At 46.0% G+C, this 144,179-nt stretch overlaps 4 protein-coding genes and 1 long non-coding RNA gene across 5 annotated transcripts; all 5 read left to right on the forward strand.

The window, feature by feature from the left end:
- Positions 1-21,566: 21,566 nt before the first annotated feature.
- On the forward strand, positions 21,567-24,292 carry LOC127311780 (F-box/kelch-repeat protein At3g23880). The gene is made up of 2 exons (XM_051342237.2): positions 21,567-22,899; positions 23,519-24,292. The coding sequence occupies exons 1-2, from the start codon at positions 21,656-21,658 to the stop codon at positions 23,532-23,534; spliced, it is 1,260 nt and encodes a 419-aa protein (XP_051198197.1). The 5' UTR covers positions 21,567-21,655; the 3' UTR covers positions 23,535-24,292.
- Positions 24,293-48,504: 24,212 nt separating this feature from the next.
- Positions 48,505-50,261, forward strand: LOC127311779 (large ribosomal subunit protein eL30). The gene is made up of 4 exons (XM_051342236.1): positions 48,505-48,654; positions 48,762-48,867; positions 49,743-49,844; positions 49,991-50,261. Exons 1-4 carry the CDS (start codon positions 48,634-48,636, stop codon positions 50,104-50,106), a joined length of 345 nt encoding a protein of 114 aa, XP_051198196.1. The 5' UTR covers positions 48,505-48,633; the 3' UTR covers positions 50,107-50,261.
- A 1,090-nt stretch (positions 50,262-51,351) lies between these two features.
- LOC127315038 (uncharacterized) lies at positions 51,352-73,661 on the forward strand. Its single transcript, XM_071824406.1, has 6 exons — positions 51,352-51,471; positions 51,548-51,932; positions 52,094-52,175; positions 73,245-73,437; positions 73,539-73,625; positions 73,657-73,661. The coding sequence occupies exons 2-6, from the start codon at positions 51,808-51,810 to the stop codon at positions 73,659-73,661; spliced, it is 492 nt and encodes a 163-aa protein (XP_071680507.1). The 5' UTR covers positions 51,352-51,471; positions 51,548-51,807.
- Positions 73,662-73,683: 22 nt separating this feature from the next.
- On the forward strand, positions 73,684-74,476 carry LOC127314030 (uncharacterized). The gene is made up of 3 exons (XR_011748984.1): positions 73,684-73,836; positions 73,903-74,031; positions 74,234-74,476. It is a non-coding gene; the product is annotated as an uncharacterized lncRNA (long non-coding RNA).
- Positions 74,477-76,786: 2,310 nt separating this feature from the next.
- LOC127315037 (uncharacterized) lies at positions 76,787-95,969 on the forward strand. The gene is made up of 2 exons (XM_071823758.1): positions 76,787-77,279; positions 95,621-95,969. Exons 1-2 carry the CDS (start codon positions 76,958-76,960, stop codon positions 95,638-95,640), a joined length of 342 nt encoding a protein of 113 aa, XP_071679859.1. The 5' UTR covers positions 76,787-76,957; the 3' UTR covers positions 95,641-95,969.
- The last annotated feature ends 48,210 nt before the right edge of the window (positions 95,970-144,179 follow it).

The raw sequence follows: 144,179 nt of genomic DNA on the forward strand, positions 1-144,179 counted from the left end.
AGAATTTTGCCCAGATTCGTGACAGACAGAAATCTGTTTCTGCGCAGTAATCCAAATCTAGTATCAACCTTTCTATCAAAGACTTTACTTGGCACAACAATGCAATAAAATAAGATAAGGAGAGGTTACTACAGTAGTAACAACTTCCAAGACTCAAATAAAAAATAAAATACTGTAGCAAAATAAACACATGGGTTATCTCCCAAGAAGTTCTTCCTTTATAGCCATTAAGATGGGCTCAGCAGTTTTAATGATGCACTCGCAAGAAATAGTATTTGAAGCAAAAGAGAGCATGAAGAGGCAAATTCAAAACACATTTAAGCCTAACATGCTTCCTATGAAAATGAATCTTGTACACAAATAAATTCAAGAAGAGCAAAGTAACAAGCATAGGAAGATAAAACAAGTGTAGTTTCAAAAATTTCAGCACATAGAGAGGTGTTTTAGTAACATGAAAATTTCTACCACCATATTTTCCTCTCTCATAATAACTTTCAGTAGCATCATGAGCAAACTCAACAATGTAACTATCACATAAAGCATTCTTATCATGAGTCTCATGCATAAAATTATTACTACCCACATAAGCATAATCAATTTTATTAGTTGTAGTGGGAGCAAATTCAACAAAATAGCTATCATTATTATTCTCATCATCAAATATAGGAGGCATATTGTAATCATAATCAAATTTATCCTCCATAACAGGCAGCAACAAAAGACTACTATCATTATAATCATCATAAATAGGAGGCAAAGTATCATCAAAGTAAATTTTCTCCTCAATGCTTGGGGGACTAAAAAGATCATGCTCATCAAAACCAGCTTCCCCAAGCTTAGAATTTTCCATAGCATTAGCAACAATAGTGTTCAAAGTATTCATATTAATAACATTCCCATTAGCATGCATATAAAGTTCCATGGGTTTTTTAATTCTCTCTTCAAACACATCATGTCCTAATTCAAGATAAAGTTCATAAAGATCTCTCATATTTTTGTTGTTTTCCATTATGCCTTACTAGTGTAAACAAGAAACAAAAAGATGCAATTGCAGGATCTAAAGGAAATAGCTTCGAGCACAAACACAATGGCGCCAGAAGAGTACTGTTACCTGGAACCGAAGTATGAGTGCCTTTTACCTTTCCTCCCCGGCAACGGCGCCAGAAAAGTGCTTGATGTCTACGGGAGCTTCTATTCTTGTAGACAGTGTTGGGCCTCCAAGAGCAGAGGTTTGTAGAACAGCAGCAAGTTTCCCTTAAGTGGATCACCCAAGGTTTATCGATCTCAGGGAGGAAGAGGTCAAAGATATCCCTCTCATGCAACCCTGCAACCACAAAGCAAGAAGTCTCTTGTGTCCCCAACGCACCTAATAGGTGCACTAGTTCGGCGAAGAGATAGTGAAATACAGGTGGTATGAATAAGTATGAGCAGTAGTAACGGCACCAGAAAAGTGCTTTGCTGTCCAGGACTGGCGTGTGGTTGATGGTGGTAATATTGCAGGCAGTACAGATGCAGTAGAACAGTAAACAAGCAGCGATAGCAGTATTTAGGAACAAGGCCTAGGGATTATACTTTCACTAGTGGACACTCTCAACATTGATCACATAACAGAATAGATAAATGCTAGACTCTACACTCTCTTGTTGGATGATGAACACCATTGCGTAGGATTACACGAACCCTCAATGCCGGAGTTAACAAGCTCCACGATATCAATGTTCATATTTAAATAACCTTAGAGTGCAAGATAGATCAACATAACCAAATAGATCACATCAATACCATCATAGTAATAGTTAACTTCATAATCCACAAGAGATCACGATCATAAACTACGCCAAGTACTACATGATGCACACACTGCCCACTTTACACCATGCAGGAGGAATAGAATACTTTAATAACATCACTAGAGTAGCACATAGATGAATTGTGATACAAAACTCATATGAATTTCAATCATGTAAGGCAGCTCATGAGATTATTGTATTGAAGTACATAGGAGAGAGATTAACCACATAGCTACCGGTACAGCCCCTTAGCCTCGATGGAGAACTACTCCCTCCTCATGGGAGACAGCAGTGGTGATGAAGATGGCGGTGGTTTCGATGGAGGAGCCTTCCGGGGGCACTTCCCCGTCCCGGCGGCATGCCGGAACAGAGACTCCTGTCCCCCAGATCTTGGCTTCGCGATGGCGGCGGCTCTGGAAGGTTTCTCATACCGTGGCTTTTCCGTCTCGAGGTTTTAGGTCGAGGGGCTTCTTATAGGTGAAAAGGCGGCGTCAGAAGGTCAACGAGGCGACGACACGCTAGGGTGGCGCGACCAGGGCCTGGGCCGCACCGCCCTATCATCTGGTGGGCCTGTGGCCCCCCTCTGGCAGCTCTCGGGTGTTCTGGATGCTTCCGGGGATTCTAAGATGCTGGGCGTTGATTTCGTCCAATTCCGAGAATATTTCCTTACTAGGATTTCTGAAACCAAAAACAGCAGAAAACAGCAACTGGCCCTTCGGCATCTCGTCAATAGGTTAGTTCCGGAAAACGCATAAATATGACATAAAGTATGCATAAAACATGTGGATATCATCAATAATGTGGCATGGAACATAAGAAATTATCGATACGTCGGAGACGTATCAGGCACCACAAAATATTCCAGCGCGTAGTTGACTGTAGAGCAATAATGATGAGAGAAGGACCGGGGTTCCCAGTTATCTACACTAGTGGTAACTCTCCAAATAACATGTGTTGGGTGAACAAATTACAATAGGGCAATTGATAATTGTGAGGGCATGACAATTCATGCCATGATAAGATAAAGTTTATTGTAGTATTTAATTGGGCATTACAACATAATAAGAACGTAATCCAACTGCGTCTATGGCTAATAATGCACCTTCCGGTTATCATCCGAACCCCTTCCAATATTAAGTTGCAACCAACAGATTATCGCATTAAGCAATGTGTGTAAAGTAAACAATAGAATTATCCTTAGACAAAACGTTGTTGTTTTCTTCCTAGCAGCAACAACACATCTACAATCTTAAAAGTTATTGCCACTCTTCCAGATTACTAGAGGCATGAACCCACTATCAAGCATAAATACTTCCTCTTCAAGATACATGCAATTACTTTATCAGGGTAATCACAAGTACCGGAGAGCATGAAAGATCTTAAATAAACAATAGTATGATAATATGATAAACAATCTGATCACAATTTCACAATTTATCGGATCCCAACAAACAAAACAACAATTACATCATATGGATCTCAATCATGTAAGGCGGTTCATGAAATCATTGTATTGAAGTACATGAGAGAGAGAGAGTACCATCTAGCTACAGCCGAGAACCCGTAGTCTAGGGGGGAACTACTCACAAGCCATCATGGAGTCGATGTGGATGCGGTGGAGTCGATGTAGATGGATCTGGGGGTCAATCCCTGTCCCGATAGGGCGCTGGAAGAGGAACTTCCGACCCCCGAAACTTGTCTGGACGATGGCGTCAGCGATGGAACTTTTCGTTGAAGAAGGCTGGATTATTTAGGGTTTTTGGGTTGAAGGAAATTTATAGGCGGAAGGGCGAGGTCGGTGGGCACCAGGAGGCCCTACACCACCCCATTGCGTGGCCAGGGGGCCCGCGCCAAGGACTGGTGTGGCCTCCCTGGTGCCCTCCTCCGTCTCTGCTCTAGACTTTGTCTTCGTGTCGGGAAAAATAGGAGGTTTGGCTTTTGTTTCGTCCAATTCTGAGAATATTTCCTATGCAACTTTTCTGAAATACAAAAACAACAAAAAATCAGGAACTGACACTGTGGCATCTTGTCAATAGATTAGTTTCAGAAAATGCATAAAAGTGCCACGAAGTGTAGACAAAACATATAGAAATTAGTGTAAAACAAGCATGGAGCATTGATACGTCTCCGACGTATCGATAATTTCTTATGTTCCATGCCACATTATTGATGTTATCTACATGTTTTATGCACACTTTATGTCATATTCGTGCATTTTCTGGAACTAACCTATTAACAAGATGCCGAAGTGCCGATTCTTTGTTTCTGCTGTTTTTGGTTTCGAAATCCTAGTAACGAAATATTCTCGGAAGTGGACGAACTCACCGCCCCGGGTCCTAGAGTGCCACGAAGCTTCCCGAAGTCCGAACAGGAGACGAAGAGGGGCCACGAGGGGCCACACCCTAGGGCGGCGCGGCCCCCCTTGGCCGCGCGGCCCTGTGGTGTGGGGCCCTCGTGCCGCCTCCTGACCTGCCCTTCCGCCTACTTAAAGCCTCCGTTGCGAAACCCCCTGTACCGAGAGCCACGATACGGAAAACCTTCCAGAGACGCCGCCGCCGCCGATCCCATCTCGGGGGATCCAGGAGATCGCCTCCGGCACCCTGCCGGAGAGGGGAATCATCTCCCGGAGGACTCTACGCCGCCATGGTCGCCTCCGGAGTGATGTGTGAGTAGTCTACCCCTGGACTATGGGTCCATAGCAGTAGCTAGATAGTTGTCTTCTCCCCATTGTGCTATCATTGTCGGATCTTGTGAGCTGCCTAACATGATCAAGATCATCTATCTTTAATTCTATATGTTGCGTTTGTTGGGATCCGATGAATAGAGAATACTTGTTATGTTGATTATCAAAGTTATGTCTATGTGTTGTTTATGATCTTGCATGCTCTCCGTTACTAGTAGATGCTCTGGCCAAGTAGATGCTTGTAACTCCAAGAGGGAGTATTTATGCTCGATAGTGGGTTCATGCCTCCATTGATATCTGGGACAGTGACAGAAAGTTCTAAGGTTGTGGATGTGCTGTTGCCACTAGGGATAAAACATTAGTGCTATGTTCAAGGATGTAGTTACTGATTACATTACGCGCAATACTTAATGCAATTGTCTGTTGTTAGCAACTTAATACTTTGGAGGGGTTCGGATGATAACCTGAAGGTGGACTTTTTAGGCATAGATGCATCTTTGGATGGCGGTCTATGTACTTTGTCGTAATGCCCAATTAAATCTCACTATACTCATCATAATATGTATGTGCATGGTCATGCCCTCTTTATTTGTCAATTGCCCAACTGTAATTTGTTCACCCAACATGCTGTTTATCTTATGGGAGAGACACCTCTAGTGAACTGTGGACCCCGGTCCAATTCTCTATACTGAAATACAATCTACTGCAATACTTGTTCTACTGTTTTTTGCAAACAATCATCTTCCACACAATACGGTTAATCCTTTGTTACAGCAAGCCGGTGAGATTGACAACCTCACTGTTTCGTTGGGGCAAAGTACTTTGGTTGTGTTGTGCAGGTTCCACGTTGGCGCCGGAATCCCTGGTGTTGCGCCGCACTACATCCCGCCGCCATCAACCTTCAACGTGCTTCTTGGCTCCTCCTGGTTCGATAAACCTTGGTTTCTTTCTGAGGGAAAACTTGCTGCTGTGCACATCATACCTTCCTCTTGGGGTTCCCAACGAACGTGTGAGTTACACGCCATCAAGCTCTTTTTCTGGCGCCGTTGCCGGGGAGATCAAGACACGCTGCAAGGGGAGTCTCCACTTCTCAATCTCTTTACTTTGTTTTTGTCTTGCTTAGTTTTATTTACTACTTTGTTTGCTGCACTAAATCAAAATACAAAAAAATTAGTTGCTAGTTTTACTTTATTTGCTATCTTGTTTGCTATATCAAAAACACAAAAAAATTAGTTACTTGCATTTACTTTATCTAGTTTGCTTTATTTATTGTTGCTAAAATGGCCAACCCTGAAAACACTAAGTTGTGTGACTTCACAACCACAAATAATGATGATTTTTTATGCACACCTATTGCTCCACCTGCTACTACAGCAGAATTCTTTGAAATTAAACCTGCTTTACTGAATCTTGTTATGCGAGAGCAATTTTCTGGTGTTAGTTCTGATGATGCTGCTGCCCATCTTAATAATTTTGTTGAACTATGTGAAATGCAAAAATATAAAGATGTAGATGGTGACATTATAAAATTAAAATTGTTCCCTTTCTCATTAAGAGGAAGAGCTAAAGATTGGTTGCTATCTCTGCCTAAGAATAGTAGTGATTCATGGACTAAATGCAAGGATGCTTTTATTGGTAGATATTATCCCCCTGCTAAAATTATATCTTTGAGGAGTAGCATAATGAATTTTAAACAATTAGATACTGAACATGTTGCTCAAGCTTGGGAAAGAATGAAATCTCTGGTTAAAAATTGCCCAACCCATGGACTGACTACTTGGATGATCATCCAAACCTTCTATGCAGGACTAAACTTTTCTTCGCGGAATTTATTGGATTCAGCTACTGGAGGTACCTTTATGTCCATCACTCTTGGTGAAGCAACAAAGCTTCTTGATAATATGATGATCAACTACTCTGAATGGCACACGAAAAGAGCTCCACAAGGTAAGAAGGTAAATTCTGTCGAAGAAACCTCTTCCTTGAGTGATAAGATTGATGCTATTATGTCTATGCTTGTGAATGATAGGACTAATATTGATCCTAATAATGTTCCGTTAGTGTCATTGGTTGCTCAAAAAGAATATGTTGATGTGAATTTCATTAAAAATAACAATCACAATGATTCTAGGCCATATCCTGCTAATGGTAACTCTTATGGTAGATATGCTTCACCTAATGAAGAAAAGATGCTAGAAATTGAAAGATCCACCAAGAGCTTTATGCAATCACAATATGAGCAAAATAAATTGTTTACTAAAACTATGAATGAGCAATCTACCTTGTTGAAGAATATAGGGAATCAACTTGAAAATCTGAATAGGGAGATCTCGGGGTTGCAAACTAAACTTGCTAATGCTGAAAACCGAATCTCATACATGTCTGCATCACAATCTTCTTTAATTAATAAAATGGCTGCTAAACCTGAGGATTTAGATGACAAAATTACTACTACAGCAAATGCCATCCAAGTTAGAATTAATGAGAATATAAGATTAATGGCTGAACTGCGTGCTAGGTGGGATAGAGAAGAAAATGAAAAACTAGCTAAAGAGAAGAATGTAGCTAAAGTTTGGACTATTACCACCACTAGTAATGCTAATGCTACACATGTTGCTGCACCTCCTACTAATAATAATAAAAGAATTGGTGTTAGCAATGTTTCCACTTCTAATGCAAAGCGCAACTGCTAAAGCTGCTAAAGCTATGAAACTGCACAGTGATAAAAGCTGCTGAAATTTTTTCCAACATTGGGGATGATGATCCCATTGCTTTAGATTATAATGGTTTGAATTTTGATGATTGCCACATCTCTGAAGTTATAAAGTGCTTGCAAAAACTTGCTAAAAGTCCTAATGCTAGTGCTATAAATTTGGCTTTCACACAACATATTACAAATGCTCTCATAAAAGCTAGAGAAGAGAAACTAGAGCGCGAAGCCTCTATTCCTAGAAAGCTAGAGGATGGTTGGGAGCCCATCATTAAAATGAAGGTTAAAGATTTTGATTGTAATGCTTTATGTGATCTTGGTGCAAGTATTTCTGTTATGCCTAAGAAAATTTATAATATGCTTGACTTGCCACCGCTGAAAAATTGTTATTTGGATGTTAATCTTGCTGATCATTCTACAAAGAAACCTTTGGGGAAAGTTGATAATGTTCGCATTACCGTTAACAATAACCTTGTCCCCGTTGATTTTGTTGTCTTGGATATTGAATGCAATGCATCTTGTCCCATTATATTGGGAAGACCTTTTCTTCGAACTGTTGGTGCTATCATTGATATGAAGGAAGGTAATATAAAATATCAATTTCCTCTCAAGAAAGGTATGGAACACTTCCCTAGAAAGAGAATGAAGTTACCTTTTGATTCTCTTATGAGAACAAATTATGATGTTGACACTTCGTCTCTTGATAATACTTGATACACACTTTCTGCGCCTAGCTGAAAGGCGTTAAAGAAAAGCGCTTATGGGAGACAACCCATGGTTTTTACCTACAGTACTTTGTTTTTATTTTGTGTCTTGGAAGTTGTTTACTACTGTAGCAACCTCTCCTTATCTTAGTTTAGTGTTTTATTGTGCCAAGTAAAGTCGTTGATAGAAAAGTTCATACTAGATTTGGATTACTGCGCAGAAACAGATTTCTTTGCTGTCACGAATCTGGGTCTACCTCCCTGTAGGTAGCTCAGAAAATTAAGCCAATTTACGTGCATGATCCTCAGATATGTACGCAACTTTCATTCAATTTGAGCATTTTCATTTTAGCAAGTCTGGTGCCTCGATAAAATTCGTCAATACGAACTGTTCTGTTTTTGACAGATTCTGCCTTTTATTTCGCATTGCCTCTTTTGCTATGTTGGATGAATTTCTTTGATCCATTAATGTCCAGTAGCTTTATGCAATATCCAGAAGTGTTAAAAATGATTGTGTCACCTCTGAACATGTTAATTTTTATTGTCGCTAACCCTTTAATGAGTTGTTCTAAGTTTGGTGTGGAGGAAGTTTTCAAGGATCAAGAGAGGAGTATGATGCAACATGATCAAGGAGAGTGAAAGCTCTAAGCTTGGGGATGCCCCGGTGGTTCACCCCTGCATATATCAAGAAGACTCAAGCGTCTAAGCTTGGGGATGCCCAAGGCATCCCCTTCTTCATCGACAACATTATCAGGTTCCTCCCCTGAAACTATATTTTTATTCCATCACATCTTATGTGCTTTGCTTGGAGCGTCGGTTTGTTTTTGTTTTTGTTTTTTGTTTTGTTTGAATAAAATGGATCCTAGCATTCACTTTATGGGAGAGAGACACGCTCCGCTGTAGCATATGGACAAGTATGTCCTTAGTTTCTACTTATAGTATTCATGGCGAAGTTTCTCCTTCGTTAAATTGTTATATGGTTGGAATTGGAAAATGATACATGTAGTAATTGCTATTAATGTCTTGGGTAATGTGATACTTGGCAATTGTTGTGCTCATGTTTAAGCTCTTGCATCATATGCTTTGCACCCATTAATGAAGAAATACATAGAGCATGCTAAAATTTGGTTTGCATATTTGGTTTCTCTAAGGTCTAGATAATTTCTAGTATTGAGTTTGAACAACAAGGAAGACGGTGTAGAGTCTTATAATGTTTTCAATATGTCTTTTATGTGAGTTTTGCTGCACCGGTTCATCCTTGTGTTTGTTTCAAATAAGCCTTGCTAGCCTAAACCTTGTATCGAGAGGGAATACTTCTCATGCATCCAAATACTTGAGCCAACTACTATGCCATTTGTGTCCACCATACCTACCTACTACATGGTATTTTCCGCCATTCCAAAGTAAATTGCTTGAGTGCTACCTTTAAAATTCCATCATTCACCTTTGCAATATATAGCTCATGGGACAAATAGCTTAAAAACTATTGTGGTATTGAATATGTACTTATGCACTTTATCTCTTATTAAGTTGCTTGTTGTGCGATAACCATGTTCACTGGGGACGCCATCAACTACTCTTTGTTGAATTTCATGTGAGTTGCTATGCATGTTCGTCTTGTCTGCAAAGTAAGAGAGATCTACCACCTTATGGTTAAGCATGCATATTGTTAGAGAAGAACATTGGGCCGCTAACTAAAGCCATGATCCATGGTGGAAGTTTCAGTTTTGGACATATATCCTCAATCTCATATGAGAAAATTATTAATTGTTGTTACATGCTTATGCATAAAAGAGGAGTCCATTATCTGTTGTCTATGTTGTCCCGGTATGGATGTCTAAGTTGAGAATAATCAATAGCGAGAAATCCAATGCGAGCTTTCTCCTTAGACCTTTGTACAGGCGGCATAGAGGTACCCCTTTGTGACACTTGGTTAAAACATGTGCATTGCGATGATCCGGTAGTCCAAGCTAATTAGGACAAGGTGCGAGCACTATTAGTACACTATGCATGAGGCTTGCAACTTGTAAGATATAATTTACATGATACATATGCTGTATTACTACCGTTGACAAAATTGTTTCATGTTTTCAAAATCAAAGCTCTAGCACAAATATAGCAATCGATGCTTTTCCTCTATGGAGGACCATTCTTTTACTTTCAATGTTGAGTCAGTTCACCTATTTCTCTCCACCTCAAGAAGCAAACACTTGTGTGAACTGTGCATTGATTCCTACATATTTGCTTATTGCACTTATTATATTACTCTATGTTGACAATATCCATGAGATATACATGTTATGAGTTGAAAGCAACCGCTGAAACTTAATCTTCCTTTGTGTTGCTTCAATGCTTTTACTATGAATTATTGCTTTATGAGTTAACTCTTATGCAAGACTTATTGATGCTTGTCTTGAAGTGTTATTCATGAAAAGTCTTTGCTTTATGATTCACTTGTTTACTCATGTCATATACATTGTTTTGATCGCTGCATTCACTACATATGCTTTACAAATAGTATGATCAAGGTTATGATGGCATGTCACTCCAGAAATTATCTGTGTTATCGTTTTACCTGCTCGGGACGAGCAGAACTAAGCTTGGGGATGCTGATACGTCTCCGACGTATCGATAATTTCTTATGTTCCATGCCACATTATTGATGTTATCTACATGTTTTATGCACACTTTATGTCATATTCGTGCATTTTCTGGAACTAACCTATTAACAAGATGCCGAAGTGCCGATTTGCCGTTTCTGCTGTTTTGGTTTCAGAAATCCTAGTAACGAAATATTCTCGGAATTGGACGAAATCAACGCCCAGGGTCCTATTTTGCCACGAAGCTTCCAGAAGTCCGAAGAGGAGACGAAGAGGGGCCACGAGGGGGCCACACCCTAGGGCGGCGCGGCCCCCCCTTGGCCGCGCGGCCCTGTGGTGTGGGGCCCTCGTGCCGCCTCCTGACCTGCCCTTCCGCCTACTTAAAGCCTCCGTTGCGAAACCCCCTGTACCGAGAGCCACGATACGGAAAACCTTCCAGAGACGCCGCCGCCGCCGATCCCATCTCGGGGGATCCAGGAGATCGCCTCCGGCACCCTGCCGGAGAGGGGAATCATCTCCCGGAGGACTCTACGCCGCCATGGTCGCCTCCGGAGTGATGTGTGAGTAGTCTACCCCTGGACTATGGGTCCATAGCAGTAGCTAGATGGTTGTCTTCTCCCCATTGTGCTATCATTGTCGGATCTTGTGAGCTGCCTAACATGATCAAGATCATCTATCTGTAATTCTATATGTTGCGTTTGTTGGGATCCGATGAATAGAGAATACTTGTTATGTTGATTATCAAAGTTATGTCTATGTGTTGTTTATGATCTTGCATGATGCTCTGGCCAAGTAGATGCTTGTAACTCCAAGAGGGAGTATTTATGCTCGATAGTGGGTTCATGCCTCCATTGATATCTGGGACAGTGACAGAAAGTTCTAAGGTTGTGGATGTGCTGTTGCCACTAGGGATAAAACATTAGTGCTATGTTCAAGGATGTAGTTACTGATTACATTACGCGCAATACTTAATGCAATTGTCTGTTGTTAGCAACTTAATACTGGAGGGGGTTCGGATAATAATCTGAAGGTGGACTTTTTAGGCATAGATGCATGCTGGATGACGGTCTATGTACTTTGTCGTAATGCCCAATTAAATCTCACTATACTCATCATAATATGTATGTGCATGGTCATGCCCTCTTTATTTGTCAATTGCCCAACTGTAATTTGTTCACCCAACATGCTGTTTATCTTATGGGAGAGACACCTCTAGTGAACTGTGGACCCCGGTCCAATTCTCTATACTGAAATACAATCTACTGCAATACTTGTTCTACTGTTTTCTGCAAACAATCATCTTCCACACAATACGGTTAATCCTTTGTTACAGCAAGCCGGTGAGATTGACAACCTCACTGTTTCGTTGGGGCAAAGTACTTTGGTTGTGTTGTGCAGGTTCCACGTTGGCGCCCGAATCCCTGGTGTTGCGCCGCACTACATCCCGCCGCCATCAACCTTCAACGTGCTTCTTGGCTCCTCCTGGTTCGATAAACCTTGGTTTCTTTCTGAGGGAAAACTTGCTGTTGTGCGCATCATACCTTCCTCTTGGGGTTCCCAACGAACGTGTGAGTTACACGCCATCAAGCATCACAAATTATAGATATGTTTGCAACGTATCAAAGTTCAGAGTCCTATCTTTCAGGATGAAAATCCAAGGTCTGGTCTTAACTGGTTGTGCCTGGTAATGACCTTATTGGAGGCATTGTTTTGAGAGCGGGGACTATCTTCATAGTGAAACCTAAGATCTTTGATCGAGCGATGACGACGTTGGTGCATTGTTCCCTGTTTGGAGGCGTCGCTTTTGGAGAGTCTATATTTCAGGTGTTGTGTTCGTGGTGGATGTATTGTTATTGCTAGACCTGGGATACTGTTGCGGGACTTTTATTTCTTAGTTTTCTTTTCTCTTTTTTAGCTGTGTGCATCCGTACTGCCATTAGAGCATTCTGTTGTTATAGGGTCTGGGTGTAATTGGTATATTTTGATAATATAATATATTCTTTTTATGGAAAAATACCAGGTTCTTGCCGATTCTCTTTTCCAGTCTTTCTCTACTATATATGTTGTTTGCTGTCACATCAGTATCCCGCACTTTTCCTCTTGACTGTTGTATCCTGCACTTTGCATGTTGATTAGTTTTGCCATTTCTTCCTCAAGCACATTATTTGTGTAGTACTGCACTTTGCAAGTAGGTCCGATGATTTTATTTTTCTACAACTAAAGCCTCCTATCAGATGCGTGTCCTCATCTAGCCTCTTGCTTTGCATGTCTCGTCTTCAACGGCGAGCCGGGCCACATCATCTAGCCACTTGCCCCACATGTCCTTATCTAGGCCGGCCGCTTGGCACATGTACTACTGCAAGTGTATGCCGCCGCACGGGATTCTACACGTTTCATCACATGCACACATCCAGTGATCCAGGTAAGGCAATTGCATTAGGTAAGAGCATCTCCCGTCGCGTTCCCCAAAGCAATTTGGGTACGCCGGACCAAAAAATGGTTCCAGTCACGTTCTTCAAAGTCGATTTTTGTCCGGCGCGTCCCAATACGGTGTCCGGCGCTCTGAGGCCGCCCCCGTCCCACAGGGGACGCTCCGGGCACGCCAGACACAACGAAAAGCGACGCGAAGCGACGCGGGCTCCAACATGTCGGCAACGTGTTGAATAAACCATTGATTCGCGCCTTTTTCCTTGTCGCTCCTTCCTTCCCGCGCCTCCCACCCCTCCGCCGCCGCCGGATTTGTCGGCCGTTTGAGCGTCTGATCTCTTCTGAGAGTAGGCGCCGTCGCCGCGGCTGGCGCTACCGCCGGTCGTTCCGCCACCGCTTGGCCATCGCGTCCTAGAACGCGGCGTCAAATCCAGCCCACCTCCGCGCACACAAGGTGCTCGACGACTTGCCAGGTATGCGCGATTGGCCATTGTTCGTTGCGTCGTCTGCCTCGGCGCAATTTTAACTATTGATTTTGCTTTTAGACATGGATAGCGACGATGAGATGGTTGCCCTGCTGCTGGAGGACGAGCAAGCCTTCGACGACGACCTCCGGGAGCATTTGCTGATCATCGCGTCCCTCCAGGGCATGCTTGACGCCGAGGCGGAGAAGAGGAAGAGGCCGCGCCGCGGAGGATCAAGGCCGGGGAAAAGGAAGTCCAAGCCCGGCAAAGGATGGAGGGGCATGCCATGCTGCACAACGACTACTTCGCCGACGATGTAACACATGCCGACAATTTTTGGCGCCGGTACAGGATGAGCAAGGGGCTGTTCATGAATATCCTCCACGGCGTTCGAGAGTTCGACCCCTACTTCAAGCTCAAGCTCGGCGCTGTAGGCATTGTCGGGTTCTCGTCGATTCAGAAGTGCACCGCCGCCATGAGGATTCTTGCATACGGAGCACCTGCCGATACACAGGACGACTACCTTCGCATTAGTGAGTCTACTGCCATTGAGTGCATGTATAAGTTTTGCCGAGCTGTGGTGGGAAAGTTTGGAAAATACTACTTGAGAGGGCCAACTTAGGAAGAGACTGCAAGGATCATGGCATAAAATGCTGCCAGAGGATTTCTTGGAATGCTTGGAAGCATCGATTGCATGCACTGTGCATGGAAGAACTGCCCGTTTGCTTGGCAAGGTATATACAAAGGGTGTCATGGATATTGCAGTGTGGTGCTTGAATCTGTGGCAGATTATGACATGTGGATTTGGCATTCTTTCTTTGGCATGGCGAGATCACACAATGACATCAACGTGTTGCAGCAGTCTCCGGTGTTCAGCAGTCTAGTGGAATGGCATGCTCCACCATGCAACTACGAGATCATTGGCCACGAATATACCAAAGGCTATTATCTAGCCGATGGTATATATCCAAAATGGGCCACTTTTGTCAAAACAATCTCGAATCCATCAGGTCTGAAGAATTTCCACTTTGTTACGCGACAGGAGGCTTGCAGGAAGGATGTCGAGCGGGCATTTGGTGTGCTTCAAGCACAATTTGCCATTGTCCGGTACCCTGCTCCAAGCTGGTCTCACGACCAAATGTGGGAGGTGATGCAGGCTTGTGTGATCATGCACAACATGATCATCGAGGATGACCGCAAGAATCATGCCAGGACACATGTTGGTCCCTATGAGTATGAGGGCCCTCTTGCGGAGGTTGATCACGAGTTGCCTGCAGATTTTGTTGATTTCCTCACCAAGCACGCAGAGATCCGTGACAGCAATGTTCATGAACAACTTCAAGCTGATCTCGTTGAGCATTTATGGAGGATCAAAGGAAATACCGTGGCACCTTGATGTAGCATCTAGCCCTATTTGTTATATTTGTTTACTTGTTTTATTGTTTGTTGTATTTTAATTTGAAAACAATCCTCGCAAACATTTTTATTCATATGCTATATTTGATAAATGGTTCTATGTTAAAAAAGAAGTATTTTTAATGTTTGGGGGCGGCGTTTGAAGGACGCGGCTGGGGAGCGACGTCCCCCAAACACGGCACGAACAAAACACGTCTCCCAAACGCTCAATCTGGCGCGGTTTGGGGGACGCTTCGGTGGACGCGACTGGAGATGCTCTAAGAGATTTAGCAAGTCCAATAATTTTATGGAATGTACGTTGGCAGGAATAATCCCATGAATTTAACCAAATGTCAGCTCCATCAGGACCTCACTGCTTAGCTAATTTTGTTGTTTAACTACGGTGTCATACATATCTTTGACTTATTTTTTTCCCCACTTTTTGCAGGGTTGCATCAATTTTCCTATTATTCAGGAGATCCAGACATGTTAAGCTGTTCATTTCATACTCTCAAAGGTCTCGATTGACTAAAGGGAGCACGGAGCAAGCTACATTTGGTGTCACCAAAATGACACTGATGCAAAAGTGTGCTGCACAGAACCATGCAACAACATAGGGTCTACATACATGTTGAGTAATGATCTCGAATGCCAAGTGCTTTGATCTTCAGACGAAGGGTGAAATAAATCTTCACACCAGGTTTTTTTTTTTTTTGCGAGAATCCACAACAGTTAATCATTACTTTTTTTTAGCATGCTTCCATACATGTCGGGAACAATTTGTTGTCTCTTTGGATTGTCTTCAAGTTGGATAGTTTAATTTGAGGAAGTCATGGCCACCTGATGTATTCCATCCAAATAACATTCCATTTGTTTCAGTTTTTTTTAACTTTTGAGTAACTTACCAATCAATTATATTTTATCATGTTCATCATACGCAAATATTGCAAAATACTTTACGGGCATTCATATTTCGTCACATGATATATATTCCGCTCTACAGATACTAATAAGTTGATTTCTCACATCCCGCCGCAACGCGCGGGGTATCATCTAGTGATATCAAAATGCGAGTGCATAGACTATAAAAAAAATCGTGGATGGACCAATACACCAAGTAAATTAAATAGACACTACCTAAATTAACTTAAAGCAAGTATAATAAGGTCTATTCAGCAAGATATAAATTTAAATATTATATTTGTGTTTAGTTGGATGAGAGAGAAGTTAAGTCGGCTCTTATGCTCTTTGTGAGAGTGAGATCGAAGTGAGCCATGTATTAGTAAGTAGTACATTTTTCTAATATTTCTATACCGGTTTATTAGTGTATTACACATTTTGAGGAAATATTTAACCATTAATTTGGTCAACAAAATATAAGATATACTCCCTCCGTTCTAATTTAGTCTACATTCTAGAAAAAATGAGACAAATTAGTATTGCATTTATTAGTACTACTTAGATGTGTAAACAACCAATACAAACTACACTGAAAATAACAACATCCAATAAAGAGAGGAAAATCACTTCGTTTTCTGTGTTGTTGTTGACTGAAAGCTAGAATGGAGAGTATTTCGAAATAAATTTTGGAACTAGAATGTAGACTATTTTAGAACGGAGGGAGTATGCCCCAAAAAGTTATATCATTGGATTCATATTAACTTTCCAACGGTGTAATTTTTGTGATATATATATCTGATATTTTGTTAACCAAATTAGTTGTTATTTTTTAATCTCAAAATGCATAATACCCAATAAACTGGTATGAAGTTAGTACCTTGATACTGCACATATTAGCTATAAGATTGGCTACAGATGACATGATAATAAATTATAGCTGGTATTAGCTATACTAGTAAACATGCTCTTATTTGTCGAGTATTCAGAACACTTGGCAAAGCTCCATTTGCAATCAGTATACATTTTCAGTATCATTTGCCAATTGTTTTTTTCTATTCAACAAAAATGTATAAGCTGATTTTGGGGCCTAACACTTGGCAAAATGAGCTAGGTAGGACCATGCAGCTGGTGAGGTCACGTGGCCAAGGGTTTTCCAAGTATTGGCACCTGGTAAACTCGACAAAGATCCTTGTTTTTTTACAAAGGTAAAACTTCTGCCTTTGGTTGCTAAGAAGTCGTTCCTCTATGCACTCGAAAAAATCTAAGTCACAAACTTTTTTCATCAAGAAGATTACAACTCTTTATTTTGGAGAACAACAGCTTTAACCAGCATACCGCTGATTTAAGCTAGGCACACACAACAATACACATATTAAAAATTATAATTTAAGCGATATATCTGCATAGGCGATCAAGCAGCAGAGGCACGCCATCGATTGATGCCTTAGGACGATCCCTAGTGGCAAACAAGGTTGGAGACACGAGTTGTGCCGCAGATTTCAAGGATGGCATTGACCTTGTTCGCGACCTCGACGTTGACACCAACATTGAACTGCAAGAAGGTGGTGCATAGGCAATTCACGGTATTGACAACCGGCTTCTCATGGATCCTCCGGCAGCACAGTTCCCTACTGGCCATGCCCATCCTTCCATTGCCGATGTTGAGGCACACTCGAAATTTAGCTATGTCGTTCAACGTGCATTGCCCGCTGCCTCCGGCCGGGGGTGATGCTACCGGTGCAGGGGGCGGTGGTACCGGCGCGGGGGGCGGTGTTGCCGGCGCGGGGGGCGATGTTGCCGGTGCGGGGGGCGGTGGTACCGGCGCGGGGGGCGGTGTTGTCGGCACGGGGCGATCTTTGCCGGCGCGGGGGTGATGCTGCCGGCGCGGGGCGATGCTGGCTGGTGCGGGGCGGTGCTACCGGCGCGGGGGGCGATGCTGCCGGCGCGGGGGGTGATGCTGCCGGCGCGGGGGGCGATGCTGCCGGTGCGGGGGGCGATGCTGCCGGAGGAGATGCTACCGGTGCCGAGGGAGATGCTACCGGATAGGATACTGCCGGTGTCGGTTCTGGTACCGATGCTACCGGTTCCGGTGCCGGTACACATGCTACCGGTGTCGGTGCCACTGCCGGTGGAGGTGACATGCTGTTGTATTGCGCATGCGCGGATGTCGCGGCCAGAAGGATCGTGGTGAAGAGGAAGAGAAGGATTGGGGAGGACGCCATGGCTTTGGTGGTGGAGGCACTTGCTTTGAGATGTGTTGGTGCTGTGAAGGTAGTTTGTGCAAACCGGAACGTATTTATAGGGGCCTAAACGTAGCGTGCGTCGATCGTGTTGCGGATTTCAGAGTGGTGATTACTGCTTGTACGTATAGATTATAGAGTCATGGCTTTATGGATCGCACGTACGAAGTACGTGTAATTAGGTCCGTTTGATGTTAGCTCGTGAAACGTGGATATTTTGAGCAACTTCCAGGTTCTCAATTTTGTTAGTTTGGCAGGTCCATATATACACGGAATTCACGATGCAGGCGGACAGGTCGCCGGCGCGTCGGTCAACGCTAATCAAGTGATTAGCGGCGTCCGCTAGCTGCTACTCCATAGTTGGTGTTTGCGGTAGGAAATAACAATTGCCGACGAACGAGCTGCAAACTAGCTAAAAGAAGGGACATGCTGCAACTGAATAAAGAAATAAACGTGCTGCCGGTTCGTTCAGTAGCTATACAGCCTAATTACTTGCTTTTAGATGAGCATACTAGATTCAGTTGCTAAGCAAAATTGAACACGGCGTACGACCATGGTAATTAGTGCTTGTGTACGTTCCATATATTATAGTCAATGACTTTCATTGATTTTAGCTCATGGAACTTGGACATTTTGATCGAGAATTCCAGGTTTCCTTCAGTTTTGGCAGTTTGGCAGGTCCCGTACTAGAATCTGCCGAATTATGAACGTACGAAGGTACGTAGAGAGAAGGATAGCAGTATTATGGCGTTTTTTTTCGGAAACCCGTTGGGGCGACCAGGCGGGCGATTCTGGCCCATCTTGGCGGCGCCTCACTCCGTCGAGGAAGCTACCGACGAGGAGCCTTCTAGCGGCGAGGAGGACGATGCTGCCATCGAGAAGAGCCACGACGCGGAGGTTAGGTCAGGATGGGAGTACGGAGACACGAGCAGATACGAATTGCTCTCCTTGATGCAGTCACCGCCGGAGGATTCGCCGATAAGAGCATCTCTGGCAGACCCTGCATCCGACTACCATTCGCATAATGTCGTTTTCTAGTTTAAAGGGCAAAATATGGACGGTTTAGACACCGCATCGGATCTCACACCAAAAAAATATATTCGGGCTACCTCGATTCGCCGCTGAAACCACAACTTCTCGAGTTGGAGACTGTGGAGGCTGTGCGAGCGTGATCCCCATCGTTTTCCCCCGTGAGCACGAAGGAAATTTTAGCCGTTCCTCTTTCCACTCCCTCCGCCAACCGACGCCGCCGCAGATCCTAGCTTAAGCAGGCAGCCCCCTCCGATTCCGACAGGCAGGAACACGCGGACCGCCATGCTACGTTCTGCCCGCCGGCGCGCGCGAATCCCCGACCAATCGGCTGGAATCTCCGCCGCCACGCACGCCTCGCTGTCGGCCGGTACGTGTTCTCCTCCCAAGCACCTCGCAGCCGCGGATCCGCCGTCGCTGTTCTCATGATTCGCAATCTCGGCCACAACATGCTCAATTGGTTGATTGTGATATTTTTGCAAAACCCTTTGTTACGGTTTTGCTTGCGGGCCGAAAAACGGCCGCACAGCAGGCGCGCCAAACCCGAAATATGCTGTTGCGCGGGTCGCGTTTGGTGCGTCTGAACTGCGCGGCCTATTTCAGCCTCCAAAACGTGTTTGGGGTGCGGGATACGCATCATGTTGTGTCTTTGTCAACTCTGTTTCTCGCTATGGAGAAACTGCCATATTCTTCATCAGCCAAAGAAGATCCACAACTTCTCTCCTACTCTCGTTCTCGCATTGTACGAGTTTTTTTTTGCGGGTAAAAGAAAATGCATTAATTCGGAAACATTACAGAAAGGTCCCCAACGAAAACAAAAATACAACATAGCCCTTCTGCAAGTTGACCACGCCGTCGGCCCGCCGCTGCTGTCGGTGGCGCGCCGCCGCCGCTGCCTCCCTCATCGCCTTGGATCGGAGGCAGCCCCCAGGCAAGCGGGAAGTCGCCGAGCACCGGCCCCGGAGGACCTACACCGGAGAGCGCCGCCGTGGACGAACCGAAACGCTGCATCTTCTTCACCGGGATCTCGATCTGCTGACTCCGCCGTCTCCCGGAGCCCTCGCATTGTACGAGTTTAATACTACACAAAGAAAGATTGAGATTTTGAACCCATCATTGGTATACATATTGAATATATTTCAGTTTGAGCACTATTTGCTTCATTAAGGGCTGCTTTTGCCATTGAGCTCATGTATATTAACTAGAGGACTTAATAGCATAAAGTTATTATCATATTTATGCTCGAATTCCAAAGAAAAACTAGCACTTAAAGTTTTCGTTAAAAAGAACTACCACTTTAGTGCAAGTTTTTTTCAATGTGCACTAAACTCGATTTAATCAGGGATTGAAACCGATCCTCACTAGACGGGCCAACAGACAGGCTGACGTAAGAACATGTCTGTGCATATTTGCGAAAAACACATCCATATATTGTATTTCATATATTGCGTCCTCTTTCTATTTCTCAATGTAAAAATATTTTTGTATTCATTTCTATTTCCGTGCCGTTGAGCCATCCCCGCGATGTCGCTATCTTGGACCAAATCATGCATGTGCGAGCTTTTGCAGGGTCTGCTTGGCGGCCAGGACTGAGGCCGGCGGCAATGGACCAGAGGCACGGGCGCGAGCTCTACTAGCAACGGTTGACGTTCAGCAGGGGCGGGTGCTGATGTCGTTATGCCCACCGTTGCCATACCTTGTGTGGTTCAACCTGAGGCCCACGAAGCCCAAAAATGGATGGTGATTACCTAAGGTGCCGTAGCCTAGGAACCAGGTGTGTGACACAAGAAGTAGCCCATACAAGGAAACCCTAACATGTACCCAACCCAGAGTCCGGAGACCTAGCCTCCTTTATAAGGACCAGGAGGGATCAGCGGGGAGGAGGATACACAATCTAGAGAGAGAGAGAGAGAGAGCAGCATAGCCATCACCGCGACATTGTAACCCTAATCAGCATCAATCAAGAATTGACAAGCAACACCATAGCCAGATGACGTAACCTATCTTGTGGATAGTGACATAGTCGTGTCGTAAAAGAATGCATGTGTTCGTGTAAAAGCATAACATTGGGCAGTTTCAAAATATATTGCACATCCGAATAAACGCAGATGGCGTTCAACTGAATATCGGTAACCATATTCACACTGAGCGCGAAATCCCATCACCAACTGGAATGCTATGTTAGTTGATGGCTGTTTTGATGATGAAGGAAGGGTAGGTAATGGTATGATTGTAGAAGAATCTACTGGATCAATTATCTTATCTGCACACTGCTATATTTGTCTTTGTATTTTTGTGATTGGAGTTGGTATACTTGTCTTTGTATGCACATTTGGACCATATTCCCAGCGCGTACGTTTCATCTCACTCAGGCCTTGTTTGTTCGGTTTCAGGCAAATGTACCGAGTTTGAGGCATATTGAGGATATTAGATCTCATCTAAATCAAAATCCCCTTCCAAAACACTCCAATTCACTTGGGTTTTTATAATGGAACAAGGCCTCAGCGATATCGGGCTCAACAAGGTCCAGCCAAGCCTAACATACCGATCCAGTCCACGCGGTAGGCCCAGTGGTAACGAGGTAATTTCGTCTGCACGGCCACAGGTATATACTCCCTCTCCCTCGAAACCCTACCGCGCCGCCGCCTACACCCGCCTCCTCCTGCTGCCTCGTTAGTCACCCGCCGGCCGCCGAGGTTGGGCGGCGGACGCGATGGCTTCCACCAAGAAGACACGATACGCCCCGCTCATTGCACAGCTTCCAGACAGGGCAACAACCAGCATGGCCGAAGGCGGCGCCACGGCTCTCTCGTTGCCAGGAGATGTCATCTCCGTCATCCTCTCATGGGTGCCGGTCAAGTCCGTGTGCCGCTTCCGATGCGTGTCCAAGGACTGGCTAGCCCTCGTCTCCGACCCGGCCTTCATCGCCAATCACAAATCCCGTGGCGCACCGGTGCAGCTCCTCGTCGGCAGCTACTGCGAGGTAGATTGCGCCCCCTACCACAGCAGCTTGCAGGTGATGGACATGGATGGCAAACTTCTGTGGACTATCCAAGGCTTTGCCATGATGCCTAATGTCCGCTCGAGTCTCGACAACCTTGTCTGCTTCTCCGGCCCTGATGGTGTCGCCCGCGTGGCCGATGTCACCACCGGTAAGGTCCTCGTCACCTCCCCGTGGATAACGGGCGGGGTCAGCAGCAGCAACGTTCAGCAGCACTGTGCTATTGCTATCAGCCTTGGCCGTTCTGCTGTCTCCAATTCGACAAAGGTGGTCCGCCTCACTGAGTACTCCCAGGACGAACCTCAGCAGACATGCGAGATTCTCACATTGGGAGTAAATGATAGCTTGTGGAGGCAGGCACCATTGCCGCCGTCAGCAGTCAATGTGTTCCCTTATGAAAGCTCCAGCGCCACGGTCAATGGTGTTGTGCACTTCCTCTCTAGCACATATGGGATACAAAAGAAGCCTGCAGACACTGTTCTCTCTTTCGACCTCGAGACCGAGGAGTGGAGGAGCAAGACGATCCAAGGCCCCCTAACTAGAGATACTGAGTTGTGGAGCAAGACAGACCGAGTTCGCTTAACAGGGCTCAGCGACACCTTGTGTATGATTCAGACGGAAGAGTGCCATGCCAACATGTGGCTCCTTGTTGATGCCGACAAAAGCATATGGGTGAAGAAGTATACGCTCCCCATGGTGAAGCCCTTTTATATGATCGAACCTTTGTCAGTAATGCCTGATGGTGTAAAGTTGCTCTTGTACTACAGACCAGCAAACTGGGACGAGTCTGTGTTACGGGTGTACGATCCCTCAGTTGGGATATGCTCGGATGACATAAAGCTGCCCAAACATACCTTCGACAAAGTCAGTATTTGCAACTTGCACTTGGATTACTTTGTGACGCCGGCCAGATCTGATGTTCATTGGACAGTCTTGCTGGGTAAAACAGCACACAGGTATCAGCGTAGGCATGCTCTTCGATTGATCTGATGGAAGCTTTGGTAATGTAGTCATATGTCAGATTCAAAATGGCAGTGCGCAGTTTGTACACACAAATCAATATTATTGTAAGACAAATGTGTTGTTATGCAAGCTTTGGTAATGTACTCACTCATATTGATCTGAAAATTGTATTTATCCGAGTAAGGAATTTAAGTATGCAAAATCTTCAATTCACCCAGAACTATGTCATCATCCATCATATATTATCGTTGTTTACTAGTGGTCAGTGAGTCTACTCAGCAAATAGAGCAATTGCTTTCGGAATTCGGCATTGTTTCTTATATAAACAATATATTTTTAATGCATAACAGCTGGTGCACGCTGTATGGCTTGATTCCTGTGGAATAGGAGATGTTTCCCATTCTCTTGTAGAGGAAATCGGTAGGGCCACAAATGTGTTCAATTAATTAACTAGCGCAATCTTCTGTTTCTGTCGATGTACTCATGTTTAGACAGGAAGACCATTTCTGCAAGCAAACAATACTACATATTATTTTCTTCTCTTCTTTTCAAACGGGGCAGGAGCTCTGGGTAGTAAGCTTTGGAGGATTTTTATGTCTCCCTTTCGTGCAGAGATGTCTCGCCCTAGAAGATGGTGTTGAGTGGAGGCAAGTAGAACCGCCTCCGTCCCTTGTCTCTATCAACCGTTTGTCAATGGTATTGTGCACTTCGCCTCCAGCAACACATATGGGGCTCCCGTGGACCGTGTGCTCTGCTTCAACCTCCACCTACAGAGTGAGGAGTGGATCAAGGCGATCGAAGGCCCGCTAACTCGTAGACGGGGGAAATCCGCATCGGCAAGTTTAAGAATGCCATGTCCATGATTCAAACGGAGGTACGCCGGACCAACCACCTATTCGCCAACATCCTCCTTGGCCGCCGTCGGAGGGGGTGGTTGCTGTGGAGTAACCGCGTCCTACTTGTCTGGCTGCGGATGGGGCTGTTGTTATGGGGACGCAATCATCGGAGGGGGTGGCGAGGCCGAATCCACCGCTGGTGGCAATGGGCAAAGTTGCTGTTCGCGTCCTTCTCCGTCCAACAGGGAAGAGGAGGTTGGAGTTTTGCGAGCGCGGAAGGCATGTGCGTCCCCGGCGAGATTGGTATCTTCTGTATCCCTTTTTCTCCTCTGTCTTGTATGTTCTCTTTGTCTCCAGATTTGTATGCAGAGGTTAGAGAGATTTCTGTTGTTGTTTTAGGAGCCGCATCACATGTAATTCATATTTTTCATTTGTTGGGAGGTGGTGACGCTGGTGATGCCACCGGGTGGCTAGATCTGTGTATTCAGTTGTTTTTTGTTCTGTGGTTTTTGAGGTATATGTGATGATGCAGTGTTTGAGACGAAATCAACATCAGTCGACTCCTTGCCTAGCAGCAGTGTGCATAGAATGGATTGAACTAGCAGCTTGCCTGCTTGTTTCAGCTAGCTAGACATGGCAACGATCGATCCAGCAGCTTGCCGCTTGGCTAGCTAACCAAAACACATGGCACCCTGTATTCTTAATATTAAGCTAATGCCTGCTAGTTGCTTGAGCCTCTCCCTGCAGAACCAAGATAACTCTAAGGGGATACACATGCCCCATATCTCTTTTTTGTTCTGTCCTGGGTTCAGTTTCAGAACACCGGCTCATGTTCAGCTTCAGATAGCAGCATTCAAAGTTCATTTATCACCTTCTGTTGCAATACATGGGTTCTTCCTTGTTTTTCAAAACCACAGAGCCAGCCCACTTGTTAGACCCTGGCGTGTTGTTCTGGGATACCTTGTATTCAGTTGTTTTTTGTTCTGTGGTTTTTGAGGTATATGTGATGATGCAGTGTTTGAGACGAAATCAACATCAGTCGACTCCTTGCCTAGCAGCAGTGTGCATAGAATGGATTGAACTAGCAGCTTGCCTGCTTGTTTCAGCTAGCTAGACATGGCAACGATCGATCCAGCAGCTTGCCGCTTGGCTAGCTAACCAAAACACATGGCACCCTGTATTCTTAATATTAAGCTAATGCCTGCTAGTTGCTTGAGCCTCTCCCTGCAGAACCAAGATAACTCTAAGGGGATACACATGCCCCATATCTCTTTTTTGTTCTGTCCTGGGTTCAGTTTCAGAACACCGGCTCATGTTCAGCTTCAGATAGCAGCATTCAAAGTTCATTTATCACCTTCTGTTGCAATACATGGGTTCTTCCTTGTTTTTCAAAACCACAGAGCCAGCCCACTTGTTAGACCCTGGCGTGTTGTTCTGGGATACCTTGTATTCAGTTGTTTTTTGTTCTGTGGTTTTTGAGGTATATGTGATGATGCAGTGTTTGAGACGAAATCAACATCAGTCGACTCCTTGCCTAGCAGCAGTGTGCATAGAATGGATTGAACTAGCAGCTTGCCTGCTTGTTTCAGCTAGCTAGACATGGCAACGATCGATCCAGCAGCTTGCCGCTTGGCTAGCTAACCAAAACACATGGCACCCTGTATTCTTAATATTAAGCTAATGCCTGCTAGTTGCTTGAGCCTCTCCCTGCAGAACCAAGATAACTCTAAGGGGATACACATGCCCCATATCTCTTTTTGTTCTGTCCTGGGTTCAGTTTCAGAACACCGGCTCATGTTCACCTTCAGATAGCAGCATTCAAAGTTCATTTATCACCTTCTGTTGCAATACATGGGTTCTTCCTTGTTTTTCAAAACCACAGAGCCAGCCCACTTGTTAGACCCTGGCGTGTTGTTCTGGGATACCTAGGATCGATTTTCTGTCGCAGATTTTTTAGTGTGCCCAAGCAGATTTTTTAGTGTGCCCAAAATTGTTGTAGCTTCGGTTGAAGCCAAAGCTAGCAATCAACGAAATCTTGCACTAACTCTAGAGTCTGATCTCAAGAGTTTGGCATATGCTGACAACAGTCTGGAGCTGGCCAACTACCGCCTTGATGCCAAGGTGAAAACCTTGAGGCAGGGAGGCAGTGCTAAAAAAAGGATCTAGTGGCCTGCCTGGCCCTGGTAGCAAAGTAAGGTCGGGAAGCTGAGTCCCTGAGTGGAACGTTGGAAGAGCTCGGTGAGGATGTTTTTTTTTGTACTGAAATGCAGTGCAGCGCTGTTTTTCATTAATTAATAGAGGAGGTTATGTACATGGTAACAACGAAAACTGAAAACAAATCCAACATGTACAATTACAGTTAACAGGTGCCAATCTAGTCTGCTCTCTGGTTGAAACACCACGTCGCTGGTGCCGCGATGCCCTATCGTGGCCCACCTATTTGCTTCTTGAAGGACCAATGTTATTGTGCTAGTCATCGTTCTCGCATGTGCCTGGAAAACGCGGTTGTTCCGTTCTTTCGCAAGTATCCACCAGATCAGATTGGAGAGTGAATTCCAACTTCGTCTTGTGCTCACATTGTGAATCATTATGGTGGTTGTTAGTTGTATGTTTCTGTTTGATTGTGCTTCACTTTTTCTACCTGTTTTCATAAGAGTTTTTTTATAGGTTTGTCTTTATGTTCTCAGATGTTGAATTTGTTTGATGAGGTTTACCACTGATTTTCTTCAGTTATGGAATTTGATATCATTGTTTAGATGGTTGAATGCCGCCACCTTAGTATTTTTTTTATTACTTTTACATTTTGCATTTTGCCGATTGGTGTTTTTATTGTGTCTTTTTTTGTCTTGCTGTAATTACCGATGGGGGGTAATCTATCTTATGGATTTTTTGCTAAGTTTTTAATTCCTCATTCTTATTTGTCAAGTTTCATGTTTTTCATTTCTTTGGTATCTTTGTATGGTGTTTCTCGGTCATTTCATAATGTGATATCTAATAAGTGTCTCAGTTTTCTAAGGTAATAGTGTCTAAATTTTCTAAGGGTGTTTCTTTAGTGTCTTAGTTTCTCTCTCAGTTTCATCTTATTTCTTGAGTTTATTTCTTTCTTCAGTCTTTTAGTCTGTAGTAACTATTTGATCATACTCCAGTCTTAGTCTTTACTAACTATTCAATCATTCTTTAGTCATGTTTCTTCATTCTATTTTTATATTTCTTATGCATTATTATTCTATGTACTTAGTACATATTTGCAATTTATTTTCACGGAAATACTTTTGTACACGCACGCATGGGTGTGGGTGTGTTCTAGTCTTCAAGCTATCTCTTTAGTCTATTTTTTCCATTTCCTTAGCTTCTCAGCTTTGATTTTATCTTTTTTCTCTTGTAGATCTTGATTTTTTTAGTTTTACTTTTGATTAGTTCTCGATCATTTTCTTTCTATCCTTTATTCTTTCAGTCTTAAATTTCTCCTTTCTCAGTGTTATTCTTCTGTCTCTTAGTCTCTCTTTCTTCACCGTTCAGCAACTCATTTTATAAGTGCATTAGAATCCGTTTTTATTATCTCAGTCTGATCATTTTCTCTTTTTTATATTTTGTTTTGCGAGTTCATCTCAGTTTTGTTTCTTTAGTCTTTAGGTTGAGGTTCAGTGTCCCACATTTTCGCATTTCATTTAGCTCAGTCTAGTCTTTGTTCCTTTAGTCACTGGAATCTTAATGCCTCATTTTATTTCTTAAGCATACATTTGTTTCTTAAGTACAACATGAGTTGTTCATTCCCTCAGTTTGTCAGCAGTTTACATTTCCTGAGCTTTTCAACTTCTCAGTCCATCTTATTAGTTCATTTCTTCAATGTTTAAGTGTCTTTTTCCTTCAATCAATAGGAACTCATTGTATGTCTCTTCCGTCGTTCTCAGCTTCTTCTTTCTTTGACTTTCTAAGGAACGAATTAAGAAACTGCATTTTTTGAGTTTCGCGGTCTATATTTTATCGGTTAGTCTTGCGTCCCTCAGTTTGTCGTTCTTCAGTTCCTTTGAAAGCATGACTACTATTTCTTTAGCATCTCCGTATTTATTTCAATGTTTCAGTAAATCCATCAACGTCCAATAAAAAAAATTATTTGTAGTTCACTATTCTGTAGCTAATTAGGTGAGTGGCTTGTGATCAGGCCTAGGTAGCTCATTAGTTAGCTAGGTGAACTATTTGGGCGGCTTATGTTGTCTTATATTTTTTTTATTTACTTAATATCTTAATTCTGTCCTTTGTCATTTGGCTTGAGTTTCATCGTGTTGATTAGATCCATTTTTCAGTTTCCTCAGATGTTGATTGGCTTCAGTTAGGCCCTTGTGTTGATTAGATTTCAGTATAGCCATGCTTTAGCCCCCAAAAATCTGCAAACTTGTAAATCCTGTTTTGTATCTCTTATTTTACAGAGTCTTGGTTATCGTTGTCTGATTAATTTTCCTTTATTTTTGGTGCTTTTTCTCAAAAGAGATCAGTTTGGCAGCTTCAGATTTTTTTAATAAGATAACATCATGTTACTTAGGGGCAAACCTACAACAGCAACAACTTGGTCCGCAACGGATACGTAGGAGCTCTAAAACCCGCAGCCACTACCAAACCTAGTAAGTGTCACTTGATTCAACAATCATCAGCTACTACATGTTCAGTTTTACCTAGAATATGTGTTTCTATGTGTCGGGCTCATCAGGGAACTTACACTATAAGGGCAACAAATTTTGATGAACTTGCTGATTTGTTTCCATTTGTTAAATGCTAGTTAGCCTGGTTTCTTGATTTTCTTTCCTGGGCTTTACTATCTGTCTCAATATAATGGAGTGGGTTTCGCTCTTGTTTTTAATTCAGTAATTGCACCTATTTTTTGTTGATCGCTTGGGAGTAATTTGTATGCGTGGTGTTCACTGGAAGTTTGAAGTACGCATTGCAAAGAAATACACATTGCAGCAATTTGCCCATTAGTATCTTCAGCTCACAAGCTAAAGTGTCATACTGCTAGCAGTCAAAGTTGTAGAGCATTGGGATACTGCTAGCATGTTCACTGATAACATGGTTCTTTCCAGAGCAACGGTGGCCAACAATGTCATTGACGATCCTGGGCACTGAGAAATTGCCTCACTTTTGGCGTTCATATCCAGCAACAGGGTTTTTGATCATCACAACGCTTTCCATGCTGCTAGGCACTTCAATTTTAAAGCAGGCTAATTTAGTAAGCTAGCTCTCAGTCTTCTTAACAGGAATTACACTTTTAGGTGACTTTGTACTTTGTCATATTCTGGCCTGTGTATAGCGAGTGACCCTCTCTCAGATCAGGCGTTAGTGCCGATCAGACTTATATATGTAAAGTGTTGTTGGGATCAATGAATTTCCCAGTAAAAAAAAGTGGGCTGAATCGAGATGGTGAAAGTGCAAAATCTAGATCTCGTGTTTTGTATGTTTGATTACAACACTAGAATGAATTTCACCGTGTGCTTAGTTTGCTTTTGATAGATTTGCAAGTGCACGGTGCCCTTGCTGAACACTTCAGGATCGGAAGACTCAAGCGTAACTTTTAGGTTTTCTGATTTTGTGTGTGTGTGTCGCGAGGTAACATGGTTGGAGAGGGAAAGAGAAAACCAGTTTTTTCCTGACCGGTAGTACCGGTACCAAAAGCGGTAGTACCGCTATTCTTACTAGTACTGGTCATCAGTACCGCTCTGGACTTTGCACGAGGAAAAAGCAAACAGAAGGGGTTACAGTACCTCACCGATACTTCGAGCGGTAGTACCGCTCCTAGCGGTACTTCCGCTCAGGTACCGCTTTGGTACCGCAAACGCAAGGTTACGGAACTTCCGCCCTGGTACCGCTACTGGTACCGGGAGGATGTCTGAAACTTGCAGAGACCCTGCCGGTACCTTAGCGGTACCGGAAGCGGTAGTACCGCTTTCTGTCCACGTGGCAGATCTGTGAGCTGATTTCGAATCCAGAGCGGTACTACCGCTTCCCAAAGCAGTAGTACCGGACATAAGAAAACGGGACATAACGGTTGGATTTGAGGGGGGCTATAAAAGGGGTCCTTCTTCCCCAGCTCGTTTATCTCTTCTCTCTCTCCTCCATTTTTGCTGAGCTCAAAACTTAGAGGATCTCCCTTCCCATCCAATCAAATTTGTCCAAACTTTGAGAAGTGGTGGAGGAGACCCCGATCTATAGTTCTACCAAGAGAGTTTTCACCAATATCATCTAGTCCTTAGTGGATCTTGGAGTTAGGGTTCCTATGGTGGGATCTTGGAGGAAGTACTCCTATGGAGGCTAGCTTGGAGTTGTGCTACCCCATAGGGTGTTGGGAGCCTCCGGTGTTTGTGGAGCTCGCTCCAACCTTGTGAAGGAATCGCCGCCTCGATCGGCTACTTAGTGGAGAAGGGGAAGCTCCTTCGTGGGGCTTTCTCGAGGAACAAGGCGAGGCATGTGTGGCCGTCTAGCCTTCGTGGTTAGCACTGCCTTAACGCAGACGTACTCCCTTTTGTGGGAGAATCTGCGGGAAACAAATCTCGCCTCGTCTCCGCTACCCTGGTTGTTTCGCTCCCTCTCCTTACTATCTTGCTCGGTTCCTTTACTTGTTGCATCGCTAGGATCCTACTAGGAACACCCATATCATCAAGTTGCCACCTTTACTTCCGCATACCGCCTAAAACTGAAAAAGGATTAAAATTTGTGTAGCGACCATTCACCCCCCTCTTGTTCGCTAATGATCCATTCAATTGGTATCAGAGCAAAGTTTTCTTGCTCGGGCTTTACCGCCTTAGAAATGGCTGAACAAGAGGCAGTGGGGAATGGGACCCTTCCCGTTGAGCAATCACCTCCACCATCAAACACCGATAGCACAACGGCTACGTTGGATGACCTCAAGAAATTGGAGTCATCCATCGTAAACCAAATAAAGGCTATGATGATGGAGTTGATTGCTCCAAAAACAACCCCCACCGTAGATCCTAAGACAAGTGTCGAGGTTCCTCCACAAGTCAAACCAGATGAGTCGCCCTGTTGCCCTTAGCGATCAGACAATAGATGAAAAACACACATGTATTATATTACTACTCAGACGTGTGCAGATCCTACAGCAAACAATAAATACTAAGATCAGTTTGTGGTAGTGTGACGTTGATAGCTATTCTTCAGAGGTTGTATTAGCGTGACTCTCGTCGTATCCCTCATCAGCTTCGCAATCTGTTTTGTGGGAGTTTACTATTTTTTTTTGAACAAAGCAGGCCCCGAAGGACCTAGATACTGCTTATATTAATAAAAGGACAATACATTTTGCATACAAACCCAAAGAGAACCAGAAAATACAGCTTGGTCCCTAATTTTTGCAAAGAGGACCCTAATACCCTAGAGGAAAACGCGATCGGGTCCAAGACCTCGCCTGCACGATCATCGCACCGCTGTCGCCGGGGACGACGCCACTTGGGACGAAGATGCTTCCTTGGCCACGCCATGGAACTCGCGAGACAAGAATCACTGCCTCCCATCTGGCTCGCCGGCCGGGAGGAAAGATGGCCGCCCTTCGGCCAGAGTAAACGACGGCGTGGAGGCCGCCAATCAACCATCTCAGTGGGTGGCGTTGCTTCCAGGGAAGACCGTCTGTCAGCCACTGATCTGGGCGGCGTAGCTCCATGACCACCACCTTTGATTAGCTCAAACTCCAATCGCAGTCTCAAAACTCCAGGGACAAGATTCTCCTTGACACATGAAACTCCCAAACCACTGAAGATGAACTCCGCCTGGACTCCTTGCGAATCAATCCAGCGGCGCATAAATCCAACTTCCATTCCACCAAATCGGCAACGGCCGTCGATGACTCCTCCCCAGATCCGTGCACTGATAGCTTTCTTCATATCTCTCCTTCCTCCACCATAAAGATTTAAAGAGAGCAGAGAGAAATCCACAGCTTCCAACAGATCAAGAGAGGAACGAGCTTATTCTTACTGCATCTTTCAGATCCATCACCTTCGCTCATCTTCCACCACGGGAGCAAGCCAAGGATGGAGATCGGAAAGCTTCCTGAGCTGCTCGCAAACTTGAGATCAACGCAACAAAACAAACCTACACTACATATATACACGCACATCCCCCTCCCCCCACTCCGACCAGCAGCACCGACGGAGGAGAGGGGAAAGTAGGGAGGCGAGAACTACGGCATTGGGCCGAACTACCGTGACCAGGAGCAAGAGATGAGAAGAGACGAGAAGGAGAGGAAGTTATGCTTCAGCTTGTGGGAGTTTACTAGACTCCGTGCTTGCACACTATTGCATGCCGACCATCTTTGACTTGTTTGACCACTGTCTGGACACCCCCTGCTGCTAGGTGTTACTTTTCAGAACCTGACGCAACTCAACGCTGCACTATGCTGCAGCCGGTCAGAAGATTTGCAGTGTTGCTTCTAATAAGAGTATGCCTTTGATTCAATCTCTTGCATGCAACACGAATCACTACGCTAGATCTGACGCAGCAAAAGGGGAGGCATTGCCACCAGGTGGCAACACCATATTTTACTATCCAAAATCAGGGGATTGTGGCCAGATCCAATTCTTGTGACCATCAGCGAGAACAAGAACGAATCTTTGCTCCTAAGCATGGGAAACAAAAACCAGGTCCAAAACCGAGGGAATCAATGCCAGCTCGTTATTCGTCTAAGTAAACCGTGCCCCTTCACGTAAGGCTTGACATGAGCCACCTCGGGCTAGGCTCGGTTCGAGCCACTCTTTGGCTCGCACTTCTCCAGCTCAGCTTGGGCTACCGAGTCAGAAAAACAAGCTCGGTCTGGGCTTGCCAGTAACTCGGTGCAACTCGGTTTTGCTTGCGAGCCAAAACAGCATAGCTCAGTGCCATGTAGGTTCGACCGTGTTCGCCGGAAGCAGCGATGACAGCGCGGAGTGGTCTGCGCCACAGAGAAGGGAGGGAGGCGGGAGCGAGGTCTGCTGCGGAGCAGCGAGGGCGTTGCAGGAGGCAGGACACCATAGTGGACACACTTGAGAAGAGTCGGGGAGTGGCGGCATGGATCTGCTAGCTGGTGCGATATGGCGTAGTGACGTGCGGTAGGCGGCGTGCATGAGGCTTGATGCGTGAATGGCGAAATGCCTGGGCGTGGCGGCAGCATTCGTGCACCTGGCGGCGGCGTTCGTGGCCTGTGCGACGCGGGAGAATAACAGGATGTGACGAGCGAGCCCGACCTACCCCCTCGCTTGATGGATTTCTTCAGTGTTCACCCTTCTCAGGTTTGAAAGCAGCCCATTCTCTTCCTTCTCTTAATTCGAAAAAAATTGCGATCTTTAGGGCTAGACTGAGACGAGCCGGCCGAGAAAATCCCGCGGCGGTCTAGAGAAAAGGGCTCGACTCGGTCTACCACTTTTGCGGGCCGAGTTCAAATCGGGCCGAGCCGAGAAAAGCTCTGGCTGAGCCAAAAACTCGGCCCATACGTCCAGCCCTACCCGCGTGGTTGAGCTCTCGGAGAGATAAGGAAGCAATGGCGTCGTTAAATCGGCTCACCGTTGGCCAGTTGATATTTTCATTACTCTTATTCTCCGAGCGCCGGACTAGGTTGAAATCACCCACTATCAAAATAGGAATAGAGCAAGACCCTACCTTCTTGAGGAGCTCATCTAGGAACTCCCCGATTCCTAAAGTGATCCGCCTGTCCATAGACCAGCATGAAACACCATTTGAGGCTGATGTTGTACTGCCAAATCTCAGCACTAATGAAGAAGATACCCTTCCTCCATGACCCCATCTCAAGATAGTCGTCCCTAAAACCCAACAACACCCCCCCCCCTGGACTGGCCTATCGCCGGAACCCAATTCCAGGCGAATTGACCACCACACTCTAGTCCCCTAAGTTTCAGCATCGAGAAATCATATTTGATAGTTTCATGTGACCCAATGATGTCCACCTTTTTTTTCCATAGTCACGGTGTTGAGTCTGACGCCCTCGTCGACAAAAACCCCGAATATTGTAGATTAGACCCTTCATCCTCCACATCCCTTTGTAAATTCACCCCAACATTCCGCATGATGGAGTCCCTTAGCACATTTGCGAGGTAGGTTTGTGCGCACCCGACCCTGCCCCTGCTGGGATACGTCCTGCACACAAACGTCAACCATCTCTTCCTCCCCCGAGGTAGTAGCTGGACCATGCAAGTGGGACCCCCACCTCAGATGTGCATGTGTGTGGGAGTGAGTCAGACGCGTCGGTAATGACCCACAAGTATAGGGGATCGCAACAGTCTTCGAGGGAAGTAAAACCCAATTTATTGATTCGGCACAAGGGGAGACAAAGAATACTTGAAAGCCTTAACAACGGAGTTGTCAATTCAGCTGCACCTGGAAACAGACTTGCTCGCAAGAGTTTATCAGTAGTAACAGTTTATAGTAGTAGCAGTAGTGAAATAACAGCAGCAGAGTAACAGAGACAGTAGTGATTATAGTAAACAGCAGGATTAAAATACTGTAGGCACAGGGATGGATGACGGGCGTTGCATGGATGAGAGAAACTCATGTAACAATCAAAGCAGGGCATTTGCAGATAATAATAAAACGGTGTCCAAGTACAAAGCAATCCATAGGCATGTGTTCCATATATAGTTGTACGTGCTCGCAATGAGAAACTTGCACAACATCTTTTGTCCTACCAGCCGGTGGCAGCCGGGCCTCTAGGGAATCTACTGGAAATTAAGGTACTCCTTTTAATAGAGTACCGGAGCAAAGCATTAACACTCCGTGAACACATGTGATCCTCACATCACCGCCATCCCCTCCGGTTGTCCCGATTTCTGTCACTTCGGGGCCTTTGGTTCCGGACAGCGACATGTGTATACAACTTGCAGGTAAGATCATAAAACAATGCATATCATGATGAAATAATAACATGTTCAGATCTGAGATCATAGCACTCGGGCCCTAGTGACAAGCATTAAGCATAACAAGTTGCAACAATATCATCAAAGTACCAATTACGGGCACTAGGCACTATGCCCTAACAATCTTATGCTATTACATGACCAATCTCATCCAATCCCTACCATCCCCTTCAGCCTACAGCGGAGGAATTACTCACACATAGATGGGGGAAACATTGCTGGTCGATGGAGAGGCGTCGGTGGTGATGATGGCGATGATCTCCTCCAATTCCCCGTCCCGGCGGAGTGCCAGAGCGGAGTTTCTGGTCCCGAGACGGAGTTTCGCGATGTGGCGGCGTTCTGGAGGGTTTCTGGCGACTTCGACTTCTCCCCATGCGTTTTTAGGTCAAAGGCGTTAAGTATTCCAAAGGAGGGCATCGGAGGCCAGCCGAGGGGGCCACACGCTAGGGCCGCACGCCCCCCTCCTAGGCCGCGCCACCCTAGTGTGTGGGGCCCTCAGGCCTCCACCTGGCTCGCCCTTCTGGCTCCGTCAATCTTCTGGAAAAATAAGACCTTTCGCATAAATTCCGAGGATTTTCCTGAAAGTTGGATTTCTGCACAAAAATGAGACACCAGAAAAGTTCTGCTGAAAACAGCGTTAGTCCGTGTTAGTTGTATCCAAAATACACAAATTAGAGGCAAAACTATAGCAAAAGTGTTCGGGAAAGTAGATACGTTTTGGACGTATCAACTCCCCCAAGCTTAGCTTATTGCTTGTCCTCAAGCAATTCAGTTAACAACTGACGCGATAAAAGAACTTTCACGAACACATTTGCTCATATGATGTAAATATTCTCATGATATGGCTAACACTTAGGCAGTTCATAATAAGATACATGCAAATAAGATCATCTAATAGCTATGTCAATCATGGAGAACCACCAACAATTAATAATAAGCATCATGAATCATGTCTACAAGCAGGATTGCAATGTTCATAAAAGGATATGATAAAGTGGTATCTCGCTTGCCCGAATTTGAATAGCAAAACATAAATGCTCAGGCACCTCTGAAGTTCATGGAAAGACTAGAAGTAAAGATTGTCAAAGATAAAAGCATCAAAGTTATACCGCAACGAAATCATATTTTGAGACAAGCATATTATACTAAGAATGACAGTTGTGCTCTCAAGAAAGTGCTCAAAGAAAGGATGGAGACATAACATAAAAGTAAAAGATTGACCCTTCGCAGAGGAAAGCAGGGATTAACATGCGCTAGAGCTTTTCATTTTTAAAACAGGAGTAAAATTATTTTGAGAGGTGTTTGTTGTTGTCAACGAATGGTAATGGTTACACCAACTACCTTATCAACCAGACTTTCAAGAGCGGCTCCCATGAAGGACGTTATTTCTACCAGCAAGGTAGATCACCCCTCTTCTCTTTTGTTTACACACGTATTTTAGTTTTATTATGGGTGACACTCCCCCAACCTTTGCTTACACAAGCCATAACTAACCGAATCCTCGGGTGCCTTCCAATCAATCTCATACCATGGAGGAGTGTCTATTTGCAAAATTAAGTTGCTTACTGATGAATCAGGGCAAAACATGTGAAGAGAATTTGGTTTGATTAATTTGGGGCTGGGAACCCCGTTGCCAGCTCTTATTATGAAAGTCTGTCAAAAGTAAATGACAAGGTTGAAAGATAAACACCACATACTTCCTCATGAGCTATAAAACATTGACACAAATTGAGAAGCATTTTGAAGGTTTTAAAGGTAGCGCATGAGAATTTACTTGGAATGGTTTGAAATACCATGCATAGGTATTTATGGTGGACACTTTGGAATAACTTGGTTTTCAGTGGTTTGGAAGCACGAGCAGCGTTCCCGCTCAGTACAAGTGAAGGCTACCAATAGACTGGGAAACGACAATCAAGAGAGCAGTAACTGTCATAATCATGCTTGCGGCAAAATAAATTAACTGAGGCATAAAAGTGAAACAAGAACTCTGAAGCAAATTAAATCATCGAGGCTTAGTTGACTTTTGTTCAGTCATATGCATGCATGAGCATGTGCCAAGTCGATTCAAATGAATTATTCAGAGGAGGATACCACAATGTCATACCTATTTATGAATAAAACAATGCAAGCAAATATCCATGACATGCTACCCATATTAATAAATTGGTGCTAATCATGAGAGATCATGAACTACTAGACTTTCTTAAATGACATATACCTCACATGAACCAACTAAGCATGCTCACATGGATGAGTATATGTACAAAAATGAAAACAAATAGAGTTCATACCAGCCTCTCACCACAGTCGAATTGTCGTAGATCGTCATTATTGCCTTTCACTTGTGTAGCTTGAATAATATGGAATGAAAACCACGCTCCAGCCACCGAAGACCATTGAACTCATAATGAACTTTACAAAACCAAATAAGAACAGCAAATATTTTTGGTGTTTTCGAATTGGAAACAAGAACAAAAGGAAACAAGCAAACAAAGTAAAATCTTTTTGGATTTTCTTATAGCAAACCAACGATAGCAAATAAAGAAAAATAAAAGCAAGAAACCAAAATAAGCAAATGGTGAAGAGAAACAACAGAAATATTTTTGGTCTTTTTGTGTTTTAGGAAAGAAACAAAGCAAAAAAACAAGAAAATGAAAATTAGAAAAGTCACATAAGCACAAAGCAGCAGGAATTCATCAAACTTGACAGCAGTACAGTAATCGATTTTTAAGAAATTCTTCCGCTGCCCAGCTCGAAAAGTGTTCAACTAATGAAAGTTAGATAACAACCTGGGGAACATGCTCAAAAATTGGCTTCGCAAAATAACGTTCTGGCTGTTTTTGAGAATTTTTATGGTAACAGTCCAGAATCTGTTTTCAATCAGCACTTCCCCAAATATCATCTCCCTCTTATTAGAAAACCACTTAAAGAAGCAAAACAAGTATATACAAGTATCCAGCAACCATAATATGCAAAGAATGAGTGATGCCGGTATACCTCCCCCCAAGCTTAGGCTTTTGGTCTAAGTGGAGATCAACCCAGCGAGGGTCAGGATTCCACGCCGGTGGATCATACATGGCGTAGTCATAATAAGGTCCTGGTTCAGCAGAAAAGGGTGAAGGCTCCACATGCACAAAATGTTGATGCGAAGAACTTGCTGCATCGGATGACGAGTCGAGGTGTTCCTCGGCCTCCTCCGTGCTGCCTCTTGCATGATGGCCATCTCCCTCCAAGTATGCATTCAGTTCACCTTCTGTGACTGACCAATCCTTCCTGGAGTCAAAGTTAAACAGAACAGGTGCAGGCAATCCTACTAGTTTTTCAGTTTTCTTAGTTGTTCTCCAAGTTTTCTTGTAAAATGTTATCTTGTAAGACAGGTTACTCAAATTAGATGAGTCAGAAACAAATTCATGTTTAATCATGGAGACTATGTCAAGTCTCTCTATGGGAAGTTGAATATCAAGATGGTGAGGTTCTACACCATGCATAGCCAACAAACGAGAAGCAATGAGACCTCCACAAATTCCTCCCTTCTCACGGTTAGTAGCAAGTCTATAGGCTATCAAAGCTCCCAAATTATAAGTCCTATCACCTTGTAATGCAGCAGCTAGAAAGGCTAAATCCTGGATAGATAACTTACTTCCATTCTTTCTAGCAAGAACGCACTTGGTGATGAAATAAGCAAAGTAGCGAATAGCTGGGAGTTGAATGCTACTGATTTTACCACCATCCTCTGAGAAGCACCTTCCATGATAAATCATCTTGAAGAGGTTCAAGAGCTCTTGCGGCGATCCCCTTATCTTCTCGCATGATCCCCATTGCGGCACTCTAATTGCTGCATAAAAATCATCGAATGGCAAGTTGATAGTTTTATTATAAATTTTGTACTGAACCATGGGGTTAGATTGCGACCAATTGAACTTAAAATCCTGCACAACAGACATAGTCAATTTTGCATATTGGCCTGGTTCTCCGTCAACAAAATCATCCAACCCTGCACGAGAAATTAGATTCTGAACATCTCCCAAGATTCCCGCGCTTCTCATAAACTCAGTGCATGGGTAGTAAGAGGGGTATACTTCCTCTTCCCGGTGAACTCTCATAACTTGTTGCACTTCCAATTCTTGTTGGTTTAGTTGATGTCTATTCCACTCCATTTTCCGAAATTTTTCAACAAACATTATAAAATTTGATTTGGTGACATATAACTGAGGGAAACTACTATAGGAACTTGCTAGAGTACTAATCATGCATCAAAACTAGTTTCTACCACTTAGAACAATCATGCAAGCTCACTAAACATGTTACCTACAGCAGCAAAATATTCAAGATATACTCAACCAAACAAAATTCTACTTGGATAATCGGAGGAGTCACATACCAAGGAGTAAATGTGCCAAATTTCAGACAGAAATCTGGGCTGAGCAAAGAGATCGAGAAATCTTGAGCTCTTGAGCAGAAACGCGAGTGAGAGGAAACTGGTGCGAGCTTTTTCGGGAGAGAGAAGAGAATGGGAGGAAGAGATGAAATGGTGGGGTAAAGGGGGGGCCACACGCCAGGGTGGCGCGCCCCCCTTGCTGGCCGTGCCAGCCTGTGGGGTGCCACCATGGGGTGCCCCACTGGTCATCCCCAGGTGCTCCCAGGTGCGTCTTCGAAAAATAGGACCAACGGTCTAATTTTTGTGAATTTTTGAAAACTTTGAAAAATGCACATTTCTGGGTATTAATTTTATTATTACTAGGCAGGAAAAGATTTTTGAAATTTCTATACAACTAAGAACTTTGCAAAACAAAAGTGCTACAGCAAGTAGAACAAGTGGAGGAAGAAAGAGATGTTGTTTAACTCCTCTATGCATATAAAATGAATTTGTTAACAAGGTTGATCAAGTCTTGCCACCAAATAAATTTTACATAACATATGAAGAAATAAACCTCAAATCAATCATGTTACCTTGTATTGAATTGATATGGATCCAATCATAAGATTTTGATATCTTTCTTTAGGCTCATATATAGGACAATCAATAGTTCCAACTTTGATAGTTCTCACATTAGAAATGGTATTAACTCCACATACTTTATCAATCCTGTTGGGGAAATAAACGGTATGCTCCTTGTCATCAACATTGAATGTAACTTTTCCTTTATTGCAATCAATAACAGCCCCTGCGGTGTTAAGAAAAGGTCTCCCAAGAATAATAGACATATTATCATCTTCAGGCATTTCCAACACAACAAAATCAGTTAATATCAAACAATTTGTAGTAACTTGAACAGGAACATCCTCACATATACCAACAGGAATAGCAGTAGATTTATCAGCCATTTGCAAAGATATATCAGTAGGTATCAACTTATCTAAGTAAAGTCTCTTGTAAAGAGAAAAAGGCATAACACTAACACCTGCTCCCAAATCACATAGAGCAGTTCTAACATAATTATTCTTAATAGAACAAGGAATGGTCGGTATACCTGGATCGCCCAACTTCTTTGGAACTTTACCATTGAAAGAGTAATTAGCAAGCATAGTGGAAATCTCCTCATTAGGAATTTTTTCTTTTGTTAGTAACAATATCTTTCATATACTTTGAATAAGGAGGCAATTTAATAGCATCAGTCAAAGGGATTTGCAAGAATAAAGGTTTCATCCAATCGCAAAATTTATTATAGTGTTCTTCTTCCTTTGATTTTAATTTCTTAGCAGGAAAAGGCATTTGCTTTTGAACCCACGGTTCCCTTTCATTACCATATTTCTTAGCAATAAAATCTTCTTTAGTATACTTTTTATTTTTAGCATGCTTTTCAGGTTCATCTTCAACCTCTTCTTTATCAGAAGCATCATTCTTATCATTATCTTTATCATGTTCATTACCACTTTCAGTTTCAGCATTAGAAATAGAAATACTATTAGGATCATTAACAGGTTCAGAGGATTCTACAACATTTTTATGTTTCTTTTTCTTTGAAGGTGCACTAATTTCTTTAGTTCGTTGAGAATCTTGTTCAACTCTTTTGGGATGCCCCTCAGGATATAGAGGATCCTGAGTAGAAACACCGCCTCTAGTTGTTACTTCATAAGCATGTTTTTCTTTAGAATTATTTTTCAACAAGTCATTTTGCACTTTAGTGAGTTGATCAATTTGAGTTTGAATCATATGAAAATGTTTAACAATCATCTTAACATCATTGGAGGTTCTCTCCACAATACCATGTAATTCACTAATAGCTTGAGAATTTTCCATTAAATGATTTTCTACTCTCATATTAAAATTTTCTTGCTTAACAATATAATTACCAAACTCATCTAAGCGTTGAGCAGGAGATTTTGAATACGGAATATCTTCCCTAGTAAAGCGTTGAAGGGAGTTTACCTCAATCATGGATGAAGGGGGAATTATCTCGCATAAATCTTCTATGGGAGGTAAGTTTTTCACATCTTCGGATTTAATACCTTTCTCCTTAAGAGACTTCTTGGCTTCCCTCATATCTTCATCATTTAATTTAATTAAACCCCTCTTCTTCAATATTGGTGTCGGGGTTGGTTCAGGTGTAGTCCAATCATCATGATTCCGGCCTATTTTAGCCAATAATTCTTCAGCTTCGTCTAGAGTTCTTTTCCTGAAAACACAACCAGCACAACTATCCAAATATGCCCTACACTCAATGGTTAGTCCACTATAAAATATATCAAGTAGACCATTCTTTTCCAGATCATGTTCAGGTCGAGCTCTGATAAGAGAGCAAAATCTTGCCCAAGCTTCAGGCAATTTCTCTCCATCTTCCTGGTCAAAATTATAAATTCTCTGCAAAGCAATATGTTGAGCACTAGCAGGAAAGTATTTTCGAAAGAAAACATCACGCAAATCAGTTGGACTTTTAATAGAACCAGGAGGCAAATTATTATACCAAGTTTTAGCATCATCCTTTAATGAGAAAGGAAAAATTTTAGCAACAAAATAAGTACGCATCTTGATATCATCAGAAAACAAGCTACTCAGAGTAGACAGCTCAATCATATGTTCTACAACACTTTCTTTTTCAGTACCACAAAAGGGTGTTTTCTCAACAATAGCTATATGAGATAGATCAAGAGAAAAATCATAATCTTTATCCTTAATGTTTATAGGAGATGTGGCAAATTTAGGATCAGGAGATAACTTATATCTAACAGTACGTTGTGCGAGAAACTTTTTAATTTTTCTTGCATCAGTAATGGCATTGCATTTATCAATAAAATCATCATTAAGCTCCACATAATCCTCATCAGTATCATCACTAGAATAATCAACAGACTCAGGTGAACTAACAAGTGTAGCAGCATTTTCATCAGGAGTTTCAGTATTTTCAATTTGTCTAGACCTAGCAATTGTAGCATCTAGAAAATATCCCAATGAACCACTATCATCAAGCACAGCAGAAACATTATCAATATTATAAGAGTTTTCAGATTCAGCAGAAGTACCGGCATGTGCACTTGTGGTGGTGAAACAAGTTGGCTTATCACAGATGGTGAATCAAGAGCAGCAGAGGTACTCAGAGTTGTACCTTTTCTTGTAGTGGATGGTAATATGGCGACTTTAGGATCGCGAGATTTACCCATGATGGAGAATTTGCAGCGAACAATATCAATCCAAGTGAACTTCCAAATAAAGCTATGCTCCCCGGCAACGGCGCCAAAAAATAGTCTTGATGACCCACAAGTATAGGGGATCGCAACAGTCTTCGAGGGAAGTAAAACCCAATTTATTGATTCGACACAAGGGGAGACAAAGAATACTTGAAAGCCTTAACAGCGGAGTTGTCAATTCAGCTGCACCTGGAAACAGACTTGCTCGCAAGAGTTTATCGATAGTAACAGATTATAGCGAGTACGATAGTGAAATAACAAAGAGAGTAACAGAGACAGCAGTAGTGATTATAGTAAACAACATGATTAAAATACTGTAGGCACAGGGATGGATGACGGGCGTTGCATGGATGAGAGAAACTCATGTAACAATCAAAGCAGGGCATTTGCAGATAATAATAAAACGGTGTCCAAGTACAAAGCAATCCATAGGCATGTGTTCCGTATATAGTTGTACGTGCTCGCAATGAGAAACTTGCACAACATCTTTTGTCCTACCAGCCGGTGGCAGCCGGGCCTCTAGGGAATCTACTAGAAATTAAGGTACTACTTTTAATAGAGTACCGGAGCAAAGCATTAACACTCCGTGAACACATGTGATCCTCGCATCACCGCCATCCCCTCCGGTTGTCCCGATTTCTGTCACTTCGGGGCCTTTGGTTTCGGACAGCGACATGTGTATACAACTTGGAGGTAAGATCATAAAACAATGCATATCATGATGAAATAATAACATGTTCAGATCTGAGATCATGGCACTCGGGCCCTAGTGATAAGCATTAAGCATAACAAGTTGCAACAATATCATCAAAGTACCAATTACGAACACTAGGCACTATGCCCTAACAATCTTATGCTATTACATGACCAATCTCATCCAATCCCTACCATCCCCTTCAGCCTACAGCGGGGGAATTACTCACACATGGATGGGGGAAACATTGCTGGTCTATGGAGAGGCGTCGGTGGTGATGATGGCGATGATCTCCTCCAATTCCCCGTCCCGGTGAAGTGCCAGAACGGAGTTTCTGGTCCCGAGACGGAGTTTCGCGATGTGGCGGCGTTCTGGAGGGTTTCTGGCGACTTCGACTTCTCCCCGTGCGTTTTTAGGTCGAAGGCGTTAAGTAGTCCAAAGGAGGGCGTCGGAGGCCGGCCGAGGGGGCCACACGCTAGGGCCGCGCGCCCCCCTCCTGGGCCGCGCCACCCTAGTGTGTGGGGCCCTCGGGCCTCCACCTGGCTCGCCCTTCTGGCTCCGTCATTCTTCTGGAAAAATAAGACCTTTCGCATAAATTCCGAGGATTTTCCTGAAAGTTGGATTTCTGCACAAAAACGAGACACCAGAACAGTTCTGCTGAAAACAGCGTTAGTCCGTGTTAGTTGTATCCAAAATACACAAATTAGAGGCAAAACTATAGCAAAAGTGTTCGGGAAAGTAGATACGTTTTGGACGTATCAGTCGGCATCCCCTACTGGCGCATCGGCTCGGCTCCTCACCGCCGCCACAGCCTCTGCGCCGAGCACTAACCGCCACACCGCCACAGCAATGGCGCCCTAAACCTGCTCCTTGGCCCTGATCATGGACATTGCCTCTTCCTGCGAACCCAGCCGCGGTTTGAAAACAATACAACTATTACTGGCAACTGTTGCAAGGTGAGAATCCGAAAGATCATCAAGGAGTGAGAAGTCATTACCTTGGTTCTTGTTCTTGTCGGAGCATCTCTCGAGGTTCTTCTCATCCCCTCTCCGTTGTGCCCTCTCCATGACGGGCGTCCCTGCTGCAGCCCCCCTATTCCGTGCGCTCTTGCGCGCTGAGGCCGCCGCCCCAATGACCTGCTTCTTCCTGGTGTATGGCTCCGTCTTGGTACGTGGGACTTGAGGGACTGGGAACGCGGACGCGACCTCATGATCCTTGCGCGGCGCGTTCAGCTCCTGCATCTCCTCCAGCGCCCTCTCTCCCGACACCGCCTCCCGCTCGTCCCTCCTCGCCATTTTGGCTGGCGGCTGGCTGTCCGCCACCCATGATGTGAGTGGGTCCCTCATCTACGAGCCTGCGTAAGTAGAGAGTAAGGAGCCCTCCACCATGGGCCCCCCACGCCCCGCGTCACCACCACAAAAATAGATCGATAAATTGTAAGACAGTTCTGCTAATGTGGGTGAAGGGTGGTCTACCGATCTGTAACAGATTGATCTCGTTTCAAGTTGCATGAACGCGCGATTACAGATCTGGAACACAACCATATCGATTGTTGCTTCCCAGCTCCCGATTGGCAAATTCCATCCGGCCGTTCGATCGTTTTTGGCTCACCCGAGCTAGCACGACCCCGTTTCCAACCTCAAATCATCATCATAATGAACATGCGGCCCTAACCCTAGTCCTCATCGACATCCTTTCATGGACGCCGGTCAGGTCCGCGTGCCGTTTCCGATGCATGTCCAAAGAGTGGCTTGCTCTAATCTCCGACCCAGTCTTCATCGCCAAGCACAAGTACCGCGCCGCGCCGGAGCCATGTCTCGTGGCCAGCTTCTATGAGGGACGCACCGATAGTGGCGTGTTGGTGACGGACATGAAGGGCAACGTGGTTAGGGCGATCAGAGGCCTAGATCGCTTTCCTTTGGTTCACTCGAGTCTTGACAACCTCGTCTCCGTCTCCTCCTATGACCTTGCCACCCGCGTGGTCGATGTCGTCACTGGGACGGTGCTCTTGACCATCCCGCAACCGAGCACGCAGCCGTGGCACAGGGCCTTCATCATCGTGCTTGGCCGCGCCGCTGTCTGCCTGTCTCCGGTTGCTGCAAAGTGGTGCGCCTCATCCAACATCCCGTGAGCGAGTACGGCGGTCGACTCAAGCAGACCATGGAGGTTCTCAAGTTGGAAGATGGCGCTGAGTGGAGGCAAGCAGAACCGCCTCCATCCCTTGTCTCGTTCGACCATTTCCGCGATAGCTCTTGGGCCACCGTCAATGGTACTGTGCACTTCGTCTCCGGCAACATGTATGGGGCTCCAGCGAACCGTGTGCTATGCTTCAACCTCGAGAGCGAGGAGTGGACCAAGTCGATCGAAGGCCCGCTAACTGCAGAGCCTGAACTATGGAGGAAGACAGGCAAAATTCGCATCGGCAAGTTCAAGGACGCCTTGTGCGGAAGCAAATTTGGTGCACATGAGCACCAGTGCTCCTAGTTTTTAAAATATTTAAAAATTGTATATCTGCGTTTCAAAAAATCGTCAAATTTATTCCGTGAATACATACATATGTTCTGAATATTCGTGCAAAGTTTTGGTAGAAATTGCATTGTATTTTGAGCTACAGGGAAAAAAAATTTGTGGCTACGTATAGGGCCGGGTAGATATTTGTCAGAAATTTGTCTTTTTTGTATAGCTCAAAATACAACATATTTTTCTCTAAAATTCATACCGTATCTTTGGAATGTTTATATGTATGTGGTTATTTATTATAAATTCATTTGGAATTTAAAAAATATGATTTCTAAAAAACAGAAGCACTGTTGCTCATGTGTCAAAGACACTTTTCGGGCCTTGTGCATGATTCAGCCGGAGGTACGGTGGACCAACCACCCATGTGCCAACATATGGCTCCTGGTTAATCCTGACATCAGCATATAGGTGAAGAGATACGTGATCCCGATGGCCAGCCCCTCTGATGGCATTGATAGGAAAAGCATAGGAATAGGAAAAGTATCTAAAAGGATAGGAAAAGCATAGGAATAGAAAAAGTATAGGATTGGAATGACATGTCTACTTTAAACCTATAGGAAGATGAAGTTTGTTTGATTGTAGCAAAAGAATTTTTCCATGAGGTATGAGCTAATGCTTTTTTCCTATAGGAATTACACTACAAGATTCCTATATGAATTTTTCCTATAGAATATGTTCCTATGAATCAAACAACATGTAAAGGAATTTTTCCCATAGGAACCAAATCCTACACAATTTCTATGCAAATCCTTTGAATCAAAGGAGCCCTGAATCTTTGTGGGTGATGCCCGATGGTGTGAAGTTGCTCTTATGCTACTACTCCATCAAAAGATCGCCTTTAAAGGTGTATGATCCGTGCTCCGGAACATTCACGGATGCCATGAAGATGCCAAAACATGCCTTTGGCAGAATCGGCCTCTGTAACCTCCACTTAGATCGCTTTGTTGCACTTTCAGATCCATCTAATAATGTCAACGTTTAATCTACGTACGATTATGTTGTGTCTTTGTCAACTCTGTTTCTCGCTATGGACAAGCTAGCCATATTCTTCATCAGCCAAAAAAAGATCCGCAACTTCTCTCCTACTCTCGTTCTTGCATTGCACCAGTTTAATTACCATGTCCACTTTGTTTAATCACTATTTTTACTAGACAAAGAAAGGTTGAGGTTTGGGACCGAGCATTGGTATACATATTGAATATATTTCAATTTGAGCACTATTTGCTTGATACCAACTTCACTCAGCAAGCGCTGCTTTGCCATTGATCTCATGTATATTAACTAGAGGAGTTGATAGCATAAAGTTATTATCGTATTTATGCTCGAATTCCAGAAAAACTAGCACTTTACGTTTTCGTTAAAAAAGAACTACCGCTTTAGTGCAATTTTTTTTTAATGTGCACTAAACTCGATTTAATCAGGGATTGAACACCGATTCTCACTAGATGGGCCCACAGACAGGCTGACGTGGCAGAACGTGTCTGTGCATATTTGCGGAAAACACCTCCATATATTGTATCTTCATATATTGTGTCCTCTTTCTATTTCTCCATGTAAAAATATTTTTGTATCCCTTTCTATTTCCATGTCGTTGAGCCATCCCCGCGATGTCGCTATCTTGGACCAAATCATGCCCGTGCGAGCTTGGGCAGGGTCTGCTTGGCGGCCAGAACTGAGGCCGGCGGCAAGAGACCAAGGGCGCGAGCTCTACTTGCAGCGGTCGACCATGAGCAACGCCAGTGCTGATGTTGTTATTCCCACCGTTGCCATACCTTGTGCGGTTCAACCAGAGGCCGACGAAGCCCAAAAATGGATGGTGATTACCTAAGGAGCCGAAGCCCACAAACCGGGTGTGTGACACAAGAAGTAGCGCATACAAGGGAACCCTAACATGTACCCAACCTGGAGTCCTGAGACCTGGCCTTCTTTATAAGGACCAGGAGTGATCGAGGATACACAATCTAGAGAGAGAGAGAGAGCACCATCAGTGCGACATTGTAACCCTAATCATCATGAATCAAGAACTGACGAGCAACACCATAGCCAGATGATGTAACCTATCTTGTGGCAGGTGATATAGTCGTGTCGTAATAGAATGCATGTGTTCCTGTAAAAAAAATAACATTTGGCAGTTTCAAAATATATTGCACATCTAAATAAATGCATATGGAGTTCAACTGAATATAGGTAACCATATTCATACTGAGTGCCAAATCCCATCACCAACTGAAATGCTCGTTAGTTGATGGCTCTTTTGATGATGAAGAAAGGGTAGGTACTAGTATGATTGTAGGAGACTCTACTAGATCAATTATCTTCTCTACAGCTGCCCACTATATTATAATGAGGCCTTGGAAGCAGAAGTAAGTGCGGTGATGGAGGGTTTAGCTCTAGCTCATCAGTGGTCGAAGGAACCAGTCATCATCCAAACTGATTTTAAATCGGTGATATCCGCAGTGCGAGAGGATACATGTAATAGATCGGTGTATGGCCATCTTTTGAGCAAGTAACACGCCTGATTAGTCTCCATGAAGTTAGTTTCGTCAAGTAGATCAGTAGCTGCAATAGATAGGCGATTATATCTATAAAAAAGAACTACACTATACTTACCTTGAGCAATTAGCCCTGCTTTGTAATTGATCTCATGTATGCTTTATTTTTATGTTGGAGTGGAGAGCTGCACGATTGCGTGCTTAATTTGCTACTGATCTCATCTATGCCTTGGTACCATGTTCATTGTCTGATCATGGACACACAAAAACCTCGGCTAACTATTGTTGCAAAGTAGACTGGATCTTATAGAAAAACATGCCAAAATGTAGACAGCTCGCAAGATTTATATAGACAACTTAGCTTAGAGAAGCCATATTTGTCGGTGTACATTTGTTTTTCGAGTTACACATTTACAGTTGTCTTTCTACGCACTGGATCACCTTGTCAGCCCACTCAGCGATTTTGGGCTCAGCAAGATCCAGTAAGGCCCAACGAATCGATCCATTCCAACACGCTAGGCCCAGTGGTAATGACGTAATTTCGTCCGCACGGCCGCACCTATATACTCCCTCTCCCTCCCAACCCTACCGCGCCGCCGCCCCCGAAGCCACCCGCCTCCTCCTGCCGCCTGCCGAGGTTGGTCGCCCGCCGGACGCGATGGCTCCCACCAAGAAGACGGTACGCTACGAACCCTAGCACAGCCCCTCCATCCGTTCCGAGCTGATCCTGCTCCGTGCTGATGCGGCGGTGGTGGTTTTCTGACGCGGTTCGATTCGGTTTTGCAGAAGAAGAGCACGGAGAACATCAACAACAAGCTGCAGCTGGTGATGAAGAGCGGCAAGTACACGCTCGGCTACAGGACCGTCCTCAAGACGCTCCGGAGCTCCAAGGGTATGGATCGCCTCTCTCTTACTTACGCCGGTTGTGTAGGTTTCTTGATCTGCTGCGGTGAATGTTTGGTTAGTCTGGTTGTTTGCTTGATCCGACTATCAGAAATGCAGAATCTGACTGTTTACAGATCTGTTGCTCAGCTCTTGTGTACAGTGGACTGGTTAATGGCTCTCGTGGTCGTTTGTGTTTGGAATTGTTTGCCGTTTAGATGTTGACCTCTATCGTAGTCTCTTGATAGATTATTTGTTTTACTTCCTTGTGGAATGGTTTTGTAGATTGGGAGCTGGGTTGCTGTGCCTTGCACTGAATGTTATGATGTTCATTCAGTATTGTAGTCTGTAGTGGGTTTTGATTGCACATTGGAACTACAGTTTGGCTCGTTTGCCTCCTTTTTAGGTGACTGCAGTACCCTAGTAAGATTAATTGTACTGCAATTTGGAGCTTGAATTATTTGGTTGAGACCAATTGTAACTTCATTGGTATCATGTTCAGTTAATGTTTGTGTTGGCAATTTATATTCTGAAATGGAATGGGACTGAAGTTTACCTCTTTGGCTTGCTTTTGCCGTGCCCTAGAGATGAATACAGCGCCCTAGAATGATACCAGCCTCTGATTAATACTTCTTCAAGATCTCTTCCATATCTAGCGGACAATGGAGGCTGGAATACTTGTTTGTTGATGTCTGAACCCTCATTATCTGTTGCTGTGTTGGTAATGCAGAATTTGTATGTTCATTTGGTATCTCTGGTTAAACCGTGCTTGTGATATATATTTATTGTTGTTGATATTTAAAACCTAAGATGTATTAATTTCTAACGCTGGTTGTGTGTAACATGTGGCTCCGTTCAAATAGTCTAATTTGTTTCTTTGTTCAGGCAAGTTGATTATCCTCGCAAACAACTGCCCGCCGCTCAGGAAATCTGAGATTGAGTACTACGCTATGTTGGCAAAGATCAGCGTGCACCACTTCCATGGAAGTAAGATTCTTTAATCCTATCCCCAAATCATTCCTTCCAATGCTTGTTTGATGAGTATGAATTAGCTTGTGTATCACCACTATCTCACCTGGTACATTGTATGGTTGTCTGTTGCAATATGTGTTAATGTAACTTTCTTCTTCCAGACAACGTTGATCTTGGAACTGCCTGCGGCAAGTACTACCGGGTGGGCTGTCTCAGCATCATTGATCCGGGTGACTCGGACATCATCACCACCACCGCTCCTGGCAACACCCAGTGAAGAGGGCCTTACCTATTTTAGTCTGAGATGAGATGTAGTGTGGAGCTGGCAAACACAGTTCAAACTTCCTGTGACTGTTTTGTAACGCATTCATATGGTTTTGTTTTATGAGATGTTTCTTTAAATCTATGGAGCAGTGCAATCTTTGATGTGCCCATTTTGATGGTTAGTAGTTCACATGTTCGGCTGTTATAAGAAAGTGAAATTTGGCCAATGTCATCAGCAATTATTATTCCTTGCAGAAACACCTTTGATGAAAAACGAACTTACAATGAAATTAAGTGTTCGGATGTGATCAGGTTTCCTTTCTGACTGTACCTTTCCCTATATCCATCTCGGTCTTTCGGTATCAGCCATTTGTAGAGACCTGTGAAGGCATGGGGAAGAAACAAAACTGTCTTGACTGTGGATCAGCCTGTAAGTGGACACAGAGCTGACCACGGTGCTGCCAGTCCATCCCATTTATTTCTGTTTATTGGACACCAATGGGCAGGGGGAAAATACTCACGGACACCTATGAGATATGGAGGCTGGCCATTGAAAATTCGCACCATCAGCTCTTCAACTTCTGCATGGAGGCTCCATGGGTTGCTGCCCATCACTCTGCCCGCCCCCTGTGCTCCTCTTCTCTAGCCACGTCCATCCCATCCTTTGAGCAGCAAAGGTCCGGCGAGGTCCACGGGGAAGCACAGGTCGGCAGTGAGTTCGCTGGAAGAAGAGCCGCAAGAAGGCAGCGATGCCCTTGGTTTAATCCCACCGGCCTTCACTTTTTTCTGGCCGTGGTGGATCTTGTGCTGAAATTCAAGTCTTAAGCTAGCAATGGATCTTATATCATGAATTTTGTTGATGTCCGAAAATTGGTCACAGAACTGTGGCTGGCTATAGAAATAATCAAAAGCTCCTTTCAATTGCCAATCCCTAGATTTCAGTGCCTGAAGGGCAACCTTCTAGCCTTCTAGCTGCATCATCTGATCATCTGATGACATCATTAGATGTATATTTCGACTCAAAATTTCGCTTAGAGTTTTGCTAAAATAAAACTGTTTCACAAACGAGCTTAGGAGAGGTGAGAATGATTTCTTGTCGTGCTTAGAACTACTGACCTGTGTAGTGCATGTACATACATGCATACTTCAGAACGATTATTATGTAAAGAAACCGGCCCCATCGTAAACCGCGAACGGACGGCATCCGACTCCGACCCTTCTTATGATTAACCCCTTCTTATTAACCCCGTCGGGAGGCAGGTGGTGAAGCCCAAACCTCTCGCAAACAAACCCCCGCTGCCCGCGCGACGCTCGATTCCGCCGCCGGCTCCCAACGCTCCCGACGCACGATTCCGCCGCCGCCCGCGCGACATAGCAGGTTATCCCGGTTTCTCTCTTCGTGGATTAGCCTGCCAGCACAGTTTTAGCGACTTAAACTGGTGTGTTATTTTTAGTTCTGCTTTGCCTGCTTGGGGGCATACAGTTGCGGGTTCGGATCTACTAATTTCACTCAAGGTCCTGATCTGAGTAGAATTCGATGGAATCGGAGGATCTAGTTGTGCCCACAACTACTTCTGAGCCAGTGGATGTGCTGACCAAGCCACTCCCGCCCACCAAGCCACCATACCTTCCATACAAAGAGGACAAAGAAAAGCGGGACAAGGAGGAGGAACGGGCAGAGATTGAAGCCGCGGAAGAGAAGTGACACAACATTATGCTATCAGGCATGGAAGTCCTGAGGAGGACGGGCCAGCTTATCGAAATCGTGGACTGCAAGATTGATGTGCGACTCTTGGTCAACCGCAAGAGTAACTGTGACGAAATCAAGTGGGGAAATGAGTAAGTATTATGCTTGAATATGCAAATGGAGTTTTCTTTTATGTCTACATCCAGAGTAAATCATTGATGGTATACCTTGCTGTGGGGTTTTAACTATTTTTCTTAGCTTAGCCTGATTAATTACGGTTAAATGTAATTTTCCAAATTTTTTTTTGTTCTAGGCCTGTTGATAAAGAGATTGTGCTCGAGAGAGAAAATGCCCTCTGGAATGCTGCTATGGAATATCGGAAAGTTCATAACATGGTGATCAGTTACTTCCTTCATTGATATTTTATTATCATTTATATTGTTTATTGTTACACCCACTGCAAAAGTGAGCATGAAAATAATACCGATTTTGTAATATCCCAGGTTTAGAGGCAATAAAATGAGAGAACACCAAAGTGTGCATTGCATTCATGCATAGAAAATCCGGGGAATTTTCGCGCTTTCAAATAAAACTTACCACAGTAACTGAAGTTTCACTTGACTTGCTGAAATTGAAGTAGATCATCAAGTCAAGCGCTATAAACTTCACTGTGATATTTGCTAAAACCTTGTTTTGGGTAGAGATGATTTGATCTATGGATTAGATCAAATAGAATTAGATTTATATCAACACATTCTTTAAGAATCGAAGCCTAACTTATTAACACTTAAAAGTTAGAAACTACCTTTGGGTGTAAATTAATTCACTTCTAAACTTATTACCAAATAAGGTAAACCACAGGGTCTAAAGTGCATAAAAGCCACACATTCTTATTTAAATCATAACTTATTAAATATATGGAATATCATAAAACTAAATCCATTTACATTACAAATTATAGTTCAAACTATTTGAATAAAACTAACTATGGGTATTTTGAAACTCATATGATCATGCCTTGGTGAAATCAAACACCAACTATCCAAATTTGAGGAATAACCTTCAACCTTGATCTTTTGATCAATATTATAATATAAATCCAATCCAATATGATATAGTGACTCATCCACAATAATAAAACCATCCACAAGATATTTAATAACAAATGCCACTTGGCTATCCAAAAATAAATCATATGAGAGGATAATGATCTTTCCACATAGGATGAAAATATCTACATGACTTGCTTTCCAAGCTATGCCACCTCATGCTCAAAGGATTGCTATGGATAAGGGCATGACACCCAAGCACCTTACTTATCAAACCAACACAAGAGTCACCACCTATGTGTCATGATACTAGAGCTTGCCCAAGCCTATAAATAGAGCCACACCCTTCATCCATTTGCTCATCAAGTACCATGTTACATGGGAACAAACACATAGAGCCACTCCATGTGAATTAGCTAGAATCAAGATGAAGAAGCTAGGAGGTGGAGGCATACCACAAGATGCAGGTTTATCAGATTTCCTGAAGAACAAGCTACAGAAGATACCAAGGTAGAATTCCTAGGCAAACCATATATTTAGAGGATCATATCGTCATCTCTTGAGTAATACCTTAGAATATTCCAAGACATTGAGAAGTGAGAGAAGTTATAATACTAATCATAGCCATGCCCATAAAAGAATACTAGAGTAGTACTAATCCTAGTTGTTCAAGACAACATTTGATCTTGGAGGTGAGAACCTTATTCCAATAGCAATACCTTAGGAAACCAATTCCATAATCATCACAACTTAGTATTAATTATAAACCCTAAGAATCTAGGATGAGTGTGATGAGAGGAATATTAAAGAGGGATTAGTGAGGAATGAGTGGATCTTGTCTAATGCATGATTATACCTTGTAGCCAAAGATGATAAGTAAAACACATATGATTAATAGAACTCATCTATCACATAAAATAATAAGTATATCACTAGTAGTTAATCCAGACCAATACTCCTGCCTTGTATAGAGTAGTAATGCTATGGTATTTAAACCTTGCCTATTCAAACACTTGAGACGAACCTAGCATTGCCTTGATACAATAATTCTACCTAAGTGAGGAGAATAACCCTAGCCAATTAAAACATGATCAAACTTATACCATATCTGAATTCTAGTTGTGTATCACATTGGTGATCACTACTAAAATCCTATGCCATATTTGAATTTCAATCCAAGTATCACTTTGGATTATAAGTAAAGCCCTGCCATGCCTCATGCCTATACAATACTTCAATTAGTGAAGTATTCCTAAAACTCTAACCCTTTCATATAGGATCCACCCCACATAAAATATTATGTCCTAACTTGTGAATCATGGATCACAAGTAATAACCCAAGCCATATATACTTAAAGACTAATGCCATTTGGTGAGTAGCGTGAAACCAATATCACCACTCTTCTTAAACCCTAAGAACTATCATACCCATAAAATCATGAACCAATCCCATTTCCTTTACCATTTGTTAAACCCTAGTCATACCTAAATTATATATGAATCATCAATATGGTTAAGCACTTGCAAAATAGAATATGTTCACCATTCACATGTTCTCAATTTCAGATCTTTTAAAACAGAATTGATTCCTAAATTTAAAGTAATGGAATTGAACCCTAAAATTCATATCTATTTGCACTTTTAACTTGTGCCTCATAAGAACTAAAATTAACCAATTATAAAATGGTTGTTTAACAACAAAACAATGCAGTAAACATGATTATCAAATTATAGTAATATTCAAATGTTTTAGAACCTGCAAAAACAAAACAGAATTCAATTTGAATTCAAACCAGTAAATAAAAACAGAAAAAGGAAATGAAAATTTGAAATAAAAAGTGGAGGGAAACTTACCTTACCTGGCCGGGCAACCCAGTAACAGCCCACGTTGTTGGCCCAGCAGGAGACCAGGAGCAGCCCAGCCCACGAACCAATTCGACCCACCTTACCATTTCGGCACAGAGAAGAAAAGGGGCTTCGTCTTCCTTCCCGGCAACGACAGCGCGGTGGAGGAGTTTCGACACGTCCTCGACGAGGATAAGCACGCCGCCGGACGTCGCAGACCGTCTCTGAACCTCGTACAAGTTTCTCGCGTCCGAGCCTATCCCAATCGCGCCAAAGATTCACGCCCAATCCACCCCAGTCTTCATCGAAGCATCCCGGCCACTGCCGCCGGCGAGGTGACGAGATAGACCTCGTCGTGGCCTATAAATACGCCCTGAGCTCCGCATTGAAACCCTAATGTCTCGCCGCCCAGCCATTCTTTCTCAGTCGCCCTCTAATTCTCACCATCATCCAATCACCGTCGCCGGAGTTCATCGCGAATCCGACCATAGAAACCACCCCTGAGCTCACCGTTTGGTCGAGGAGGTGCGCCTCGATGTCGTCGTTCTACTGGCAAAGCCACGCATCCAGGGGAGCCCCGGATCAATCCAATTTGGCATTTCCCTTTCAGTGTACTGTGGCGGTATCGGCGAGTTCGTGCTCGATTCCGTCCAGGATCCACCTCGCCGACCACACCATCAAGATCAGGGTAACATTGCGCATCTCCAGACCTATTGTTTGCGTCATTTAGTGTCTTGTAGCTCGGTTTCATCATTCGACCGGCCGATGCCGCCGCAGATGTGCTCACCGGAGTAACTCCGGTGACCATTTGATGGTGCCGAGGGTACCGTTTCACTCGGAGTGAGGAGAGGGATCGAACGCACTAATTTTTGTGGTCTCTGGGGGTCTCTGGCGTCCCGTCCGTCGCTCACCGGAGCATCGCCGGCGCTCTCTCCGGCGAGGTGACGTGGAGGTGGACCCGCTGGTCATGTTGACTTGGTCAGCTGCCAACGAGGCAGGAGACTAGTCAATAACCCCACCTGTCTGTCTCTAGGGCTAGGAGTGAACCAGTATGCTTAGTAATTTCCGTTTAATTCAAATTCCAGTAAATTGCTAAAACTTTGTAAAATCATACAAAATTCATTTCAACTCAGAAAAAGATAAATAATATATCAAAATGCTCACAAAAATAAACTCTATTCAAATAAAATATAAAACAAAAATGTGTGTCAAAATAAAATTTCACTTATTTTTAACCTTACTAATTATGCCATTTCATTTATTTAAAATACAATTTGAATTCAATAATTAGTGAAGTTATAAAAATTAAATTTTAACTATTCAGTAACTAAGTAAAATGCTAAGATTAATTTTATTTACCATAATTGCATTAACTTAATTATTAATGGTAATTCATAAACCCTAATTGCATATTACTATTTTCTATTTTCTTTAAATAGTAATAACTCCAGAAAATATTAAAAGCTAATATTATTTTGGTAGCCCAATAATTGTTTACTTAAACCTCTTTAGTTAACAAGTAAAGTATTTTAAACCTAATAACAATTAAACTTAAATAAGAGTTGCCTTAATTATTAATTCTTGTGGAAGTTAATAAAATGCCCAACCATTAATAATTATGCTTCAAAGTAATTAGTTACCACACCTATATTTCTAATTATTATTTTAGGAGTTATACCATAATTTAGAAACCCTAGTTTTAATTTAAATAAGACATTGATCTCATTATTTCATGTGTTCATCCATAGTAGTGGCCAACCTAAAACCCTAAGGATTTAACCCATGTGATCATTACACTTTAGTAGTAACTCTAAAACCCTAGTTGCTTATCACATGTGATCATGTGAATTTCAACTTTACTTGTAGAACCTTGATAAGTAACCAATGAATGCATAATCATGATCCATCAACATAAAACCAATTCACATGAGCTTGTCATTTCATGTTCCTATTCTTAATTAAAACCTATATGATTCACTAGTATCACCTAGGTATAAACCCTAGCTTGTTACCGCATGTTAGCACCATTGATCATCAATCCTATATACCACACCATTAGGATCAACCTTAATCATCATAATTTAGTAGAACTATAATTATGAACCCTAGTATCAACCTTGTGTAGCAAATCACATCACATGCTCCTATTCTACTAAACCCTACTTAGGAAATGATAAGCCACTTAGCTTAGAAACCATTAGAGACTATTTAGTAAAGCAATTGTGAAACCATAGTAAACCCTAATAGCTAATTTATAGAACCATCTTAAATAACCATCCTTTGATATGATGTATATGGGAAACCATAGTAATAACCTTATCAATACTTGCTATATAGAAACCCCAATTCAAATTAAGAACCAACTAGTTCCTATTAGTGGAACTAAATGAATTCAATAGTAAACCCTAGAAAGACATAGATCCTATGCATAGTAGTTCATATTCTTATTTAATCTGTTCTTCAAAAGTTATTCTTTTGAAGTACAAATGTCAATCAAACCTTAGAAGCCCTAATCCTTCTTTGAAATACTAAATATTTCTTAAACAACATGTTCTTCCAAAGTTATTCTTTTGAAATATAGTATAAGTAATCATCAACCATGTTCTATAGAACTTAAAATTTACAACTGTTCTTTACATATTATTCCACCACTATTCTTTATGTGTATGATTGTTAGGATGTCTTATATCACTTGGTTATGATGCTAATATAACCAAACCCTAATAAGAACCTTGTTTGAGAACCATTCTAAAAGTGCAACCAACCCTCAAGAAATCTTTACAACTCATACATCCTAAATAATCGAGATTAGGTTACGCTCGGGACGATTGCATCTCATACTATGCATTATAGCATCTTTGCCAGTTCTTTAAACATTGTCCTTACCGGACGATGATGGTATTTCAGAATTTGGAGTTATCACGTATCGAAGCTTTTGCCTGCATAATCTTGCAGTCAAGAAAGGCAAGTTCATCGCTTGCTCATGTCATTTGATTATTTGTATCAAACTATATGCAAAGTACTATACTTATCACTCATGCATTGAAAAGCAAAGTATTATTTTACAATTATGAATATGACTATGTGGTGGGCAATGGAACCATGGTATGTGTTGATATGGTGGAGGTTCCATTGCATGGGTACTACTCATCTAGGACTAAGTACCAATGCCGTCCAGTGATTCTAGCGCCGTACATATCGCGTTATCCATGAGATCTATAATGGCCTGGGAAGTCACCGTATCTTTTCCCTTCTGCACGCCAACGGATTGGTAGAGCCGGCGGGGTGTTGGAGGCACTGCCGTAGGTTGGGATAGCCTTTTAAATCCCCATCCATTAGTGATGATGGCTCTACGATCTATGATGGATTGTCCGGAGTACACCATGAGTAAAGCCGTATTATCGGGGGAAGTCTATTGGAGGTGTACGGTTGGACAAAAGGGTGGGTTTGCAGGGTCGCGGAGAAGGCAGTGATTGGCTTGGATCTTATACTGGGCCTCACACCAAAGGAAGTGTGGACGAGGACATACTCTCGGCCGGCAACATGGTTAAGATCTCTTGTGGGGTAAAGTAACGCACCTCTGCAGAGGGTATCAAGAATTGTGACTGTCACTCCCTGTTCCGGGAAGGGAACTGCGAACGCGGCAGGAAAGGAACTCCACGAAGTTCTAGTCAACCTGTGAAGACTGACGGGCATAGTTTTCAGAATAAAATAAACCTTTTGAAGAAATGATTACAAATACTTGCATTGGCCTATGACTTTCTGGTCTATGGCTGTAGCTAGTGCATGATACACATATTTCCTAATATGAACTTGCTGAGTACGCTCGTACTCATTCTATCCCATTTGAACCCCCTTCTTAGATCAAAGCACCGAAGGAGAAACTACCGTGGAACTCGAAGACAAAGGCGTCAACTACAACAAGACGAAGAATCCAATCAAAGAAGTCAATGGAGTCAACTTCTGCATTAGCTATTATGGAAACCTAGACTAGTAATAGAAGGGAACCTTTCCCTAATCCTAGCACCTAAGTAGCTAGATTTCTATAGCAAGCCAAATAGCTCTTGAACTTGAGTTAGCAATAAGATAGATTACGAGTCGTTCTTCTGGAGCTTTATTTGAAGTTTTACCTCACTGTAAAGTAGGAGGTTGTGTTGATCATATGTAAACAGCTTGTGTGTACTTCTATAGACATACCTTGGACTCGCATATGTTTCTGTTGTACCACTCTGAGAGATGTAATATGAGTGGAACGGTGTTTCACTTGTGTTACGTCAACGACTTGTGTACTACACCATGCAGTGGTACGCTGGGTCACCACAGATTTCATGTTTATATCCAACTGCGTACTGAAAATCTGGAACTGTTCCTGTAGGATTGTGGCACCCCGGACCAACTGTCCGAAATACCCGTTATGCATTCACTCATGATCCCATGATCAGTGTAACATGAGCACATAACCGAACTGATAAACAGAGTTACAACATCCATTACATAGTACCGAAATAATAAATAGTCTTACAAACGGTCTCATGACCAAGTCTTACATAAATGGCCCAACTTTGTCGGGCCCAAGTCATGCCTTAAACCCTACAGGCAGCTGACCGGGAAACGTCCTAAGTCGCGTAGTCGTCCTGATAACCTCCATCATCTTCAAAATCCTCCTCATAGTCTGGCCAAGTAAATAGCCAGGGACAAAGCCGTGAGTACATTTTGAATTGTACTCGCAAACCATTTACAAAGTAACATATCAAGGAAAACAAGGTACCGAGGACTAACTAGGAGATCAAGAGGGAATGACCACTTTTGTTTAAGAATGTGTTATGTAGAAGAGAAGAAGTGTTTTTGGTGGAGTTAACATCTCAACTTCATGGGTGAAGGAGATAAGAGAATATATCTAAGACATCACTACATGATTTAGTTTAGGAAGATCTTTCACGACATAAACACTTAGGAAGGGTAGACCCAGATTTTATCATTTCCTTTCCGACCACCTCATTGTGGTCACCAACCATTTTTCCAGTACTCTAAGTACTCCAACACAAAATTCCGTTTCTTTCCTTTGTCAAACACTTTTATAAACAAAACACATCAGGCTAAGCAACAGCCATTCCAACCGTCCATGACCGCGGACACGGCTATTCGAATAGATTTAACTCTGCAGAGTTTGCGCACTTTACCCACAAGATCTGATAAATCCGCCGGGATCATCCCCGGGCCATCATACAAAAGTATGTGGGTATCGGATAACCAGTCGAAGCCTTTCGCCCATTCTAATTAGCAAGAGGTCCTACCCTATGGAGTATGTACCTCCCCGGCACCGTGGCAGCTCACCTCCTTTTGAGCGTGGCTCCACCGCCAAGCCAGGAGACCCATAGTGTCTTCCGGACGGGTCAGCCCCGAAGGCCTCCCGTTATACTATTGTCCCAACCTCGACAATCCGGACTCGGGGGTAACCGTACCCTTGTATAGTTATGCGGTGCCTCATGCTAAAGAGAACAAACGTCGAGCTAAGCCCCGTGCCCATGTTGGAGTAATGTGGTTGCGCTAATAAGTTGTCATGGGTGAGTACTTAGGCGCCAAAGTTTTCATAATATCCCAACCACTTTCTCATCCCCATCATTTTTACCAAATCCTTTCCTTTCTCAAATTCTCACTTGGGCATAACATTATACCCAAGGTTTTTAATAAAAACTTTTACAACAAGGTAAAACCTTGAGGGTTTTCCCAACCTAAAGTTTATGTGTGAACTAAAATGTATAATAGCATAATGATTGCCATCATAACATAAAGGGTGTCAATGGCATCCATACTCCCAATGAGCATGAATGGAGATAATCAAAAAGGTAGAGCAATTTTAATGATGTTAACCCATGTCTTTACTAGAATTAGGAGTGTAAAATGGCGATGAATGTGATTCACATACTTAGAGTAAGTACGCAAAATATCGAGAGGGGACATTACACACTTGGTAGCAAGTATGTAAAAGAATCAAATTATCCAAACCCAAGGAACACAAGAAATCAAGAGACCAAAGATAGAAAGATCTCAACCAAGAACATAGATAACAAGGAGTCAAAATAAATGGCTTGCCTTGGCTGGCTAGTCCCTGGTCTTCTTCAACACCTTCTCCAAAATCTTCCCCTTCGGCTTCTCCCACGTTCGTTTCTATCGTTCGCAAAAATAAAAGAGCAACATACAATCAATCACATAACTCAAGAGTCAAGTTTTTTTTTAAAAGAAGGTGGTATGCAGGGGTACATGTTGTATTAAAGTGAAAACATGAATTGGCCAGGTATTTAAGAAAAGGGTTGGGTGGAAATTAAATAGACACAATTACTTAATGGACAACATTTTATGTGACAAAAACCATTTTCATAAACGAACCAGAATTTGTACTTACAGGGCCTAATATTATTTTTATTAGATGGACAATGTTAAGGCAAGACGAACACAATTGGAATTAGTCGAAAATATTAAATCTAAGATTTTATATCTACAATAAAGTGTGCAGAACACCAGCAACTAGTTTAATCTACCATAAATTGCAGAAAAATACTAAAAATATGGGACCGGTGGCATGTGAAAGGTATTAAAATTATCTTTCTAACGTCACTGGTTTCATTCAATTTGGATTTATAAAACTTGAGATACAAGCAATTTGGTGCACAGGTGTTATTAATACAGAAAATGTTTAAAACGAAAATTCAAAGGGGAGTTTCGGGCGGGAAAGGTCTTGGGCCGTGCTGTGAAGAAATGGGCCGGCCCAGAGAAATTGCCACGCGGGCTGGGAAGAAAATAAAGAAGCAAATAAAAGAAAAAGGAGGGGGGGGGGGGGGGCGGGGTGGGCCAGGCCCTGCATGGCCACGCTGGCCTGCATGGCCCATGCAGGCGTCGGATGGAGATCCGATGGCCCATGGCCATCGTCTCCTCCACGCGAGCGCGAGGCGCGGCCATGGCGGCCGACGTTGGCAGAGAAGGGGGCAGGGGAGGCCGGGGACTCACCGGCGACGGCAGGGGCTCGGTGGCGAGGTCGTGGCGGGTCGCGGAACGGGGCGAGGTAGGGTTGGGCGGCGTCCTGCTCCTCCTCCCGGCTTCTTTCCGACGGCGATGGCGCGGGCGTCGGGCAGAACCTTGGGACGGCGGTGCTCTCCGGCGTGCCTGGCAAGGGGAAGGGGTGCAGGGTGAGTGCCATGGTCGACCAGAGAGAACAGAACAGAGGGAGAGGGTGGGCGTCGTCGAGGCAGGGCTCGGCGTCCTCCTTGCCTCCGGCGGTGTCCACGGGCGCAGGGCTTCGCCGAGCTGCAGTGAGCAGCAGCCCAGAGCAGTGCCCTGGGTGCTCTCCTGAGAGCTTGTGGAGGTGGAGAGGAGTGTGGAGTGAGGTGTGAGGGAGAGGAGGGGTGCGGGCGGGGGTTTATATAGGCAGGAGGGAGGGCATCGGGCGGGGCTGGGCGGCAGCGATGGCCAACCAGGGGGCGAGGGCTGGCGTCAGCAGGGTGGGGTCGTGGTGATGTCATGCGGGTGGCGTCAGCAGGGAGGGAGTCGAGGCGTCGAGCGCGTTTACGAGGCGAGGGAGAGCGTCGAGGCGTCGCCGTTCGCCTGGCTTCTGCGCGCGTACGGGAGGGAGTCCAGGATGTGTAGGCTAGGGTTTTGTGGGCTGCCGCTTGGGCCGATTTGGAGAGGGAGGGGAGTCCAGGGAGTCCAAAAGAGGGAGGGGTGCGGGCCAGGTTGAGGTGGGCTAGGTGGTGGTGCATGGGCACCAAGCCCCGGCCATGCAATGTGAAAGGAGAAGAGAGAAAAAGAAAAGAAAGGGTGGTCTCACACCCGGCCATGCACAAGAGAGAAGAGAGAGAGGGGTAGGAGAGGGGGTAGTGTCCCTCTAGGGCTTGCCAAGAGAGAAGGAAAGAGAGGGGTGCAAAAATGGGAGGGGTCATGTGACCATGGCCATAAGAGAGAAATCCAAAAGTGAGAAGAAAAAGGAGGGCTTTGGAGAGTGGAGAGGAAAAAGGTGGCATGCAAATGCATGTGCATTTGTGTGTTTCCATAATGATGGAGAAAGAAAAACTTGGGAGTTGCCTTACTAGAGGTGTTAAGAAGGAAGAATTCCCTCTTTTAAATTTGGGTACTAAACTTGATACTAAGGGTTTTAGTGAGTAGTGATCCAAGTGCACACATTTCCAACAAATTTTGAGCAAACAACAAGCTATGCAACACTAGGTGGCAATTTATGAAAAGTTTTTGTTGGCCCAAAATTTTAAGACTAGAAAATATGCAGGGTATAAAAAGTGGGTTGTGACAGACCTTCCCCCCTTAAAAGAATCTCGTCCCGAGATTCCGGATCTAAGAGCTGAAGAGATATGGGAACTCGCTCCTAAGATAATCCTCCCGTTCCCAGGTGGCTTCCTCCTCAGAATGGTTACTCCATTGGACCTTGAAAAACTTGATCTTTCTCCTGCGAGTGACCCTCACGGCCTCTTCCAGGATTCGGAGTGGTTTTTCGCGGTAGGTTAAATCCTGGCTTAGGTTGATAGAGCGGTGGTCGATGTTCTTGAATACTTCGGGCTTGTCGGGTACTTGGAGGCATTTCCGGAGTTGGGAGACATGGAAGACATCATGAAACTCTGACAGTTCTGCGGGTAGCTCCAGTTGATATGAGACTTCTCCGCGGCGACCAAGGACCTTGAAGGGACCAATGTATCTTGGTGCTAACTTGCCCTTGACATGGAAACGTTGCATTCCTTTGAGAGGGGTGACGCGAAGATAAGCAAAGTCTCCGCTGCTGAATGTTACTTCTCGGCGCTTGGGGTCAGCGTAGCTTTTCTGACGAGATTGGGCAGCCTTCAATCGATCTCTGATAAGTTGAACTTGTTCTTCTGCTTCATGAAGTATATCAGGTCCGAACACTTGACTCTCTCCAGTCTCGGACCAATTGAGAGGGGTGCGACACTTGCGCCCATAGAGTGCTTCAAACGGTGCCATCTGGAGGCTGGCCTGGTAGCTGTTATTATAAGAGAACTCCGTAAAGGGGAGACAGTCTTCCCATTTTGCCCCATAGGCTAGAACACATGCGCGGAGCATGTCTTCCGAAATCTGGTTCACTCGCTCAGTTTGTCCTCCGGTTTGTGGATGGTAAGCGGTGCTGAAAGAGAGTTTGGTTCCTAAGGCTTCATGCAATTTGTTCCAGAATCTATAGGTGAATTGTGCGCCGCGATCAGATACAATTCTCTTGGGAACTCCATGGAGACTGACGATCCATGAGATATAAAGATCTGCCAAGCGATGTCCATTGAAAGTAGTCTTGACGGGAAGGAAATGAGCGACTTTGGTCAGTCGATCCACTATGACCCAAATAGAGTCATGCCCGCGGCTGGATCGGGGAAGTCCAGTGATGAAGTCCATACCTACTTCTTCCCACTTCCACACAGGGACCTTTAGTGGCTGAAGCAAACCTACCGGGCGTTGGTGTTCTGCCTTGATTCGCTGACATACATCACACCTAGCGATGAAGAAGGCAATGTCACGCTTCATCCCATGCCACCAGAAAATCTCCTTGAGATCCAGGTACATCTTTGACCCGCCAGGGTGAATGGAGTAAGGAGTGTTATGAGCTTCCTCCATAATCAGGTTCTTCAGTTCAGGGATAGTTGGTACACAAAGACGTCCATTGTACCACAAGATTCCTTCTCCATCCACGGAAAATCCAGCCACTTCCTCTTTGTCCATACGGCGTTTGATACCTTCAATACTCTCATGACCTTTCTGAGCTTCCTTGATTTGATCCCGGAGGGTCGGCTTAACTTCCAATGCGGCTAGAAAACCATGGCTAACGAGTTCCAGGCCGAACTCTTCAAATTCTTGGTATAGCATGGGTTGCTCAACTTTGAGACGGGCATTCAGCGAACATGGTTCGCGACTAAGAGCGTCGGCGACTACATTCGCCTTCCCAGGGTGATAGTGAATACTCAGATCATAGTCCTTTATCAGCTCTATCCATCTCCTTTGTCGCATGTTCAGCTCCCTCTGAGTGAATATATACTTGAGACTCTTGTGGTCGGTGTAAATGTCACACCGATTTCCGATGAGATAATGACGCCAAGTCTTGAGTGCATGTACTACGGCAGCTAATTCCAGATCATGAGTTGGGTAGTTCATTTCATGAGGCCGCAGTTGTCGGGAGAGGTAGGCAATAACCTTCCCTTCTTGCATCAGAACACTACCAAGTCCAAGCTTGGAAGCGTCGCAGTAAATTACAAAGTCCTTGGTGACATCAGGCATGGTGAGGATAGGGGCAGACACAAGACGCTTCTTGAGTTCTTGAAATCTGACTTCACATTGTTCTGTCCACTCAAATTTCTTGCCTTTCTTGAGCAACATGGTCATGGGCTTGGCGATACTTGAGAACCCTTCGACAAACTTACGGTAGTAGCCTGCCAATCCGAGGAAGGATCTCACCTCGGTTGGGTTAGTAGGCGGCTTCCGATCCATGATAGACTTGATGAGAGAGGGGTCGACAGAGACTCCTCCAGCGGACAGAACATGGCCAAGAAATCCAACTTCCTTGAGCCAAAACTGACATTTGCTAAATTTAGCATAGAGTTGGTGCTTTGTCAAGGTTCCCAAAACGAGTCGTAGATGCTCTTCATGTTCTTCTTCACTCTTGGAGTAGACTAAGATGTCATCGATAAATACTATGACAAACTTGTCGAGGTAATCCATGAAGACTTTGTTCATGAGGTTCATGAAGTAGGCTGGAGCGTTGGTTAAGCCAAAGGACATTACGGTGTACTCAAACAATCCGTAACAGGTGGTGAAGGCTGTTTTGGGGATATCCGACTCTCGTACTTTGAGCTGATGGTAACCCGTACGGAGGTCAATCTTGGAGAAAACTCGGGCTCCATTCATTTGATCAAACAAATCTTCGATCTTGGGAAGGGGATATTTATTTTTGATGGTCACCTCATTGAGTTTTCGGTAATCCACGCACAGGCGAATGGTACCGTCTCGCTTGTCCACAAATATCACGGGAGATCCCCATGGCGAGGCACTAGGTCGGATTAGACCTTTACTCAACATATCGTCCAATTGTTTCTTTAGCTCAACCAGCTCTTGGGGGTTCATGCGATAGGGCCTCTGTGCTATAGGTGCTGTTCCAGGGATAAGTTCGATGATGAACTCGATATCCCTATCAGGGGGCATACCGGGCAACTCTTCTGGGAAAACATCTGGATACTCACAAACGATTGGGACAAGATCGATGGGGGTTCCAGAGACACTCTGTTTACAGAAGGCTTTAGATGAAGGCATAGTGGCGGTGTACTTTATTTGGATCCCTTCACTATTGGTTAAGGTGATAGACTTATGGGCACAGTCAATGTGGCCTTGGTATTTAGTCATCCAATCCATTCCCAGAATTACCTCCAACCCTTGGGCTCCTAGGACGATGAGGTCAGCTTGGAAGGGGACACCTAAGATTTCTACCGGAACTTGTTTACAAGATAAGCGAGTTTTAGCGGTGGATCCAGGTATTTGAACTAGCATGAGTCTATCCATAAGGGTGGGTGTCATTTTACTTTTCTTGACAAAGGGTTCGGTAACAAAGGAATGTGATGCACCGGAATCAAAAAGAACTCTTGCGGGGGTGGAGTGGACTAGGAACGTACCTAGCACAATGTCAGGAGATTCTTCAGCTTTTTCGGCATTGGCATGATTCAGGTGTCCTCTAGCAGTGTTAGCCTGCTTCTTAGGTGGGGGCTTCCTCCCGGTTGCAGGACGAGCTTGGCCTTGATTTGGTCTTGGTGCATTGGGGCGTTGAGCAGGGTTCATCTTGGTGGGGCATTCACGAGAGAAATGTCCAGGCTGTCCACAAGCGAAACATCCTTCTCCTTGAGGGCGAGCATTTGGGTTGTTGCGGGGGTTGTTGTTGAAGTTTCCTCCCCCGGTACGAGGCTGCACAGCCTGGCGGTTAGTGTTGTTGTTGGAGGGGCGATATGCGGGAGCTGGTGCTCGCTGAGGCTGAGGCGCCGGCCTTGGTGGAGGCTGGCCGCGGAACCTAGCATTGCTGGGTCCACTCTGCTGCTGCTGCTGCATCTTGCGCTTGCGGGTCTCATAGGCTGCCTTGCGCTTTGATTCCACCATAATGGCGGCATCCACCAGAGATTCCAGATCAGGGTAAGGAACGGCCACTAGAATACTCTGAATCTCTTCATGAAGACCATTAAGGAAATGGTCCCTCTTCTTCTCATCAGTATCAGTGTCCTGAGGTGCGTATCTAGCCAAGGTGTTGAACTTGTCCAGGTAGTCGATCACACTACCATTGTTCTGCTTAAGATTGAAGAACTCATCTCTCTTGATCTTGATTAAACCTGAAGGGATGTGGGCTTTGCGGAACTTAGCAGTAAACTCCTCCCAAGTGATCACATGGTCTTCAGCTTGCATTGCCTTAATATTCTCCCACCAAGCTCTTGCGGGTCCGGCGAGAAAGTGAGTTGCAAGAACCACCTTCTCATTCTCACCCACAGCCGCGACTTCCAAATTGTTCTCGATAGTACGGAGCCAATCGTCCGCATCAAGAGGGGCGGTGCACTTGGTGAACACTGGTGGGTTAGTGTTCTGGAAGTCCCTTAGCTTGGATCTTGGGCCGTCTTCACCATCACCTCCATTGTTGTTGTTTCCTGCGGCAAGCTGAGCAACATTCTGCAGAGCCGCGATGTTTGCTTGACTTTCAGCGCGAGCGGCTTGACAGTCTTCCATAAGGATGCGAAGGATTTGAGCCATATTGGGTTCAGGTGGGGGTGGAGGGTCGTTCTGGTGCGCTCCGCGGCGAGTGTCAACCATCTGATGAGATGAAGACATGAGAAAAAAGGGAACAACTTGGATAGGCGAGTTCTTTCTAAGGGGGAGGGGTGACAGGATGCATAAAAACTTGTTGAAAAACTCGAAAGATAAAGAAAGCATATAATCAAAAGCAACCATCATCATAACATAGATATCACCAAAAGATCAAAGTTCACCACATCAAGGTCACCATAGGACCAACATCGTTCTACACGATTACATAAGGGACATCATACATAACTAGCGATGGTGTGGGTGCTCAAACTAGTCGTCGTCAAGGATGATGGTGTCATCCTTAGTCGGCGGCTCCTGAAACGGTGGCTCCTCGGGGTCTTCCTCCTCTTCGGACGACTCGTGAGGGGTAGGGGGTGCTGGCACTTCTGGCTCATCATTGATGAAGTCCAGATCATCCTCATCTTCCTCGCTCGGGTTGTTCCAATCATAGCCTTCCTCATCCATGTAGTCATCATCGTCACTAAGGAGGGCAGCATTCTCCTTACGGAGGTCCTCGCCATCATCCTCCAGCTCCTCTATCTTAGTCTCAGCTTCGCGGAGGGCCGTCTTAAGGTGTGCCACCTTCACCTTAAGCATGTACTTGGCCTCTCTTGCCCGAAGCTTGAGCTTCCGCTGGCGGCGAGCTCTCTGCCTCATCTCCTCAAGGTCCTTCTTGGTCTCGTCCAACTCGTTCTTCAGCATCTCCTGTTCCATCCTGCTGATATCGAGGCTGTTCTGGGTCTTGCCGAGGATGAACTCCATCTGGGCAGCGTGGCATCCGAGGGGGCAAACGTACGGCACGATGGTGGGAAGGCCCTCCTCGTCACGCCGCCCAAAGTGAGCATAAGGGAGGTTCTTCTCCTCGAGCTCCGCACGGTGGTGGTAGGTGAGGCGAGCAAGAGCTACCTGGAGCGCACGGATTAAACCGTCCTCCCACGTGCGCTCGAACAGCTGGATCTCGAACTCTGGGAGCTGCTTGACGTGGGAGCCCCGGATGGTGCAGACTATCATCCAGGACAAGTCCCCGTCATGAGGCTCCATCTGTCCGCCCTTCACCTCGGGGCGGAGGCGACCGACGGCGTGACAAACGTCGATCAGGGCAGTCTCAAAGAGGAACAAAGGCTGCGACTCTCCCACCTGACGGCTCCGGGTGTACATAACTTCTTCCATCTACACAAAATTTTAGGGTTAATACAAGTAGTAATATGACAAGTGTGCAAAATTTTAAGGTACATAATATAAAACAGTTAAGATTAATGCAAGTAGTTTATCTCTAAGGAGAAAAATTTAGGGGAGAGACAAGGCATTCTTTCAGCTTAGAGTCATCTCATTTTTGATATTGAAAATAGTTTTTCCCTAACATTAACGTCCATGCTAACTAAGGCTTTCCCTAGAGTCAGGATGGCTCTGATACCAGCTCTGTGGCACCCCGGACCAACTGTCCGAAATACCCGTTATGCATTCACTCATGATCCCATGATCAGTGTAACATGAGCACATAACCGAACTGATAAACAGAGTTACAACATCCATTACATAGTACCGAAATAATAAATAGTCTTACAAACGGTATCATGACCAAGTCTTACATAAATGGCCACATCGGGCTGAATTTCAAACATCCAAAAGCAGCGGATACAAACAACTTTGTCGGGCCCAAGTCATGCCTTAAACCCTACAGGCAGCTGACCGGGAAACGTCCTAAGTCGCGTAGTCGTCCTGATAACCTCCATCATCTTCAAAATCCTCCTCATAGTCTGGCCAAGTAAATAGCCAGGGACAAAGCCGTGAGTACATTTTGAATTGTACTCGCAAACCATTTACAAAGTAACATATCAAGGAAAACAAGGTACCGAGGACTAACTAGGAGATCAAGAGGGAATGACCACTTTTGTTTAAGAATGTGTTATGTAGAAGAGAAGAAGTGTTTTTGGTGGAGTTAACATCTCAACTTCATGGGTGAAGGAGATAAGAGAATATATCTAAGACATCACTACATGATTTAGTTTAGGAAGATCTTTCACGACATAAACACTTAGGAAGGGTAGACCCAGATTTTATCATTTCCTTTCCGACCACCTCATTGTGGTCACCAACCATTTTTCCAGTACTCTAAGTACTCCAACACAAAATTCCGTTTCTTTCCTTTGTCAAACACTTTTATAAACAAAACACATCAGGCTAAGCAACAGCCATTCCAACCGTCTATGACCGCGGACACGGCTATTCGAATAGATTTAACTCTGCAGAGTTTGCGCACTTTACCCACAAGATCTGATAAATCCGCCGGGATCATCCCCGGGCCATCATACGAAAGTATGTGGGTATCGGATAACCAGTCGAAGCCTTTCGCCCATTCTAATTAGCAAGAGGTCCTACCCTATGGAGTATGTACCTCCCCGGCACCGTGGCAGCTCACCTCCTTTTGAGCGTGGCTCCACCGCCAAGCCAGGAGACCCATAGTGTCTTCCGGACGGGTCAGCCCCGAAGGCCTCCCGTTGTACTATTGTCCCAACCTCGACAATCCGGACTCGGGGGTAACCGTACCCTTGTATAGTTATGCGGTGCCTCATGCTAAAGAGAACAAACGTCGAGCTAAGCCCCGTGCCCATGTTGGAGTAATGTGGTTGCGCTAATAAGTTGTCATGGGTGAGTACTTAGGCGCCAAAGTTTTCATAATATCCCAACCACTTTCTCATCCCCATCATTTTTACCAAATCCTTTCCTTTCTCAAATTCTCACTTGGGCATAACATTATACCCAAGGTTTTTAATAAAAACTTTTACAACAAGGTAAAACCTTGAGGGTTTTCCCAACCTAAAGTTTATGTGTGAACTAAAATGTATAATAGCATAATGATTGCCATCATAACATAAAGGGTGTCAAAGGCATCCATACTCCCAATGAGTATGAATGGAGATAATCAAAAAGGTAGAGCAATTTTAATGATGTTAACCCATGTCTTTACTAGAATTAGGAGTGTCAAATGGCGATGAATGTGATTCACATACTTAGAGTAAGTACGCAAAATATCGAGAGGGGACATTACACACTTGGTAGCAAGTATGTAAAAGAATCAAATTATCCAAACCCAAGGAACACAAGAAATCAAGAGACCAAAGATAGAAAGATCTCAACCAAGAACATAGATAACAAGAAGTCAAAATAAATGGCTTGCCTTGGCTGGCTAGTCCCTGGTCTTCTTCAACACCTTCTCCAAAATCTCCCCCTTCGGCTTCTCCCACGTTCGTTTCTATCGTTCGCAAAAATAAAAGAGCAACATACAATCAATCACATAACTCAAGAGTCAAGTTTTTTTTAAAAGAAGGTGGCATGCAGGGGTACATGTTGTATTAAAGTGAAAACATGAATTGGCCAGGTATTTAAGAAAAGGGTTGGGTGGAAATTAAATAGACACAAGTACTTAATGGACAACATTTTATGTGACAAAAACCATTTTCATAAACGAACCAGAATTTGTACTTACAGGGGCTAATATTATTTTTATTAGATGGACAATGTTAAGGCAAGACGAACACAATTGGAATTAGTCGAAAATATTAAATCTAAGATTTTATATCTACAATAAAGTGTGCAGAACACCAGCAAATAGTTTAATCTACCATAAATTGCAGAAAAATCCTAAAAATATGGGACCGGTGGCATGTGAAAGGTATTAAAATTATCTTTCTAACGTCACTGGTTTCATTCAATTTGGATTTATAAAACTCGAGATACAAGCAATTTGGTGCACATGTGTTATTAATACAGAAAATGTTTAAAACGAAAATTCAAAGGGGAGTTTCGGGCGGGAAAGGTCTTGGGCCGTGCTGTGAAGAAATGGGCCGGCCCAGAGAAATTGCCACGCGGGCTGGGAAGAAAATAAAGAAGCAAATAAAAGAAAAAGGAGGGGGGGGGGGGGGCGGGGTGGGCCAGGCCCTGCATGGCCACGCTGGCCTGCATGGCCCATGCAGGCGTCGGATGGAGATCCGATGGCCCATGGCCATCGTCTCCTCCACGCGAGCGCGAGGCGCGGCCAGGGCGGCCGACGTTGGCAGAGAAGGGGGCAGGGGAGGCCGGGGACTCACCGGCGACGGCAGGGGCTCGGCGGCGAGGTCGTGGCGGGTCGCGGAACGGGGCGAGGTAGGGTTGGGCGGCGTCCTGCTCCTCCTCCCGGCTTCTTTCCGACGGCGATGGCGCGGGCGTCGGGCAGAACCTTGGGACGGCGGTGCTCTCCGGTGTGCCTGGCAAGGGGAAGGGGTGCAGGGTGAGTGCCATGGTCGACCAGAGAGAACAGAACGGAGGGAGAGGGTGGGCGTCGTCGAGGCAGGGCTCGGCGTCTTCCTTGCCTCCGGCGGTGTCCACGGGCGCAGGGCTTCGCCGAGCTGCAGTGAGCAGCAGCCCAGAGCAGCGCCCTGGGTGCTCTCCTGAGAGCTTGTGGAGGTGGAGAGGAGTGTGGAGTGAGGTGTGAGGGAGAGGAGGGGTGCGGGCGGGGGTTTATATAGGCAGGAGGGAGGGCATCGGGCGGGGCTGGGCGGCAGCGATGGCCAACCAGGGGGCGAGGGCTGGCGTCAGCAGGGTGGGGTCGTGGTGATGTCATGCGGGTGGCGTCAGCAGGGAGGGAGTCGAGGCGTCGAGTGCGTTTACGAGGCGAGGGAGAGCGTCGAGGCGTCGCCGTTCGCCTGGCTTCTGCGCGCGTACGGGAGGGAGTCCAGGATGTGTAGGCTAGGGTTTTGTGGGCTGCCGCTTGGGCCGATTTGGAGAGGGAGGGGAGTCCAGGGAGTCCAAAAGAGGGAGGGGTGCGGGCCAGGTTGAGGTGGGCTAGGTGGTGGTGTATGGGCACCAAGCCCCGGCCATGCAATGTGAAAGGAGAAGAGAGAAAAAGAAAAGAAAGGGTGGTCTCACACCCGGCCATGCACAAGAGAGAAGAGAGAGAGGGGTAGGAGAGGGGGTAGTGTCCCTCTAGGGCTTGCCAAGAGAGAAGGAAAGAGAGGGGTGCAAAAATGGGAGGGGTCATGTGACCATGGCCATAAGAGAGAAATCCAAAAGTGAGAAGAAAAAGGAGGGCTTTGGAGAGTGGAGAGGAAAAAGGTGGCATGCAAATGCATGTGCATTTGTGTGTTTCCATAATGATGGAGAAAGAAAAACTTGGGAGTTGCCTTACTAGAGGTGTTAAGAAGGAAGAATTCCCTCTTTTAAATTTGGGTACTAAACTTGATACTAAGGGTTTTAGTGAGTAGTGATCCAAGTGCACACATTTCCAACAAATTTTGAGCAAACAACAAGCTATGCAACACTAGGTGGCAATTTATGAAAAGTTTTTGTTGGCCCAAAATTTTAAGACTAGAAAATATGCAGGGTATAAAAAGTGGGTTGTGACAAGGATCGCCTCCACATTAACAGTATGTTGCCACACAGTATCATACAGCTTAGAATAATGGGGCTTGGAAGCTTCCCTGGCCTGCAAAGCATGTTCACGAAACTGTACAACATGCAAATATGTATAGATAAATAAGCTGGGTTAAGGTCTCATGTGTAGCTCCTATGCATTTTGCATGTCTAATGCTTTGCAGGAAGTTTTGTTAGATACCTTGTGTTTTTTCTAGATAAGGTACGTTTAGAATGCGGTTTACTTAAACCTCAACTCAAAAGATACCTTTTGGACCTCTGTCTTGAAACTCCAAATGACATCTAACTGCTTATCTTGTAGTCTCTTACTAATCAATTGTTTCTTTTTAACAGGCTTCTGAGTATGATTTGATTCCCAGCAATATGACCCTATTTCCTATAATGTCAAAGAAGTGCACGTGGTACCATTGCAATCTTGTGGGCTGTCAGAAAGAGTTTCCTTCAAAAGGGTTGCAACAATATTTCTTTCTTGAGGTCAACATGACTGGAGGGAAGACATACAATGTGACGGCATGCATTACACTTGGTATGCCCTTGTTTGTATTCATTAAGTGAAATAATTCGCTGGTCTCTTCTGAATCATTCTGATTTACATTTGGTGATTACGCATAACTGATTTGTCTTTAGCTGATGATGACGTTGACAATACATGTAAGGCATGTCCTTCTCATATGGGCATTTTGCATCCATGCAAAGGCGGATTTGCTTTTGGGTGCAAAAGAAGGTTAGACCGTTTTCTCTGTAGTATAACATTATTGTGTTATGTTGTCTGTCTAATGGTATTGTCATGTAGCATAGCAGGCCCAAGTAAGGAGGATGTGGGTGCCACGCCAGGAAGTGGGATGGGCATAGTTGTGCCCTCACCTTCACTATCTGCTTCGTTGCCTACCCTGGGGAATGAAACACTAGTATCTGTCACCAGAAGGTATTATTACAGCTGCATCATTGCTTGAAGTTTTAAATTTTGTCTTATTAAATCTTTGATGTGTAGACTATCAGCCTTTCTTGGAGGTGAAACTTCCCAATCTGGCCCACCTACAGTAGCTGCAATAAGCGCTCCTCCCAAATCAGAATCGTTGCCTACTATGCTGAATGGAAGCCCGGGCCCTATCACAAAAAAGTACAGTTGCCTTTTATTTCACTCCTTCCATGTTTTATTACATTTCTATTGAACACTTCACAATTCGTAGACAACTGGAACTGGAATTAGCTAGAGGTGGAACATCCTGACCATTTCATTTTCTTATTTCATCGCTTGCACATTGCATTTAATTCTAACAGTTGTGTTATTGCATTCCTATTGACCACTTCCTGATCTGTAGACAATTGCAATTGGCGTTGGCATCGGCACTGGCATTGGCTGGAGGTGGAACTTCATCAGATAGCTCATCTCAAGACAGTTCCCAATGCAATTAGCAAGGAGTACTATTTTGAGTGTTACTTTTTGTGCGTGGGTTTATGCCATTTGTTTCTCAGCAAGTTAGTCTGCTCCGTGTTTGTTACTGTTACGTGACTTCCTTTGGAACTGGTCCAATTTGTTTGGAACTAGATGGTACAATGCCACTGGATGAAAACCAAAATAGGAACGCTGCAAGACCAGATGGGCGACGCGGAAGGCGATTCGCAGGGCGACGCGGACGGCGACCCGCGTGGCGGCGCCTCCACCCGGCGGCCCGAGCTCTTCTCTCGCCCTTCCCCTGGATGCGGCCTCGGCGGGCGGTTCTGGACCCTGGCTTCTGACCTCTCCGACGCGGAGGAGGTCTGTGAGGTAATCTCTCCCCCCTCTTCCCCCTCCCCTCCGGTCGATGCGACCTTTTCTTCCCCAACCTTGGGAGACTACCTGCGTGCGGCGGAGGAGCTTGGGGGCTCCCTCCGCTCCTCGCGGAGATCGGCGTTTGCGCCAGGTGGCCGCGGCTCCCGCTTCTCCACCGGCGGTGGTCGTCGTGCGTGCAGCGGAGGGGGAAGCTCCTCGCGTCGCCCCGGCCGCGCCAAGGCTCGGGAAGGCACGCTGGCCGCCGGCGGCTGGGACGCCCGGGCGTTGGTCCGTCTCAACCCTCCGCCGCCCCTGGTGAGTGCCCCGGCGGCTTCTTCTTCCCGGCGGCCTCTGCAGCCTGTCGCGGGTTCGGCGCCGGCGGCGCGCCCCGCGGTTCGGCTCATCTGCGTGGGGGACGAAGGGTTCCCCCCCTGTGGACTGGGCCGGTTGATGGGCCGTGGTTGTCCCCGCCCCAGGCCTAGGCCCAGGCCGTTCCGGCACCCGCTGCTGAGGTGGCGGCCCCCTCCCTGGGCCTCCCACAGGCTGGCCCAGTTTTGCCTGGCCCAGCTTCGCCTGGCCCACCGCCACTTAACCCCCAGCCCGGCTGGCTCTGGCTCAGGAAAGGCTCTTCTATCCTCTCGCTAGGGTTCCCCGCATCTGCTGGAGACGTGCGCCGCCACTCCTCTCGGGCTCGCACGGTTCGCGTCGCGCCTCCCCCCTCACCTCTCACCCGCTCCTTCGCCCAAGTGACGGCGGCACCGGCGACGATGGATCGACAGCAGGGTGGCAGCGGCGGCGCGAACGGGGGCCCTCCCAACCAGGCTCGGGGTGGAGGCGGTCGCCAGGCCGGCAACAAGAGGCGGCACCAAGACCGGCAGGCTGCGGGCCCGGCCCGTGGTCAGCCGCAGCAGGAGGCGGCGCTCCGCGCCCGCGCGCTGGCTGAGCAGGGTACCCGGCGCCAGGGAGCGACCGGCCCCAATCCGACTGCTGCGGGCAACAACCCCGCGCCCCCACAGTGGTGGGTGGAGCGTGAACGCAAACGGGCCGCTCGTCGTGCCCAGGAGGACGCTGGCGCTGCTGCCGCTCCTCTTCCTGCTGCTCCTGGCCGTGGCCGGGCAGTGGAGATTGCTGCCGGCAAGCAGCCGGTGGCGGCGCCCAAGGGTGGTTCTGGGCAGGGGCCCAGCCAGCCCGGCGGCGTGGCCAAGGATGGCGCCGCGGCCTCCCGGATGGAGTGCTTCAAGTGTGGCCGCATGGGCCACTTCCAGGCTGACTGCACCTACCCGCCAGTTTGCCTTCTGTGCGGTGTAGAGGGGCACTTCTCGGCGGCCTGCACCTCCAAGGGCCGTCAGCCCTCGCTTCGGGTCCTGGGACATGCCGTGGCTGGAGAGAGCTTCTTCTCGCTCGACTTCGAGGAGGACGACGATGAGGAGGAGCTCGTCTCCAACGGTGCCATCATCTCCTTCGGCGCCGTCTCTCTGTCAGCTAGGGAGCTTGACAGGGAGCTTCACCACCTGGTCGAGGCGGAGTGGGACTGGCAGGTTCAAACCCTGCTCGGTCATTCCTTCGCGGTGACCTTCCCCTCACGGGAGACGCTCGGATGTCCACGCGCAGTGGCAAGCTTTACCTTCCCCTCAGCGGGACGGTGGCGGACATCCGGCTCGCGGACGCGGACCCTGCACCTGCCGAGCAGCTGCAGGAGGTGTGGGTGCGGCTCTCCGGCGTCCCCAGGCGCATGAAGAGGGCGAACCGCCTGCTGGCCGACATGGGGATGCTTGGCTGGCCGATCGCTATCGATGAGGATTCCCTCAAGCGCCCGATGCCGGTGTGCATGCTTCTGGCCTGCCGCAACCCTGCCAAACTCAAAGGCACCGTCCAGCTCTTCCACAAGAAGTGGGGATACAACATCGGGGTTGCGGTGGAGGCTCCGGCGGGTCCGTCTGGTGGCTCCTCCCCCCCGGCACCCCACAAGCCGGGAGATGACGACGACGATGAGGATGTGGACGACCTCAGCCCGTCGGAGGGCGAGTGGGACGATCTTGGCGAGTAGGATGCCGCCAGGAAGGCCGATGCGCCGCCGGTGGCCCCGCCGGCTACCCCGGCTCCTGCCCCTTAGGCGCCTTCTAACGCTGTCGGCGGGAGCCCTGCTCCTTGCCAGGACGCCCCCGGGGAGGGGGGTCTCGCGCGCTCGCCGACCGGGCTGCCCTCCCTGGACCAGTACGGGTCCAACCTTCCCAGGAAGGGGGCCTGGCCGGTTTCCCTGGCCACCTTGGAGAGGCGCGCCACCCCTGTCCTCATGGAGGTTGATGTGCCGATGGACTCTGCTCCGCTAATTTCGTCGGTGCTGATGGAGACGGACTCCGGTTCGGAGGGCTCCCCGTCCAAGAACATGTCAGAGATGGACTCGGAGGCGGACGTGGACGAGCAGCTGGAGGTCGTGGATGACTCGGAGCGTCTTCCCCTCGGCCAGCCTACTGCTGGTGGGGTCCCGCGCCGCCGTCGCACCAGGACCGTCGCCGCTGGGCCTGCTCGCAAGAGCGCCCGCCTGAGGGTTCCGGCGGCGGCCGCGACGGTGATGGAGCGCGCTCAGGAGAGGACGGCGTCGAAGAACCTTGAAGGTAATCCCAAGCCCCCCTCCTCTCTCCCTTCCCTAGAACAGTTCTCGGTTCTTCCTGCTCTGTCGGACTCCCACCTGGAGGTGGTGGCCCACGACTCTGGACTTGCGTTTTCAGTGGAATCCGGGACGCCTGCAGAGACCCTCTCGCTCATCCGAGCTAAAGAGGAGGCACAAGCGGCGTTGGCCCACGCTGCTTTCTGCAGAGACCGGGCCTTGGCCGAGATGGCTGAGGCCTCGCTTGTTGCGCCCACGGCTGTGTTGTCAGAAGGGCTAGGGTCCCCACCTGCTCCGCCTTCACCTATGACCTCTAGGAGGAGAGCGTCCAACAGCTCGGTGGCATCCCGTCGTGGACGGAGGTCGACGCAGGTTCCTTGATGCGTGCGGGCACTTGGAACCTGCGAGGCTTTGGCGCTCCTGGACGGAAATCCCAGATCCGTGAGCTTCTGTCTCGCGAGCATCTTGATTTTGCGGGGTTCCAGGAGACGATCAAAGCTCAGTTCACCACCGCGGACCTTCTGGGCATTGATCCGCGAGGCCGTTTCGCTTGGTGCGAGGTTCCGGCTACGGGACGCTCGGGAGGGATGCTCCTGGGTGTTAATGAAGACTCCTTTGAGGTCCTAGGGTGGACTAAGGGGACCTTCTTCATTCGTGTTGACGTTCGTCAACTTGACAATAATGCCAAGTGGGCCTTTTTTGTCATCTACGGCCCAGCAGACCACCGCCGCACCCAGGAGTTCTTGGGGGAACTCACGCTCGCGGTTGAGGCCTGCGATCTTCCCCTTGTGGTTGGCAGGGACTTCAACCTCATCCGAGGGGCGGAGGACAAGAACAACTGCAACATTGACTGGCCTAGGGTGCACCGTTTCAATGACTGCATCGCCAATCTTGCTTTGCGAGAAGTCCGTAGGGGCGGAGCTCGCTACACCTGGACCAACAAACAGCTGAATCCTGTCAGATGTGTCCTCGACAGAGTATTCATCTCCCCGGATTGGGAAATACTCTTCCCTCTCAGCTCCTTAGTGGCGGAAACCATCATTGGTTCCGACCATGCCCCGCTAATCTTGAGCTCCGGGGAGGATCTCAAGAAGCGTAGCCCTCGCTTCTTCTTCGAACAAGCTTGGCTTGAGAGACCGGACTTTGTGGAGCTGGTCTCTGACAAATGGCGCACCTTGGAAGGGACCTTGGGCGCCCCCCTCGACTCTATTGATGCCTGGCAGCAGATCTCCGCGGGGATCCGTCAGTTCCTAAGAGGCTGGGGAGCCAACCTCGGGAAAGAGGGCCGCGATCTTAAGGACTCCCTCCTTGCCCAGATCCAGCGCCTTGACGCTTTGGCTGACACCTCGGGCCTTGACGACGAGGGCTGGGCCCTTCGTTATCACCTTGAGGGCGAGCTTACCCACCTTGCTCGTACCCAGGAGGCCTACTGGCGCCAGAGGAGCCGCCTGAATTGGCTGCTCAAGGGGGACGCCAACACGGCCTTCTTCCACGCCATGGCTAATGGTAGGTGGAGGAAATGCATGATCTCGAGACTCGTCTCTGACGGCGGAGTCATCTCGGACCCGCATGCCCTCCAGGACCATATCCACACCTTCTACCGCAACTTGATGGGTGCGGAAGGGGAGACCCGCGTTTTCTCTCTCGCTAATACCCTTTGGGACCAGCAGGGGCAGGTCTCAGAGGAGGAGAACGAGGGGCTTATGCTGTCCTTCACCGGGGAGGAGCTGGACAAGGTGCTTGCTAGCATGCGTGTGGAGACGGCACCGGTGTAACATCCCCAAATTTCAATAAAATGAACAAGAGAGAATTCAAGAATCCAAAAATCAGGGTTAACAAAAACTTTTCTCATCATATAGGTTTATGCATATAGATCACCTTGTTAATTATTTTGAGTGTGCAATTGCCATGATGTTTGCTTATGTGTTCTCCCTCACTCTAAAACCCTAGCACTGATCCCTTGATCACCCTTAGCCAATTAAAATTGAAATATAAAAGAAATCCCAAAAATCCATTGCACTCTCACATAAGGCCTATGCCATTTTTGCAAATACTTAATCTAGGCCAATTTGGTTTGCACCCTTACTTGTAAATGGTTACTAAACACTTATTAACACCTTTGGAATCAAGCCCACTCTTTTCAAACCAAAATCAAACTCAAATTCCAAGTCACATGCAATATGGTCACTTATGCCATTTATAGTCTGAGGGCCACTTTGAGCCCCTGGTTCCTTTCTTTCCACTTCTAAACTTTGTCAAACCTTTTCACCTCATCCAAGACAACATCAAGCACTACAACTTTGCCCGAAACCACCACCCCAAATCCATCACCAATTTCAAATGGGAAGCAAGCAAAGTTGGAACCTTCTCACAAATACAAGATCATATGCAAAATGTGATTTTGCATCTCAATCTCTTTTTGACCACCACCACCACCAAAATGCTCCATTTATTATTTGATTACAACCCCCCAAAAAGAATTTCAAATTTCAAAACTTTTTCTCTTGCGGGCATTCTGTCGAACACCTTGCGGTGCAGTGGTATCAATTTGAGCCCATACCTCATTTTCTACTTGGACTTGGTCCAATCTTGCTCTCTCTGCACCCTGGAGTCTCCCTCTCACCTCACCACACCATCACCACCACTTGCATTGGCCAGGGTTGGATTAAATCAACTCAAACATGCCATGCCGTGGCATGGCATGGCCATTTCATGCCATCTCCTCACCTGGTCAATTCCAACGTGCCACACCGTGTCAAATCTCTCCCTCTCACTCCCCTGATGCTGCCCAGCCACTGCCCCGACGAAGCCAGGCACCAGGGACGTCAGCACACGCGCGCCCAGTGGCGCCCAGAACACGTCCATGCCGCGCCAGAGCGCGCCTAGCGCCGACCCTGGACGCCCAGAGCGTGACGACGCCCCGCGCCTCTGCGTCACCTCCGCCCTCCCTCTCAGCGCCAGTAGACGCGCAACGGCACACTGCACCGCCTGGACACGCGCACGAGGCCGCGGGAACGCCGCAGACGACGACCGTGTCCACGCCCTTCCGCCATGACCTGCAAGCTTCCGTCAAGATCACCGCCGCTGTAGACCCTCGCCTTCACCGCCAGCACGCGCATCAGCTTCTGCAGGGCACCAGTAACACGCCGCGCCCATGCCTTGCCTCTTCGATGCCCTGGAACGGCGACGACGACGACGACCCTAGCCGGGCGCCACAGCCACCTCTCGCCACTATAAAAGGAGGACTCCTCCGTCCAAACTGAGCACGCCAATCGCCTCCCCTCATCCTCAGAACTCCCCCCGCCACCTCAATTTCATAGATACGCCGCCGGAGACCGCCAATCGCAAGATCGACGCCGCCGCCAGTACCCGGAGGCCGCCGGAGCAGGAGGCCGCCATTGGAGACGCCGCTGCTTCCATCTGCTTCGCCGTCGTCGACAACGTTGCTGTGCACCTCGCCCTCGACCGCTGGAGCTCCGACGAGCTCGCCGACCCCCTGCCGCCGCCGCGGTGAGTTCCCCCTCTCGCCGGAGACGAAGGCCATCCTCGATCGTCCGATCCAACTCTAATCCTACGGTCCACCTCCCCCGTACCGTTTCGGTGTTTTAAAACACACTGACGTGTGGTCCCCACACTGTCAGGCGGCCCGCTGCGCTGGACGCAGTACTGGGCCGGCCCAAGTTCTTTTCCCGCGCAAGCCCACCCTTTTGAATTCAAATTTGGAAATTAGGGAAAATACCTTAATCTGTTGCAAACTTTGAATTTCAATAGTGACAAATCTACTCGGCCAATTTTTGCAAACTTGATATTTCTGGAAACCTTAGGAATTTATCTACACAATGCCACTGGATAGAACCCTAGATCTTTTGTAGAAATAAAATGACAAAATAAACAAGGCAGGGACTTTTCTGCCTAATAATAATTCTTAAAAATCAACCATAAATGCTTTTCAGTTAATTCCACCTCCAATAATTCACTTTTCACTTATACAAATTGTTTCTCCAAAAATATGCCATGCTTACTTTGAATGATCATGGCTTAGTTGTTTTAAATGCCTTTATGGCTATTTCTAGCCAAAGGTATTGTCCAAAACTATTAAGAAATCTCATGTGGGAGTTTTCCTCATTTAAATCTTATCACCACCAATTCCAAATGAAGTGGAGACTCTGGTTATATAGGTCCCATAGGAATTGTTGGTGATTTAAATCTTTGTTATGCTAGAATTAAATGGTATGAGGTGCTCACCTCATTTAAATCATTTTCTCAAAATGATAAGTGTGAAGAGGTTGACTTGGGTCAACCTAGGTCACATATTATGCATGAGAGAAATTAAATCTTAATAAGATAATGAGAGGAAATTATTTCTCTGAATAATTCAAAGTAACATTTAAGTTTAGTATGAGAGGAATTTATTTTTCTTAAATAATAAGAAAAACACATCCACCAACTTATTAGTCAAAGGTGATGCTAGTTTAAGTGTGTGACCCATGTTTGTGCATAGTTTAGTAGATTAGTTTGGTGTGATGATTGTGTACCCCGTATTCGTATTTTAGACGCTAGTACCGAGGAGTACCAGGAGGAGGAGGAGGTCTACTTCCAAGAAGAAGAAGACCACTTTGACCAGTTTCCCAACCAAGGCAAGATAATACTCTTGCAAAGTGCAAAGCTCACCATGAGCAAGGCATTACCCCATTTACTTTATGCTCATGATCCTATTTCCCAGTTTTACTCTACAAGTTTTATTTACTTTTGTTTTATCAAAGTACTTTTTGATTTATGAGTTACTAGATTAGTATGGAGTTAGTACAAGAGTATCAAACTTAGCCTAGAAGCAAAGCAAATACTTAGCACCCCTCACCCATAGTGGCTAGTGCTAAATTTAAGATGACTACTCTAGATGGGAACATGTGTTGATGAATTAATGATGGTTGAAAACCTTGGAATGATTAGTCATGTCCATTGAAAGTTTTTGAAGGTGAATATGACACTGAAGTTGACTTGGTGACTTTGGCTAAAAACTGATGATTGATTGGATGCGATACCTTTCCAATTTTTGAGTACCCCCACAATACCTGATTATGGGTAGGGCTTAGCTGGAAATTTATGTGTCTTAGTATGGGTTCCCTCTGAACACACATCATAGGGGTTATGCTTGAGGCTGCCTCCGTTGTTGAGAAATGATGTGAATTGAAGGTGAATTGTACGGCCAAGCCCTGTGCAGTTCCCGGGTTAACAGTTGGTTTTCACCGGGAGGCCAAGCTCATGGGGAGAGGTGCCTATACTAGGGTGTGTAAGTGAAAGGTTAACGGTTGATGATCCGCGTACTGAGTTACGATTATTCAGGGTTTTATCCCTGACGGATGTAATCAAATGTTGTGGCACAAGTGTGCGACCTCTGCAGAGTGTAGAACTATTCGAATAGCCGCGTCCGCGGATATGGACAATTGGAAAGGCCATTCTGTTCCCGTCATCAGAATTTATATCTTGGTGACTGGTGTTTTTGAACTTGAACTGTGACTTCGACTTTGATTCACAACAGAGTTGTGGGAATGACACTAATGTTCCCACTTGAGTTAGTTAGCACTTGAGGAGTTGTATACAAAAGTGTTTATGAAATAAAATTGGCTTTCTGCAAATAAACTTAGAGCTTAGATCACCTTCAATAGTAATGTAGTACTTACATCAGTATTAGATTGCGAGTACTTAAAGTACTCACGGCTTTGTCCCTGGCTATTCAAATGGCCAGACTATGAAGCCGAGCAGCAGTACGAGGAGGACGATCAGCAGGACGTCTACCACAACTAGGAGCTTCTAACGTCAAGCGTTGGCCTGTGGACTAGAGAGTCCTTGTATCTTACGCTTCCGCTATGAACTTGTGTTTGTTCGTTGATCTTTAGATCAACTATTTGTGTAATATGGATCATGTGATTCCAAGTTGTAAGACATTATGGTTTGTAATGAATGATGACTGTGATACTTAACTATTATGCCTCGCAACAACAATTTCCTGGGATTGCGATGTATGACATAATAGGCATCCGGACTTAAAAATCCGGGTGTTGACAAGTTGGTATCAGAGCCATTGTTTGACCTTAGGAGACCCTAGTTAGAAATGGACGTTCTGAAAAAAATTGAGTTTCAAAAAGGAATGAAGTATTTCTGAAAATTTTAATCTTAGTCTTCTCCTTGAGCTCTTTGGAAAAACAAGAAGTCATGCTCTTCCTTAGAAATATAACTAAAATTTTGCCACATTTGTTCACTTCTCTAACTTAATCCTTTACTTCACTTTCAGATGGAGCCCGTAAACACGAAGTTTTACCAGCTTGGGAATGGAGGAAGCTTGATCTTCGAGCACGACCTCAACGCCCTGTCCGACCACCTTGGTCGCCCGCACCCGGAGTTCCACGGATCGCAGATCGCGAACCAGCCAGGAGGCGAGCTGCAGTGGATCATCACCGCTGACTTGAGGGGCAAGATGGAGCCTCCCACTTCTGAGAGGATCCTCTTCTCCTTCATGGAGAGCAACTGGCTGGACGGACTTGCTCGCGGACTTCAGGAGGGACTCGCACGCCTGTGCGGGATGAGCGGGGAGGCACTCAAGCACCCTCGCTTTTCGCACCTTGCGAGGCGTAACTCTGCTGGAGAGCCCATGGACATGACCTCTCACCCGGAGCTGAAGCACCATGTGGAGCATCTCGACTTCATGCTGTACCACACTCAGCAGGATCTCGACCACTCCCGTGAGTACGCCAACCAGACTCACGCCCGCATCATCGAGCAAGGAGACGCCATCAAGATGCTCGCCAACGACCGCAGGACTCTCCGCCAGTAGCGCGCGAAGAAGGATGCCACTATCACCCGCCTCCGCGCGAAGATAGCCGCACTCGAGGCCACTGTCAAGGCCCAGGAGGAGCAGATGAAGAAGATGGAGGAAGATGGAGAAGACATTCAGGGAGGAAGCCACTACCTGAGTGACGACAACGACTTCGAGGAGGATGAGAACACCGAGGGGGAAGACTACGACTTCCTGGACGACGAGGATGATGACCACACCCCCATCGATGTTGATGAGGAGGAGGAGTAGTTCACTTATGCACTATCGTAGGTGTGAGTTGTATCCCGCCCCATGTATCGTAGCTTGGAGAAGAAGGGTTCTTAAAACCCTTAGTGTGCTAGCTTGTAATATGTGTTGTTTGTTATGAATGGATGTATGTTTGTGTCATCATGAAAAGGCTTCAAGTTTTAAGCTTTGAACTTAAACACAAAACAAGCCATAGAAATTTCCCTCTTTTCTCATGATCAATCTCAATACTCAGATGGCCCCTCCAACTCGCAACATGAACCAAGACGCTATGATGCAGATGTTGCAAGTTATGCTGGAAGATAGAGAAGCAGAAAGAGCTGAAAGGCAAGCCAACATTGCAGCACTTCAACAGCTTGTCAACAACAACCAAGGCCACCATGATCATCCAGGATCCAAGCTCAAGAACTTCCAGAATACCAACCCGCCAGTTTTCAGCCAGACTGAGGAACCACTGGATGCAGATGATTGGCTCCAAACTATGGAGAACAATCTAGAAGTAGCTGGAGTAGAAGAGAATGAGAAAGTACTGTTTGCAACGCACTACCTAGCAGGACCAGCAAGAGCTTGGTGGACAAGCACCCGTGCCATGAACGCAGGACAGTTCATGACTTGGACTGATTTCAAGCTCAAGTTCAGCAAGTACCATGTGCCCCCGGGTCTGATAAAGAAGATGAGGGATGAATTCCGTGAACTGAAGCAAGGCCGGATGTCCGTGGTGGAATACCGCGACAAGTTTCTCACACTGTCAAGGTACGCCCCGGATGAGACCGACACTACTGAGAAGAGGAAGGAAAGGTTCCTGAACGGACTGCATGATGAGATGCAGACTGTGTTAATCAACATCCCCTTTGCCGACCTCGAAGCCCTCGTTGACTCCGCCATCCAAATGGAAGGCAAACTGCACCAAGCCAGCGAGAACCGCAAGCGCCGCATGATGAATCAGAGTGGGCCTAGCAATGCCCCAAGGTATCGCCCCAACTCAGGCGGAGGTTTCAGAACCAACAAGCCCAATGCACAGATGTCACGTCCGGTTTATCAGAACCGGAGTGGAGGAAACCCCAGGCCAGGAGGCCACCACAACAACAGCAATTACAACACCAACAACAACTTCAACCGTGCTCCGCCGAGAGCCCCCAACAACAACAACAGCAACAACAACTCCAACACCGCACCAAGGACCGGGAGCAATGCAATCCCCGTCGCGAACAAGCAGGGCAAGACCACCATCACTTGCTATGAGTGTGGTGTAGTGGGGCATTACTCCAATGAGTGTCCCAAGAGGCTCGCCAAGCTCGCAGGCAACCCCGCACCACCTGCTCAGCAGCAACGCCGTGTCTCCACCGGCAAGAAGTTCGCCCCCAACAACCCGAACAACCGCGGAGGTCGCCTCTACCACATGAATGCTGAGGAAGCCCAGGAAGCACCTGACGTGGTGCTGGGTATGTTCTCTGTTAACTCAATACCAGCAAGAGTGTTGTTTGATTCTGGAGCATCGCATTCGTTCGTTACAGAAGATTTTGTGTGCACTAGTAAGATTCAACCAATCAGCTTGAAACATGTCATGGTAGTTCAAATACCTGGATCAACCACTAAAGCTAGAAAATTTTGCAAAGATGTACCCATCAGAATCCATGAAATAGACTTTTATGCAAACTTGATTGTTCTGGGAACAAAAGGATTGGAAGTAGTCCTGGGTATGGACTGGATGGCGAAACATCATGGATTGATAGACTGCGCCAAGAAGGCCATCACCATGACAAGTAGCACCGGAATAATAATAGAACACCTATCTGAAAAACTACCAAGAAAATTCACCTGCAATCAAAGTGTAGCAAAGCCAACTCTGGATCAAATCAGGGTCGTTTGTCGATACCCTGATGTGTTTCCGGATGATCTACCCGGTATGCCCCCGGATCGGGATATCGAGTTTATCATCGAGTTAATCCCTGGAACAGGACCTATAGCCCAGAGAGCCTATAGCATGAACCCCGCAGAACTGATGGAACTGAAGAAGCAACTGGATGATATGCTGTACAAAGGTCTGATTCGACCAAGTGCGTCGCCTTGGAGATCACCAGTTCTGTTTGTGGATAAAAAGGACGGTGCCACTCGTTTGGTTACGGATTATCGTAAGCTTAACGATGTCACCATCAAGAACAAATATCCTCTGCCAAAGATAGAAGACCTGTTTGACCAGCTGACCGGTGCCCAAGTATTCTCAAAGATTGATCTGAGGACAGGATACCATCAACTGAAGATCCGAGCAACAGATATTCCAAAGACTGCCTTTACCACCAGATATGGACTGTATGAGTACAATGTCATGTCCTTTGGACTGACCAATGCCCCCGCTTATTTCATGAACCTCATGAATAAGATCTTTATGGAATTCCTGGATAAGTTTGTCGTTGTCTTCATCGATGACATCCTTATCTACTCCAAATCAGAAGAAGAACATGAACAACATTTGGAAGTGGTTCTAGAAACCCTTAGGCAACATCAGTTGTACGCCAAGTTTAGCAAATGTGAGTTTTGGTTAAGAGAAGTGGGATTCCTAGGACACATCTTGTCTGCAGGAGGAATTGCGGTAGATCCCGCAAAAATCAAAACTGTTGAGGAATGGAAAGCCCCAACCACCCAGACGGAAGTCCGAGCGTTTCTAGGATTGGCGGGATATTACCGCCGATTCATTGAAGGATTTTCAAGCATCGCAAGACCAATGACTCAACTGCTGAAGAAGGACCGGAAATTTGACTGGAATGACAAATGTGAAGAAAGCTTTCAGCTACTCAAGCTCAGATTAACCACAGCCCCAATCTTGATCATGCCCGATGTCACCAAGCCCTTTGATGTCTATTGTGATGCATCCAAGACTGGACTTGGATGTGTGTTGATGCAAGAAGGCAAAGTAATATCTTACCTATCCAGGCAATTGAAGCAACATGAACAGAACTACCCAACTCATGACTTGGAGTTAGCAGCCGTAGTGTTAGCCCTGAAGGTTTGGCGTCATTACCTCATGGGAAATCGATGCGAGATATATTCTGATCACAAGAGCCTGAAGTACATTTTCACCCAGAAGGAGCTGAACATGAGACAGCGCAGATGGATAGAACTAATCAAGGATTACGACATGGAAATCCACTACCACCCCGGCAAGGCCAATGTGGTAGCGGATGCCTTGAGCAGACTGCCGTGTCAGTTGAACTCCATGATCGCGATAGAGCAACCAAGCCTGTACCAAGAGTTTGAACAATTCAGACTAGAGCTAGTGAGCGAAGGATTCCTCGCCAGCATTGAACTCCAACCCACTTTGATGAGCCAGATAAAAGAAGCCCAGAAGGGAAATGCCAGCATTGACGGAATAAAGAGTCAGATAGCTGCAGGAAAGGCACCAGGATTCACCGTAGACGAAGCCGGAGTTCTTTGGTACAAAGAACGTCTCTGCGTACCATCGGACTCTGAACTAAAACAAGTCATTCTGCAAGAAGCCCATGACACCCTTTATTCAATCCACCCCGGAGGTACCAAGATGTACCAAGACCTGAAGGAACAATTCTGGTGGCACGGAATGAAGCGAGAGATAGGAAGTTACATCGCCAAGTGTGATATCTGTCAGCGAGTCAAAGCAGAACATCAACGACCCGCCGGACTGTTGCAACCCTTACAGATTCCTGAGTGGAAATGGGATTCTGTCGGTATGGACTTTATCACAGGATTGCCCAAATCTAGCCGAGGAAATGACTCCATTTGGGTAGTCATCGATAGGTTAACCAAGGTTGCACATTTCATCCCTGTCAAGACCACATACCAAGGCCCAAAGCTAGCTGAGTTATACATGTCCAGAATAGTCAGCCTGCACGGAACACCGAAGTCAATTGTGTCAGATAGAGGATCACAATTCACCTCAAGATTCTGGCAGAAAGTGCATGAAGGACTAGGAACCCGACTGAATTTCAGCACCGCATACCACCCACAGACTGATGGACAGACCGAGAGAGTCAACCAGATATTGGAAGATATGTTGAGAGCCTGTGTGCTAGAGTACGGATCCAAATGGGAAGACTGCCTACCATATGCAGAATTCTCCTACAACAATAGCTATCAAGCCAGCTTACAGATGGCCCCCTTTGAAGCCCTGTACGGAAGGAAATGCCGTACCCCTCTGAACTGGTCAGAAGTCGGAGATAGTCAAGTCTTCGGCCCCGATGTTCTCCGCGAAGCTGAAGAAAAGGTGCACAAGATCCGTGAGTACCTCAAGACCGCCCAGTCAAGACAGAAGAGCTACGCCGACAAGAGACGCCGAGAGATGACATTCGAGATCGGAGATTTTGTGTATCTCAAAGTCTCACCCCTCAAAGGAATGCAGAGATTCCAACTCAAAGGAAAGCTCGCCCCCAGATATGTCGGACCATTCAAGATTCTGGATCGCCGAGGAGAAGTCTCATATCAGTTGGAACTACCGGAAGAGATGTCCGCCGTACACAATGTGTTCCACATCTCACTGCTTCGGAAGTGCCTAGAAGTGCCTGAGAAGACCGAAGTATTTAAGAACATCGACCACAGAGCCATTGATATCAACAAGGACCTAACCTACCGCGAAGTGCCTATTCGCATCCTTGAAGAAGCATTCAGGACCACCCGCACCAGAAGTATCAAGTTCCTGAAAATACAATGGAGTAATCACACCGAAGAAAAAGCAACCTGGGAACGTGGGGAGGACATGAAGAAGGAATACCCAGATCTCTTTAGTACCTAGTTTTCTCTAGATCTCGGGACGAGATCTTTTGTAAGGGGGAAGGGTTTGTAACATCCCCAAATTTCAATAAAATGAACAAGAGAGAATTCAAGAATCCAAAAATCAGGGTTAACAAAAACTTTTCTCATCATATAGGTTTATGCATATAGATCACCTTGTTAATTATTTTGAGTGTGCAATTGCCATGATGTTTGCTTATGTGTTCTCCCTCACTCTAAAACCCTAGCACTGATCCCTTGATCACCCTTAGCCAATTAAAATTGAAATATAAAAGAAATCCCAAAAATCCATTGCACTCTCACATAAGGCCTATGCCATTTTTGCAAATACTTAATCTAGGCCAATTTGGTTTGCACCCTTACTTGTAAATGGTTACTAAACACTTATTAACACCTTTGGAATCAAGCCCACTCTTTTCAAACCAAAATCAAACTCAAATTCCAAGTCACATGCAATATGGTCACTTATGCCATTTATAGTCTGAGGGCCACTTTGAGCCCCTGGTTCCTTTCTTTCCACTTCTAAACTTTGTCAAACCTTTTCACCTCATCCAAGACAACATCAAGCACTACAACTTTGCCCGAAACCACCACCCCAAATCCATCACCAATTTCAAATGGGAAGCAAGCAAAGTTGGAACCTTCTCACAAATACAAGATCATATGCAAAATGTGATTTTGCATCTCAATCTCTTTTTGACCACCACCACCACCAAAATGCTCCATTTATTATTTGATTACAACCCCCCAAAAAGAATTTCAAATTTCAAAACTTTTTCTCTTGCGGGCATTCTGTCGAACACCTTGCAGGCAGGGTATCAATTTGAGCCCATACCTCATTTTCTACTTGGACTTGGTCCAATCTTGCTCTCTCTGCACCCTGGAGTCTCCCTCTCACCTCACCACACCATCACCACCACTTGCATTGGCCAGGGTTGGATTAAATCAACTCAAACATGCCATGCCGTGGCATGGCATGGCCATTTCATGCCATCTCCTCACCTGGTCAATTCCAACGTGCCACACCGTGTCAAATCTCTCCCTCTCACTCCCCTGATGCTGCCCAGCCACTGCCCCGACGAAGCCAGGCACCAGGGACGTCAGCACACGCGCGCCCAGTGGCGCCCAGAACACGTCCATGCCGCGCCAGAGCGCGCCTGGCGCCGACCCTGGACGCCCAGAGCGTGACGACGCCCCGCGCCTCTGCGTCACCTCCGCCCTCCCTCTCAGCGCCAGTAGATGCGCAACGGCACACTGCACCGCCTGGACACGCGCACGAGGCCGCGGGAACGCCGCAGACGACGACCGCGTCCACGCCCTTCCGCCATGACCTGCAAGCTTCCGTCAAGATCACCGCCGCTGTAGACCCTCGCCTTCACCGCCAGCACGCGCATCAGCTTCTGCAGGGCACCAGTAACACGCCGCGCCCATGCCTTGCCTCTTCGACGCCCTGGAACGGCGACGACGACGACGACCCTAGCCGGGCGCCACAGCCACCTCTCGCCACTATAAAAGGAGGACTCCTCCGTCCAAACTGAGCACGCCAATCGCCTCCCCTCATCCTCAGAACTCCCCCCGCCACCTCAATTTCATAGATACGCCGCCGGAGACCGCCAATCGCAAGATCGACGCCGCCGCCAGTACCCGGAGGCCGTCGGAGCAGGAGGCCGCCATTGGAGACGCCGCTGCTTCCATCTGCTTCGCCGTCGTCGACAACGTTGCTGTGCACCTCGCCCTCGACCGCCGGAGCTCCGACGAGCTCGCCGACCCCCTGCCGCCGCCGCGGTGAGTTCCCCCTCTCGCCGGAGACGAAGGCCATCCTCGATCGTCCGATCCAACTCTAATCCTACGGTCCACCTCCCCCGTACCGTTTCGGTGTTTTAAAACACACTGACGTGTGGTCCCCACACTGTCGAGCGGCCCGCTGCGCTGGACGCAGATCGGGCCGGCCCAAGTTCTTTTCCCGCGCAAGCCCACCCTTTTGAATTCAAATTTGGAAATTAGGGAAAATACCTTAATCTGTTGCAAACTTTGAATTTCAATAGTGACAAATCTACTCGGCCAATTTTTGCAAACTTGATATTTCTGGAAACCTTAGGAATTTATCTACACAATGCCACTGGATAGAACCCTAGATCTTTTGTAGAAATAAAATGACAAAATAAACAAGGCAGGGACTTTTCTGCCTAATAATAATTCTTAAAAATCAACCATAAATGCTTTTCAGTTAATTCCACCTCCAATAATTCACTTTTCACTTATACAAATTGTTTCTCCAAAAATATGCCATGCTTACTTTGAATGATCATGGCTTAGTTGTTTTAAATGCCTTTATGGCTATTTCTAGCCAAAGGTATTGTCCAAAACTATTAAGAAATCTCATGTGGGAGTTTTCCTCATTTAAATCTTATCACCACCAATTCCAAATGAAGTGGAGACTCTGGTTATATAGGTCCCATAGGAATTGTTGGTGATTTAAATCTTTGTTATGCTAGAATTAAATGGTATGAGGTGCTCACCTCATTTAAATCATTTTCTCAAAATGATAAGTGTGAAGAGGTTGACTTGGGTCAACCTAGGTCACATATTATGCATGAGAGAAATTAAATCTTAATAAGATAATGAGAGGAAATTATTTCTCTGAATAATTCAAAGTAACATTTAAGTTTAGTATGAGAGGAATTTATTTTTCTTAAATAATAAGAAAAACACATCCACCAACTTATTAGTCAAAGGTGATGCTAGTTTAAGTGTGTGACCCATGTTTGTGCATAGTTTAGTAGATTAGTTTGGTGTGATGATTGTGTACCCGTATTCGTATTTTAGACGCTAGTACCGAGGAGTACCAGGAGGAGGAGGAGGTCTACTTCCAAGAAGAAGAAGACCACTTTGACCAGTTTCCCAACCAAGGCAAGATAATACTCTTGCAAAGTGCAAAGCTCACCATGAGCAAGGCATTACCCCATTTACTTTATGCTCATGATCCTATTTCCCAGTTTTACTCTACAAGTTTTATTTACTTTTGTTTTATCAAAGTACTTTTTGATTTATGAGTTACTAGATTAGTATGGAGTTAGTACAAGAGTATCAAACTTAGCCTAGAAGCAAAGCAAATACTTAGCACCCCTCACCCATAGTGGCTAGTGCTAAATTTAAGATGACTACTCTAGATGGGAACATGTGTTGATGAATTAATGATGGTTGAAAACCTTGGAATGATTAGTCATGTCCATTGAAAGTTTTTGAAGGTGAATATGACACTGAAGTTGACTTGGTGACTTTGGCTAAAAACTGATGATTGATTGGATGCGATACCTTTCCAATTTTTGAGTACCCCCACAATACCTGATTATGGGTAGGGCTTAGCTGGAAATTTATGTGTCTTAGTATGGGTTCCCTCTGAACACACATCATAGGGGTTATGCTTGAGGCTGCCTCCGTTGTTGAGAAATGATGTGAATTGAAGGTGAATTGTACGGCCAAGCCCTGTGCGATTCCGGGTTAACAGTTGGTTTTCACCGGGAGGCCAAGCTCATGGGGAGAGGTGCCTATACTAGGGTGTGTAAGTGAAAGGTTAACGGTTGATGATCCGCGTACTGAGTTACGATTATTCAGGGTTTTATCCCTGACGGATGTAATCAAATGTTGTGGCACAAGTGTGCGACCTCTGCAGAGTGTAGAACTATTCGAATAGCCGCGTCCGCGGATATGGACAATTGGAAAGGCCATTCTGTTCCCGTCATCAGAATTTATATCTTGGTGACTGGTGTTTTTGAACTTGAACTGTGACTTCGACTTTGATTCACAACAGAGTTGTGGGAATGACACTAATGTTCCCACTTGAGTTAGTTAGCACTTGAGGAGTTGTATACAAAAGTGTTTATGAAATAAAATTGGCTTTCTGCAAATAAACTTAGAGCTTAGATCACCTTCAATAGTAATGTAGTACTTACATCAGTATTAGATTGCGAGTACTTAAAGTACTCACGGCTTTGTCCCTGGCTATTCAAATGGCCAGACTATGAAGCCGAGCAGCAGTACGAGGAGGACGATCAGCAGGACGTCTACCACAACTAGGAGCTTCTAACGTCAAGCGTTGGCCTGTGGACTAGAGAGTCCTTGTATCTTACGCTTCCGCTATGAACTTGTGTTTGTTCGTTGATCTTTAGATCAACTATTTGTGTAATATGGATCATGTGATTCCAAGTTGTAAGACATTATGGTTTGTAATGAATGATGACTGTGATACTTAACTATTATGCCTCGCAACAACAATTTCCTGGGATTGCGATGTATGACATAATAGGCATCCGGACTTAAAAATCCGGGTGTTGACAACCGGGGCCTGATGGGTGGCCGGTAATCTTCTTCAAGAAGTTCTGGGCTCTATCTAAACCCCACATCCTCGCAATCCTAAATGGCTTCGCCTAGGAGCGCGTTGACATCGCGAGGCTCAACTTTGGAGTCCTTTCGTTGATTCCTAAAGTCCAGGGAGCGGATGATATTCGGCAGTTCCGACCTATTGCTCTCATTAATGTGATCTTTAAGTTCATCGCCAAAGCCTATGCGATCCGTGTTTCCCCTATTGCTCACCGCGTCATCAGTCGCGCGCAATCCGCCTTTATTAAGGGCCGGCACATCCTTGAGGGGATCGTATCCCTTCAGGAGATCATCCACGAGACCAAGTCTAGGAAACTCAGGGGAGTTTTCCTTAAACTTGACTTCGAGAAGGCGTTTGATCGTGTCAACTGGCAGTTCCTTCGCGAAGTCCTTCACAGGAAAGGCTTTGACCCGGGGTGGGTCCACCGCGCCATGAGTCTGGTCTCGGGGGGCCAGACGGCAATCACGGTCAATGGGGAAGTCGGGAATTACTTCCGTAATGGCCGCGGCGTCCGCCAGGGGGACCCTCTCCCCCTCTCCTCTTTGACTTTGCGGTTGAGGCCCTGGCTGCCATCCTCCAGGCAGCCTCGAGGGCTGGGCACGTTGCAGGGCTGGTTCCGCACCTTGTGGAAGGGGGAATCACCCACCTGCAATATGCCGATGATACGATCATCATGCTCCAACCTGATGCGCTTGGACTTGCGAATCTCAAGTTCCTCCTTCTCTGTTTTGAGAACATGTCCGGCCTTCGCATTAACTTCCACAAGATTGAGGTCATGGTATTGGGGTCCACTGACCAAGAGCAGGAAACGATCGCCAACTTGCTTAACTGCAAGAAGGGCACATTCCCTTTCACCTACTTGGGGCTACCCATTAGTGATCGCGCCGTTAAGGCTTCGGACTGGGGTCCTCTTACCACTCGGGTGGGGCGGAGAGCGGACCCATGGATGGGGAAATTCATGTCTTCCGCGACTCGCTTGACCCTCATCAACGCTTGCCTCTCCAACCTTCCTCTTCACGCTATGGGGGTGTACCTCTTGGGAGAGGGCGTCCATGCTGTCTTTAGGAAACACCGGGCCAGATTTTTCTGGGAAGCCAATGGCCCGAGGCGCAAGTACCACTGGGTCAGATGGGATGCGCTCTGCAAACCCAAGTCCTTGGGGGGACTGGGCATCATCGACACCAGGCTCATGAACATCTGTCTCATGACCAAATGGATTTGGAAGCTCTATGCTGGGGAGCAAGGGCTTTGGGCTGAGATCCTCAGGAATAAGTATCTAAGATCGAGGGATCTCCTGGTGGACTCCCACCAGTCGGGCTCTCAATTTTGGAACGCCATCCAAAGAATTAAATCGGTGTTTCGCCTGGGAGCGAGACACCAGGTGCGTAGTGGATCCTCCACTCTATTCTGGAGTGACTGGTGGCAAGGGTCGGGACCCTTATGCTCCCGGTTTCCCGCGCTCTTCTCCATCGCCGCGGACCCACAGATCACGGTGTCCAGATGCTTTAGGGCGATGGGTGGGACCCCAGCCTTTCGCCAAAGCCTGGGATCCCCTGCCCGTAATGAGCTTGCGCTCCTTTTGACGGAGATTGCTGGGACGCAACTCTCTGATGGCCCAGACATCATCTCCTGGGCCCTGGAACCCTCGGGCAAGTTCTCGGTCAAATCCTTATATAGGAAGCTCTGCCAGGGGACGCCGCGTAAGCACTTCAGTGACATCTGGAAAATCGCGGTGCCCATGAAAATCCGCATCTTTATTTGGCAACTCCTTCGGAAACGACTACCCTCGAATGATAACATCCACCGGAGAAGGGGCCCATCGTCGGGGCGATGTGCCCTTTGCTCGGATTGGGAAGACACCACCCACATCTTCTTCCTCTGCCCGCTGGCAAGATTCATGTGGAGTGCAGTTCGGGAACTGCTTGGTTGTGCCTGGAACCCTACCTGTTTTGTGGAGCTCTATAGGCTTCTGGATGACCTCTCAGGCCAAACGAAACGGGTTCTTTGGATGTGCTGTACGGCCCTATGCTGGGGGCTTTGGAACATTAGAAACAAGTTTACTATTGAGGGGATTTTTCCTTCGCAGCCCGCTGACGCCTTATATAAAATGTTGATGTACCTACAGGTGTGGAAGCCAGTGGCTAGGCGGCAGGACCGCGAGGCGTTGGAGTTGGCGATCGGGAGACTCCGCTCTCTCCACGCCAACATCCGGGACCGTTCGGCGTGAGGATCTACGTCGGCGGACCGAGTCGAGCTAGTTTTTTTTCCTTTTTCCACCTTATGATATCCCGTGCGTCGGACTAGTTCAGTGTGCATCTCCGAGAGGCTCGTTGGGGCGACCCCTTTCGTTGATGCTATGGATGCTTTGCTCGGTTAGGAGCATGTATGGATTGTTCGTGTTGTCTGTCTGTCTTGTGTACTCTGCCGTTGTGGCTTCATTAATTTAAAGCCGGGCTCACCTTGAGCCTTCCGTCTAAAAAAAATGCCACCGGATGATTCATGCTCTGTCTGGTGGAATTCCTATTCAATTTTGATGTATTCTTATGAAGCGCCGATTGCTCCGAAACCCTCATATATGTGGTGATGAACATGGAGAGTAATTTTGTATTACACATTGTCCTAAGTAACACTAATAAATAGTCATCAAAAAGTAAAACTAATTAAAAAAATATAAGTATTAGATGAAATAAAATAGAAAGAAAAATAAATAAAATGAATGGTGGCGCACGGCAAAGAAAGAATCGCACGGCAAAGGAGCCTTTGCCGTGCATCTTGTCTGGCCGCATGGCAAAGGGAGTGCCACGGCAACGTCCAGACCCGTCCCTTTGCCGTGCAGCTTTTCTTTGCCGTGCGGCGTGCAGGATCTTTACCGTGATGCTTTTCTTTGCCGTGCGTCCTGCTTAGGCTTTCACGTGCAGGCAATCTTTGCCGTGCGCCACTGCGGAGTATGCCGTGCGGTTATTCGTTGCCGTGCGCTACTCTAAATCGTTGCCATGCGATTTGTCTTTGCCGTGCGTGCTGCTTGCTCCGCACGGCAAAGAAATCTTTGGCGTGCAGCGGCTCACGGCAATGATTGCCTGCACGGCTACAGCAATTTTTCCCGTAGTGGCTGCAGGTGGCGCAGACCTAGTTCAGTGCATGCACTTTGCTGCCTCTGATGCATTTTCTTCATCTACGTCTCACAAGTTCATTGTCCAACACAGACGTATCTCGAGTGCTTTGCTTGAATCATTATCATTATTAGCTTGCTACACATTTTTTTGAGTTCTCGTGTAGTAGTATATGATGTTCACACAACTCCCATCAGTCGGTCAAATGGACGGTAAAACAACATTCTCCAAACACTTCACAGTTTTTGTCGAAACACAAGTACTGTAATATCACAAAACTGCAGTATTCCTCCACCGTGAACTGAAATACTTTAGTTTTGCAATACTTCAGTTTTGGAAAAACTTAGTTGCCAAACTAAGCCTTAGTTGTCGCCCGAAGTGTAATTTCTATGTTGATACTATATTTTTGAAACTGAAACCATTGATCTGGGTGACTCGGACATCATCACCACCGCTCCTGGCACCACCCAGTAAAGAGGAGGGTCTTACCTATTTTAGTCTAAGATAAGATGAGATGTAGTGTGGAGCTGGCAAACACCGTTGAAACTACCTATGATTGTTTTGTAACACATCCCAATGGTTTTGTTTTATGAGATGTTTTTAAATAATCTATGGAGCAGTGAAATCTTGTCTCTTTGATGCGCCCATTTGACGGTTAGTTGTTCACATGTTTGTCACTTATAAGATAGTGAAATCGGCCCAATTAATGTTCTCCATCAGCAACTTTTCCTTGCAGAAGCAGATTTGAAGAAAAACTAAGTTACAATGCAATATGACAAGGTGATTAGGTTTCCTATCTGACTGTAGATTTCCCTATAATTCCATCTCGGCCTCGCCGCATCAGCCGTTTTGTACACAGAACCTGTCCAAGGCACCGGGAAGAAACAAAACCGTCTGGACTCTGGACGGGACGCGATGTCCACGCCACAGCCAGCGGGAGCTGCTGCTATGAGGCAAGTTAAGAAGGAATAATTGTCCACTCCGTTTTTTTTTTTCTAAACCATCCATCTGGATCACGTTCCGCGTTACCTTCCAAGGTACTATGCGTACATAAACAACCACCGAGACCTCCACGCACGCACGGATCAATCCGAGGTGCCGCCACAATGTCTGCCATTACGGGACAGCCAGCGCCTAAGCGACTCGCTGGAGCGACCAGCAAGATTGCATCCACAGAGGGCGCTGCTGCCATCGCCGTGTCGTCAACGGACATTATCTTCGAGATCCTCTCCAGGCTGCCGGTGAAAACCCTGTGCCGGTTCAGGTGCGCGTCCAAGCAGTGGCACGCTCTCATCTCAGATCCGATCTTTCAGACCACCCATGATTCCCGCATCGAGCCGCTCCTCGTCGGGCGCGACGGCGCGTCTCTACGGCTGATGGACATGGAGGGCAACGTAGTGCGGACGATGGACGGCGTAGATCCTTGGTGGATGCTCTACTGTAGCGTTGACGGCCATGCCTGCGTTGCTAACGGACAGTCTCCCGACCCTCAGGTTATCGATCTAGCAACCGGGAAGATGCTCCTTCCCGGCCCCAACCTACCCGAGACACCGCATTATTATTACGGCTACTCAGTCTATACCTATGGCTTTGGCTGCACCGCTTTGTCTCACGTATACAAGGTGCTCCGCTACATGAGAGGTCGTTTCTTTCAACCTTGCCATGTGCTCACGTTAGGAGATGGTGCCGGATGGAGGCAAACACAATCACCCCCAACCCTAGTCCCTCTATCCTATAACCAGAGGTCAGTGGCGATTAACGGTGTCCTACACTTCTTCGTGTTGGGGGGGGGGGGGGGGGGGAATATCATACTCTGCTATGACCTAGATAGCGAGGTGTGGAACAAGAAGATAGATGGTCCGTCGGAAGCCATCATGCGCGATCCCTCGGTGAAGACGAGGAATGCAAGTATGGCTGAGCTCAACGGGGCCTTGTGCATGGTTCAAACAAAGGTGCACACATCTGGCCATTATTGCACAGACATGTGGCTACTGACTGATTCTGACAACACGTGGTCCAAGACATACACAATTTGGATGGCCACAACCGTTGATCTTGTGAAGCCTTTGAGGATGATGCCTGAGGGTGGAAAGCTACTCTTCTACTACATGAAGGGCAACTCAACCCCGATCATACAAATATTCGATCCCCGTGACCAAACATGCACGAACATGATGGGGACAACGACCGGCTTAACTGGAACAATTGTTCTTTGCAACTTACGCTTGGGTCGCTTTGTGTCGGTGTAGCTGTGAACATACATTTTTTCTTTCCGAAAATAGGCACTTTATTACTTAACGCAATAGATCCGGTCTCTGCATAACTAAGATGCACACAATCGCACAAATATCTGTTACAAAAACCACAGGTGCAAATTAGATCTCCTCCCTTGCTCGGGTAGCTCCGGTGGTGCGGCTGCTGCTTTGCTGGCATACATTGAGTGGTTTTGTAACATACTTTTGCTTTAATGCTCAAGACCAGAATAGTTTCCAATCTTTATTTATTGATGATGGATTGCTGAGCCTCTTTTTGACGGAAGAGTTGAACTCTGCATTCAAACGTCTCATAATGATGTATATGCACTATTTGGTCTGCGATGTGAATGCCCACCAAATAGGACTATATGAGAGATCATGCCAAAACAATTCATGAGTCACACAATAAGAAATGGATGGGGTATTATTTAAAATTGATTTTGAGAAGGCTTATGATAAGGTCAAATGGTCTTTTTTACAACAAACGCTGAGAATGAAGGGTTTTGCTCCGGAGTGGAGTAGAATTGTTCAGCAGTTTGTTCAAGGGGGAAGTGTGGGGGTCAAGGTTAATGATGACATTGGTCATTATTTTTAAACCAAAAAAGGGTTATGCCAAGGGGATCCTGTATCACCAATGCTTTTTAATATTGTAGTGGCCATGCTTGCCATCCTAATTCAGCGCGCTAAAGAAGATGGTCAAGTAGGAGGACCTATTCCTCATCTTGTTGTGGTATCTCTATAATACAATATGCTGATGATACGATCCTATTTTTTGAACATGATTTACAAAAGGTAGTCAATATGAAATTAATTTTATGCCTGTTTGAAGAGCTTTCGAGTCTGAAAATTAATTTTCATAAAAGTGAGATTTTTTGTTTTGGAAAGGCCAAGGATGAGGAGGACTAGTATAGACAGATCTTTGGATGTGACGCTGGGGCACTCGCCTTTAGATACTTGGGTATTCCGATTCATTATAGAAAGCTCAGGAATTCTGATTGGTATCCGGTGAAAACCCGATTTGAGAGCAAGTTGGGATGCTGGAAAGGGAAATTATTATCCTATGGTGATAGGTTAGTCCTTATCAATTCAGTCTTAACTAGCTTACCAATGTTTATGCTATCTTTCCTACAATACCCATTGGGGTAAGGAAATGTTTGCACTTTTATAGATCAAGATTTTTTTGGCAATCTGATGAACAAAAAAAGAAATATAGACTCACGAAAGGAAACATTGTATGTAGACCTAAAGATCAAGTGGGATTAGGTATTGAGATTCTCGAAATCAAGAACATATGATTATTAAGTAAATGGCTTTTTAAACTTCTTAATGATGACGGGGTGTGGCAAGAATTGCTACAGGCTAAATACTTAATACATAAGACTCTATCCGAGGTCCAAAGTAAGCCTACTGACTCTCCCTTTTGGAAGGGATTGATGGGGGTTAAAGATGATTTCATTTCTAGGGGTTTCTTTAAAGTGGGTAATGGAAAAGGCACGCCTTTCTAGAAAGATATATGGCTAGGAAAAGTTTCATTAGCGCAGCAATATTCTTCTTTATATAATATTGTGCATCAGAAAAATGTAACAGTAGCTCATGTGTTAGCCAAAACCCCTCTAAATATTAGTTTTCGGCGGGTTTTGAATGGTAATAAATGGACTTCATGTTTACTTTTGTGTCGCAAATTAATGACGGTAAATTTGAATGAAGAAAAAGATCGTTTTGTTTGGAACCTCTCATCAAATGGTTTGTTTACGGTTAAGTCTATGTATGAGGATATTATGAGTGATCATACCCCTTTTTTCGAAAGTATCTCTGGAAGGTTAAAATTCCTCTCAAGATAAAGATTTTCATGTGGTTTCTGAGTAATAGAGTTTTGTAAACTAAGGATAATTTAGCTAAAAGACAATGGAATGGGTGCACGAAATGTGTTTTCTGTGGAGATGAGGAAACTATTCAACACCTTTTGATTAAGTGTCCTCTAGCTAAGATTCTTTGGCGCATAGTAAATTTCACATATGATCTTCCACCTCCAACCAATATTACTAATATGTTTGGTAATTGGTTGAATGGATTAGATAGGCAATCTAAGTCTTTTATCCGTATTGGGGTATCTGCCTTGTGTTGATCTATATGGAGGGTCAGAAATGATATTATTTTTAACAAAAAATAATCTTTTCACTTCTTGCAGGTTATCCATATGGTGTCTCATTGGGTCCAGCTTTGGGCTCTCCTGTCGCCGAAGGGACAGCGGGATGTTATGGTTTCTGGATGCACATGGCTCCAGATGGTCGCTCAGGATATTTGGTTCCAGGCTGGATGGTGTCATACTAGGAGACTACTTTGAAGTGTGCTCAGAGTAGTATATGCTTTTTTCGATGTTTGATTTTTGTATGAATCTTTGGCCATGCTTGTTTTGTAATACAATACTGAACTTGAATCCTTTTAATAAATAGCCGTGTGCATCATCATGATGCAGAAGCCGGGGCGTCATCCCCATTTCGAAAAAAATTAACCTGTAAGATATAGAGAATTCGTAGATTTCCTTGGGTGAAAAGGAAATATCGATAGAGCGTTGGAGCTCGGTAGCTACGATTATTCTCACGCTTCTGAGAAATTGGCATTGACATTTCTCGGTGAGAAAGAGAAAAGACAGTGAGACATATATGAATTTGTTTGTTTTCCATGCGCAATACTCCACTAGTAGAAACAAGGGCTTTTATCCTGTCCTCGAAAAAGCTTTTGCACCGGATTTGGCACGAACTGCTGCTAAAGGGGTCATTAGCACCGGTTCGTGCGGTCTGAACGTCCAGGGGGCATTAGCACCGGTTCGTGTGGGACCTTTAGCACCGGTTCGTAACAGGGTTGGCGTCAGCCGCGAACCCTTTTGCACCGGTTCGTGTTACGAACCGGTGCTAAAAGTCTACCCTTTAGCACCGGTTCGTAACACGAACCGGTGCAAAAGGTTTTTCTCCTCCCCACGCACCTCCACCCCCCCCCCCCCCTTGGATTGCCTTTTTTAACACTGTAAAATAGAAAAGAAAAAATTCAAAAAATAAAATCTTTTGAGATTCCTGTATGTTACACAACCTACTATTAGGGAAAATTAACAAATTTCAATTTCAATTTTTTTTTCAAAAAAAGTTTGAAGAAAACCGCATTAACTTTTGCATACAACGTCGAAAAAAAGCGTATAATATATCAAAATGATCGTGGGAAGAAGTTACATCCGAATTCACCCGGGTTTACCCGGTTAGCCAATTTTTAGATTCTCAAAATTCCAAATGAAAATATGAAAGCAGGAAGATTTTTGTTTTTTCTAGAAATTTAGGATTTTATTTATTTATTTATTTTTCAATATTAAAATTAATAACTGAATCCTGCATAAAGATTACACTCTGAAAATTATAATTTTTTCAAAATTTCAGGTTTTAGGTTTGGCAAAACAATTTAAAAAATTGAAAATAATTAAAAATAATACAAATTATAAAGTTAATGTTTATTTATTTAGTCTAGATTATTATTATATCATTACTTTTGTTTATTAAAAGAATTATTTGAAATTCGAACAATAAAGAAATATGACATCTACCGATATGTTAATAGGATTGATATGATACTACTATCACATACATGCGCGCGAAGCACTTGGATACGGGATGAAAAGGAACTTGGAAGTTAAGTGTGCTAGTGCTAGAGTAGTGGGAGGATGGGTGACCGAGCAGGAAGTCTAAGCACGAGTAAGTAATTAGACTAGAGATAATGGTAGTTAGATACTAAACTTGTGAAATAACTAAAATAATAGAAATTCTGAAAAAAAGGAAAAAAGAGGGAGTGAAAAATAATTCGAAAAAAAATTACGGTAGCGGGGTTCTACCGCGGCAGCGTTTTGGGACATTTTCCTGCCGCGGCAGACCCTTTAGCACCACGTGGTGCCCCTTTAGCTAAAGGTACTCTCGCTCGGGCGCCCGACAGCCGCCACGTGGTGCCCCTTTAGCACCGGTTCGCAATTGAACCGGTGCAAAAGGGGGGGCCTTTTGCACCGGATGCTTTGCACCGGTTGGGCATCCGGTGCATATGGCCCTTAGGGCATCTCCAACGGGGCGACCCAAACCGCGCCCGCGCGTCCGGATGGGTCGAGCCGGACAAAAACGCGGCCCAGCGCGCGGACCCATCCCTAAAACGGATGGCCACGGCATCCGGGACGACCCAAAACCGGCCCAAATCTGGGGCGAGTTTGCGTGGCCGTGGACGCCGAATGCTGGTCGCTCGCGTCCACCCCTTGTCCGCCCCTGGCCCGCCTGTCTGTCTCCCAAAACAGAAACACTCCACTCCACTCCCAAAACCTAGAGATGGCCGACGAAGCGACTGCCGCCGCCACCGCCTGCACCGCCACCATCGGAGACGAGGCACTGCTCGAGGACGTTGCCGCTCCTCCCGTGTCGGAGGCTCCTGAACTAGACGCTCCGGTGGTGGTGGAGGCCGGGCAGGCAACGAAGAAGGTGAAGCCCGACCTCACCGCGGAGCAGAGGAAGATCGAGAGCAAGAAGCGGGGTGAGCGCCGTAGGGCGCTCGAGCAACGGAAGAGGGATGTCGCTGCCGCGGAGGAGCGGCAGCGGGCGGCGGAGCAGCTCCTCCAACTCAAGACGGAGGCGAAGGCGAACGTCATGCAAGAGCATGCCATGCTCTTTTACGGCCACGCAGCGCTCGCTCAGCACTTGATCCTCCCGGGTGCCGGCACGGCCTCGGGGGGGGGGGGGGGGGGGGGGGAGCTCGGCCTCGTCCGTGACCCGGCCCCTTCCTCCAAGGTCGACATCCTGATACGTCTCCGACGTATCGATAATTTCTTATGTTCCATGCCACATTATTGATGATATCTACATGTTTTATGCATACTTTATGTCATATTTATGCATTTTCCGGCACTAACCTATTAACGAGATGCCGAAGAGCCAGTTGCTGTTTTCTGCTGTTTTTGGTTTCAGAAATCCTAGTAAGGAAATATTCTCGAAATTGGACGAAATCAACGCCCAGGGGCCTATTTTCACACGAAGCTTCCAGAAGACCGGAGAGCTGACGAAGTGGGGCCACGAGGCGGCGCCACGCTAGGGCGGCGCGGCCCAAGCCCTGGCCACGCCGACCTACTATGTGGGCCCCTCGTGACGCCCCTTGACCTGCCCTTCCGCCTACAAATAGCCTTCGTCGCGAAACCCCCAGTACCGAGAGCCACGATACGGAAAACCTTCCAGAGACGCCGCCGCCGCCAATCCCATCTCGGGGGATTCAGGAGATCGCCTCCGGCACCCTGCCGGCGAGGGGATTCATCTCCCGGAGGACTCTACACCGCCATGGTCGCCTCCGGAGTGATGAGTGAGTAGTTCACCCCTGGACTATGGGTCCATAGCAGTAGCTAGATGGTTGTCTTCTCCTTATGTGCTTCATTGTCGGTTCTTGTGAGCTGCCTAACATGATCAAGATCATCTATCTGTAATGCTATATGTTGTGTTTGTTGGGATCCGATGGATAGAGAATACTATGTTATGTTGATTATCAATCTATGTGTTGTTTATGATCTTGCATGCTCTCCGTTACTAGTAGATGCTTTGGCCAAGTTGATGCTTGTAACTCCAAGAGGGAGTATTTATGCTCGATAGTGGGTTCATGTCTCCGTGAATCTGGGGGAGTGATAGAAACCTCTAAGGTTATGGATGTGCTGTTGCCACTAGGGATAAAACATTGATGCTATGTCCGAGGATGTAGTTATTGATTACATTACGCACCATACTTAATGCAATTGTCTGTTGTTTGCAACTTAATACTGGAAGAGGTTCGGATGATAACCTGAAGGTGGACTTTTTAGGCATAGATGCATGCTGGATAGCGGTCTATGTACTTTGTCGTAATGCTTAATTAAATCTCACAATACTCATCATATCATGTATGTGCATGGTCATGCCCTCTCTATTTGTCAATTGCCCAACTGTAATTTGTTCACCCAACATGCTATTTATCTTATGGGAGAGACACCTCTAGTGAACTGTGGACCCCGGTCCATTCTTTACATCTGAAATACAATCTACTGCAATTGTTCTACTGTTCTCTGCAAACAATCATCATACACTATACATCTAATCCTTTGTTACAGCAAGCCGGTGAGATTGACAACCTGACTGTTTCGTTGGGGCAAAGTACTTTGGTTGTGTTGTGCAGGTTCCACGTTGGCGCCGGAATCCCTGGTGTTGCGCCGCACTACATCTCGCCGCCATCAACCTTCAACGTGCTTCTTGGCTCCTACTGGTTCGATAAACCTTGGTTTCATACTGAGGGAAAACTTGCCGCTGTACGCATCACACCTTCCTCTTGGGGTTCCCAACGGACGCGTGCTGTACGCGTATCACATCCCTGCCGACTGCCCCGTTTGGGTACACGCCCGTCGCGCAGGAATTGGGGGCGCAGTCGGCGCGGTACGCGTACCCGTCACGGGATGGGTCACCGGAGGTGGGCGAGTCCTTCACGGGGCCGTCTCCTTCGTCCATTGACCTGAACCGTGCGCCGGCGAACTCCATAGGCCCCAAGCACATGGGATCAGCAGCGATGGCCGGAGCACGCAACCTGCTCGACGATTTGTCGGCCGAGCGCGCGCCGCCTCCGATGCCGGCATCGTCCACCGTGCAGGACCCTCCGTCCTACACGCAGACAATGCCGACGACCATGCCCTATGCTTCAACCGAGCAGGGTCCCCAGCCACCTCCCATTGACACACAGCAGGACAACACTGCCTGTCCCGGCAGCATTAACATCGAGGACGAGCCATTGTTCGGCCACGAGCTCACGCAAGCCGCAGCTGCACAAGCTCGAGGTCGCCGCGTAAGCAAAAGAACCAGCAACTACACGGAGAAGGAGGACAAGGTGCTCGTCGATGGATGGTTGACCGTCGGGCAAGATGCATTGACGGGTGCCGAGCAGAAGGGGACCGCATTCTGGCGCCGGATCTTCGAGTACTTCCATGAACATCGCAAATACGGACAGGAGCCATTTGAGAGCGACCGCAGCGAGACATCGCTCCAAAAGAGGTGGGGAGCAATTCAAACGGAATGCAACAAGTTCCAGGCGTCGTATGAACACGTGAAGCGGATCCCCGTTAGTGGCATGGGTGTGAAGGACTTGGTATGATTCTTAACCTCGACTTAGTCATCCAATGTTTGCACCTATGTTTATCATTGTTTTCTTGCTTTGCTCTAGGTGTGGCAAGCTTTGGAATGGTACAAAGGCAACAATGGCGATAAGACCTTTGCCTTCCCTCATTGTTGGAAGCAACTCCAAGGCACCCCCAAGTTCCAGGAGTGGTACGAGGGGTACATGGCGACCTTGACTGGCAACAAGACCGCCAAAGATCCCACGGTCATTGACCTTGATGGTGGGCAGCCTTGCGGTAGCTCCGCTTCTCGTGCAAGTCGTCCTCGCGGCCACAAGGCAACCAAAGCCGACTTGAAGCGTGATGCCTCGTCCATGCTATTGTTCGGCACTTTGAAGGAGATACATGCCGACAGAGAGGTGTCCACGGACAAGAGGGATGAGAGAAGGCGCCGGGAGAAAGATGAGGACCGGAAGAACTACTTCGATGTCCAAAAGAAGAAGCTTGAGATTGAAGAGGTCAAGGCCAAGACCAAAGCTAGAGAAATTGAGCTCAAAGAGAGAGAAATTGAGCTCATAGCAATGGCAAGGGCCCAAGAGGTGGAGTTGAAGGCGAAGGAAGTTGAGCTCAAACGGCTAGCCGAGGACAACCTGATCATGAACGCCGACTTGACCAACATGAGCGTGGCGAAGAGAGCTTGGTTCAAGAAGAGGCAGACGGAGATCCTAGAGCGCCCAAATTGAGTTGACAATCTCAATTTGTAATTTTTATATTTCTTCGAACTATGTCACATTTCATTTCTTCATCATGCAACACTTTATTTGATATTACTATAATTTCAACGTATGATTCTATATTTTTATAACTATGGGTGGCCAGATGGCCTATTTCTCAAAGAAATATGCCAAATGGCCAAATGGGTGGCCGCTGCGTTGGGCGCAGGGCGCGACCCAAACGGACGCGCGGACGAGGGGCTCCGTCCGCGCGTCCGCGCGGCCACCCAAACGGCCCAAAACGGACGGCCCATCGCGTCCGTTTGGGTCGCGTGGTTGGAGATGCCCTTACCAACCGGTGCAAAAGCACCATTTTCCACTAGTGCTCATTTGCCCCTGCTTCCCTCCGCTTTGTGGCAACTCGGGTGGCGATAAACTCCTAGCGCCGCCTGCCCCATCTCCCTCGTTGTTTCCCTCCTTGCCGCTACATGAGGAGAACACCGGGAACTGGGTAGTCGCTGGTGAAGGTAGCGGTGGGGCTCTCATCACTCCACGTGCTCACGGTCACGATGAGCATCATCATGATGAAGGTGGTCTTTACTCGGTTCCTCTGCATCTCTCTCCCCTCTCCCGGTAGATAGCGTGTATTTTCTAGGCCTGGCCCGTACCCGACCTAGTGTTATTGCCATCGGGCATATCCAAACATACGCCAGCGGTATGAAGCGATCGTCTGCGCGCCAAAAAAAAGCGTGTGCCAGCAGCAAATAGCACGGGTTGGTGTGTCCACAGTAATTATGCGTCTATAAGGGCATCTCCAACAGGGCGACACATCCCGCGCCCGCGCGTCCGGATGGGTCGAGCCGGACAAAATCCCGGCCCAACGCGGGGACGCACCGCAAAAGCGGACGGCCGCGTCGTCGGGAACGATGCAAACCCGGCCCAAATCTGGGCTAGGTTTGCGTGGCCGCGGATGGCACGCGCCGTCCGCTCGCGTCCGGGCACTGGTCGCCTCATCTCCCTTGGGGCCACCGACAGGTGGCCCGGGAGGCTATTAAATGGGGACTGGAGGGGATCTGGCCCTCCACTCCAGTCCCCACTCCACTCCCGCAGTGAAACCGCCGCCATGGCTCCGAAGCGACGGTTCGCTTCCGGAGCTAACGACGACGAGGCGAGCAGCAGTCGCCGTCGTCCGCCGGCGCTGCGGCCATCCGGAGGAAACCGAGGCGGCCTCCACATCGGAGAGGCCGCCCGCGGCGGCGCGGCATTGTCGCAACCGCCGCCGCTGCTGCTCGAGCCCAAGCCCGAGTCCTCGGAGGAGGACCCCGACCTCCGCGCCGCGCTGCTCATCTCGGCGGCGGAGGAGGACGCAAAATGGCCGCACCTCCATGCGGCCATTCGCACCTCCGAGATGGAGGAAGCGGCCCGACAGGCGGTGGAGGAAGCTGAGGGCTGGGAGCTGTACGCCCAGGCCCGCCAGGTGCGACGGGAGGAGGAGGAAGCAGCGCGGCGGGAGGAGGCCAGGCGCCGCGCCGACGAGGAGCGGCGCGAGGAGCAGCGGCGGCAGGAGTCTCAGCGCCGCGCGGAGGAGGAGCGGCGCCAGAAGGCCAGGCGCCGCGCCTGGCAGGAGAGGGAGCAGCGCCTCAGGGAGGAGGCGCTGCTCCGTGCGCCGCCGCTACCTCGGGTGGCTCCGGACCCCCACTCGGCCTGGGAGGAGGCCCTGTGGTCTCCGTGGCCGGAGTCCCCGGCGCGGTCGAGCCACAATAGTGCCTCGCCGCCCCGGGACGTCGTCCACGACGACGACGACGCCGACGACGCCCACAGGGGCTAGGCGGCGACCGCGCCGCCGACCAAATCCTAACAGAGGGTTTTTAGTTTAAATTTGAAAGCCCATATAGGGGCTTCTTTTGTTAGTTATTTGCCCAAAATAGGGCTATGTACAAATTTGCCCAAAATAGGGCATATGTTTAATCAAATTTCGTTTAAATTTGCATTTTTTCTTTTGTTTTGCTATTTCTCCGATTATGCGCTGCGTCCGCGCGTTGGACGCAGCGTGCGACCCAAACGGACACACGGACGCGGGCCGCTGTCTGCGTGTCCGCTAGGCCACCCAAACGGTCCAAAACGGACGGCCAGCGCGTCCGTTTGGGTCGCGCGGTTGGAGATGCCCTAACTATTTTCCTAGTAGTAGCGCTCGCCCCGCTGCCCGCACGCTCTAGCCCCGCCGCTGCAAGCGTGCACCCACACGCGTCGCCCTGCCACCGCCCGCGTCCGTCCACCCCTCCCTTCTTCCGGCCGCACACACCAGCCTGCCGCTGGCCGCTTTCCCCTGCTCCGCCCTGCACGCACCAGCCTGCTGCTAGGCGGCTGCCCTGCTCCGGCTACACGTGAGTCCATCCGTCGTACTCCTCCGATTTTGGCCTGCAAAACAACCATGTTGAGGCGCTCCGCCTGAGTCCAACAGATGGCCAATTCCTGTGAACACCATCCAATTTTGCCAATCTCCGGCCAGATTATGGTGCAGTTTTACCGGAATTTGTTCAGATTTCGGCGAATCTAGCGGCGAAATGTGTTGGCGTGTGGCGAATTTTCTCCAACCCCCAGCGCTTTGACCATACAGTTTGGCCTGCAAAATACCTCCAAACTTTATATACGCGAATCGCGTGCTCGCTTTCCACGGTGCCCTCGAAAAAACATACGGGTTTGACCAGTTTAAAGAGTTTAGTCTGATCTAAAAATATCCTCGAACCCTCAAACTGGCCTGCAAACGCGATGGAGGTTATGGTTTAAGGGCATCAACGAGGTGACGCAAACGGATAATTCGTATTCGTTTGCGATCGCGCGGTTGAAAAATGCATCTGTACCCTAACTAGTGGTCTGATGCATAGTGTCTGACCCGTCCGTCCAGACATAAACACGGCCCAAAATTTCTCCACGAATACGTTTAGGCGGATGCTGTGCTGACAACGCGGGCATTCGTGCGCGCGCTTCTCGCACAGGCCTGTCTGGTAGATGCTTCGTCTTCAGCGCGGCATAACTTATGGGCGGCGCGTTGCAGCTTTTCTGTGCCACGTTAATGGCACGCCTCGCCTTCTACACGTGTGCGTTGGTGGTCGGCTTCGTCCGAGCCTTTTTAAGGTCCATTGGCGGCGCCCATTTTCTCGACCACGCCATTGCTAGAGCCCAACATATCCACCTGACCGAAGCAATGGGGAAGGGTTGGCCGTACCACAAGATGAAGAATGAACATGAGGCAAGCGAATCGCGGTCCGACAAGAAGCCGCTCGTAGGGCGGTACGTCCGCATCGAATTCGCGCGCCACCTGTAGGAGGAGAACCGGCCGGTGCCATGGTTGGATGCGAGCCTGCCAGGAGGAGGCTGGTACCTCACCGCCAAGCGCATGCCAGTCCCTCCCGTGTCACGCGAGGGGCGAGAGCGCCACGACGAGGTGCGCTGCCACCGAGCTATCTTGTTGACTGACCTGCGAGAAGATCCGGCGTACGCGCCCAACTCCTACAATTGGATCTCGTTCGGGACGCGGGAGTTCGACCCGCACCGCCAAGCGGGATACCTAAGCGACATCGAGTACTCCAACTGTGAGCTCGCTGTGGACGACGACGACAACGACGATGAGGGCGAGGGCGAGTACGACGACGGTGACATGGACGAGGACGCTGAGACGACGATGCCACTGCCGAGGCCGAGTCCGATGGTCATGTCCAAGGCAGAGACAACGACCACGACGACAACGACCTGGCGTGGGATACGGAGACCCAGCGGCCGGACATTAGCGAGGAGGAGGCCATTGCGATGGCAATGGCCAATAGCGAGCTCGAGCAGCTCGCTATGTGGGACGGCCTCGCCATCCAGCTTCGCAAGTCTTCCCTGACGCAGGGAGGCCGACGACTTACACGAACCCACGCGCGCGCCGTATCCTCCTCCTTCGACGGCCTAGGATCCGTGGCCACCTTCACCACAACCTCCTGCTCCTCCAACAGTCTATCAGCAGTCACCACAAACTGCCCTTCCTCCTCCACCGCCGGCATACCAGCTCCCATGGCAGATCCAGAGTTCATCGACCTCATCAGTGACAAGGAGCAGTTGTCCGCACCTAGGTTTTCTGTGGTGACCCTGCATACCACTGCATGTTGTAGTATGCCAGTCGTTGATACAACATTCGCGAAGTACCAATCCACAAATATTACACTCCTCGAAATAGTACAACAGAACATAGCTGGTCCATAACTCATTCACATATTATTACAAACCAAACATATACATCATCTCGGAGCTTCTCTTGGGTCCAAAGAGGTTTACTCCTGGGTTCGAGGTGAACCCAACTTAACTTACAATATAAAAGTCTTAGCATGTTATACATTTATTCCACTCGAGCAGCTAAGTACTATAGTGTTCGCGCTGCTCGGTTACTACTAATACTTCGGTAGTCTAAGCTTGTTCTCCTTCGGGGGCCTCCCCGGTTCCATAGACGATAATGTAGTCTACGCCTTCTACCCCTCCTGAGAGGTCTGGCTCCTCGTAGCAGATCCCATTTGCTCCACCTTGTCCATCATTGGCTTCCTCGAGGTGATTCAGACAGTCTAAGCAAGGGATTATAAGAGGTATGAGTACGAGCGTACTCAACAAGTTCATAGTAGGAAAGTGGTGTTTAATGCACTAGCTACGATATTAGACCAGAAAATCTAATACCAATGCATGTTTTTATAATCATTTCTTCAAAAGGTTACTTTTATTCAGAAGAACTATGTCCGTCAGCCTTCACCGGTTTACTAGAACTTCATGGAGTTCCTTTCCGGCAGCGTTCGTAGTTCCAAATCCTGGAACAAGGAGTGACAGGTCACAATTCATTACACTATGCAGAGGTGTGTTGTTTTACCCATAAGAGATCTTAACCTTGGTGCCAACCTGGCAGCTTTCCCGTCCACACTTCCGTGGTGTGAGGCCCGGTATAAGGTCCTAGCCAAATTATACTCCTTCGCGACCTCGCACACCCACCCTTTGTTTCAATTCCGACCTTGGGTCCTCCCCGGTCAACGTATCCATTGGATACCATCCGACCTCGACTACTACCAGGTTCCACGACCTGGTACCTTCGCCGGTCGTTGCACCCATCATAAACCGCACTACCGTGGTGAATTAGAATGGGATCCCCACCCACCGGTTGTTCCCGCAAGACACAACTGCTACGGTAAGCGCATCCGTTGATGTACGAGAGGAAGAAGTACAATTGACTACTCGTTCCCACTCCAGATCTTATGGTTAACACGAGTTTTACGACACAAGAATCACTAGACGACATTTGTTGTTTAATCCTAGATGGATACAAACCCTTGCAATGGAACCTCCACCAAACTCATAACATGGTTCCATTGCCCACCACTCAGTCATATTCATAATTATGAAGATAGCAATTTTACTTTTCATGCAAGAGTGATAAGTATAGTAATTTGCAAGTAATTTGGTAAAAATACTCAAATTGACATGAGCAAGCGATGAACTTGCCTGAAGACTGCAAAGTGTTGCAGTTGGATGGTGTGGACTGACCCTTGTCCTCTGTTTCTGAAAGATAGCATCATTGTCCGATAAGGGCAGTGGTTAAAGAATCAAATATGCATGCTTTTCATTTTTAGGGTTTGGTCCCCCCTTCCCGGTGTTTTGTTATTTCATGTCGGAGGTATCAGATAAGAATCATGTATGATTACTCCTTAAGAGTGAAAATAGTAACTTGGAATGTTGTCAAGTTATTTTTAAAGTCCCTTTGAATTTATGGACTTATTGAATCATTAAAAATATGTCTTTTTTTAATGATTCTTAATTACTTTATTTATCTTTGAATTAAATAATGGTACCAATTTTTCTGTCTCAAAATTCCTATTTCATATTTCATTTGGATAGAGAATAAAATTTTAAGTGGTTTGCATATTTTCTTTATTTTTTAGAGTTCTTTTCAATTTTCTAAATTTGTTCAAAGTTTCTGTTTAAAGGTAATTTGGAAATTACCAATTTTCCCCTCGGGCCCACCTGTCAGTGGAGCCCAGTGGGTTGGGCTAGACCCTTTCGGGTCCGACTGACCCACTCGGTCGCTCGCTCCACTTCTCCCCCGCGCCTCCTCGACGAACCCTACCGCTGTCGCCGCCGGCTTCGCCGATTTATCCCTGCCTCCTCCGGCCGTTTCCGGCGACCAGATGGGTCGCGCTTGACTCGCCGTTCGACGGTGGTCATGGTGGTCCGCGTTGATTTTACCCTCGCGGCCCCAGCTACTCGTCGCCAACCCTCCCGTGCGCTAGGGTTGCGGGATCCGCGGCGATCTCGCTGCTCGCTGGCGTTCCTGGCGCTTTGGCGCCGCCGTGAGCCCCGCCGTGGTGGTGCTGGGCGCTGCGGCGTTGTCGTGGCCTGGCATGGCTTGGCCTGGCGCCACTGTGCCCCCAGCGTGTGCCGCCGTGGCCGCCATGGCTGCGCTCCATGTCTGCTTCGCCTGTAAGTGCTCTGCTCCCTCTCTCTCTCATCTGATCCACCTCCTTGCTTGCCACTGGATGCCTTGGCATCCAGGGTGCTGTACTGCTGCTACTCCTATGTGTTGCTGATATATGCTATTGTTGTGTACTATGTGACAAGGGATTAACTTGTCAATGCCTACGGGTTGTAGACTAGGGTTTCGTTGGAAGTAGAGGGCAAGTAGATCTCGAAGGTTTCAGCCGAAAAGTACTCGACGATTATGAAAACTAGGGTTTGAGAGACAATAGTTCCATCCTTTCTTTGTCCCTCGACTCCCCCTTATATAGGAGGTGGAGCCGAGGGATTCGTGTTGTACAAGTTACAGAGTTCGGGAAGGTTTACAACTCATCCCGCAAGATTACAAACACCACCTCTATTACAATTCTAACTTTCCTTAATATCAACTTGGGCTTCCGAATCTTCATATTCTTTGGGTCGTGGGCCTTTAGCAAACCCAGGGTACTATCTTCGGCAGGCCCATTGGGGATGCCTATGTCAGTAGCCCCCGAGATTTTGCTTGAATCGCAGAGTCAGGGAAAATCTCCACTGTTTATTTTTTCTCGACAACTTAAAACTTCTCTATATTTCTTTATATGAATTTCTATATTGTACAGGGATAATGGTAATTGGGGCTAGTTCATCTGACGGATCAGGTACTAGTTAACTGCTCTAGTGGCAATCCGCAAAAACCTACTTCAAGATCACGTCCCTGGACATGATCTCGGGATACTGGTGTAAACTTCGACAGGTGCCGCTTAAGGTCTTACCATTCTGTCGAGTCCCAGTCATATTTATCGGGTACCTAACGCGTCCATTAGGATTTTTCTTCGTATCTGCTGATACGGATAAAAGTAGCAAACCGACGTCAGAGATGTAACACCCCAACTTTTGCAACTTTGATTAATTGTCCTTAATGCAAAAATTAGGGGGAACAAAAACTTTTTCTTTAGACTAATTAAGATGAATTGCCTTGATCTGTTTGTTATGATGATTTGCCTTGATCTGTTGGTAGATGAATTATCTTGATTTGCTTGCGAGTTTTGTCTTGTGCTACCTCATAGAACAACACCCCTGGTGGTTAAACAAGCAACTCACCAAATAAAACACATGTGTGGCTTAGGAAAAATTGTTTTCCTTTTTACTACATCAAACCTCTCTCCTAATGACAACATGAGTGTGCCATCTTGATTTTTCTCTTTGTGGTACAAGATAGCTCAATCATCATTAATTCAAAACTTGGGATCGTCTACCCCTCATCACATCCTTCTCTTATACCCACTCATCATGGTTGATTCTGAAGCCAAGTCAACAATCTGTTTTGGCAAGCCTATAAGTTCCAGACTTTGGCAGTTGTTGTCTAAGCAACCACCACTGTTATTGGTGATCTCAGTGCATGGATCTCATCTGTGCATCTCCCTCTTCAACCTCCATGTCTTGCATGTCTCAGTCAATCCTTGCAGCTCACATATTCAACTTGATCTTGTATCATATTCAATGATTCAACACTAGATCACTTCCTTCAATTTGACCTATTGTTTTTATTCAAGTTTAATCTTCACAAAACCAAGAGTGAGAATGATGGGTACATTTTGTAGCCATCATCTACCCTTGAGAACACTTCTCCCTAAATTAGTCTTCTCTCTCAAAAATCCTATTGATTTTCCTTCTCTAGATTTGATCACAAAACTACTTCTAGTTTTACTAAATCTTTTCAAGATATTTCTTCAAGGAAAACAAGGAACTGAAATGGGTTTTGTTTTCTCATCCCATTTCTACCTAGTACTGATTTCTAAAAAACATTATTTTCTATCTTGCCTTCTTTTTAACAAAAGGCTTGTTTATGGTACCTATACCATTTCTTGTTTTCCCTCTTGCTAATTTTACATTTGAGAAAAACTCTACTGTACTTGAGAAAGTAAGTAGAATATTTTGAACTCCTATGTTCCAACTAGTTTTATCTCAACATTTTCAAATTCCATTCCACTATGGTTCATCCCCAATTGTCTCTAGACAATTGAGGTGTGTCATATACCTTTCAATTGAATTCTACTTCAAAAGGCATCTCCTGCACATCTCTGATCTACCAGATGGTATCCTCTCATCCTCCAATTCTTGATCAAATGGATGATCATCTGATACTTTCAAATCACTCCCAATTGACCTCTTAATTGAAGAGCAACTTATATTTCATCATACCTATCTCACTCCTCTATTCTTTTCCATCATCATCTTGACTTCATGAATTGATGATTTCTGTCAATATATCCATCCTTGTGAGTATTTGGATACTTCACTCACCATCTCTCTTAATATTGTTCTACCCTTACTTAAACCCCTATCACCATCCCATCTACCTTGACATGCTCATGCATTGTTGCATGTGGTCAATATCAATCCTTCCAAAATTGAATTCAAATAAAAACTTCTAATCATCAAATATACCTTTGGGTCTATTTTTCATCTTATGTTTGTCCCAACCATAGTGGTAACAATTATCCTTGGAGTGCATATCACCTCACACTTATTTTTATCTATATGTATTTACTCCTATACTTATCATCATCCAAATCACTCATGAACATTATCTCCTCAACATCATGTCTTGGCCTATACACATTGATGTTGTGCCTCTCTCTCACATTTCTCACTTGCTCATGACAAGAAAGGAGCCGGCCATGACATGAATTTCGGCCAGCCCCTTCTCCTCATTTCCTTCTCTTGCAAGCCTTGCCTCCCAACTAACCCAATCACTAAATAGGCAGCCACCTCCCTTGACCAATGAAAAAAGGAGGCAGCCACCCCTCTCCCTCTATAAATTGGCCCTAGCCGGCCACCACCTCCCCTTTGGTTTCATTTCCTTCACTCTCCACTCCCTCACACTCTCCTCCTTCCCTCCACCATGAAATGGTGCTGCCCCTTGCTCCCATGGCCGGCCATGGCCATGAAAACCAGCCAAGATGAAGCTCCCCTTCTTCCTCAAGTTCATCCTCACCATGAGAGCATCTCTCTCACTCTCTTCTCCCCCAACCCTAGCTGGTTTCCTCTCCTTTTCTTCTGCCTACATTGCTAAGATTGGATCTTGATGCAGGTGCATGATGGTCCAAGCATGGAGGAGGTTGAGCAATCCTCAGATCTGAAGTTCTTGAGCAAAGTTCATCCAAATCCCTGCAGTAATTTCTGTATCTTGCTGTTTCAGATTCTGGTACGAACTTGTAAAATCAGCAAAATCTTGTGTGCAGATCCAAATCGAGTGATTCAAAGTTCCACAGATAGGTATTGAAAATATCTACAACTTGGCGTTGGTCCCATCCTCAAATTCGTTACGGATTTTGCATGGTAAATGAAGTTCTATAAACATGCAGAATCACTGTTTGTTAGATTTCTTCCGTTTTACAAAACCTTTTTGAGCAAACTCAACTGTGGGTCAAAGCCCCCTCCAGTACCTTCATTTTGGCGTTGGTTTCACTTCAAATGACCTCTTGGATTGAAATGGTTCACAGATCAAGATCTGGTCAGATCTGACTTTGTCGAATTAAACCAGGAGCTTGGAAAAGAATTTTTGAATGAAACCAACTGGTTAAGAACCACCTATTCAATACCTTTCAGATGCAGCTGACCTCATATTTTTATGATTTATGTACGATTTGTGGTGAATTAAACTTGTTCTGTATGTTCTGCAGACATGGCTGTTAGCTTTTAATTCATCAAAAATCCATTTTTGAACCTAATTGAGTGATTCCAATTCTGTAGGATTTCTAAATGTTTTTTTAATCATCTCAAACAAGTTTCAAACCTTTATCTGTTTTGCAACTACATAGTTAAAGCAAATGCTGAAAACATGCAGTAAACTTGTCAATCCATTTGTGAGAGTTTCAGAAACAATTTGAACCCAAATCCAATTGTGTATGCTTCTCTGTTTAATTACCTTTCAAATGCCAGTGGCCACATATTTTTAGGATTTTCCTACGATTTATGGCTTACAGATCTTGTTTTCTGTACAGTCAGATTCAAATAAATTCCTAAAATTGTAGGTTTAATATTTTTGGGTGATTCCAATTGGGTTAGTCTTGTATTAGTACTGGCTATCTAGGAAAAATATTATTAGTCTCTGTTCATACATATTTGTTGCTGTTAGTAATGTTTATGTGTGACATGCATTGTTGAAGCAAAACTTTTCGGTTTATTTAAAACCCTTGACCAACTCTTTTTAGTAGAGATGGGCAACCCTTGTTTTATGCTTGCAAAACAAAACCTCTGCAACCTAACATTAGCTCTTTTGTTTTGCTTAAGTTTCCGAATGATGTGGAATATGGTTTGCTTCCTATTTTGAATGTAGTGATATGTGAACAAATTAAGTTAGGAAAATTGTTTTCTACTTTTCCAAAAATGTTTGAAAATGTATTATGAATGTTTTTGATGCCAAACTAATGCACTTGTCATCTTTATGATGTTATCTACCAGGGGATATTTGGTTTATACCATGGTGATAACCGAGAGAGGCAATTGCTAAGTTGTGATGCACTCATACCTTTACTAAGTAAATAAATGGGGATTTCTAAATTAAAACTCTTAAAGTTGTTTTGTGGTATCTATAGGTCCTTAGTATGTTATACCTCGGCTGCATGGTTAGTTGTTGATTGATGAATGTTGTCTTGTTGATGCAATGTGTTGATTGTGTTCCTTTTATATTTTCCGGCGTTAGATGCGAACAATTTCGGAGAAGAAGAAGAAGTGGAATCGGACGAGGATTTTATTTATATTGTTGGAAGTCTTATTTGATGGAGTTGGAGAAGTCCAGGGACAAACAAGCCAACCAAGGCAAGCCATCTTTTGATCTCTTGCTATTTATCCTTTTTGTTGTGCCCATCGCTCCATTATATACTTGGTTCCTTATATCATGTGTGATTTTTGGTCCTCTACTCTATGCATACTTATTCCCAAAGTATGTTGAACCCCTTGTTGATGCTTTGCATACCTGCTCCCAAGTATGTGAACCCCCTTGTTGATGTTATGCATGCTTACCCTAAGCATGTATGCCCCCTTGACCATATCCATGTTGTCATCTTCTTAGTGGTATGATGATTAACATCATGACCCTTGTTTGAATCATCTTAATTATGTTGTCCCTATACATGCTTATCCTAAGTATGTATGATCCCCTTAACACCTCAATTATCATCCCCTTAGTGGTATGATGGCTAGCATCATGTCATTGTGACTCTTAGTTCCTTCATAAAACTATAGGTTGGGAACCCCCTTGGAAAAATACCTTGTTGAAAAGAATTTTTGAAAACCTTGGGTGAGTTGGACTTACCCAAGTGTGTGTTTATGAAAGGAAAGGATCTTGGCAAAGATGGTTGGAAAGAAAATCTTGTTTTCGAAAACTTTGGCGTCTAAGTATTCACCCGTGACAATTAACCCGCGCAACCACATTACCCTGGAGTGGGACGGGGCTTAGCTCGTAGTTTGTTCTTCTTAACATGGGACACCGCACAACTATATAAGGGTAAGGTTACCCCTGAATCCGGATTGTCGTTGGTGGAGACAATAGTATAACGGGAGGCCTTCGGGGCTGACCCGTCCGGAAGACACTATGGGTCTCCTAGCTTGGCGGTGGAGCCACGCTCAAAGTGAGGTGAGCTGCCATGGTGCCGGGGAGGTACATACTCCATAGGGTAGGATCCCGTGCTAAGACGAATAGGCGAAAGGCTATGTCCAAGTTTTTGTCATGGCATAGTTGATATGCAGGGATGATGCCCACATGATGAACTCGCAGATCTTGTGGGGAAAGTGTGCAAACTCTGCAGAGTCAAATCTATTCGAATAGCCGTGTCCGCGGTCATGGACGGTTGGAATGGCTGTTGCTTAGCCTAAAGAGTTTTGTTTTATGAAAGTGTTTGACAAAGGAAAGGAAGGAACTTGTTTTCGGAGTAACGGGAAGGTATGAGAAAATTGTGATGACCATATGGAGATGGTCGGAAAGGAAATAAACTGGGTTACTCCCTTCCTAGTGTTTTATGTTGTAGAACTCTTTTGAAGTATCTTCTTCAACAAAGATATAGAGATGTCATAGGATCTCCTTAGTGTCCCCCTTCAACTGTGATGTTGGGATGCTACATCCACTAGAGAAACTAATTCTCTTTCTTATGCTATATCCACAAGAGAAACTACTTCTCTTCTACATGCTATTTCCACAAGAGAAATTAGCTCTTTCCTCTTGTCATCTAGATTAGCACTTATCTTGCACTCTTGCAAAGTACCTTCTTGATGGTTTGCGAGTACAATTCCAAATGTACTCACGGCTTTGTCCCTGGCTATTTACTTGGCCAGACTTGGAGGAATTCGACAGATGAAGAAGGAGTTGACGATGTCTATGCGAGCTAGGAACGTCTTCCCAGTCAGTTGCCTGTAGGGTTAAGGCAGATGACTTGGGCTCTGCGCTGCTGAAGTGATTCCGCTACTCTGATGATTAGATTAGGCCCTTCGAGGCTATTATGTAAACATGGTCATGTGACCTTATTGTAATTTTCTTATTCCGTTTTGTAAAGGATGATGTAATTTGATATCAGTTCGGTTATGTGTTCACGGCGCACTGATCATGGGATCGTGAACTGTATACATAACAGGGTATTTCGGACAGCTAGTCCGGGGTCCCCACAAGAGACGGCGCCACGCCACACAGAACGGATCTGGGGTCTTACCTTCGCAAAGTTTTGCGGCATTCAGAAATTGTTCGCAACTTTGGCGTTCTGAGAATATATTGTCGAGTGCTTATTCGGCTGTTGGAATGGCACATTTTATTGAGTCAACGGATGACTTTATATTGCTCTCCCGATGGGAGTATATGTAGAGTTAGTTATAACTCGAAATATACTCTTTTGCTCTTCTATCTTTCCTCTCTTTTTTATAATTTCATCGGGCACGCGGACAGCCTAACCGATGGGAGTAGCCCCCGAGGCTACAGCCAAGGACTTGTGCTTGGGTGTAGGCTCCACGCCTCATGGTGCTATATTTTCTTTCTCTCCCGAAGTTTTCAAATTTCTCGGGTGCGCGAACAGCGCTCCCGATGGGAGTAGCCCCCGAGGCTATGAGCAAATATTTGTATTTGATCATAGGCTCACACCATTTCTATTTTGTCTTTCTTGATCTTTTAATTTTTTCAAAGTAGCCCCCGAGCATTTGATCAAAAACTTGTATTTGATCAAAGGCTCTCCAATATTTTTCCATGTCGCCTTTTTATGAAGCTGCTGAGTCGAGTTTTTCTCCTGCTAAAGTGATGTTATTGCTGACGATAGCCACGATTGCAAGTCCGAAATTCGCGAGAAATCTTCTCCCGCTGCCTTGCGGGCCCAAATTATCCATTATATTGACACGTCGTGCAAGTGGGGGACACACGTCCTCCGCTTTTCCTGGCGCACGTACTGTAACTTCCCCAAGGTTAAAATACTTTTTTACTCCTGTTCCACGTGATTATCATCTGCCGCACACTTTTTCCATCCAACGGTCCGCCGCTTCGCCTCACCTCTATATAAGATCCCCTTCTTCTTCCTCGAGCACTTCCGCTCGCGCCGTTCTCCTGCTCTCCTCTGCAAAACTTCCTCCTGCGCCCCACAACTTCTTGAGCTCATCTTCTCCAAGCTGCATTCCTGCGCCATTGTTAATGCCACCGCGTAGGTTGACCAGACACAGCACGCCGGAATCATCGATGGCTGCCGTAGATCTGGGAAGCGCGGAGTGGGAGAGGTCCAAGATCTCCACCCAGGACATCAACCTCTTGAAAAAACTGGGGATCAGCAAGAAGCCCAAGGCGCTGTGCTTCCCTAGTGAAGAAAGCTACCCAACCCCTCCAATGGGGTATCGGGTAAGTTTTATCGACCATCTCATCCGCGGCCTTTCTGCCCCCATCCACCCTTTCCTTCGAGGATTGCTTTTCGTTTATGGTCTGCAACTTCACCACCTCACGCCCAATTCTATCCTTCACATTTCCATTTTCATCACCCTCTGTGAGGCCTTCCTTGGCGTCCAGCCTAACTGGGCGCTATGGAAGCGCATTTTATTTTGTCGCCGCAATGGCTCTCCCAATATCGCCTATAATATAGGCGGTGTTGTTATCTCCGTTTGCCCCGAAGTCGACTACTTCGACGTCAAATTCCCTGACTCAATTCAAGGGTGGCGCAAGAAGTGGTTGTACATTCAGGAGGAGAACCATGGATGCGCTGAAGACAACATTCCTCCTTTCGACGGTGCCGAGAAAATCTATCGCCGCCGCTCCTGGGATGCAGAGGCTACCGAGGAAGAAAAAATATCGACAGAGGCATTGATGACTCGCATCCACGAGTTGCAAAACACTCGCGTCAAAGAGCTGTCAGGTATCCAAATCACGGTGTATTTCCTTAGAATCAGAGTGCAGCCCCTTCAGGCTCGCAAATACCCTCTCTGGAAGTATGCTGGCGACAAGGATGCAGATCGGTTGTCTGCGGATTTAGAGGTCAAGGACTTAGAAAAGCTTGTCCGAAAAATCTCCTCCCTCAGCAAAAAAGATCCTGTCCCTTCTTCTTGTCGCGTAAAACCATTCAGCGCCACCAATGTGCTCCCCGAGGTAACCTTTTGTCGACTTTACTCATTTTAATTTGCCATCCTTTGCATATCTCTTTTGTTGACATCTCCCCTTGTTTTCATATAGAACCATCCAGATCTTGTCTCGCTTCCTCCCCTTCCTGAAGGTGGGGAAGTCGAAGAACGTGTTGTTGTCAACGAAGACAACCAAAATGCTCCTGCCCCTGATAGTGAACCCGCAGGTTCTCGAAAATCTGCGGGTTCTTCTGAAAAGGAAGCTAACTCGGAGGGCACCGCGTCGGCACAGTCTCCTCCTCCTGCTGTTTCTCCAAGGAACAAAAGGAAAAGGGCTGATGTCGAAGATTCCGGCACCTCCAAAGCCGAAGAAGCTGCTCCTTCACGTCAGAAGGCAGCTTATGATCCATACCTTGAGGCCCTCATCAGCTCGTAAGTCACCTTTTATTTCCTTTGTTGTTGTACTCGAAGATTTTTGTCTATCTTGCTTTTTATGCTGCCGACATTTAATCACAGTGATGATGAGGAAGAAGTACCAGCTTTTGATGTGACTGCTCGAACGAGTACGTCACATACTCTAGTTGTTTCTGAGACGCCAGTTGAAGGAGAGGAATCCTCGCCTCCTCAACAAAACGTCGGCGCTCCTACTCCTCCTTCAAGCCCTCTTGTCCCTTCACAAAAAAGGACAAGGGTTGAAACAATCACGGAGCCTACCCTGCAATTGGGTAGCTCCTCGAGTCCTCTTTTGGACGATGTAAGTCCGTAATTTCTTTCTTGTCATTGTCTATATTCTCTTTATTTGCTCCTTTATGCCGTCGTGTTTTTTCTCATACCTATGCTTTCTTTCTTTTTCTTTCTTTGACAGCCCATGATCAAAGAACTTATTCGCATCGGTGCCCAATTCATTGGGTATCGCAAGTACGCCAGCAAGACCGAAGGTAGTGACTCCCTGCTTTGCTTTTGTTCATGTCTTCTTGCTCCTGTGTTATCGATATGTTGACTATATTTGACTATTTTGGCAGAAAAACTTGCAGAGGCCAACAAACTTGCCGAAACGCTTGCTCAGAAATTAGAGCAAAGTGAGGCGGCTCGCAAGAAGGCCGAACTTGATGCTGGCAAAGCTAAAGCAGAGGCTGATAAGGCCAAGGCAGAAGCTGCTGGTGTCGAAGATCTGCAGAAAAGGCTTCATGCTGCCGAAACTTCTTTGAATGAGCACAAGGCCGCACAGGCTGCTCGTGAAAAATCGATCATCAAGCGCTTGAACTCGCAGAATCGGCGCTTTGTCGGTAAGTTTGTCGATATATTCTGTCCTCTTTATACTTACTTTTCTTTATTTGCTTGTCGACCAACATATATTTTCTTCGACAGGTAAAACCAACCAAGAATTTGAGCTTGAAGATCCTGACAATGATCCTCTTCTCGACGCACTCTCTGTCCTTGAGTTTCATGGAACAGAAACTCGTGAAGGTATTGAACAGGCTGACGCAGGATTGTCACGGCTGTTCCCCTACTTCTTCCCGAAGAAAACGGAACCCAAGACTTTTCTTGCTCTTGCCAAGGAATTCAATCCACCAGAAGATCTTGGACTGAAGATGCGCCAAGAAAACATGAAGATTGCTGTCGAAAGCACTATCGCCTTGGCCGCTGACAGCCAGCAAACTATTGACTGGTCAAAAGTAGGCGACACAGAACAGATGGAGACCACAAAATGGCGATCGCTGATCAGGGCGGCAAAGCCCAACACGAAGAAGATCTTGGCCTATCTCGGGATCAAGCCAACTTCGACTCCTAGCTCGTCGAAGCCGGAGGTCTAGTTGAATGCCCCTTCTTTTTTTTTTATTTTTCCTGTTTCTTTTGCCGTTGTCGCCATAGTAGCTTTGGCGACAATATTCGCAATAGCCCTTCTGAAGAACTTCTCCTGTAATATCTATGTAAATTTTATGAAGATCAATGGAATTCTACCTTGCACTATCATTGATCCTGAGACTTTCTTTTCCAGTTGATATTTGATAACTACTCCGCCAATCCTTGTTCTGCCGATACTTCGCCTGCTTCTTCTTTCTCGAAGAAAACCCTTGTCGAAGATTCTTCAAGCAAACATTTGTCGCAAGATTTACAAGAACTTTGCCAACAACTTCAATCCATGAAAAAACAAACTCTGGCGATGATGGAGCAATCTCGAAAAGCATCCGAGAGAGAGAAAATTGCTCTTCAACAGGCGAAAGAAGCCATAGGTGCTAAGGACACTGCTATTTCGGAAGCTGAGAAAGCGGCAACTCGAGAAAATAGTATGCTCGAGCTGATGACTGAAGCTAGTGTGGATATGTTAGGTATGTTTTTCCAACTTAGCACTGCTTCTGCTTTTTGCTGTACCTCCCTTGAAGATTCTTGGTCTGTCGCTTAATAGGTTCGGTTCTTGATGCCGCTGCTGAAGATGAGAGAGTGAATGTGAGAACTAACCTCCTCGTCAATCTTTCACTTAACCATGCTGTCTTTTCTGGGCCACTCCCGAGCGAACCCAACAGATTGTCAGATTTCAAGATCGCGCTTGTCAGGTTCGTGAATTTCTTAACTTCTGCACGAGAACCTTGACCCTTGTTTACAAGACTCTGTTCCCTCGAGACGAAATTCCCAAAACTCTTCTTGGATTGATGGAGAAATTCAGAGATGCCCCCCGTATTCACAATTTTGTGCAGGCTCAATTAACAGCTGGAGCAAGATTCGCCATGATTATGATACATATTTGCCATCCCAAATTGGACCTAACGACGATTGTCGCTGATTGCTTGGCCAAAAAATCGCGGCGAAAAAATAACATTGACTTAATCAATGAGATGGTGACTCCTGTGGCTGAGGCGATGATGGATGAACTTCTTCGGATGGATTCAGAATTCTTCGTCAAGGGGGCCTATGCTGAACACAAGACAACCAAAGGTTTATCCATAAATAGTATATTAGGTCTTAACTAAGCTGTACTTATACTGCGAGAAGCTATGTCTATATTTTTGTCGAGCTCTTTTGTATATTGTAAAGTGTAGTCTATATTGTGAAGCCGCCGAGCCTTTGGCTGAGCTTGTACTGTTGAAGATTTTTCTTTATTGCGAGAATACATATTTTTTACTATCCATGGGTTATGAGCCCCCAAGTGTTTTGGTGGCGACGTTCTATATTTTTATTGCGAGGTTTTCAGACCAAAGCAATAGAATATTGATGAGTATACTATATTTATTGCTGTGAACTCTTGATTGTCTATTTGGCGAGGTATTTTTGTACCAAGGCGAAATATTTTTGTAAGTCTGGTTTGTCTATTTTGCGTATATTTTGTAACTCTGAAGGCTTTTTAGCCCCCGAGCATGTCGAAAAACCAAAACTATATCTCCACTATCTTTATTATATTGCAGCACCGCGAGCCCGCCTCATTAAAAACCTTTCTAGCCCCACTCGGTGCCCTGAAAAGGAAAAGAGTGCGTCTAAAAACTCACGGGCGTTTCAGTACATTGTATTTTTACAGAGTAGGACTATATTTCAACTCTAGGCGTAGAATCGCCTGAGCTGCGCCACGTTCCAGGGGTTTTTCTCGGGAACCCATGTCTTCTTGTCCTTGATCCTGTATGCACCTCCTTCGATTACTTCTGTGACGACGTAAGGGCATAGCCATGGCGACTCGAGCTTTTCAGTACTTTTTTGATTTAGCCGTAGGACCAAATCTCCCACCTGGAAAGATCTTGGCCTCAACCGTCGACTGTGGTAGTTTTTGAGGTCCTGCTGGTACTTGGTAACTCGTGAAAGTACTTCATCTCGAGCTTCATCGAGTGCATCTACGTCGTCCTCCAAAGCCTTTCTTGAAGTTTCCTCGTCATACTCTGTCACTCTTGGAGAATCATGCTCTATCTCAATTGGTAGTACTGCCTCAGCTCCGTGGACAAGGAAGAACGGAGTTTCTTGTGTCGCCGTATTTGGTGTTGTTCGGATGCTCCATAAAACACTTGGCAATTCTTCTGGCCAGGTATGTCGAGCCTTTTCGAGCGGTCCTAGCAAGCGCTTTTTGATACCGTTGCAGATGATGCCATTGGCTTTCTCGACTTGGCCATTGGTTTGCGGGTGTGATGTCTACGTTCCCCCTCCTTTCCTGTAGACAGTGTTGGGCCTCCAAGAGCAGAGGTTTGTAGAACAGCAGCAAATTTTCCCTTAAGTGGATCACCCAAGGTTTATCGAACTCAGGGAGGAAGAGGTCAAAGATATCCCTCTCATGCAACCCTGCAACCACAAAGCAAGAAGTCTCTTGTGTCCCCAACACACCAAATAGGTGCACTAGTTCGGCGAAGAGATAGTGAAATACAGGTGGTATGAATAAGTATGAGCAGTAGCAACGGTGCCAGAAAATAGCTTGCTGGCGTGTAGTTGATGGTGGTAGTATTGCAGCGATAATGTAACGCAAAGAAACAAGAAACAAGCAGTAGTAACGCAGCAGTATTTAGGAACAAGGCCTAGGGATTACACTTTCACTAGTGGACACTCTCAACATTGATCACATAACAGAATAGATAAATGCATACTCTACACTTTTGTTGGATGATGAACACATTGCGTAGGATTACACGAACCCTCAATGCCGGAGTTAACAAGCTCCACAATAATGCTCATATTTAAGTAACCTTATAGTGTAAGATAGATCAACAGACTAAACCAAGTACTAACATAGCATGCACACTGTCACCTTCATGCATATGTAGGAAGAATAGATCACATCAATATTATCATAGCAATAGTTAACTTCGCAATCTACAAGAGATCATGATCATAGCATAAACCAAGTACTAACACGGTGCACACACTGTCACCTTTACACACGTGCAGGAGGAATAGAACTACTTTAATAACATTGCTAGAGTAGCACATAGATGAATAGTGATACAAAACTCATATGAATCTCAATCATGTAAAACAGCTCATGAGATTATTGTATTGAGGTACATGGGAGAGATGAACCACATAGCTACCGGTACAGCCCCGAGCCTCGATGGAGAACTACTCCCTCCTCATGGGAGCAGCAGCGGTGATGAAGATGGCGGTGGAGATGGCAGCGGTGTCGATGGAGAAGCCTTCCGGGGGCACTTCCCCGCTCCGGCAGCGTGCCAGAACAGAGACTCCTGTCCCCCAGATCTTGGCCTCGCGATGGCGGCGGCTCTGGAAGGTTTCTGTGGTTTTCGTCGAACGCATCAGGGTTTTCGATCCAGGGGCTTTATATAGGCGACGAGGCGGCGCAGGAGGGTCGAAGGGGCGACGACACCATAGGGCGGCGCGGCCAGGGCTTGGGCCGCACCGGCCTATGGTCTGGGGGCCCAGTGCCCCCCCTCTGGTCCTTCCCGGGTGTTCTGGATGCTTCCGGTGAAAATAGGAACTTTGGCGTTGATTTCGTCCGATTCCGAGAATATTTCGTTACTAGGATTTCTGAAACCAAAAACAGCGTAAAACGAGAACTGGCACTTCGGCATCTTGTTAATAGGTTAGTTCCAGAAAATGCACGAATATGACATAAAGTGTGCATAAAACATGTAGATAACATCAATAATGTGGCATGGAACATAAGAAATTATCGATACGTCGGAGACGTATCAGGGTGCCCAACTGACGCAAAGTGCAATTTAATGCCTACTTCTACGCAGTACTCCTTGAATTCCTTGGATGTAAAATTACTGCCATTATCTGTGACGATGCTGTGAGGTACCCCAAACCGAAAAACGATGCCCTTTACGAATTTGACTACTGATTCTCCATGTGGTGAATTTATCGGCTTTGCTTCTATCCACTTGGTGAACTTATCGACAGCAACCAACATGTACTCGTATCCTCCTAGCGAAGCTTTATGCAATTTTCTCACCATATCGAGTCCCCATTGGGCAAACGGCCAAGATAATGGTATTGGCATCAGCTCTGCCGCCGGAGAGTGGGGTTTTGCGGCAAATCTTTGGCACGCATCGCAGGTTCGTACGATCTCTTTTGCGTCCTCAATCGTTGACAACCAGTAAAATCCAGCCCGAAAAACCTTAGCTGCGATAGCTCGACTGCTTGCGTGGTGACCGCATATTCCTTCGTGTACGTCTTTTAGGATTTTCCTTCCTTCTTCGGGGTAACGCATCTTTGCAACACGCCCGAAATACTTCGCTTGTATAGGTCCCCTTTGACCACTGTGAAGGCTTTGGATCGTCGAATAACTCGCCTTGCTTCAACTGGATCTTCGGGTATTTCTTTCCTTAAGATATACGATATGTACGCTTGCATCCATGGAACTTCTACCATCATTACCAGCTCTTGGTCCTCTTCTTCGTCTGGAACTTCTTTGAGAGGCGCCGAAGTTTTCTCCTCCCTCGTTTTCTTCTGCGCCTTCTTTGGCTTTGTGGATCTCTCAGCTATTTCTTCCCAAAACACTCCTGGTGGTATTGCAAGGCACTGCGACCCGATGTTTGCAAGAATATTGGCTTCGTCGTTGCTTAGCCTGCTGATGTGATTTACTTCGCATCCATCAAATAGCTTCTCGAGTTCATTGTATACCTCCTTGTATGCCACCATACTGTCGTTGACTGCATCACATTGGTTCATAACCTGCTGAGCTACCAATTGTGAATCGCCGAAGATCTTTAGTCGAGTTGCGCCGCAAGCTTTCGCCATCTTCATCCCGTGTATAAGGGCTTCATATTCTGCTTCATTGTTAGATGCGTTTGGGAACGTCATCCGTAGGACGTACTTTAATTTGTCGCCTTCAGGTGATATAAGTATCACCCCTGCACCAGCTCCTTCTACTCTCTTGGATCCATCGAAGTTCATGGTCCAGGTTCTCGATAAATCTGGGGGTCCTGTATTTTGTAGTTCCATCCACTCTGCAATGAAATCTGGCAAAATTTGCGACTTGATTGCTTTTCTTTTTTCATACGTGATGTCCCGAGGAGAGAGTTTTATTCCCCAAAGGGAGACACGTCCTGTGGCTTCTGGATTGTTCAGTATATGCGATAGAGGTGCTTCATTGACCACTATGATCGGGTGTGCCGAAAAATAGTGGCGCAATTTTCTTGCTGTCGTGAATACTCCATATGCTAATTTCTGGTACTGCGGGTACCGCTGTTTTGAAGGAGATAAAACTTCACTTATAAAATATACCGGCCTCTGCACTCCATGGAGTTTTCCTTCTTCTTCTCTTTCAACAACTAGCACCGTGCTAACCACCTGGGGTGTGGCTGCGATGTATAGCAGGAGAGGTTCCTTCTCTTTCGGCGCCACCAGGATTGGTGGTGTCGAAATTGTGCGCTTCAAATCCTCGAAAGCTCTATCGGCCTCTTTGTTCCACTGGAATTTTTCCCCTTGCTTGATTAAAGCATAGAACGGTAATGCTTTTTCTCCCAGCCTGGCGACAAATCTGCTTAAAGCTGCGACTCGCCCCGTTAGCTGCTGTATTTCTTTCAACTTTGTTGGCTTCCTCATTATTACGATAGCTTGTATTTTATTGGGATTTGCTTCAATCCCTCTTGCTGAAACTAGAAACCCAAGAAGTTCTCCTGCTGGGACGCCGAAGGAACACTTCGTCGGGTTCAATTTGAGGCAGAATTTGTCGAGGTTGTCGAAAGTTTCCTTCAAATCCTCGATTAGCGTTGTCCCCTTCTTTGATGTTATGACAACATCATCGATGTACACTTGTATGTTTTTCCCAATCTGTGTCGCCAAACACTTCTGCATCATCCTCTGGTAAGTTGCTCCCACGTTTTTCAGACCAAAGGGCATTGTTCTATAGCAAAATACGCTGTAAGGTGTGATGAACACTGTTTTGACTTCATCTTCTTCTTTCAATCTGATCTGGTTATAACCAGAATATGCGTCCAAGAAGGAAAGACGTTCACATCCTGCCGTGGAGTCGATAATTTGGTCGATCCTCGGGAGGGGAAAGTGATCCTTTGGACAATGTTTGTTGAGACACGTAAAGTCGACGCACATGCGAAGGACTTTAGTGTTTTTCTTCGGCACCAACACTGGGTTTGCTACCCATGTGGCCTCTGTATGCAGCTCTTTTATAAAACCAGCTTCTCGTAGTCGATCTATTTCTGACAGCATAGCTTTGCGGTTTGGCTCCGAAAAACGCCGCAAAGGTTGTTTGATTGGTCTCGCTAGTGGATCCAAGTTTAGGTGGTGCTCGGCAAGTTCCCTGGGTACTCCTGGCATGTCAGCTGAACACCATGCGAAGATTTTCCAGTTCTCACGGAGGAACTCGATGAGCGCGCTTTCCTATGCGAGGTCCATATCTTTTGCGATGGACGTCGTTTTCTTCGGGTCTGTCGGGTGGATCTGCACCTCCTTGGAATTTTTCTCAGTGTTGAAAGTTGATTCTTTGTTTGTCCTTCCAACATCTGGTAGCACGTCGTAGTCAGTCGTGAGTCTTGACGCCATATACTCTGCTTGCATCCCGAAAGTTTCTGATAGTCGATGAAAATCCTTATCACACTTATCGGCTAGAGCAAAGCTTCCTTTGACTGTGATTGGTCCCTTAGGTCCAGGCATCCTCCACAACAGGTACGTGTAATGTGGCACCGCCATAAACCTAGCGTATGCTGGTCGTCCCAACAAAGCATGATATTGTGATGGAAAATCTATGACTTCAAACTCCAGCCTCTCGATTCTGTAGTTTTCTCGGGTCCCAAACTAGACATCGAGATTAATCTTCCCGAGCGGATAGCTTGGCTTCTCTGGTGTGATACCGTGGAATCTCGTGTCTGTTGGTTTTAGGTTTGCTAAGGATATGTTCATCTTCCTTAACGTATCTGCATACATAAGGTTTAAACTGCTGCCGCCGTCTATGAACACTCGAGACACGTCAAACCCTGCAATTACTGCTGGTAAGATAAGTGCTGATTGCCCTGGTCGAGGAACTTGCTGTGGATGATCCGCTATTGTGAAGCCAATATCCTGCCCTGACCAATTAAGATACTCGACTGTTGGTGGAGGCATTTTTTCTGCCATGAACACCTGTCGCGAGATTACTTTCTGAGCTCTATTGGATGGCCTGCCTTTTTGAATCATCGAGACCGCTCCATTGGAATTTGGATCTACATAAGGCGGTGGTGCAGGTGCTGCCGCAATTCTGAGCTGGTGTCGATTATCGTCCGTAATTGCGGGAGGGGGTGGTAGGTGAATCTCACTCCTGGGTTCTCGAGGATTTCTATGTGCTGCCTGAGCATTGGCATGCCCTGCCCACCTTAGCATTGCCTGGAAATTTCGACAATCCTTCTGCAGATGTCCTGACTGTCTCTTTCCGTTGCTATCGAGGAAAAAATGCATCTGACACGGCCCGTTCATCATCTCTTCGGGAGACACGAAAGGCCTCTGGAACCTTGGCCCGCTATTTTGCCTATTATTTCGAGAGTCATCTCTATTGTCGCCTCGTTGCTCATTGCTTATTTGGTAATCATCTCTGTTGTTTCCTCCAGCGCTTGCTCGGAAGCCAGCCGAAATTTGTCCTGGAGTATCATAGCTCGAGTACTGTCGAGGAAATCGTCGCCTTGGTTGATAATTTCGACCGCGGTCTTCCTCTGGTGACCTATGCCGTTTATTGTGAATAGCATCTTCTCCATCTGCCCATCTGTTTGCTATTTCCATTAGTGCGGATACTGTCTTTGGATTGGTCCTCCCCAAGTCCTCGACAAAATCTCCACGCCTGATTCCTGCGACGAACGCATCTATTGCTCTCTCGTTAGATATGTTTTCTGCCGAGTTTTTGATGATATTCCATCTTTGGATATACTTTCTCATTGGCTCGTCTGGCTTTTGTCGGCACGCCCTCAGTTCCTCTAATGACGCAGGTTTTTTGCATGTGGACCGGAAGTTCTTGATGAACACGTCCTCGAAGCTATCCCAGCTGTCGATAGATCCTGGAGGAAGTTTCTTTATCCAAGATCGCGCGGCTCCACTCAAATGCACCTGGATGCTTTGCATAGCTGTTGCTCTGGTTCCTCCTGTGAGCTTCACTGTCTCGAGATAATCAACTAGCCAATACTCTGGATCTTGAAGGCCTTCGAATTTCTTGAAGTTATCAGGCAACTTGAATCCCGAAGGGACTCGAGTTTTTCGGACTCTTCTCGTGAAGCATGGCAGACCGCACATATCCTCGTCGTTTAGCTCTGGGGAATGCCGATGTTCTCTTCTGCTTTGTCGCGCTCTGTCGACCCTTGCTTGTGTTGCCGTGTCCCTTGCTCCACTTGGTCCTTCGGGAGCTGTTGTTGTTGCTGCCGCAGGTCGTGGACTATTTTGCCTTGCTGCTCCTTTGGGAGGTGTTGATGCAAACGCCGTTCCCATGGCTCCAACTCCTGCCATTGCCATGTTATACAATGCCTCCCTTGGATCTCCTGGGGGTGGTCTGGATGCAAGGATGAAAGCTTGTGTCGCCATATACCCAGGTTCTGGTGTCTTAGGGATGATGTTCCCTCTCGTGTCTATCGACATAAAAGACATGTCGAGGTTTTGAACCAAGTGCTCTCTTTCTCCTTCAGGTACGTTTTGTAACCTTGATCTTGCTCTGTTCCGAGCTTCCCTGTGGCTATCACCCGAAGTTCTAGATTGTCGACTCAGCTCTGCCCTTCGCCTACTTGATGCAGAGGCTGCCTCTCTTCTTCTGTTTAAAGCAGCTGTCTGTTTTTCCAATTCCCTTGCAGCTCGTGCGAGCCTATATTGATATGCTTGTAACTCTTCTGGCGTGGCTGTGGTAGCCATTGGTTCTGAACCATCCATAGCTCTTGTGGCTCTATCCCATGCTGCTTGTGGAAGTTGAACTCTATCTCGCGGCTGTGACCCGATATATTTGTTGCCGAGGCCACGTCGCAAATCAGAGGGATCAACGTATGGATTTCCCAAATCGTCGAAAGCCTCCGATGTTTCCTCCTGATCATGGCTTGGCTCTCTGATGACATAAATCTGATGATATTTTGCATTCAGATCTATGCTGGGTTTGGTGACACCATCATGAAGATTGGTGAAGACCTTGCCCATTGTAGTGGATTTGTCGATGAAGTTGAAGCTGTCGACACTGCTCGAGATATCGCTTATATAGGAGTCCGCAGATGACTCAAGCGACATGTCGCTGAAGATCTTGGCGAGATTTTCTCTTGCCCTAGTGCTGATGAAGCGTGACGACGAAGTTTCTTCCTCTCCTGACTCAATTGATGATGTTGAGCTTGAAAAATCGGAATCGACCGCCGAAAATCCCGACGAGATCTGAACTTCGAGACGATACGTTCCCTCTTTCTCGACTCGAAAGTGGAATCTTCCGAACGTCATCTCCATAGGCTCCGCCAGATACGCATATGCATCCAAACGGGAGCGTGGGTGAGGCACAAAATCGACAAGACCAGTTGCGATCTGTTTACCTCGATCCACTGCGTTGCTTGCAGTTGACGAAGTCGATGATCTTGCGATTGATGAAGTCGACGATCTTGAACGTGCCATCGAGACCAGATCCTTGACGCCTCTAGTTCCCACAGACGGCGCCAATTGACAAGGGATTAACTTGTCAATGCCTACGGGTTGTAGACTAGGGTTTCGTTGGAAGTAGAGGGCAAGTAGATCTCGAAGGTTTCAGCCGAAAAGTACTCGACGATTATGAAAACTAGGGTTTGAGAGACAATAGTTCCATCCTTTCTTTGTCCCTCGACTCCCCCTTATATAGGAGGTGGAGCCGAGGGATTCGTGTTGTACAAGTTATAGAGTTCGGGAAGGTTTACAACTCATCCCGCAAGATTACAAACACCACCTCTATTACAATTCTAACTTTCCTTAATATCAACTTGGGCTTCCGAATCTTCATATTCTTCGGGTCATGGGCCTTCAGCAAACCCAGGGTACTATCTTCGGCAGGCCCATTGGGGATGCCTATGTCATTATGGCTGCTGCTGCTCCTAGCTTGCCATGCTCTGCCTAGTGGCCATGCCTGTGCTGTTGCTCTCCTCCATGTGCTAACCCATGCCGTCCTATTCTTGCTGTGCATGGTTATGTGCAATTCCTAGATGCTATGGTTTGCTTATGCCTGTATCACTTGTCTGCAGCTACTCCTATGCATTTGGTCTTGCTATTACTGCTGCTGTAGAATTTGTGCATCAGCTCATGAGCATGCTGTGATGCTCATGGCTTGCCATGTTGCTCCTGCTCCTGCTGCTAGAAAATCATGTGCATTCATTTTCTTTGCCCCTGGCTTGATTACTGTGAGTAATCCCTTGCTTGTGCAAATGCCAGTGCTGTCTGTGTGGTGCTCCTTGAGCTCTGCTTCATGGTAAAGCTCTGTTGAGCTTGTCTGCTGACTAGATAGCTCCACCCCTTGATGGTGTGCTTCTGGATACAATTATTATATAATTCTCTGTGATGCAATTGTTGCTTAATTGTGGCTTGTTTCATTTATCTGATCCATGAATTGGTGCTAGGCTTGGCTCTAGCATGCACTTGCATGCTCTGGCATGTCCTGATGATCATATGAGCATCAGTTGCTTGCTGGTTGCCTACTGATCTATGGCTTGTGTCTCACTGGTGCTTCTCCTTGTGTTTTGGTGACACCCTAGCATGTGCCGGTGCATGCTTTTGCTTGCTCAAGCATCTGCTGATGCTTGCAGCGATCCTCTGGATCATTTGCATGTGTCTAGGTCACTGTTTACTGATGTATTTCATTTATCTGTGTTGCCTTGCTTGATTAAATAGATAAATGAGGTGAATTGTGTGTCAGTGATGATCCTATTAATTGATAAATTGGAGCTAGAGGGATGCCAACCATTGGTTGGGGACCCTAGCTCACTCTGAACCCTATTAGGTAATGATGCAGTGGCTTGGTTGGATGATTTGTGGGTTTGAGGTGGCCTTGACAGCATCTAGTTGTTGTCCAAAGGTAGCTCCCCCTCTGTGGCTTGTTGTGACTATCATATGCTTTCTGGTTGATCCTTGGTTGGATTTCCAGTAGCCTTTGCTGTTGAAAATATGAATAGACAAGAATTTGTCTCTCTGTCTGATGGTTAGTGAACCAATAGGTGCTAGGTGAGTTGGACTAGCTAGTAATGCATCAAATCCTTGCTGGAACCATTGGTTAGGTGTAGTGGTGATAAACTTGGTTCTAACCATTATTTCCCTGGGATTAAACCTACTTTCTTACTCCTATTGTGCCAGCACTTGGTGGTTCATCACCAGATGATGATATTCATAGGGTAATCCTACCCTTGAGCTTGTGTGTGATGCATATTCTTATTAATGAGCAAAATAGATGTTTGCTCATGTTCATCTGTGTATATGTAACATCCCAAGTTTTCAAATCAATAAAGAGAATGAATTCCATTGTTCAAAATTTGGAACTAACAAAAACTTTAAATTTGTTGCATAGTACAAATGCATATATGTTGTGATCTTGCCATGAGAGTTGCTTGAGTGTTTATTAATGTTGCTAAAACCCTAAACCATGATCCTTGTGGTAAAAAAGAAACAAATCAAAAGAAAGGAAAATGAAAATAACACCACATATAAGCCTATGGCTATTTTTGCAAAACTCTAACCTAGGCCATTTTGCTTTGTGCCAATGGTTTGGAAACATGACTAAACACATAATAATCACTTGTGAATCAAAGAAATACCAAACAAATCAAAAGACAAAGCACAACCCACTCACATATGATAATGGTCATTTTGACAATTTATATCAGGGTGCCCACTTTGAGCCCTTGTATTAAGAAATTTTTAAACTAAACTTCTTCATCTCTTTGCACCTCATCCAAGACCTCATCAAGGTGAACACTTTTGGTGAAGACCAACATGGAAAATTCTTTTTCAATTGCTTAATATAATCAAGCAAAGATGCAACAATGAAACAGATTCAAGATCATGCCACATTTGGATTTTTCCAAATAAACTCCCCTTTGCAAACAAAGACCACCAAAATGTGCCAAACATTATTTGAATCACATCCACCAAAGAGTTTGGCAAAATTCAAAATTTGGTTCTTGCGGCCATTTCATCGAACACCTTGTGTGCCAAATTCTGCCAACCCTAGACATGGTTATACCCAGCAGATTTTGACCTAAACCACCCAGCCTAGGTCATCACCAGCTCACTTTTGCACCCAGTAAACATTGCCAATCACCAGAGACAGGGAAAATACATGATTTCATCATGTACCATGGCCATGCCGTGGTGGCCATGTCACCACCATGCCAATTCTCCTCTCCTCTCACTTCTGCCGTGCACCACCTTGTCCTGGAGACGCACCACACTTCCCTGGTCACGCTCGTGCCAACCGTTGGCCAAGAGGAACACTGCAACGACGGGAACACGACGTGCCCGTGATGTCCAGAGCACGCCAGATGCCGACGTGTGCATGCCAGAGCGCGCCAGAGCACGCACTCGCCTCGTCAGCCTCGTCCTTCCCTTGACCTCTCCTCTCTCACACCCACTCACCACGATGCCAGGTAACTCCCAGACATGACCGTTCGCACCGGAGAGGACCGTCGCCGTCGTCACCATCGACGACTTCCGCCACGGTACTATGAGCTCGCGTCACCCTCCCGCTCGCGTCAGCGCTCCATTTTCTGTGCCGTCAAGCGCTCTGTGCTCGCCATGACGTCGCCAACACCCCTGCGTCATCGCCCAACTCTCTCCACCACTGTATCGCCGTCGCCACACTTGACCTGCCCCGCGCGCCTCGGACTCGATCGCTCGCTATAAAAGGAGGCCACCCCTTGCTCAAACTCCACGCCAATCTCATTCTCCCATCTCAGAACCCCTCCTCGAGCACTCCCTCTTCCCAATTTCACCCGTAGCTAGCCAATTGATCACCGGAGTGCTGCGGAGCCGCCACAGACAAAGACGTCGCTAGGAGCCTCCCCAGGAGCCGCCGATTGTACCAGGAAGACCGCCGTCGTCGACAACCTCGCCGTGCATCGTCGCCGATCATCACCGTCCACTGTTAGCCCTCCAACCCCCTGGTGCTCGCCGCCAGTGAGCTCGTGCTTATCGTCGACGACGACGCACGCCAACCGTTGGATCTGCTTCTAATCCAACGTCCCCCTTTGATCCATACCGTTTCAGCGTTTATAAGTCACTGACGAGCGGGACCCTTTGTCGGACGGCCCGTGCGTGCGAGACGCGTTACTGGGCCGGCTTGTTAGTATTTTTTTCTCACGGGCCCATTTGTGTTTCCCGCCTAAGCCCACGATTCAAATTTGAATTAATTCTATTAGTCTAAATTCAATACTGGTGCCATTTTCAAATTTTAATAAAACAAAATCTAATGAGCCAAATTTTATGAATTTGATAATGTTGGAAAGCTTATGAATATCTCTAACCAACTACACTGGTCTCAACCCTAGATTTGTTGTAGAAATCATGTAGTAAAAAGAATAAGTCAGTACCTTTTTAAAATTCAAACATTTATTAAAAATCAACCATAACTTATTTTGAGTTGATTCCAACTCTCATAATTCACATTTCACATACTCTACATGAATATGTAAAAATATAGCATAGTTGTTACCATGATCATGGGCTAGAGCAAAATAATGGCTATGTGGCAATTTCTAGTCCATTTAAATTATCCAAAATTATTTATTAAATAGTATCCTATTCATTGGTAGTAATCATGGATACTTCCAATTTATTTTTTATTTTTTTGAAGTCATGATCTGAACGAGTCGCACATACACCCTAGCACATGTTCCTCGATGCTGAGGGCATCCTTTAAGCGCGGCCGTTTTTTCTAGCATTTCGTATTGGCTGTCTTGCATTTATAATAAGTTGTGAGAGGTTTCCTCTCATTTAAATAATTGTCTCAAGTAATTCAATATGAGGAAATAATTTTGGTATAAAGAACCTCATATTTAATTACTTGGTAATATTAAATTGTTCCATAGTAGTGTTTAAATTGCATGAGGTATAATACCTCATTTAAATCATTTTTGCCAAATGATAAATATGAAGTGGTGACTTTGGTCAACATGAGTTCATACTTTATTAATTGAGGAGATTAAATCTTAACAAGATTCAATGAGAGGAAATTATTTTTCTTAAAAAGAAAACAAAGCCACCCACCATGTTAACAATGTTGTGATACTAGGATAGCTTGGGTGAACCCTTTGTGTGTTAAGTCTAGTACTTAAGCATTGTTTGATGATTGTATACCTCGTACCGTTTATAGACGCTAGTACCGAGGACTACCTGGAGGAGGAGGTCTTCTACGAGGAAGAATAAGAAAACTTTGATCACTGTACCACTCAAGGCAAGCTATACTCTTGCAAGCTACCCTAATGCAAGCTCTACTTGAGCAAGGCACCAATACAATACTACTTTGTGTTTTACTTTCCAAGTCCATGTTTTTATCGCACAAAACTTTTACTTTGATTATCAAGGTTTAATTTTATAGTTAACTTGAGTCTAGATAAGGAGTAGTACACGAACATCAAAATTAGCCTAGAGAGCTACAAGTTAGTTAGCACCCCTCATGACTTGTTGCTAGTGCTAAAACTAAAATTGACTACTCTAGATGGGAACTTGTGAAACAAATGACTTTGAAAACCTTGGAATGATGAGTCATTCTATTGAAAGATTTTGAAGGTGAATGTGACTTGAATGACATGGGAAATTTGACAAAAATTGTGCGGTGACCCAGTATACCATTGCATGTTGTAGTATACAAGTCGTTGATATGATCTTTGTGAAGGGACTTCTTCACAAATTGCCATATCCCTCAGAGTCAACAGAAAATTGCAGGTCATAACACTCCATATATTATTACAAACATTGTCTTAACAAGTTGGTATTCTCACAGGTCCTATGAGAACACCCTAAGATACTACTTAAGTACATTTACAACTTATAACCATATATAAAAGAGAGCTCAACAACTTATTTAGGTATGTTGCTCAGCTCTATGATGCTAGGGTATATCACTACTCCTCCACCTCCGTGTCATCGGGTCCGTAGACTATCCCATAGTCTACTCCTTCAACTCCGCCGGTAAGATCAGGTTCCTCGTAGACCAGCTCGTAACTTCCTTCTGGTGCTCCATCGTTGATGGCCTCCACTTCCGGATCACAGTCTAGCAAGGGTGTCGAAAGAAAGTGAGTACAGAGGTACTCAGCAAGTTCTAAAAGAGTAAAAAGGTGTTTGATGCACTAGCTACGACCATTGATCAGGAAATCGCAGGTCAATGCATGTTTTGAAATCATTTCTTCAAAAGGTTGCTTTTATTATGAAATCTATGCCCGTCAGTCTTCACAGGTTGACTAGAACTTTGTGGAGTTCCTTTCCTGCCGCGTTCGCAGTTCCCTTCCCGGAACAAGGAGTGATAGCCACAATTTGATACACTCTGCAGAGGTGCGTTACTTTTCCCACAAGAGATCCAACCCTTTTTGCCATCCGCAGGGACTTGCCCCCGTTCACACTTCCTTTGGTGTGAGGCCAGGTATAAAGATCCAAGCCCACACCACCTTCTCCGCGACTGCAAACCCACCCTTTTGTCCGATCGTACACCCCCAGTAGACTTCTTCCGATAATACGGCTTTACTCACGGTGTACTCCGGACAATCCATCATAGACCGTAGAGCTAACATCACTAATGGATGGGGATTTAAAAGGCTATCCCAACCTACGGCAGTGCCTCCAACACCCTGCAGCTCTACCAGTCTGTTGGCGTGCAGAAGGGAAAAGATACGGCTAGCTTCACTAGAGCCATTATAGATCTCATGGTTAACGAGTTTTGTACGGCGCTAGAATCACTGGACGGCATTGGTGGTTAATCCTAGGTTAATATAACCCATGCAATGGAACCTCCACCATATCAACACATACCATGGTTCCATTGCCAGCCACATAGTCATATTCATAGTTGGAAAGTAACATTTTATTTGCGATGCAGGAATGATAAGTATATAGCTTTGCATTAAAGTAGTAGAAAATAATCAAGTTGACATGAGCAAGGGTGAACTTGCCTATGGACTGCGAGATAGTGCAGTTCAATGCAGTTGATGGAACCTGGACCTCGGGTTCTGTAAGAAGCATCATTGTCCGGTAAGGACAATGTTATAAAATCCAAATAATGCAATCATGGATGTATTATTTTATGTTGAATCCCTTTACCCCAATGAGTTATTGCAAATTTAGGGTTGAGTTAAGATTTATGCCTTTGGCAGTAACTTGCAATTGATTTAATGTGTAAACCACTTTAATTCACATAAAGTAATATAATTCAAAGTAAAACTACTTTACTTGGTGATTCATTTATTCATTCCAAAAATGATTTGAAATCATAGAGTTGCCTCTATAGTTTTGGAATAAAAAGGAATAGAGTATTTTTCTTTGAAAAATACCTTTCTCAATAGAAATGACTTAGAATAATAGAATTTCCTTTTGAAATGTTTGAAAATAAGTATTTGAACTTATTTGAGATTTTTCCTTGAATTTTAAATACAAGGAAATATAGTTTGAAATTCCAAGTTATTATTTTAAATTCTTCAAATTCATAATTTTGAATTTGTTTCTTAAATTCTATTTCATATTTTATTCTGGTTAAGATTTATTTTTCATTCACTAATCCAATTTTTAATGGATTTTTAGAGTTGTATTTTATTTACTAAAAATTGGTGAAATTCTGGCCTTTTTCTAAATTATGAAAAGTCCAAAATACCCCCTGGCCCCTATTGGGCCAGCCCATTAACCTAAGCCCATGGGACAGCCCACTAAGGCATGCCCCATAGTGGTTCGGTGGCGCCGACGCGGCCCACCTCTCTCACTTACGCGTCTCTCTCGCTCGCTTGCCCTAACCCTAATCTCTCGCGACCCCGTGGCGATGGCGTCGCCGCCATGGCCGCCGCCATGCTCCGGCCACCTCCTGGCCTCCCTACCTTCGCCACCTACCTGATCTGGACCGCCGGGAGATGATCTGTCGATCTGTCCGCGTGGTTTCTCCAATCTCCTCCTCTCCTGGCGAATCGCCTCTGCTCTGGATCCACTGGAAAATCGCCTCGGGCGATTTGGTGGTATCCGGCGAACTCTCGTCCTCGCCGTCGACGTGCGCGCCCCCTGAGACCGAGCTGGTGCGGTGCTGCTTGCAGTACCAGTGCCGTCGTCTCCGTGTCGTGCTGCTGTGGTGGTGTTCGTGCTCGTCGGCGTAACACCGACGCCTACCCTGGGTCTTGCAGCTGCTATGGCCGCGCGAGCACTGCCTCGCCACGCCATAGCCTTTGCCACCAGGCGCATGTAAGTAATCTGCTCCTTCTCCTTCTCTTCTCCATGCCTGTGCGCCTCCCAAGCTACTGTGCTTCTTCTTCCTCCTGTTCTACTGCTCTCTGGTGATCCTGTGATCACACAGAGCCTTGCCATAGCTTCCTAAGTTGCTTGTGCTTCCATTTTCTGCAAGCTATGGCCAATCTACCAATTTCTGGTACTGGCCAATGCTGCCTTGCTTGCTGTACATGCCATGTGTTGATTATCTATTGCTCCTAGCATGCTCTGATCTTGCTATGCTATGTTGTGCTTGCTTACAAGCTTGCTATACCATGTTGTTCATGCTTATGGGCTTGCTATGCTTACTGGCAATCTACACTTGCTTGTCTAGGTGTACTGCTGTGCATTTGTGACACTTGTGAATGTCAGTGATGTGTGTGAGGTACTTCTGTGCCTCCTGTGTAAGCCATTGATCCATTGGATCAACCATTCCTTGTTGGCTAGCTTATCTGTGTGGCTTGATTTGATTCAATTGATCCGTTTGATCAATTAAATGTCAGTGCTTGGTTGCCGATTAATTCTGTGACTAAGTGAAGCATTTTCCTTGTTGATGCTGATGCTCAAGCATCACTATACTACTGTATATATGTGCTGTTGCTTATTCTAGCTCAGTGGACTTGATCCAGTGGCTATGATGCAGTGATTTGTGCTGTGTTGCCTTACAGTATGCTACTATCAGTAAATAGCATGGATCTGTGATATATTCATGCTTGAATAAATTAATTTATGATGAACTGCTTATGCAGTGATGATTTAAATTACTTGCTTGTATATGAATTTGCTGTTCATAATGATTTAACAAGCAAATGAATCTGAATCCAACTCTGGATGATGATGTTCTATAGTTAGCTTTATTTTAAATGGTCCTAAGTGTGATGTGACCTCAGTAGCCTTGCTACTGATTGGTTGCTCACCTGTTTGGTTGGATCTTGTGGGCTACTCAACTTTGCTTGCATGTTTGGGGATCATACTAACTATGAATGCCAATATGCTTGCCTCTGATGAAATCTAGGGTTTTACTGATGGTTATGTGCCTAGGATTTTCTGTGTAGTCTTTACTAGCTGCTAATTATTGCAATACATCTATTGGTGCTATCTGTGCATAAGATCTTGCTTTTGTGCACAAGATCTATATCTGGATGGTTTCTATTTTGGTTGCTTTTTAGACTAGCACTGATCCTTGGTGAAAACCAAGTGATGATTCACCCTGTTGAGCATCTGCTCAACCCCATGACTGTGTCATGCATGTTTTATGGATTAGATCCATTGGATCTTTTCCAGGAACTTGGTATACCTTTTTCCAGCTCCTAGAATGAGATTTTGTGTTGATGCAGACTTGTGGTTTGTTCACAGCCCTTCACCTCCAGTTCTGGTTGATCTTCTAGGTCACCATGATTTCTGTGGGTTAAGTGCTTGTGTGGTTTGGTTCTGTTCTTGAGCAAGAACTGGATGAACTCTGTGTTTCTAAGGTTTGTGCTACTTTTATATGAACCCTACTCCTTCCCTGGCTTTGACACACAAGCCTGGCTTGCTTTGTGACTAAGCTGATGCATGGCCTTGCTGTGGCTTGCCCAACTCAAGCTCTCATATGCTGAAACTTGAGCCCTCTGTGGTGCTCAGTCTTGGTCTGCTTGATCCTATCTTGTGCTGTCCAGGCTTTGGACAAGCACAAGTGTGCAGTGATGATACGTCTCCGACGTATCGATAATTTCTTATGTTCCATGCCACATTATTGATGATATCTACATGTTTTATGCATACTTTATGTCATATTTATGCACTTTCCGGCACTAACCTATTAACGAGATGCCGAAGAGCCGATTCTTTGTTTTCTGCTGTTTTTGGTTTCAGAAATCCTAGTAAGGAAATATTCTCGGAATTGGACGAAATCAACGCCCAGGGGCCTATTTTCACACGAAGCTTCCAGAAGACCGAAGGAGTCACGAAGTGGGGCCACGAGGTGGCCAGACGCTAGGGCGGCGCGGCCCAAGCCCTGGCCGCGCCGGCCTAGTGTATGGGCCCCCTGTCAGGCCCCCTGACCTATCTCCTCCGCCTACTTAAAGCCTTCGTCGCGAAACCCCCAGTACCGAGAGCCACGATACGGAAAACCTTCCAGAGACGCCGCCGCCGCCAATCCCATGTCGGGGGATTCAGGAGATCGCCTCCGGCACCCTGCCGGAGAGGGGAATCATCTCCCGGAGGACTCTTCACCGCCATGGTCGCCTCCGGAGTGATGAGTGAGTAGTTCACTGATGTCTACGGGTGCTTCTATTCTTGTAGACAGTGTTGGGCCTCCAAGAGCAGAGGTTTGTAGAACAGCAGCAAGTTTCCCTTAAGTGGATCACCCAAGGTTTATCGATCTCAGGGAGGAAGAGGTCAAAGATATCCCTCTCATGCAACCCTGCAACCACAAAGCAAGAAGTCTCTTGTGTCCCCAACACACCTAATAGGTGCACTAGTTCGGCGAAGAGATAGTGAAATACAGGTGGTATGAATATATATGAGCAGTAGCAACAGCACTAGAAAAGTGCTTTGCTGTCCAGGACTGGTGTGTGGTTGATGGTGGTAATATTGCAGGAAGTACAGATGCAGTAAAACAGTAAACAAGCAGCGATAGCAGTATTTAGGAACAAGGCCTAGGGATCATACTTTCACTAGTGGACACTCTCAACATTGATCACATAACAGAATAAATAAGTAGATGCTAGACTCTACACTCTCTTGTTGGATGATGAACACCACTAACTGTGTAGGATTACACGAACCCTCAATGCCGGAGTTAACAAGCTCCACAATATTCGATGTTCATATTTAAATAACCTTAGAGTGCATGACAGATCAACACAACCAAACCAAGTACTAACATAGCATGCGCATTGTCACCTTCACGCTACGAAAGGAGGCATAGATCACATCAATACTATCATAGCAATAGTTAACTTCATAATCTACAAGAGATCACAATCATAGCCTACGCCAAGTACTAACACGATGCACACACTGTCACCATTACTATAAACTACTTTAATAACATCACTAGAGTAGCACATAGATGAATAGTGATACAAAACACATTGCAATCATAAAGAGATATAAATAAGCACTTCACTATGCC

Source organism: Lolium perenne, chromosome 7 (assembly GCF_019359855.2).
Source record: "Lolium perenne isolate Kyuss_39 chromosome 7, Kyuss_2.0, whole genome shotgun sequence".
NCBI classification, from domain to species: Eukaryota; Viridiplantae; Streptophyta; class Magnoliopsida; order Poales; family Poaceae; genus Lolium; species Lolium perenne.

Bases quoted from the DNA above. Each gene is read 5' to 3' on its own strand.
- LOC127315037 (XM_071823758.1), top strand. From the start codon at position 76,958: ATGGAGGTTGATGTGCCGATGGACTCTGCTCCGCTAATTTCGTCGGTG. The intron at 77,280-95,620 runs GTAATCCCAAGC...ATGTACCTACAG, and splicing joins GGCGTCGAAGAACCTTGAAG to GTGTGGAAGCCAGTGGCTAG.
- LOC127311779 (XM_051342236.1), top strand. From the start codon at position 48,634: ATGGCTCCCACCAAGAAGACG. The intron at 48,655-48,761 runs GTACGCTACGAA...TCGGTTTTGCAG, and splicing joins TGGCTCCCACCAAGAAGACG to AAGAAGAGCACGGAGAACAT. The intron at 49,845-49,990 runs GTAAGATTCTTT...TTCTTCTTCCAG, and splicing joins CGTGCACCACTTCCATGGAA to ACAACGTTGATCTTGGAACT.
- LOC127315038 (XM_071824406.1), top strand. From the start codon at position 51,808: ATGCTATCAGGCATGGAAGTCCTGAGGAGGACGGGCCAGCTTATCGAA. The intron at 51,933-52,093 runs GTAAGTATTATG...TTTTTGTTCTAG, and splicing joins GAAATCAAGTGGGGAAATGA to GCCTGTTGATAAAGAGATTG. The intron at 73,438-73,538 runs GTATGCCCTTGT...ATTTGTCTTTAG, and splicing joins GACGGCATGCATTACACTTG to CTGATGATGACGTTGACAAT.
- LOC127311780 (XM_051342237.2), top strand. From the start codon at position 21,656: ATGGCTTCCACCAAGAAGACACGATACGCCCCGCTCATTGCACAGCTT.